A 124,201-nucleotide genomic window follows, 5' to 3' on the forward strand; every position below is an offset into this window, starting at 1 on the left:
TATCTTTGGGGACTAAAGACAGATTACACTGGATCCAATAGCTAGAAATGGTCTTTGGTGACTTAGATGGGGCAACTATTGGTCTAGTTAGTGTCAGAAGGGACTCAGGGAGTGGATTTTGTGGAAGGTGACAGTTAGTGTGTGATCAGCAGCATTTGTTTGGGCCTGGTCTTGGCAGAGGCTGGGATGGTCAAAATGCCCATTTATAATCAAGAAGGGGAGTGATGATGGAAGAAACATCGGCCAGAAAGGAAGGATAGAGAGCCCAGTGGCAGAGTGAGAGAGCCTAGATGCTGCATGGAGAGATGAATGGGTAGAATACCGCAGAGGGCGGCCTGATGAAGGCCATGAGGAAATGTAGCTGGAAGGTGGGGAGGTGAAGGCGGGTGGGTACAGATCCACAGTACCTTATCCAGTACCTTGGTCCCCCTTGGCCCCCCGCTTCTCTGGGGCCAGAAAAGATTTAGCTTTCAGAATCTTCCTGCTTTTAGATAGGTTATGGTCTACACATATTATGTAACATCACCAGCAGGGGCTGGGGCAGGAACCTGTAATCAACACGTCAACATCTCCGCAGAAAAATAGGTGACTATTTCTATTAAATGGGATAACTGAACACCATAAATAGCTTCACATAAGTTCAGATCAGGTTTTGCCACCAAATTAGCTCAGAGAAGTCAGCGGGCTGCAAAGTTGCTTATAAAAAAATGTTCAGACTTTCTTGAGTTTTCAACTTAGGCTAAAGAGTTGTGGACCTATATCGTCACTAAGGTGAATACTTTTCTTTTCAAACTATTTTAAATGTGGGCTATGGCATTCCCCGTCTTTTAACTTGTTCTTAAAAGATCACCCCAGAAGCTTGAGGGAAGCTGGGGTTTCCTGAATCTGAGGAAATGGCCAACATGTGTCGTTTCTATCAAATGAAGCCAGATTGTGATGTCAAGCTGACTGACCGATTAAATAAGTCCAAAGCTTCAGCCAGTTTATCTCGGAGAACCAGGGAGCCTTGAGGGGCATTTAAACTGTTCAGACAGGCCCCAGACCACACAACCCCCTTTCTTCCGGATCCTGGTTCTCTTTACCACACAACATCCACATTTACAGAACAGATGTGTTAAAACCAATTGTTGGAAGGCCAAAGGTTCCCCTGATGCTCTCTTCTCACTAGAACACTGCAGTGGTGACCTGACATAGTAATTTGACTCACACACAACCTTCCAGCTAGCATTCAGGGTGGTACCCCTGTTTGGTTAAGCGAGAAGCCCCAAAACTACACCCTTTGTAGCTCTCCCTCCCTCGTAGTCAAATTTGCCTCAAAAGGCTCTAGGCTGAGGAATTTGAAGCTTCTTCCCTAACATGAGTTGGGGGCCATTCAGCATTCTTGTTTGCCTGCATAAGTGACCCTGAACCCTGGTTTTGAAACTCCTCCATGCAGCTCCAGTGTTTCCAAGTGCATTGTCACATTCCCAATGGACTTTTAAGTAATTTTAATTTCTTTTAAAAAATGTTTTTAATGTTTGTTTATTTTTGGAAGAGAGAGACAGAGCCTGAGCAGAAGAGGGGTAGAGAGAGAGAGAGTGAGGGAGACACAGAATCTGACGCAGGTTCTAGGCTCTGAGCTGTCAGCACAGAGCCTGATGTGGGGCTCAAACTTGAGAACTGCAAGATCATGACCTGAGCTGAAGTCGGACGCTTAACTGACTGAGCCACCCAGGTACCCCAGTAATCTTAATTTCTTAAATTAAAAATCTTTGTACAGGATTTTCTCAGGAACGTGGTGTTCAATGAGCAAATACAAATGTTGGAAACTCTAAAGTTCAGTTTTGCTTCAAGGATGGAAGTGCATTCTCTGATTCATTCATCAAATCATCTATTGAATCATCATTCAATTATTCATCTGTTCACTCATCTACCCTTTATTTATGCGTCCACAAGCTTTATTTTTAGCACCAGCACTGATGAAACATTTGTGGACTTCTCTCGTCTCCTATGTGTTTTCCTATTGGGGTGGTGCACACTCCAAAGGCTGCCTTTGCTCCTTTCCTCTTTGTGGTTGGGTTTGTGTCATGCCAGGGTAATGGGTGCCGTCTAACCATTTAACTAAAGTGAACCCTAGAAGCTCTGTAGTAGGTGAAAGCAAGGAGCTTGAGGTGGGGCCTGGGCAAAGGTAGGAAAGTGGAAAGAGAAGATGCGGGAAGGGACTCCATAATATCTTCGTATATTTCTGGCTTAGCATATCCTATGCCATGCTGTAATTGTCTTACTTACTAGTTTCCTCTTGGCTGTGAGAGACTTGCACTCATCTTTATCCCGGTGTCTGACATGTGTTAGGTGACCAATAAGTAGTGATTGACTAAATGAGTGAATAAAGGTAATTGATGACATCATTATAAGAAAAGGGAAATAAACAGGTGCATAGTTTGGAGAGTGGTAAGAACCAGCAAGTGGTGCTTAGTGGATGAGAAGTTGTCCACTTCTGGGAGAGGTGAGGCAGGATGGCATGAGTGCCTGTGTGAGAGCCTGCAGTGGCCTAGGATCTGACCCGGAGGAGAAAGAGCCAGGGCAGTGCTGAACAGCAGCCGTTTTGTCTCTTAAGGCATCAAGTGGCAAGTATTTATTATGATGCAGGAGTTATTGCAATGAATGAATGATATTGAAGTTACTGCAGACACTTTTGGCTCTTGGGGGGAAGTCACAGTGCATCTGAGGACCACTCTCCTTTTCAAAGGGCACTTTCCTTATCCCCTGAGCAATAAACTCAATGCAGCTCAAACTCTCAACCCTGGGAAATGGGTCTGGATAAATTTCTAAAAAGGGAAAAGAAAAACAAAACCTTAAACTAAAAATAGGCAGTTTATTACTCATCTGGGTGGGCCGGGCAGGAAAAATGGCTGTTCTTTCCTAAATAAACCTCAACATCCCCTACATGGGGAGTGTCTGCAGGCTGGTGTATTCCCTGGCCGCCTTGTGTATTCACTGGGGTGGCAGGTGGGTCCTTTCAGGCCGTGGGACAAAGGTAGCCCTGGGCCAGCCCTGCCATTGTTCTTAGAAGGCACATGAAGCCCTTTTTGGTCTTTGAAGCAAACTTTACAGAGGCTCATCTGAAATGGGACTGTTCCTTTAAGGGCTAGTTTGCGTCTTCGTCTCCCATAACCAGTAAGGGAAAAGGACTGTGACAGAAAGTCTACAATATTTTAATATTTGTTGACAGTAGACATGGGAGTCCACTACCACCTTGTCCTCCCCCTCAACGATCTCCAGGCTTAGGGAGAGGATAGCTTCCCTTTGGAGCTGCTCAGAGTAGAGACATGGGGACCCAAGAGAGGCATGGAAGGTGGAAGCGGGGCTATGTACCACAGTGAACAAAACCATCCTCGGTTGTCCAGGGAGTGGGTTGGGTGAGGGTGGGGCTGGGGGTGATGAAACAGAAGGCGGGCAGGAGATCTCTCTGTGATTTTAGAAAGGTCCCTAGAAACCCGAACTATCAAGTCAGATGATGGTGTATTTAATTCCTGCCTGTGGCACTGACTAGTGTGGGAAGTTGGGCAAGTCACTTGACTTCTCTGGGCTTTAGTTCCCATCCTCACAAGGGCCCACTGGGAGGACCAAAAGATTGAAAGCACGAAGAGCACTTGGACAGTCTTTGGCAGACAGTAAGTGCTCAATAAACAGTAGCTGTAAATATTTTTGGGAATAATTCCTGCCCTTGCCTCCTTCCTATGGCACCCTGAGTTCTGTTGGTGCCCACGGGGTGCTCTGGGTCTCCCCACCCACTGGTGGGCTGCTCCCAGATTGCAGGTTCATTGTACCCAATTGCCGTCTACGGGGGTCTTATCCCTGCCCAGCTCCCTTTGCCCACCACTAGATGGCAGGATGAGTCCTCTGTTTAGAAAGGGTGACACTAGCCTTGCCCCACATGAATTCCTTCAGGGGCTTTCTTTGAGGACAAGGCTCCAGCGGACAGTTATATGGTGTGTATGACAGCCCTTTGGTCTCTCTCTGTTAGGCTCTCTCAGTCCCCCTCCAAGGTCATTTCAACAAACATGTGCTGGATACTGTCTCTGCACCTGGCGCTGTGGGATTAAGTGCCTTCTCTGTGCCTAGTTTAGGATTAAGGAAAGGAAGAGCCAGGGTATTATCTGAAGGCTCCCGCACTGGCCTGACCCGCCATGGAGAGAGGCTCTAGGGTGGAGGGGGAACCTACCATGGATAGAGGGCCCTGAGGCCCCTGCCCCAGGAGCATGGAGCACTGCTCTCCAGCCCAGTAGTGAGGGGGCAGAGCCCGGGTATGGGTGCTCCTGGAGCTGGCCTCAGTGTTATTCTGTCTCCTGCCCACAGGACACTTCCAGCTCTGAAGTCCTACCAAAACCGTACAAGGAGCAGAGACACTTCCCCCAATGGAATTCAGGGCATTGTTAGGAAAAGGAAGAGCTTGCCAGGCAGACCCCAAACAAATACCATGTACTCTCCAAAGTAACTGTCCCCTGGCAATAGAGTCAACTCCTGGGCTCGGTGCAGAAGTGAATAGAACAGCAACAGCATGAATTTTAAAACACTCCAGAGAATAAGTTGTAATAGAATTTCTGAAGGAAATGCTCAGCTGGCTCTTGCAAGAGGATTAGAAATGTGCAATACTTTGACTTGGCAGTATTATTGCTAGGAAGCTGTTTTAAGTAAATAAACACCAATATAGACAAAAATAAAGTTTGCAGGATTTTATAGGGAGGTGTTGTTCATGACAGTAAAAAAAAAAAGTGGAAATCATCTGAATGTTCAGCACGAAAGGAATGGGTAAATAAATTATTGAATCGTGAAAAAATGTCCTTGAATTTAAAATTCTTTAAAACTGGCATTCGTGAAGAACTTTTACTGACAAAAAGCTTATTATGTGTTAAGTGGAAAATGTTGGATGCGAAGTCACATTATAGTTAGCTGAATTCCAACGATGTAAAACATGGACATAGTAAAATACTGAGAGGAAAAATCACCAAGATGGTATAATAGTGGTTTTCATTGAATAGTGCAATTTCGGTTGATTTCTATTTTCTCCTCTTTAAGTTTCTCCTTTCCCCTAGTTTTCCATGGTAAAAATATGTTAATTATATGTTGAGATTTTATGTAAAAAAAAAAGTTTACTTTAAAATTTTAACAATCTAAAAAACAAAACAAACGCGCAAGCAAAACAAAACAGAAACAGACTCATAAATACACAGCATTGGTGGTTGCTGGGGTGGGGTAAGGGTGGGGGTGGGAATTGGTGAAATAGGTGAAAGGGATCAAGAGGTACAAACTTCGAGTTATAAACTAAATAAGTCACAGGGATGCAAAGTGCAGCATAGGGATCGCAGTCAATGGCGTCATAATGACTACGTACGGTGACAGATGGTAATTACACTTATCGTGGGGGATCATTTTGTAAGACATAGAAATGTCAAATCACTATGTTGCACACCTAAAACTAATAGAACATTGTATGTCAATTATACTTTAATAAAAAATGAGTAAACGATTAAATGTAATGAACAGCATTGATCAACCTAATTCTTCCTTACGTTATGGCAAACTGTAATCAATTGCTATTTATGAGTGTTTACTTGGTATTGTCACTATGCTCTGAGCTATGTATACATATTTTCATTAAATGTTTGTACCAACACTCTAAACAAGACTATCTCCTAACGCTTTCGCCCAGATGCACACCCAGGAAAATAATGAAACCAATGCTAAGGAGGACAAGGCAGTACTTGGGGAGGTCAAAAGGAGGGCATCCCCGAAGCCACGTATGGGTACAGAAAGAGAAAGCAGAGCCAAGGAGTGACTCAGGGTACAGGCAAAACCCATGAGGTCTGAATGGCTGACTGGCAATGCTTCCAAGAAAAGGGTGCTGGGGTTGAGAGTGGAAGCCCCGCAAGGAGACCTAGGGAGCCCCCAGGAGGTTTTGGGGGGAGGGCATCAAATCCAAACGTTTCCAAGAACCACAGAGGTAAATGCATGAAGCCGGCCGGTTGTAATCCACAGGAAATAGTGGGGACCACGGCAAGGAGAGACTGTGTGACCTACCTACAGGCGTTAATAAAATTTAACAGAAACCCAGTAACGCTAAACGTAACTTACCTCAACTGTTCCTTAAGAGATGGCTTTCTGACCCTGAGTTTAACTGCCGAAATTTCAGATTTTGTGGAAGGGTAGGGACCTGCTGAAGCTGTAAGGACTGGGCTTGAAAATGAGGGGAAGGAGCAAGAACAAGATTTCAGGGTCCCCTGCTTTGGCAATGGGGAATATCGGACGGGGGCGGCGGGGGTCCTGAGCCTGTTGACAGCAGCTGCTCCTATTTGTGCGTCATTACAAATGAAGCATTCTCTCATTGCTTCTAGCAAAAATTTGGCCGTGGGGAAAGAGAAAGAGGGAAGGAAACATGTCTTGAAAGCTGCACTGTTTCATAGTCATTATTTCACTTAACCCTGTTATTGCCCTGAAAAGTTGGTGTATGTGGCAAAGACTAGGTATATGTTTACCAAACGTGTTTCCTCATCTTCCTGGGCACACACCTGGACCTTAGTTCTAAGTGTTCTTTGCAATTAATTGCAGCCTCACGCCTGTGATACAGACCCTAGCCCGTGAGTGGAAGTGCTGTGTGATATTTCTAGGCTTAGTAGAAAACTTTTCCACTTGCCACAGTCCTCCATCACCTTCCTCCTACTGTTGGATTGACATCTATAAGCCTGATGACCTTGGGAGCCATGTTTAGAAAATGGCGAAGCCAGACAGAGAAAGGACCCAGCATGTAACTCCCCTCTTGGAGGAGGGCAGCCGGCAGATTAGAGACACCTGTTCTGGACTTTATGCGAATCAGAAATGAACTTCCACAACGTTAGAGCCAATTAACTTTTTTTGATGTGTGTTTATTACAGCAGCTAGCATTGCTTTAACCAATATGGTGTTTTTAGACTCATGTTATTGAGAGGCAAACTGAAGCTCAGAGAGGTCAAGTAATTTTCCCAAGGTCACACAACTGAAACTAAATGAATTTGAACCCAGGTTTATCCAGCTCCCAAGCCCAGGCTCTTTCTATAACAATCATACTGCTTCCAAGGTAACCGGTAAATTCTGTAGTGCCTAATTTGTGATTTCTCATTCTGTTTTAACCCACCCACCCACCCCCAAATTTGATGGGTGCCTCCAAAATGCAAGCAAGTGGGAAGCAAAACAGGGGCTGGGGAAGGGCTGAATCTCCACCTCCCTCTATTATGTAGTTGCAGAGGGGGAAGTGCACAGGCAGCTCCCGTGTCTTTCTCCTGAGAGCCGGGAGGGGCCGCTGATGGCGCAGAGTGTGGCCTGATAATCCTGGGGAAGGTTTTTGATTCCCAGTGGCACTCTTGCTTGGTCCCCTTGTTCATTAACATCTGTGTCCCTCCAATTTGGGCTCTCGCTTGAACTCTGTGAACTGCTCAAAGAGGCTCTTGCTACCTCTTTGTTCAAACAGACAATGGTTGCAATCACAAAGAGGAAAATCAGATGCAGGTGAAAGTTTATTTTTAACATTTCCAAGGCCAAATGGGGATTTAACATGAAAATCAGAGCCCTCACTTCCGCCTGCCCTGTCCAAAAGTGGCTTGGGTGCTTTTGGCTGGCCAGGACTCCAACACATTTGGACCCCTTCCAAGCAAGTGCACCACTCGATGAAGTAGATAGTTCAGGCTTTCTAGGGCCTTCTTTTGGCCAGAAATAGATGTTTTCTTTGGAGGTGGTGTCAAACTTGGGCCCGCAGAGCGCGAGAAGCTTAGGAAGCGTGCTGCTCTAGCTACCCCAAATTTGTGAGGTCTCTTTATATTTTAGTCAAATTAGGATGAAGTCTGAAAAAAATGTGTCATAAAGTGACAATTCTTGGAAACCACCCGGTAGAAGAGTGTGCCCCTAAGCTTGTGCCTCCTATGTGGCTCCACGGGCAGCTGGCAGATAGCAGAGCCTAGGAGGTTCGTGTGAGAAGCAGCAGGGACCGCGGGGCCAGTGTTCCGGGAGCCCCTGTACCGGGAAGAGGACCTGACCACGTTGTGCCACGATCATATCCTCTCCAGAGGGCAGAGTCATTCTTGCTGTGTTTGATCAGTGAGGAACCGGCAGTTTGAAAGACGAGTCAGCCCACGAGTGACAGAGCATACCTGAGAATATTTGATTCCAGAGTCCGTTTTTTCCCCGATTGTCCCATAGTGCGGACAAGCATTAGCTTTCTTTACTTGGATTTTCCACCTACCATGGGGAGGCAGAAACGTGCAGAAATGGCTCTGTGCTTTCTCTCTCCTGAGGCCACAGCGCTGCAGTTTTCCTGCAGAAATGAAGAAATGAGAAGTTGTGGGTTCATAGCAGCCACAGTTAGAATACAATGTTTCAAGAAAACAGAACAAAAGTGAAATTCTTTCTGTACTTACTTGAAGCTAAATTGTTTTTCTGATATAGATGGCTTTCCTTTCTGATTCAGTTCTTCCATCGTCAGGGTCTTGGGCAAGTGTGGATGGAGGAGAAAAGAAAGAGGGGAGTAAGTGGTCGCAAGAGCTAAGCACTGCCTTTATTTAGGACACTTGGTGAATGTGCCTTCCTCTTGCCTGTATTTTATGCTTTTTCTTAGCAAATCAGAGAAAAGATGGGGTGACTGCTGGAGGGAAGGGAAGAGTGGAGAAGGTCAGGGTGAGAAGGTAGAGTGAAATAGGATGTCTGGGCAGGGCCAAGGGTTGACTTTAAAGCCAGCTCCACCAGGTGGATTGGGGGTGTCTGAGGCAAAAATGAGGCAATACAGGCTGCAAATGATGGTCCTATCGTTCCATCCAATTTTCCTTGTCATCTGCCTGTTTCCTCTCTGCTCTAGCCTCTTTAGACTTGGCAGTCCCTACCCACTCCTGCTGCCGTCCCTTTCCTAGAAGAAGAGGCACTCATTGAAGATTACTGAACAGGTTCTTCCCAACCCCCATCCCCAGCCAGTACCTCTTATCCCACACTGCCCTATATTACTCCATTTGCATCACCAGCAACGTCTATGAAGCTCAACAAAGGCAAAGTTATGGCCAGATCTTCTCTCACAAGCCAACGCCTCCTTCTTCCTTCCCATTTTTGAAGGGTCATTGCCAGTGTCCAGGACCTTGGGGCTGGAGTCACCTTTGATCTTCCTTTTCCCATGAACTCCCATAGTCCATCACTCACAAAGACCTATCTGTGCTTTCTTTCGCATGCCTCTTGCATTTCTTATTTTTTTCTAACTCCCTCTCCCATCCTAACCCAGTCTTGCATCTGCCTCTTGCACCTGCTTCTTGGCTGGTCTCCATATAGATTCTTTCCTCTCCAAACTGTCGTTCCACTCCATCCATTTATTATTTGTTCATCAGAAGGGTATTCACTGAGTACCCGGTAGGTGCCAGACGATGTACTAGGCACCAGATGCACCAGTGAGGAAGACCAGCATGGTCCAGTTGGGGAGGCAGGCAATTATCGGGCACTTACAGTGCCTTGGGGTGAATGGGGGTGATGGAAGGAGCACAGGCAGCTTAGGAAGCCTGCAGGTGGGGTCCTGGTCCAGATGGGGAAAAGTGACAGGGGACGCCTGTGTACACGGGCCAGACGCATCATCATCCAACAATGCTTTTATCCTGTTTTAACTAAGATCGCCCTCCTATTTATTACTTTTGCTTCTTCAGGTTTGCAATGAGCTGAATGTGTTCCACCAAAAGCCGTATGTTGAAACCCTAAACCCTAATGTGATGTTATTAGGTGGTGGGAGCTTTTGAGAGGTGATGAGGTCATGGGGGTGGAGCCCTCAGGCATGGGATTAGTGCCCTTGTAGAAGGTACCCCAGACAGCTCTCTCACCCTCTTTCTGCCATATGAGAACACAATGAGAAGTCAGCAGTCTGCAACCCAGAAGATGATCCTCACCAGAACCCGACTGTGCCAGCACCCTGATCCCAGACTTCTAGTCTCCAGAAGCATGAGGAGTACATTTCTGTTGTTTATAAGCCACCCAGTCTGTGCTGCCTTGTTATAGCTGCCTGAACAGGCTAAGACGAGGTTCGAACTTTGCCACCTGAGATTCCAACCTTTCTCTCTTCAGGCCAGTTTCATCCCCAGGACTCACCCATGGTAGTAGTAGTGGTAATAACGATAACAGTGGCAATAATAGCAAAACTGCATTAAGATTATACATGCCCCAGGCCCTCTACTCAGTGCTTCTCTCCTGCTCACTCTTCACAACATTCTCTATGAAGGATGGATTGTTACTGTCAGCACTGACAGATGAGGAAACTGAGGCAGGGGGGCTAAATGGCAGGATCTGTGTTCAAATCCTGGTGGCGTGGCTCCAGGCCTGACACATAGGAACACAACACCAGTGAACATCAGTGTAATGGCTGATGTGGACCTTAGACTCCATATCAGACACCATAAAGGCTCCCCGAGGGCCTTTCCCCCCCCGCCCCCCGCCCCGTCCTCTCTCTCTTGGGAATGCTCTTCTCCTTCTTATCACACCCTAGGTCTTTTACAGAGCCTCCCTCTTTGGAAGAGCAACTGGGTCTGGACTCAGTTCTGTGTTCAACTCTGTTCAACTGACCTTCTCCCTGACCCTCAGTTCCCCCATCTCTACAATGGGAACATCACTGTCCTCCGCACAGGGTCTTGCCGAGCGTGACATGAGAACAATGTATGTGAGTACACTCTGCTTGCCCTGGAGTGGTACCCAAAGGTAAGGGAGTCAACATCATTTTTCCCCTTTTGTTTCCCAAAGTCAGAACATTTCTTTACAGTCTGTACTTGACCATGATGGAGTTTGCTTACACACTGCCTTGCGCACACAACTCTATCTTTCTAAACCTCAGCTCTGTCATCTGTGAAATGGGCATAAAACCATCTGCCATGTAGAGCGATTTGTGGGGATTAAACGTCATAGTATTTCTAAAGGATTATGCGCATAATAGACACACAGAATGTGCATTGGATGCCTCCCAAACCTTGACTTTTTTCTCAAGCGGCCGGGGATGAATCTTTTTTGTTTCTCCTGAGAAGGTCATCTAGAACCGTGCCTTCTCTGCCTCCATTCTTTTAATAAATGAATCACACCTGTCTTGTTAGAGCCTCTGCTGTAACTCGGCATCAACAGTGGAACATTTACTTACCAAAGAAAAGTACTTTTCATGCTCCTTTTGACCGTGTGACACCGTGGACCCCACCACCAGCCGCCCATGGCCTGTTCTACGCGGCAGGACATTTTGTGAGCACAGCAGCACTCTGTGGCGCTCGGAGTGCTTGTTCAGCTGGAATTACTTGCGTCTGGCACAGACCTTCTCTTTTGATTTTGGCAGAACTTCAGGGAGTGAAAAAGCTGGGTTAGTGTGAGGGCTGGGATTAGAATTTGAGACTCAACAGATCATACTGTTAACACTTCTTCTCTTTGCTAACTTTATGAAGTTCAAGAAAAGCTTTCTGGGGAACGGCACCAATTTATTTGCCAAAAGCTGAGATGGGCCAAGGAAGATGTAGTCAGCATTTGGAATCTCCTCGCCTTAGAATGTAACAGCCAAGGAGGGAAGAAGGATATGCTAGGGAGCCGGGGAGCTGGGGGGCTGTGGGGGTAGGTGTGTGTAAAAGGGATTTGGAAGGATTCACAACGCTGAACAGGCTTGGCTTCTTGGGATTCCACCCCCACAACATCTCTCAAGCCGTCCCTTCCTGTCCTTCCCTAGTACAACCCCCTGTCCTGGTCCTCGTCATCCTCACCAATGACAGCGATACTTTCTGATATGCCTTCCTGTCCCTCTCGTTCTTCCTAAAAGCTGCTGTCAGTTTTTATTCCTCTGCTTAAAAACACCCAAGGCTCCCCATTACTTATCAGATAAAAGCCTCACCTTTAGTACAGTGTTCAGGTGACCCTAAACTACCATCTGTCCGCACCTCCTCCCTCCCTTCCTCTCCATCAACCTCGCACACCTCCAGGTAGGTACGTGCTATCACACAGGTGGGACGGTATGCCTGGTCTGTGAGCCTTTGCCCAGGCCGGTCCTTCTACCTGGATTGCTCTCACCTGGTTCCCAACTTTGCCGGTGGGATTCCTCCTTATCCTCGAGGACCCAGTCCAAATATGGTTCATTCTGAGAAGACTTCCTCCCCTCCTCCAGGCAAAGCTGAGGCCACCTCATTTCTGCTCCATGGGACCGTGTCCTGCATTTGTTTGTGTGTGCCACTGGTGACGTTGGGGACAGGACTAAGCTTTATTTTGTCTTCCCCATTCCCACCTGGTGCCTTGTCCAGAGTATGTTACTTTATTTGAACCTTTGAAAGCTGATGGGACAAACTCCCATGATGCTAGGGAGGAGCCAGAGCAGTAGACTGAGTTTTTGGCTGGGTCGGGCTCACTGATGCCGCCTTCCCTAATCTCCAGAGAAGTGCAGCACACTGGGTAAATGCCTCCTCGTTTACCACGGGTAACTGCTCCCTGAGAATGTGTCTGTCTCTGAAGAGGTGTTCCAACTGGCACACGTTCTCTGGGGGTGGGGGTGGGGGTGGGATCCTACTATGTCTGCATCTACTCCTATGATGGTTTTCAAAGTGTGATCCCCAGACTAGCAGTATATGCATCCCAGGAAAATTGCCAGAAATGCACATTTTTAGACCCTACCCCAGATATCCTGAATCAGAAACCCTGAGGGTGAGACCCAGTAATGACCACCAGGTGTTCTGATGCACAATGAAGTTTGGGAACTACTGGGCCACATTCATACAAGAATGAAAAAGAAATGCCATGGTGGCTCAAAGAAGAAGCAATAATGTTTGATCAGAAGATGAGGAAAGCCCTAAGAGAAGAAGTCTTTCAAGAAATAACAAGTGTTGATGAAAATGTGGAGAAAAGGAAACGTTTGTGCACTATTGGTGGGAATGCAGTGTCTTGGGGCATTTGGGTGGCTCAGTTGGTTAAGCAACCGACTTTGGCTCAGGTCATGATCTCACAGTTCGTGGGTTTTAGCCCCGCATCGGGCTCTGTGCTGACAGCTCAGAGCCTGGAGCCTGCTTCAGATTTTGTGTCTCCCTCTCTCTCTGCCCCTTCCCCACTCTCTCTCTCTCAAAAATAAACATTAAAAAAAAAAAAGAAAATGAAAACACAAATTCAAAAAGATAAATGTACCCCTATGTTTATTGTAGCATTAGTTACCTTGACCAAGATATGGAAGCAAACTAAGTGTCCATCAATAGATAAATGGATAAAGAAGAGGTGGTTTATATCTACAATGAAATATTACTCAGCTGTAGAAAATAAGGAAATCTGACCATCTGTGACAACATGGATGAACCAAGAAGGTATTATGCTAAGTGAAATATAGTAGACAGAGAAAGAGAGTATGATATGATTTCACTTATATATGGAATCTAAAAAACAAAAGAAGAAAACAAGCAAAAAAAAAAGCAGAAACAGACTCATAAATACAGAGAACAAACTGGTGGTTGCCAGAGAGAAAGTGGGTGGGGGGATGGGCAATTTAGATGAAGGGGATTAAGAGGTACAAATTTCCAATTATAAAATAAACAAGTCACAGAGATGAGATCAGGAATAGGAAATGTAGTCACTATATAGTTAACAGTGTAGGGAATATGGTCAATAATATTGTAATAACATTGTATGGTGACAGATGGTGCCTATACTTATTGTGGTGAGCACTGTGTAATGTACAGAATCGTCAAATTACTATGCTGTATGCCTGAAACTAATATAGCATTTCATGCCAATTATACTTCAATAATAAAAAAAAAAAAAAGAAGGGGGCACCTGGGTGGCTCAGTTGGTTAAGCATCTGACTCTTGATTTCTGCTCAGATCATGATCTCATGGTTCATGAGATGGAGCCCCACATGGAGCTCTGCACTGACAGCACAGAGCCTGGTTGGGATTCTTTCTCTCCCTCTCTGCCCCTCCCCTGCTCAAGCTGGCTCTCTTTCTCTCTCTCAAAATAAATAAATACACTTAAAAAAAAAAACCTTTAGAAATGATCTATGGACTCATCGCTGTAACCCAATCATCACGACCATTTCCTTCTTGTCTTTCTTCTGTGGCCATTGCTTACCCAAGCGGGATGAAAGCAGAGATGTGTTCTCCACAGACACTTCACACTCCAGCACAAGCGTTCTTCATTACTGAGCAGCTCCATTCTGCACAAGAGGCCAGAAAATCAATGTCTCATGACTTATTCAACCCATCTCCTACTATTGAACATTCTGGCTGTTTCCAGCTTCTGCTGTGATAAACATCTTTGTGTATGAAATGCTTCCTTCCACATTTTGAGTTATTTCCTTAGAATAGATTTCCAGAAGTGGAATTACAGGGTCACAGGAACAAACTCTTTTATGGTTCTTGATGTGTCTTGCCAAACTTCTTCCAAAGAGGTTTGTACCAATTTACATTGCCACCAGCAACGTGTGACAGTGCCAGTTTTCCCATATCCTTGGCAGTTTGGGCATTTTAATTAAAAATTTTTTTTTGCCAATTTAACAGGGGAAGAGCTTTACCTTGTTTTAATTTGCATTTTTATTACTTTACCTAACATTACTTAATAAATATTTTTCCATGTTGTTTTAGTGTTCTTAATATGCACTTTTATGGTTGCAATGTCTTTTTTATGGTTTAGATTTGATGAGTAGTGGACATTCCAGTTTAGAGACCACCATGAGCCATAATGCAGAGTCAGGAAGTTCAAATACAGCCTATCAGGAATTGGACTCATTGTTTTCAGCACCCTCCTCCTTCTGAGCTCCCCATCTTAGTAACTGGTACCACTAGCCATGTAGTCATTCTAGCCAAAGCCTGGTGTCATTGGTGACTTCTCCTTGCTCTTCATCACATACATTTGATCAATAACCAAGTGCTCTAAATTTCTCTCAAACCCTACTGCTACTATGTGAGTTCAGACCATATCATCTCTTTCCAAAATTATTGAAGAAGCCTCCCAATGAGTCTTTTTCCCCTCTCGACCATACTCCACATTGCAGGCAAACACATTGTTCTAATATCCAAATACAACTCAAGTCAAGTTTAACGACTTCCCATTACTTTCAGGATTAACGACTTCCCATTACTTCCCAATATTTCTTAGTTCATTTGCATGGCCTCCATGATCTGGACCCTGCCCTACTCTTTTCCAAGTGGTGCAGTTAGAAGGTGGTCTACATCTTTTTTCTGCTGAGCTGTGCAGAGACCATGCCCCAGACCTTTAAGGACCATGCCACATTCTCAAAATGGCTGGCTGGACTGGGAACAAAAGGTGGGAAGCATTACCTGGTTCATATGAGCAGACTCACTCTCATACCCTGTATCTAGACCAACCACCTGGATTGTGCTTTATCTGGAGCTTCTCAAAGTAGCTCCATGATTTGTTCATGAAGTGTGTTGCTGGCTCACAATGGGGTGAGGACAGGAACAGAAAATAGGTAGTTAACAACTGTTATAGTAATTTGATAGAGTAATTTTATGTTTAGAATCTAATAATAACAAAATAGTTGTATTTTATGAGTCTTTTAAAAATTCGACTGGAGGGGCGCCTGGGTGGTGCAGTCGGTTAAGCGTCCGACTTCAGCCAGGTCACGATCTCGCAGTCCGTGAGTTCGAGCCCTGCATCGGGCTCTGGGCTGATGGCTCGGAGCCTGGAGCCTGTTTCCGATTCTGTGTCTCCCTCTCTCTCTGCCCCTCCCCTGTTCATGCTCTGTCTCTCTCTGTCCCAAAAATAAATAAAAAACGTTGAAAAAAAAATTCGACTGGATTTTATTGTATTTTACAAATTATTGGTCTCTCATAAGATTAATTCGAAATTTTAATTTTTTGTAATGTTTATTTTTGAGAGAGAGAGAGAGTGGGGGAGGGGCCAAGAGAGAGGGGGACAGAAGATCTCAAGCGGGCTCTGTGCTGACAGCAGAGAACCCAATGCGGGGCTCAAACTCACAAACTGTGAGATCATGACCTGAGCTGAAGTCAGACGCTTAACCTACTGAGCCACCCAGGCGCCCTGTTAGAAATTTTAAAATAAAAGCTCTTGACCACAGATGGTTTGACTTGAATTCTCCTGCAAAGTTTAGTCTGAAACAATCTTCCCATAAGTGTGGAAATACACTTTCTGGAGTAAAGAGATGTTTGAATGTCCCACAGGGAAAGTGTATTTCAAAGATTGAAGAAAATCACAAAGAGAAAGAAACCACAACTTTAATTTATATCTTAACTTCATGAGTTTCTTTTCTTTAAAATTTTTATTTATTTATTTTGAGACAGAGAGAGAGAGAGAGAGAGAGAGAGAGAGAGAACACATGTGTGTGCCTGAGCAGGAGAGGGGCAGAGAGAGAGGGAGGGAGAGAATACCAAGCAAGCCCGCTTGCTGGTAGCATGCTGCCAGCATGGAGTCTGACTCTGGGCTGGAACTCAAGAACTGTGAGATCATAACCTGAGCCAAAATCAAGAGTTGGATGCTTAACCCACTGAGCCACCCAAGCGCCCCAAACTAATGATTTTCATGGAGAAACTGGTTAAAATAGAAAGCTCTTGTTTCTGACATCAAGATGTAACAGTACTTGATGTATTGAATGGGACAGTAACTGGGAACACCTATGAAGGGAAATTGGTTAAGTAATTCCTAGTTTTCCTGGCCTGTTAAAATGAAGGGGTGGGATGAAAAAACTTCAGATATTCCTTTCTGCTCTAAGAACATGTGATTTGATAATTCTATGCCTGCCTATTTAGTACAACAAAATTTAAAACTTTTCTAATAAAGGTATGTAACATGGAATGATGAGAGCTTGAAAAAAGACACAGAGAATCATTATTCTTACTCAAAATTTTTCTTTTCCGTTCTACAAATTCAACAACTTTTTAACAGAAGAAGCTGCCAAACATTTATCATTTATCAGAGACCTGGGTTCCCCACCACTAACCAGCTGTGTGATTGAGGACAGATGCCTTCTGCTGTGGAATTAGAAGATTGGACTGTTGCCAGCACCCCTGAAGTGTCGAGGGGTCTCACAGAGGGGGTAAGGGAGGAGGATAGAGAGTAGAAGATTGAGTACTTCTTGGGGTTTTCCCCACTCTCAGCCAGATCAGCTTCTCTTTGTATTTAGAGATCAGGCCTTGTGTAAGATTTCATTAGAGGAAATACTCCACTGCTATAAAAAGTTGGGAAAAACTGTCTACATGATTGCCAATTTTAGATTTAGGTCTACCTATTGGCATTGTACCACTTAGTGGCAGATGCCTGACTTACAGTCATGGTTCTAGGTGGAGGGGTTGAAAATTCAGGTGTATAGGAGACAAGCAAGCTATGAAGAAGGCTGGATGTAAGTCCGATAGGGAGCAGAGAGGATTGTGGGGAAGCAGGAAGTGCATGCCTTATCTAAAGAGAACCTCAGAAATTCATTTCCTGCCCATAGTTGCCAAGTGGTGATGTGGACACTCCTCTAGGGCCTGTGCATCCAATATGCACCCTGGAAGCAAAATGTGACTCATTTGCCTTCAGACTGTGGCCACCTGAAATTCTTAGAATTTTTGATGCTAAATAACTAGCCCACATGAAGTAGCGGTCTAGTAGGTAGTGGGCCTGATCATCTTTCTATCTGTTTAGCACTGTAACTGGCACATGGTAAACGGATGCTATCATTATCATCATCATCTTTTCTTACCTAATAATGATGAAGGAGACTTGTATCTGTTAATAACTGCAACTGAATTATAACATAATTATACAATTTTGTGCTATTCGAGTTTAATTCCTTTAAGAGTCATATCATAAAACGAACATTTTGGAGAATTACTGACAAGAGGAGGAAGGAAATAAAGGATCCCTCACTCTGAACTTGAGTCATGTCCAAGGTAGGCCCTATGCTGTTCTGCCAAGTGTGGTCCTTCAGATGCATCATGGCTCACAATGAAAAATGTGTGGGAGACCAGCATTATTAAATACTTGGAAGTACCTGCTCTGTGTGTGTTTTAAAGCCAGACCTATTCCAGTAATAATAACACAGTCACACTCAGTTAAGGGTGTGGGTTGTTGGCTTCTCTCTCACTCACATATAGATTTAAAAGAAGTTATAATATCTATAGAATAAGGCCCTCTTTCTTACTTTTTTCCAAAAACATCTTGGCTTGTCTATAAATTTATTTTTATAAATTACTTTTCCAGATAAACTTGCTTACTCATATGGGACATAAATACCCAAAGCCTGATTTCAGATAGCACAGTGAAATCCTGTCTGGGCATTTAAGATTCAACCTTAAAAAAAATTGTAAAACAAAACATAAAAGAAAAACATTAAAAAAAAATGTACTCTCAGTTTCAGCAGACTACTATGACTATTGTCATTTCCCTGTATTCCCTCTCATCACATACTTGTACATTGTCAAGTAAATTAAAGAATCATGACTTTATTGAGTTTGTGAGTGGCTGGTAAAGAGGATAGGTGATTACAAAAATGAGTAGGACATAATTTCTACCTCAAAGGAAGGGAGATAAAGAGGTAAAAAAATCTTAAGATAGAATAAATAAAGCAAAGGATGGCAAGGTTGGGAGGTGGCTAGGGAGAAGGAAGCATAAAGGAGAAGAGCTGATTAACTCTGCCTATGGAATTATCTAGCCTAACGTTTGCCAAATTACTCTGAAACCTGCTCTAGCTGAAGGTTTCTGATGCTGAAGTCCCACCTGGATCCAGGGACTAGAGTTATATTTATTATTATGTACAGTTTTGTGTTTTCCTCTTATTAAATTTTATATTAAGAAGTAAATCATTTCTCATACTGCTACACAGACTTTCTAATTATTTTTGTAATCTACTGAAACATCCCTTTGTATTAGGTATGTATGTCACACTCAATTTATCACTAATATAAATAACAGTGACAGTCATATATAATAATAATATAAATAACAGTGACAAATATCTTTATACATTTGGTTTTTTCTTCATTATAATTATTTCCTTAGGATAAATTCTGTGGAATTGGGATCTTGGGTTTAGAAAGATAACTATTGCTTTGAATTGTGTCATATTGCCCAATTGTCTTCCTAGAGGCTTGTATAAATTTACATTACTAATGGATTAAGAGGGTTGTTTTTTTTTTCTGTAGACTCCTGGGGATTTGGTTTTATAAATTTTTGTTTTCATTGTTTTAACTTTTGTGTCTTTGAAGACCAGTAAAATAGAGGATCTTTGAAAACCTCTTGTTTGTTATTCTTTCTTCTTGTACTCATACTCCATGTCCCTCACCATTTGTCTAATGGGATTGAGGTGACATTCTTGTATATATTTTTCCCACTTTCTCTCTCTCTCCCTCTCTCTCTCTCTCTTTTTTAAAGTAGGCTTCATGCCCAGTGTGGAACCCAGCTTGGGGCCTGAACTCACAACCCTGAGATCAAGACCTGAGCTGAGATCAAGAGTCGGATGCTCAACCAACTGAGCTACCGAGGCTCCCCTTTACCCGCTTTTATATGGATAAATAATAGCTCTTTGATAATTATTTTTACAAATAGTTATACTTTTTAAATCTTAGTTTGATTGATTTTGTGCCAAATACATCCCGGGCTTACATGTCCTTTGTTTCTGTCTCATCAGGTTGTGCTACAATTATTGGTTTACATCTCTCTCTCTCCTAGTGAGCCACAAGTTCCTTTCTATATGCCCACCGTACATAGAATCTGGCACATAATAGTTGCTCAAAATTACTTGTTGGGTTTGGAAGAAAAAGAACACTTGATTGAAAGAAGTAAATGGGGAATGCTTTGCAGTGATACTACCATTTTGAATTTCTAGAACTACAAGGAGACCCGGGTTTTCTTCCTTTGGTCAGGAAGATGAAAGGAAAACGCTGGCTGACCCTGTGGGGAGGGCTAGTGGTTGGAGAGCAGGTCTTCCTCTCTCCCCTGGGGCCTCACCCAAGACTCAGGTCTTGCTTGGAGAGTCCCTGGGGGGTCCGGGTGGGCAGCTGCTTTCCTTTGGCGCCACTTTCTGGGCAAAAGGTTCCAGTGTTTGGATTTTATTAGCCAGTAAAATTAAGGGAAAATGCTGGAAAAAAAATCACAGCATACTGTTGTTACTTTTGTGAATGAATAACATAACTCGCAACTAGACTATTAATGTCTAAATGGATTTTCTGTGCTCCAAGCCAAAACACATTTCATAAAGTTGCACAGAGATGGACGGTGTCCCAGTTAATAAAAACACTTGTGGGCGAAGGATGCGTGGTCTGATGGAAGGGAAGCTGATTGATGCTAGGTTGCGGGGATTGTTGCATTTCACAGGGATTTTATTTATTTTTAAATAAAAAATAAACACTTTATTAAATAGTTGAACTTAAACACTGTTACCAAAACTTAACTCAAAAACGTGAATTTACTGAGCAAGTGTTTGGAGATATAAATACGTAGATGAGATTTTATGAGTTATCTTGAATAATTTTCAACATTGCATGATCAACCACTTTAATCCAATCCTAGTTTGTTTCTAGTCATAAGAAGGGATATTTCTTTTAAATTTACATTTAATTCATTTGTTGGAATAATATCCCTTCCAGAATTGATGTGTAGCTCCGGAATTTTAGTCTATATTTAAAAATTAAAATAAACAGAGGCACTGGGTGGCTCAGTCCGTTAAACTTCCAACTTTGGCTCAGGTCATCATCTCTTGGTTCGTGAGTTCAAGCCCCTCCTTGGGCTCTGTGCTGACAGCTTACAGCCTGGAACCTGCTTTGGATTCTGTGTCTCCTTCTCTTTTTGCCCCTCCCCCGCTCACACTCTGTCTCTGTCTCTGTCTCTCTCTCAAAAATAAATAAACATTAAAAAAATAAATAAGCTACAGATTCTGGCAGCTACAGATATCTTAGCTCAAATAATTATTTTTGTGATTATCTTTCTTTACAATCTATTGTGATAATATATTTCAGAGTGTGATTTCTTTAGAGCCTCCTTTAGTCCGCTAAAGAAGAAAAGAAATAATGCAAGTCACTGTACAGAAAGCCTAAAAACCCCAGGACTTTCATCTGAAAAGGTAACTTTTCATTCTAAGACAACTTCCCCATTCCAGTGGATCTCTGTGGTAATTGGTGGCTGGTGGCTGGCTATCACCTCAAATTGCAATGGCTTCTTCCAACATAGCTATTTGTAATATGGCTAATTTTACAATTAGTGTGTGGTATGGGAGGTATGGGTATGGGTGTGTGGTATGGGAGACTGAGTAGACAAAGTAGTTAGAATCATAGAAGTATATTATTATATATAAATATACATTTATATTTATATACAATATACATTATTTTCCTTTTTAATATTTATAAGATAAATGTAAAAAAGTGATAGAATATAAAAAAATAAAATGAGGTATATGTGGATATGCACCAAATGTGAACAGTGGGTTACTTCTGTGTCATGGAATTAGGAGTGATAGTTATTGCTTGTTTGTATTTTTTTCTGCATTAAGCCTGCAGTTCTTGTATTATGGAAAAGGGAGCTATTTTTCCTTTTCTTTAATTTTGGAAAAATTTAAGTAAATATAAAAACAGCAAGACTAGATGAATAAAGCTAGACTATCACCTAGATTTGTGCACTGAATTTCAGACTTGTTTGGGACCCATGGCCCCTTTTTGCCTTCCTCTTTTTCCCTTTTGGACTGGGACTACCTACCCCATGCATGTCCTACCATTGTATTTTGGAAACAGATAAATTGTTTTCCAGTTTCACAGGTCCTCACATAGAGCAGAATTTTGTGTCAGGATGTACCATATCTCAAATCTCACCCCATAAAATGACTTAGATAATGAAATTTGGGCCTTTTGGAGTTGATGATATTTATTTATTTTAAATTTCACTATTATTTTTTTAATTTTTAAATATAAATTATTATCAAATTGGTTTCCATACAACACCTAGTGCTCATCCCAACAAGTGCCCCCTCAATGCCCATCACCCACTTTCCCCTCTCCCCCACCCCCTATCAACCCTCAGTTTATTCTCAGTATCCAAGAGTCTCTTATGGTTTGCTTCCCTCCCTCTCTGTAACTTTTTTTCCCCCTTCCCCTCCCTCATGGTCTTCTGTTAAGTTTCTCTGGTGAATGGATAAAGAAGATGTGGTTTACTTTTTATCTGAGAGAGAGAGAGAGAGAGCATGTGTACAAGGGGAGGGGAGAGAGAGAGAGAGAGAGAGAGAGAGAGAATTCCAAGTAGGCTCTGTGATGACAGCGCAGAGATGGGGCTTGATTCCACAGCCTTGGGATCATGATCTGATCTGAAATCAATTGTTGGACACTCAACCAACTGAGCCAGCCAGGTGCCCCTGGAGTTGATATTTAGATGAGATTTTGGATGTAGAGCTGATGCTGGAATAACTTAAAACTTTTGGGGATGTTGGGCTCAGGTGAATATATTTTGTACATGGGACAGATGTGAATTTTGGGGGGGTCAGAGGGCAGACTATATTAGGTTGGCTAGTGTCCCCCCGAATTCATGTCCTTCCCTGGAACCACAGAATCTGACCTTATTTGGAAATAGGGTCATTGCAGATGTCGTTAAGATGTAAGTTAAGATAAAGTTATGTTGGAGCAGGGTGGGCCCATAATCCAATTATGTTTGGTGTCCTGATAAGAAGGGAATATGCATATAGAGAGACACAGGGAGAAGGCCACATGACAAGGGGCAGAGAAAGTAACTTCAAGGACTTCCATTAATTCCAGAAGCCAAGACAACGGCGGTGGCCGATTCTCCCCCAGAGCCTTTGTAGAGAGAGATCTTGCCCACACCTTGCCCTCAGACTTCCAACCTTCAGAACTGTGAGACAATCGATTTCTGTGATTTTTAAGCCATGCAGTAAGTGGTACTTTGTCACTATAGCCCTAAGAAATGAATATAATTTGTTCATAGGCTCCTGTATTAGTATATTATGCACATTCCAAAACATACACAGAAACAGATATTGAAAAATGTATAAAGATGAAAAAGCTAACATTTAAAAAATAATTTAAGCTTATTTATTGTTTGCAAAGAGTTTCGTCTAAGAGAGCAAAGGTACTGAATATTTGCCATGTTTAAATAAACTTACCTTGGAATAATTTTGCATGTACAGAAAAGTTGCAAAGACAGTACAGAGAGTTTGCCAGAGACTTTCCTGGTGTGGATGGGGGTGGGGGCAGCAGACAGTGCCTGTGACACAATAGGCAGCTGTGATACTTAGGAGAGAGCCCTGACTTTGGTGGAGGAGACCACCGTGAAAGCCTCACTCTGCCACCCACTATCTTCCTGCTTGCCTCAGTTTCCTCACTGGGGAAGGAGGACGATAAAGCTACCTCATAGAGTTGTGAAGGTGAAGTAAATTCTCACTCTGCCCTGTGCTAGCTAAATGAGCCTAGAGAAGATATTTGACTCTAAGCTCTGTAAAGTTGGGAGGGTCCTGTCTTCTCTATCAGGTTGGAAGGGAGTGAGGGGTTGTTCAACTCTACGCCACCAGGTCATCCCTTCTCCCTTTCTTAGGACCTCTTCCATGTTTTCTAGGCTTTTCCTTAAACAGAGTTCTTGGTTGTGTTTGCAAAAAATGCCAAAAGGCAGCCCAAATATCTGCATGGAATGTTCAGACGCACCATGAAAACTTGCTCTGAAACATACAGCGTGTGGCACTAACATGATTGAAATGTTGGGGGGCGGGGAAGGGGGTGGACCTTCCAGTCTTAGGATTCTTTGTATCAAGAGAAGTAGAATCTAGGCTTGATGCTTTTATGCTGGGAGTAGTCCTCAGCTCTGTCTGGAAAATTCCAGGAGGAGGCTTCTTCAGTACATATGTCGGAGAAGAGCTGATTTGTTCTAAAACTAGCAAGTGCGTGGGTTGCTACGCACCACTGCTCCTCAGCACCCGCCCCTCGCCCCCACTTCTGCGACGCCCGCCTTGCCCTCCGCGGAGGCACCTCTGCCACCCCCGCTCCTTTCTCCCCAGACTCCCTCAGGGAGAGGGGGCACTCTCCGGGGTCTGGACTTCAGCCCTTTTCTCCTCTTTCCCCTTGATGGCAAAGATCACGGAACAGGGATTTTAGAGCAAGCTGCTCTTTGATCATGTAGCCTCTGTTTCTCAATCCTGGCTTCTCTTTAGAATCTCTTGGTGGCGATTTTAAAGCATACAGATTCCTGGGTCCCACCCTCAGAGATTCTGAGAAGCCCAGATACTGGTATTTTTTACAAAGCTTCTCAGATGATGGGGCACCTGGCTGGCTCTGTTGGTGGAGCGTGTGACTCTTGATCTTGGGATTGTGGGTTCCAGCCCTACTTTGGGTGTAAAGGTTACTTAAAAGTAAAATCTTAAAAAAAAACAATAATAAAATGCTTCTCAGGTGATTCCAAAGTCCAGCCAGGATTGAGAGCCAGTCCAGGGTTTTCCAACCACCTCTTTCTGAAAGCAGAGATCTTGTCTCTCTTGCATTCTACCAGCACAAATATTTGTTGAATGAATGAATGAATGAATGAAACATATTCCTCAGAGCTGTGGGCAGTTTCTTGGATGCCCCAGAGTGTTGGGGAGAGGAAGGCCAGTCTGTTAGGCTCCAGGCCTCCAACCTTACTTCAACTGGACCCCTCACATTTATCTGTTAATTTTTTGGTATATACTTCCCGGTAAGACATGGAAACCCTTCATTTACTGATAAAGTCTGATTGTTCTAGGTAAAAGAACAGGGAAAATTTCTCCTGGTGCAACAAAATGGCCTAAGAACAAGTGTTCTCATGATAAAACTGCAATCCATGTTCATTAACAAGTTTTATAATTTAGGAATAATTTAAGAACACATTTGTGGAGTTCAATACAAACTTATACCCATTTTTCCTAACAGACTTTAAGTTTTAGAACAGTTTTAGATTTACAGAAAAGTTGTGGAGACAGTACAGAGTTCCCATATAACCTGTACCCAGTTTTCCCTTACTACTAATATCTTATGTTAGTAATGTACATTTGTTACAATTAATGAACAAACATTGATACATTATCATTAACTAAGGCTCATACTTTATTCTGATTTCCTTGGTATTTACCAACGTCCTTTATCTGTTTTAGGATCCCATCCAGGATACCACCCTGCACTTAGTTATCGTGCCTTCTTACACTTTGTCTCGGTTGTGACAATTTCTCAAATTTTCCAGTTTTGGAAGATTCTGACCAGTTTGAGGACCAATGCTGGTCGGGTTTTTTAGAGTGGCCCTCTATTGGGATTTGTCTGTTTTCCTCATGGTTACATTGGGATTATAGGTTTAGGGGAGGAAGGCCTCAGAGGTAGAGTGCCATTCTCATTTCATCATATCAAGGGTACATACTCTCAACATGACTTATCACTGTTGATGTTGACCTCCATCACCTGGCTGACATGGTGTTTGTCCAGCTTCTCCACTTAATTATTCTTCCTATCCCTGCCCTTTCTCCACTGTTTTCTTTGGAAGGAAATCATTTTGTGCAGCCCACACTTGAGGGGTGGGGAGTTACGTAACCCTCCTTGAGGGGGCAGTATCTACATAAATTATTTGGAATTCTACTTGGGAGATTTCTCTTTTTCTTTTCATGCTTCCTTTCTTTTTATTTATTCAATCATTTATCTATATCAGTGTAGATTCTGGATATTTACTTTATATTCTGGATTATAATGAAATACTTTTTAAATTTTGTGTCTCAAAATGTTCCAGTTTGGCCATTGGGAGCTCTTTCAGTTGGCTGTAGTGTCCCTCTGACATATGACCATCAGTTGTTTTTTTTTTTTTTTTCAAGACTTCCTTACTTTCTGGCACTACAACATGCTACAGGCTCATCGTGCATATATCCTGCCCTAGAATGTAGCCATTTAAAAATGTATTAATATTGTTCTGTGTACTCGTTAATTTCAAATGTATATTTAAAGAAAAAAAATTTTTTAGCATTTATTTTTGAAATACAGAGAGACACAGAGCATGAGCAGAGGAGGGGGAGAGAGAGGGAGACACAGAATCCAAAGCAGGCTCCAGGCTCTGAGCTGTTTGTTAGCACAGAGCCCGATGTGGGGCTTGAACTCACCAACTGCGAGACCATGACCTGAGCCGAAGTTGGACGCTCAACTGACTGAGCCACCCAGGCGCCCCGAGACTAATGTATATTTTTATCAGAATTGAAAAATTTAAAAAATATTAGACAAGTGTGTCAGGCTGTGAGGGATTTTACAACGTTGGTCAGCTTTTAAATTTTGTAATTTGCTATGATTTCTTTTCTTGGTCAAAATTAATATTTTTTTATACCTAATTCAGTATTCATGATTTTGTTTTTCTTTAAAACAATTTTTTTAATGTTTATTTATATTTGAGAGACAGAGAGAGAGAGAGAGAGAGATAGTGCAAGTGGGGGAGGGGCAGAGAGAGATGGAGACAAAATCTGAAGCAGGCTCCAGGCTCCAAGCTGTCAGCACAGAGCCTGACATGGGGCTCACTCGAACTCACGAGCTGTGAGATCATGACCTGAGCCCAAGTTGGACGCTTCACCAACTGAGCCACCCCAGTGCTCCAGATTTTTCTTTAAAAATTCCCTTCAATTATAAAAGTTTTAGGCCCTAGTGAGCCCTTTATGCCCCTTGCTTGTTCAAGTGAGCCAAGACATTTGGGAATGAAGTCTAATTCTTCAATAGTCAGGGTCAAGAGAGAGAATGACAGAATAGGAACATGGGAAAAACTGGCCCAGCCCATGGGCCAGGCCAGCTGAGGCTCCTTTAAACTGGTTGTTGACCTTGGGCCTTGGCTAAGAGCACTTCTTTGCCAGTAATGTAACTTCAGTTGTTATTTTACTAAGCACATGGTACCGGTGACTCATTCAGTAAGTGCTCAGTGAGAACGTCTACGTGTTAGGCATCTTTCTGGGCTTAGTTGGAGATAATGATAAGACAAAGTCTCCAACTCCAATGGACAGTGCAGAGAAAGAGAAAAGATTGAAGGAATATGAATAATTACAAATGCAGTGTGACAGGTGCCATGAAATTCTCCAGGAGAGACTTATTCTATCTTGAGGGGCTAGGGAAGGCTCCATACAGCAAGGGATATTTGGATTGGGTCTTGACTAATAGATGGAAGTTTGCCAGGCAAAGAAAGGGTCATTTCAGGTTAGGGAGTAGGGTAGCTGCACAAATAAGACTTAGGGCTGTGGAAGGGCCTGCCAGGCACACTAGGAACCTTAGGGAGTCTAGTGAGCCCAAGGGGTAATGAATGATTCTTTTAGTATCCTTTCCTAGATTGACAGTTCCTGCACCAGATTCATCTTTGTTGTTGTTGGGTTTTTTAGATAATTTTTTAAAGATTTAATTAACTAATTAATTAAAATGTTTATTTGTTTTTGAGAGACAGAGGGCAGCGAGACAGAGAGTATCCTAAGCAGGCTCTGCAACACAGGGCTCGAACCCACGAACCGTGAGATCATGACCTGAGCTGAATCCAAGAGTCAGACGCTTAACTGACTGAGCTACCCAGGTGCCCCTAGATGCATCTTTATAACTCTAACACCTAGATGGTTCATGGTGAAGTGTAGGTGCTCAAGAGCAGTTGTTTAATGCATAAAAGAAAACATACAGCATTCGTTCAAAATTGACTTCTCTAATGTATGTGAGTATTTGGCTATAAAGATGTCCGGTATAGCATTATATATAATATTAAAAATCTCAAAAGAACTCAGATTTCCAACAAAAGTGGATTGGCTAGACCAAGTATGGTATATTCACTAATGCAATAAAATTCTATATAACCATTAATAACAATAAAGATAATATTTGTGAATATGGAACAGGATTTATACTATATTGTTGAGTGGGAATAGGAGATTACAAAAACAAAATAAACAATATGAACCCAGTGTTGTAAATTATATGTGTGTGTATATGTGTGTGCACGTGCGTCGACACACATATATGTAGATAATGTGAAAGTTGGGCAAGGAGTTTTGCAAATTATAGATTATTTCAATTTCCCCCTTTTTGTTTATTCGCTCTTCCTAATTTCTCTATAATGCATATATGTTAAATATTTAACAAGAAAAATGTTTTCAGAAGACTCAAATTTTGAGAAAAAAGTGTTTATTGAGAAACCATAAAGCAGTAACCAAAAAGAATTCTTGTCAAATTGCAAATACTTGAGAAGCACCTGCGTGGCTCAGTCAGTTAAGCGTGGGACTTCAGCTCAGGTCACGACCTCATGTTTCATGGTTCGATCCTTGCACTGGGCTCTCCGCTGTCAGGGCAGACCCTGCTTTGGGTTCTCTGTCTCCTTCTGTCTCTGTCCCTCCCCTGCCCGCTTGCTCTCTCTCAAAAATAAATAAACATTAAAAAAGTGCAAATACTTGTGTGTGCATGGATGGATGGATGCTTGTATACATGGTGTAGCTGTATCAATATTTTAACACCTTGTTGCCCCACAATGAATGGTCTTTTCCTAACCACTGTCTCATTTGATCTTTACTGCAGTCCTGGGTTAGAGAGGCCAGGTTGGCATTACTGTGGGTGAGAAGATGTAAATATTTCAAACTGACTCTCACAGCCTAAGTCCTGCCTGCGGGCACACAGCTGGTAACAAACTGGCTGAGTTGAAACTCATTCATGGGTCTTTTGACGCCAGGGGCCAAAGCATTCTTCTTTCCTTGTCCAGACATTATCTGATTGGGAGAGGGACAAAACCTAGGCATATTAGTACCCTAGAGCTTTTTCCTGACATCAATACCCTTTAAAAATCATACCAGAGGGGCGTCTGGGTAGCTTGGTCGGTTGAGCGTCCGACTTCAGCTCAGGTCATGATCTCCTGGTTCATGAGTTTGAGCCTCACGTCCGGCTGTGTGCTGACAGCTCAGAGCCTGGAACCTGTTTTGGATTCTGTGTCTCCCTCTCTCTCTCTGCTCCTTCCCTGCTCGGGCTCTGTCTCTCTCTGTCTCTCAAAAATGAATAAACATTTAAAAAAATTTTTAAATATCATACCATAGACGGGCACCTTGGTGGCTCAGTCAGTTAAGTGTCTGACATAGGCTCACGTCATGATCTCACGTTTGTGGGTTCAGGCCCCCCTTGGGCTCTGTGCTGACAGCTCAAAACCTGGAGCCTGCTTCCGTGTCTCCTGATCTCTCTCTCTGCCCCTCCCCCACTCACGCTCTGTCTCTCTCACTCTCAAAAATAAACATAAAAAAAATTAAAAACCATACCATAGACTCTTTGATCATATACAAACAGGTCCGTAAAACATTCTTGAGTGATGAAGCCACTTACAAAAGTGTGATCCCATTTTAGTAAATGTTTGCATAAACACAGGAAAAAATCTGAACTATGATATATTATCAAGAGCAAAAAGTTAGATGCACTATATGTGGTAGGCTGCCTCTTGTAGTTTGAGCCCCACGTTGGGTAAGGAAGGTGTCAAACACGAAGTTTTGTTTGTACTTGTAATTTGCATTAAGGAGTGCTACAAGGATACACAAACAACCAAAAAGATTTCACCTAACAGGATGGGAGTGGGTGGGAAACAGATAGATGGAGGTGGGGTGGGGACAACACTCTCAAGGAATATCTTTTCAATACCACTTTGTTTTGAACCATTCAAAAAAACTAAAAATCACGTTAAAAAAAAATTGAGTAGACATACCAAAATGCTTATTTTGGGTGGTGGAGAAACATGCCATGTTTATTTCCTTCTTTTAGTGCATCTGCATTTTCTCAATGTTTTACACGTGTAAGAAAAGGAGTTATTTTAAAACCCTTTTTCTAAACTTATTAAAGTCTTTGTACCCTTTGTTGAAAGAGATGTTGAACGAGATTTCTAACGGATTTTGGGGAAAAGTGGTTCTGTCAAATACTGTAAACGTGGATCCTTCTTTCACCTGAAGCTTTTCTTACTTCAGGCAGCCAGGTTGCAAGGGAACATTCTGGACCTGGTTTCCATTGTAAGAAGAGCAGGAGTCCCCAGAATTCTCTCTGCAATTGCATTTAAAATCCCGCTCTGGCTAAAAGATGAAATGCAGATTTCCCACTACAGGCCAGTCCTTCCCACTCTCCGCCCTCAAATGTTGATTCAGATAATACTTTAAAAAGAATCTCACACCACTTACTTTCAGGGAAATGGAAGAAGTCTAGTCCAGAGGCATTCTCTGGGCCTTTAGCATTTTTGATTGATTGTGAATTCAATATATTTTTAACTCAATTCAAGTGCTTCTCTCTCAAGAGACTGCTCCTCTTTTTCTTGTCTGTGTTGCCTGAGTGGTAGTCGGTGAAGTTTGGCTGCGTGTTTGTTGACACATTTTCTGGGCAAGGCTATTTGAGAAATACTGACATTTCCTCTGACTTTCTCTTTAGGCATCAACCCAGTTTGTCTCCCCATCCCTGTTGGGGCTCCAGTTTCTTTCTTGGAAGAGAAGAGTCCGCTTTCGTTTTCACAATTGCTTTCAGATTTTTTTTCTCTTTCTTTCTTTCCTTCTTCAGACTTGTCTCTATTCCACAGCCTGGGCCTCTGCCCAGCCGGCTTCCAAACCATGCTGTCTTCCTAAGCACGGAGTCCTCTGCTCTCAAATTTGGAAGGGACCTCAGAGATCTTTTTAACTTGCACATTAGGAATCTCCTCTACTACATCTTTGCCAGGTAGTCATTCAGTGTCTTCTTAAACACCCCTAGTGACAGAGAGCTCACTACCTTTCAGACCAGTTGGCCGTCTATTGTTGGTGTTAGGAAGTTGTTTCCTCAGGAAGCTGAGAGCAAGTCTGGGGTTATCTTTCCTGCTCTTTGGTTGATTTCTGATCCTAGCAAAAAGAATGGCCTAAAACAGGAGAGTGGGGGAGAGAGGAGATTATTGCCCAGCCTCGACCAAAGGGACCAGAAGACTGGCATTTGTCCCGAGGGCAATGGTGGGAGTAGGGGTGGGAAGGAGGGGGTCCGAACTTGGCCTCAGAAGACAGGATTTCATCCCTGCTCCATCTTTCACTTACTGACCCGTTATCTAGGGAAGTCATTTTTACTCTGAATCTAATTTCTCTCCTTTATAAAATTGGAGCTGTAATAACTTCTCCCCTGGGCTAATGGAACAACTGAATGAAATAATCCAGGTGAAAATACTTTGTAACTGTAGAGTTTTACAGAAAGCACAGTTATCATCTAAATTCCAGATGTCTGGCTTAGGAAGTCTGTGAACCAGCCCAGCCCAAGGAGGTTACAAAGTGGAGGCTTTGGGGATTTACTCGGCCGACACCTGTGTATCATTGGCAGAATCAGCCTGGTCTCCTCTGAGGGGCTGTTGGTCTCCTCTGAGGGGCCCACCCAACGTGATGACCGAATCTGGGCATGTCAGAGGCTGAAGGATGTGAGTTCCCATTTGGAACAAAATGCTCATTTTCAAGATGAATGAGAAGAATTGGTGCCTTGCCCAGTCACATGGCTCAGTAATGGTGGGCTGGTTGACTGTAGACCCCAGAAGACTGATTTTTAGGCACAGTTTTTCTGACAAAGGTGCAGTGGTATTTTGGATAGTACCATCTTCATTGTGTAGGACTTCTTGGATCACTGTAACAAGTTTAACATTTCAGCTCCCCATCCACTAAATGGCAGTAATATTCCCTCGTCTTACGATGATCAAAAAGGATCTCCCACATCTGCCATTGCTTCTGGGGGCAGAGCCTCCCCTGGCTGACAACTATTGGGGGCTTTCCTCTAAAGTGGAAAGAGCACTGGGTGGGGAATTAGAAAGTGATGTTTGCCCTCAACCACTTCCGTAATCTAAAGGAGATAATTTGTGTCTCTGAGCCTTAGTTCCCGCATCTATGAAATGAGAGCCCTGTGCCTCCTTCTGGCCTGCCTGTGCCAAAACAAGTCTATCAGTGAGCCTTCGTGTTAGGTCTTGTTATGATGGGTGATTTGTATTCTTTTATACATACCTTTCCATGTTTACCGCATTTTCAGCTTTGAATATTTATTGTTTTTTATAGTCTCAAGCATTTCCTCATCTTCTGTTCTCTCACTCGTTTGCTCTTCCTCTCTCTCATGAACACTCTCTCCCTGTTTACCATGTGCTTCCCACTACTGCTATCTTTATTTAAGTATGCTCAAGTTTCTCTCATTAAAAATACCCCAGGGGCACCTGGCTGGCTCAATCTGTGGAGCATGATGACTCTTGATCTCGGGGTTGTGAGTTCAAGGCTCGTGTTCGGTGTAGAGCTTACTTAAAATTTTAAAAAGTCTCACAAGAATACCCCAAACCCTCCAAACGTTTGACCAACTTCTCTCTCCTTCCTTATCATAATCAAGGCTGTTTAAGAAGCAATACAAAGAATTCCCACATAGGTTTTGCCAAGATTTCCCAAATGTTTCCAGCTTACCACCTTTGCTTTCTCCCTCTCAATCTAATTTCATTTAAACAAATAAATATATGTTTATATTTATATATTTTATTATTTTCCCTTAATTTATTCATTATGCTTTGATTTATTCTTTTTTTTTTTTTAAGTTTATTTGTTTTAAGAATGAGAGAGAGAGAGAGTAGTGGAGGGGCAGAGAGAGACGATCCTAAGCAGGCCCCATGCTGTCAGCACAGAGTCCAATGCGGGGCTTGAACTCACAAACCTTGAGATCATGACCTGAGCTGAAACCAAGAGTCAGATGTTTGAACCACCCAGGCACCCCTATTTGATTTATTCTTAATTCTACTATTTTTCTGTTTTCTAACACATTGATTTATTCTTATACATTTTTCCTGAACCACTGCACACAGGATGCTACTTTACCCCTATATACTTCAGTATATATTTTGTATAAACGTAAGTCAATGATAAAAATCAGGAAGTTTACATTAATATGTTATCTGATGTATAGACCTTATTCAGATCTATCCATTGTCCCAATAATGTCCTTTATAGCAAAGGAAAATTTTGGATTGTTTTGGATTCATTTGTCATGTTTTTTTAGGTTGTTGTTGTTGTTTATCTGAACATACTTCCTCAGCTTTTTCTTTCTGTTTCACGATACTGACGTTTTTAAAGAATAGAGACTGTTTTTTTAGTAGAAAGTCCCTTAGTTTAAGTTTGTCTGATGTTTCCTCATGATTAGGATAAGGTTCTACTGCTGTGAAGGAATACTACTGAAGGGATGCTGTGTTTTTTCATTGTGTCATATCACGGGGTGCTGATTTGTCTTGTTATTGGTGACATTAACTTTCACCGCTTGACAGTGTTAACCATCTGTTAACAGATGGTTTTCCTCTGTAAGGTTACTATGTTTTCCATTGCAATTAATAAATATCTTTGGGGAGATACTCTGAGACTATGCAAATATCCTGTTAGTCCTCAAACTTTTCACCTACTAATTTTAGCATCCACCGATGGTTCTTAGCTTGCATCAATTATATTATTGTAATGGTTGCTGAATTATGAGTTTCTAATTCCTTGACTCCTTGTATACTTATTAGTGATTTAAATGCATGCTCTTTAAATTTTGTCAAATGCCTTTTCAGTGTCTGTGGGAATGGTCATATTCTTTTTCTTCCTAGATCTGGTAATATGAATTATACTGGTTGATTTGCTAGTATTGAACCATCCATGCATTCATAGTCTATTCTCATGTAGTCTTTTTTTTTTTAATTCTGTTGTGGTCTGTTAATATTTCACTTAGGATTTTTGTATCTATATTTATAAACTTGACTGACCTGTAGCTTTTGTGTATGTAATCTTTGTTATTTATTTGTATTGGTGTTAATTCTCACTATAAAAAAACATTTATAAGGTTTTAATTTTTTCTGAAGCTGTGGAACAGTTTAGATAACATTGGCATTGTCAACTCTCAAGAAGTCTGGTAAAAAAAATTCCCTGTGGGGGTGTGTGGGTGGGCGGTGGGGGGGACTCCCTGTGAAATTCTCTGAGTTTGCTGCTTTTGGAGGGAGTAGCTCTCTGATACATTTCTCACCTCCTTTTATGGAAATTGGTCTACTTTTCTTTTCTACCTGTTCTGGGGTTGATTTTAGGGAATTATATTTTCCTACAAGTTTATCAATTTCATTCAGGTTTTCAAAGTTATTTGCATTGATTTAGCAAATTAGCCTGATTTTTAAATTTCCTCTAATTCTAAGGTGTAGTTCTGCCCTGTCAGTTTTTGTTTGTGAAGTTGAACTTCCTCATTGTTTTTTAGTTTTCTTTTGTTGCTGTAACAAATTACCACAAGCATAGTGGCCTATTATCTCACATTTCAGTAGGTAGGAAGTCTGACTTGGTTACCACCAGGTTAAAATGAGGTTGTTGACAGGGCTTTGTTCCTTTCTGGAGGCTCTAGGAGAGAAGCCCTTTCTCTGCCTTTTCCAGTTTCCATAGACCACCTGCATTCCTTGGTTTATGGTCTCCTATTTCCATCTTCAAGCCAGCAATAGCATACCAAATTCTCTCATACATCTCTCTGACCCTTCACCCATTGTTACATCTCTGATCTCAACAGGGAAAGGTTCTCTGATTTTAAGGGCTCATAGGATTAGGTTGAACCCACTTGGATAATCCAGGATACTCCTTCCATCTCAAGGTCTTTCACCTTAATCACATCTGCAAAGTCCCTTTTGCCATGTAAAGTAAAATATTCATAGGTCCTGGGGATTAGAGTGTAGACATCTTTGGTTGGGCCATTATTCTGCCTACCATACCTGCTTTTTTACTTAATAGATTGGCAAATTTAATCTATTTTATTATTTTCCCCTTAATTTATTCATTATGTCTTAATTCATTCTTATTTCTATTATTTTTTCTCTTTTCCAACATTGATTTCTTTTTCTTTCTAGTTTCCCATAGTTTCTGTTGTTCTTTTTCTAATTTTGAAATCAGATGCTCAATTGTTTTTTTTCTGTCTTCTTTATCAGTATAAACAAAGTTATGGAATTTTCACTGAACACTGCTTTAAATCTAGCCCATAGGTTCTGGTATGTTGTTTTCATTATTGCTGCTTCTAGACTAGAACTTCAGTTGTCATTTTCCCTTAAGCCCAAGAAATGTTTTTTTTTTTTTATTTATTTTTGGGACAGACAGAGACAGAGCATGAACGGGGGAGGGGCAGAGAGAGAGGGAGACACAGAATCGGAAACAGGCTCCAGGCTCCGAGCCATCAGCCCAGAGCCTGACGCGGGGCTCGAACTCACAGACCGTGAGATCGTGACCTGGCTGAAGTCGGACGCTTAACCGACTGCGCCACCCAGGCGCCCCCCAAGAAATGTTTAAGACAGAATTTTAACATTTAAAAAAAATTTCTGGGGGCGCTTGGGTGGCGCAGTCGGTTAAGCATCCGACTTCAGCCAGGTCACGATCTCGCTGTCCGTGAGTTCGAGCCCCGCGTCGGGCTCTGGGCTGATGGCTCAGAGCCTGGAGCCTGTTTCCGATTCTGTGTCTCCCTCTCTCTCTGCCCCTCCCCCGTTCATGCTCTGTCTCTCTCTGTCCCAAAAATAAATAAAAAACGTTGAAAATAAAAAAAATTTCTGAAGGTGGAAGAGTCTTTTTATCTTCTGACTATATTATTACTGGTATTTTTTTTACATCGGTCTGAGAATGCTTTCTGATGGTCCAATACTTGATCAAGTTTCATAAATGTTTCATGGACCCTTGGGGGAAGGGGAATGTATTCTTTATTTTCAGGGTACAGAGTTGAAATTTTATCTATCAGAACTTCTTTACTAATAATTATATATGTAAGATCTTATCTATCATTGCTCATCTATCATCATTTATCCACTTGAACTGTCATGGACTAAGAGAGGTGAATTAAAGTCTCCTTCTAATGTATTTGTGTTTATTTCTTCTTGTATCTTTTCTAACTTATGCTACATGATGGTCATTATTACATTTCTTGGTGTATAGATTTTCAAACTATTATATCTTCATTGCAGATCTTCCTTACCTCACTCAGTGTGGTATTTCTGATGTACAAAAGCTTTTAAGGCCTTATGTACTCAACTTTTATCAATATTATCCTTTTTGATTTCTGTGTTTTGTGTCATGCCTAAACAGTCTATCTCTATTCCCAACATTTAAAATTATTCAGTCATGCTTTCTTCCAGTCCTTTTGTGGTTTTGTTTTTTACATAAAGAATTTTAAAATCATCTGGAATTTGTTTTGATGTGAAAAGTGAATAGGTGCCTTGCTTCACTCCCTATTCCCCAACGTTGGTCTTTTCAGATGGCTTATCAGATGTCTAAACATCTTTATTGAATAATCAGTTATAGGAGACATCTGTTGTTTCTGCCTCCTGCCCAGCACCCTTTGCCTCTCCCTTTAATAACAGCCCCTCTGTTTTCCTTGGGGAACCACCTCTCAGTCCATATGGTCTGTTTGAAACTGAGACACTAGCTCCTGCTCCAGGACTGGGTATGTAAATCAAATGGTGTCATCACCCTGGCCACAGGCATTGGCTCAGAGATGGGGCATGACCCAAGCTAAGACAATCAGAGTCAAGAAGACTTCGCTCTAAGACTTTTATTGGTATTATTTCAGAAGAGGTAGTCTTCTTCTATTGGACTTGAAGCTGTCAAGTGTAAGCCTGGGCTTTCAGGGACCACCATCATGTGTAACCCGTGAATGAAACCAACAAAATGAAAAGCAGAGCCTTGTGTGGTAGAAAGAGACTAGGTACTGGGGAAATTATCTGAGCTTCTGGATTCAACTATGTGTTACCCCTGGATTTTTCTGTGATATGAGCCAAGAGGTCTACTCACCTTTCAAGATATACCAGGAAATTGACATTGGACAACATCCAATGTGTATATTTATTTACTCAGGCAAGATCATCAGAGGATGATAAAATCATCAGGCAAAATTTAATTGGGGAATGGGCTACTTGTTAATCACATAGGGGAAAGAGTAATTTTATAATAGGAAGAACTGGCATCATCACCTTAATCAAGCGATCAGATTCAGCGTCAGTATTATCAGGGCAAACTGACATCATGTGCCTCTCGAGGTGATGTGATAGGCAGTACACTAACACTTAAGTAGTATTCCTGCCAAGAATGTCTAACCTGAATCTAATTATGAGAAAATGTCAGACAAATCCAGCTTGTGACACATTTTCCTAGACAATAGGCTTGGTATAGTCCTTGCAGCTCAGGAGCTTTCATTTTATATACCTTTATGAAAAGGTAGAAGGTTAGATGAATTTAATTGAAATGTTTACCAGTGTTTATTGTATTATTCTTCTCACTTTGCATAGGTTTGAGATAAAAAAAAGAAATTTGCAAACCAAGTATCCTTCATGCAAGCACACAAAATAGGTGCTATATAAAAATCTTATGTATTTCGAATTTGCTATGCCTCGTTCAATAAAATAGTTCAAACCTATTTTGTCAAATCATATTATGAAATGTGCATTGCAATTATAGCCAATACTCATCTTATTTCAGCTTATAATGAGATTTTCCAGCTCTTATTAACAAAAAATAAGATTATATGCTAGCTGCTGGACCAATTAGTTTTAGCAATATATACCTTTCTTTTTCATTAAATACATGTGAAATTTAATCATAATGTCTAATGAAATTAATGGAGCTATTTTGGCCTTTATAATGCATCATTTTATTGCATTATCCCCAGAAGCTGTCCACCAGGGTTCAGTACCCACATGGATATACACTTACTGAAGGAGTACCTTGCCTTCAGTAATACTCATCACATTAATAATAGCTGGTAGCTTTAGTCACATATCATGCTGAATAATTATAAAGTAATGAGTACTACCCTTATCATCTTGTTCTGGTAACTTAGATGTGATCAATTATATTAGATATGCATCCATTTAATTTTGACGTGACTGCTTTTAGTAATCTATCTTACCATATGTGCTATAGAATGTATTATTCCAAGTTGTTATGTTTTTTCTTAAATTTCAGATTAACACACTTATTTGAACTGAAAAATGACACCTGACCTTTTCTGACAGAAAGTAAGTCATAGTCAGGGTTGGCTGATTGGATTGACCATGAGGCCCAGCTTTGCAAAGATTATTCTAGTCAATATTTTTCAGAATGTTTATTATTGAATGACCTAAATGGTACCTCAGAAGTTTGGTAAAATAGAGTTAAAGCATGTGATGAAACAAAGGCACTTAAACAAAAAGTACTGAGTGATGTAGCAGATAGGCGATCCCTACTTCCTGGTATTCTTGCCTCCATGTAATATCCTCTCCTTCAGTGTGGGTGCAACCTAGAATTTGCTTTTAAGTAAGAGAATAGGGCAAAGGTGATGGGATGTTTATATGATTTTGTTACATGAAAGTGTGACTCCAGTTTTGTTAGGAGAGACTGCCTTGCTGGCTTTGTAAGGCAAATGGCCATATTAGGAAGACCTCAAAGTGGCAAGGAGCTGAGGGTGGTCTCTAGCTGGTAGACAGAAGAGAACTGCTCCAACGATGATGTGAATTTAGAAGCAGATCCTATCCCAGCTGTGCCTCTGATGAGACTGCCGTCCCAGCTGGCACTTTGCAGCCATATGAGACGCTGAAGGAGGGGACCCGGTTAAGTCATGCCTGGACTCCTGAACTACAGAAATTGGGAGACAATAAATAGGTGTTGTTTGAAGCCACCAAGTTTGTGGTAACATCGTTATGCACTAACAGATAACTAATACAATTGGCAAAGATACGTTAAAATGAATATCTCAATATTTGAGTGCTTTTGGAAACTATCAGATTACATACCAGTCCAGGGGAAAGAATTACAGGTATAGCATATGGTAGGGATTCTTAAAAAAATTTTTTTTTTCAACGTTTATTTATTTTTGGGACAGAGAGAGACAGAGCATGAACGGGGGAGGGGCAGAGAGAGAGGGAGACACAGAATCGGAAACAGGCTCCAGGCTCTGAGCCATCAGCCCAGAGCCCGACGCGGGGCTCGAACTCACGACACGGGGCTCGAACTCACGGACCGCGAGATCGTAACCTGGCTGAAGTCGGACGCTTAACCGACTGCGCCACCCAGGCGCCCCAAGGGATTCTTAAACTTCAGCAACAGAATCGCTGAGAGAGCTTGTTTGGTAAAACACAGACTACTGGTTTCATCCCCAGAATTTCCGAGTCAGTAGGTCTGGGTGGGGCCTAAAAATATGCATTTCTAACCAGTTGCCAGATGATACTGATGCACTTGTTGGGAATCCACACTTGGAGAACAATTGATGTAGAAGCATTTGGTAGCTAAGTCTTGTTAAGAACTTTTTTGGTGTACTTATCAGAAATTGAGGAAATGATTAGATTCTAGTGACTGGTAACTTCTGGTTTTATAAGTTAAATTGATTCTAATCTTTTGTTTTCAATGAAGTTGAAGGAGGACCTAATAGAATTGTCAATTGGTAGGTCATTTAAAATAATTTCTGATGAATAACAGTATGTGAAATTTTGGCATGTAACATGGGAGGACTTCTAATAATGGAGTGATATTTCTACTAAAAACACACACAGCTTGGACTTCTAGGTGGCTCAGTCACTTAAGCATCTGACTCTTCAGTTTGGCTCAGGTCGTGGTCTCATAGTTCATGGGATTGAGACCCACATCGGGCTCTGCGCTGACAGTGTGGAACCTGCTTGGGATTCTCTCTCTCCTGATCTCTCTGCGCCCCACCCATCCCCCACTCATGCTTGCATGTGCATGATCTCTCTCACTCTCACAATAAATAAAAATTTTTAAATATTTTATATTTGAGAGAGAAAGAGAGAGACAGACAGACAGAGCATGCGAGAGGGAGGGGCAGAGAGAGAGGGAGACACAGAATCCAAAGCAGGCTCCAGGCTCTGAGCTGTTAGCATGGGCCTGGATGTGGGGCTTGAACCCACGAACCCGTGAGATCATGACTTAAGCCAAAGTCAGATGCTTAAGTGACTGAGCCGCCCCGGTGCCCTTCAATATAAATAAATAAACATTAAAAACAAAGAAACAAAAGCATTCTCAGCTTATTCCATTCCTAAGTACTTGTTTAAATGAACAAGGCATATTAGTTAGGGTAAGTTAAGCTGCTGTTACAAATAGATTTAAACATGGTTCAAACATAACCAGTGTGAGTTTAGACAAGTTTTAAAAGTCCCCTAAGCTTTGGGACACCTAAGTGGCTCAGTCAGTTAGGCGTCTGACTTTGGCTTAGGTCACGATCTCATGGTTTGTGGGTCTGAGCCCCGCATTGGGCTCTGTGCTGACAGCTCAGAGCCTGGAGCCTGCTTCGGATTCTGTGCCTCCCTCTCTTTCTCTGTCCCTCCCCTGCTTGTGCTTCATCTCTCTCTCTCTCTCTCTCTCTCTCTCTCAAAAATAAATAAATGCTTTAAAAATTTTTTAATAAATAAATAAAATCTAAAAAAAAAGAAACTTTGATTATGTTTGAATCATCTTTAAATCTATTTGTCAGATTTGGACATATATTTATGTTGTTTTGATAAATTGTGAACTATTAATTTAGTAATCACTCAATACAGAATAATTTTTAACATCTAAAGCCTTATTGCGAAAGGAAATTATTTAAAATAATTTGTTGTAATAGGTATGATAGAGTAAGATTAAAAGGCGGATAAAAACTTCCAAGCATAGGGGTGCCTGGGTGACTCAGTCAGTTAAGTGTCTGACTTTGGTTCAGGTCATGATCTCACAGCTTGTGGGTTCGAGCCCCACGTCGGGCCCTGTGCTGACAGCTCAGAGCCTGGAGCCTGCTTCGGATTCTGTGTCTTCCTCTCCCTCTCTCTGCCCCTCCCCCACTCACACTCTGTCTCTCTCTCAAAAAATAAATAAACATTAAAAAAACAACAACAACGACTTCCAAACATAAAAATATATTGTATCAGGATAAAATTCTTTTGGGGGTGTACATGGAAATATGGATTTAAGGATAAAAAAGAATGACATGGGATGCCTGGGTGGCTTAGTTGGTTAAGGCTCGGACTTCAGCTCAGGTCATGATTTTGTGATTCGTGAGTTCGAGCCCACATAGGGCTCTGTGCTGACAGCTCAGAGCCTGGAGCCTACTTTGGATTCTGTGTCTCCCTCTCTCTGCCCCTCCCCTGCTCACTCTCTGTCTTTCTCTCTCTCTCAAAAATAATAATAAACATTAAAAAATTTATATGAGTAAATAAATAAACAAATAAAAGAATGACATAAAAGTCTGTGAAAGAAGAGATTGTGTAATTTGGTGATAATGAATGATGAAAATTTAGTGATGGTGGTAATTAAATTGCTAGCATATATAGAATCCATTGTTAAATTGGAATAATAATTTTATAAAATGTAAGAATTTACAATAAATTAGAGATTATATCCTTTTCAACCTTTCATAATATAATAGAAAGTATTAAATGAGTTATTAATTTTAGCCATTCTAATCAGTGTGACGTGGTATCTCATTGTGGTTTTGATTTGTATTTCCCTGATAATGAGTCATGTTGAGCTTCTCTTCATGCGTCTGTTGGCCATCTGGATGTCTTCTTTGGAAAAGTCCACAACCTGTTTTTCCCATCTTCTCTTCATGGACATTTGTGTTGCTTTTGGTGGCTGTTGCGAATAAAGCTTCTCTAAATGTTCTCACAGAGGTCTTTTTATGAATACATGTCTATATCTCTCTTGAGTAAATACCTAAGACTAAAATTGCTAGATCACAAAGTGGATGTATGTCTACCTTTATAAGAAACCACCAGTTTTCCGAAGGAGTCATACCATTTTACACACCCTCCGTAGTGTATTCTTGCCAACATTTGGTGGTGGTAGTCTTTTTAAATTTTAGGTGTTCTAGTAGGTGTCATTGAAAAGGCTTAAGTGAAGGAATGGCTTGGGCTTACAAATCATCACTCTGACTAGAGTAAGGAGAAGGGTCGGAGGAGGTAAGCATGGATGTGGTGAGATGTGTTAGTTGGTGATGGTAATAGTCTGTGAGTGGTGATTGCGGATGAGTTATGACAGGTGACAGAGCTGGATTTGAGAGATATGTAGAAGGTAAAATTAGTACTTAGTTATTAATTGGGAACACAAGAAAAAGCCCCAATTCTTATTTTTTGTTTGTTTGTTTGTTTGATTTTTGAGGATGGAGAACACTTGGATTGGTTTTGGATGTATGTTTATGGTACCTTAATTCCCAGCAAAAGGGGACTGCTCAAAAATGCTGTAATACTTATGTACTATGGAACACCATGCAGGCATTAAAAATGATTAAATACTCCCAGATTTGGAAAGATGTTCAAACTACAGTGTGGAAAAATAAGTGACAAAACTGTGTTCACTGTATAGCATGACCTTATTTTTATAATTAAATAACAGTACCGAGAAAAGCCATGTGGAAAGATGTACAATAAAGTTTTAACTGTGATTTCTAGGTGGAGTTCTCAGAATAGTTTTAAATTTGGGCTAAGGTCTTTTTTTTCTGTTTTTCTACAAAGAACATATGCTAATTGTGTAATATGAAAAAAAGGTTATTTAAAAACAGTTAACATTTCAAAAAAAGAAATTTAAGAGCACAAAACAAGAATAGGGTCCCATAGGGATGGCAAAAATGGTGGTAACAGCATAGTAATCTTTCCTCCTTTATCCTTGAATGGCTTACCCAGTACCTTCTGGTCAAGACACCTGAGAGGGATGCCCACCCAGGGCTCTTTCAGACTTTGAGAGTCAAGGAATGGAAAGAAAGACTAGGGAGAGAGGCTGAGCTGAACTCAAGCCCAGGATTCTGAATCCATGGAGACTTCTCTGATCTCTGCCTCCAACTGAGAATAAACTTAACCCCCCTTGTATTATTGTATTATTCAGTTCTGTCTCTTTCTTTCACTCTGCAGAAATGCACAAGTAACCTATGACCTCCAGGTTGCCAATTCAGTCCCCGTCCTCACCCTACTGACACATCAGAAGCATCAGCCATGTTAATTTCTTTTTTCTCCTGGAAATACCATTCTGATCATCACTATTTGACTAGTCACTTTTTTCCCTTCTCCTCTGATGGTTCTTTTTCATCGCCTCAGCCTCTTCATCCTGAACTTTTCTTCTGAATTTTTCTTTTTCTTTTAATCTAGGTATATTCCCTTAGTGATCTCATCAGCTCAGCTTTATATACTCTCTTACACACTGATGACTTCTTTCTCTAGTTTGGATCTCTCTTCTGAACTTTAGACTCGTATATCCAAACCAATGCTCCCATCTGGATTTCTAATAGGCACCTCAAAGTTAATATGTTCAAAACAGGATACCTGTTCTTCCCCCCACTCCAACCCCCGATTTCTCCTCCTCTATCTCAATAAATAGCTGTAAATGGCAACCTCACACTTCCTTAATGCTCGGACCAAGAAACTTTGAAGCCATAACCGACTCCTCTTTTTCTCCCACTCTATACATCTGAAACCTATTGGCTCTACGTGCAAAATATATCTAGACTATGGCCTCTTTGTGCCCTGGACCAAATCACCATGTCACCTCATCTGGATTACTGTCTAGCCTACTACTTGGCTGTTCTTCCTCCCCTGTTCTCCTACCATCTATTTTCTTTTTTTTATTTTTTAAAATTTTTTTTTTCAACGTTTATTTATTTTTGGGACAGAGAGAGACAGAGCATGAACGGGGGAAGGGCAGAGAGAGAGGGAGACACAGAATTGGAAACAGGCTCCAGGCTCCGAGCCATCAGCCCAGAGCCTGACGCGGGGCTCGAACTCCCGGACTGCGAGATCGTGACCTGGCTGAAGTCGGACGCTTAACCGACTGCGCCACCCAGGCGCCCCTACCATCTATTTTCAACTCAGCAGCCAGAGCGAGCCTTTAAAACAGAAGTCCGATTATGTCAAGGCTCTGCTCAAAACCTCTAACAGCTAGACACGAATAGAGCAAATGTCAGAGTCCTTAAAAAGCCTACATGGCCCTTGATAATACAACCACAATTTATTCTTGCTGCCTTTGTTTCTTTTTTTTTTTTTTTTAACGTTTATTTATTTTTGAGACAGAGAGAGACAGAGCATGAATGGGGGAGGGTCAGAGAGGAAGACACAGAATCTGAAACAGGCTCCAGGCTCTGAGCTGTCAGCACAGAGCCCGATGCGGGGCTTGAACTCACGGACCACGAGATCATGACCTGAGCCAAAGTCGGCCGCTTAACCGACTGAGCCACCCAGGTGCCCCTTGCTGCCTTTGTTTCTTACTACACACCCCATCACTGTGACTCTGATCTGGAGTCACAGGCCTTGCTATTTTCCATAAATATTCCACGTATATTCAAATTTCAAGCCCTTTCACTTGCTCTTCCCTCTGTCTACAAGCTTTTGCTTCAGATATGCATCTGGCTACTTTACTTTTCTCAAGTCTTTGCTCAACTGTGAGGTCTTCCCTGATATCTCTATAAGCGCAACCCATGCACCTTACCATTCACTATTTCCCTCTCACACTTTATTTTTTTCCATAGTACTTACCGCTGTCTAATGCATGTCATCACTTACTTGCTTCATTTGTTTTTACCCTCTTCCCCACATGTAAGATCCCTGAGAGCAGAGACTTGTCCCTATTTTTTTCCTTCCACTAGTCCTAGAGTGATGCCTGGCATAGAATAGGCACTATTTATTGGATGAGTAATAGTAACTTATAACTTGTATTCTAGTTTCATGTAGAAAAATGTTTTCCCCATTTGCCTGTGAGCTGTTTAAGGGGAGGATGGGTTTCACTGTGGGACCCCCACCCCCACCTCAAAGCGTCTATTGCAGTATACAAAAAAGATGCTTGATATATGCTTGTTAACGGAATGATGGAAGCAAAGAATCACTCACCTTCAGCATGGAGACAAAGAAACAAGGTCATCCAGGAGAGTCCTGCTAATGTGGAAGATAGGTATAGCAACCATCACGACACCTGCTTCAGGTCCCCGCAGCCCACCTGCATTACTGCATCTGCAAACAGCTCCCAGCTCATTGACATCTGGGCTTACCCTCTTCTCTTCCTGGTAGGAAGTACACCAAGGACTTAACATCCCTGGGAACAACCCTCCACCAGCAGTGGCAGTAGATAAATGCCCAACCTCAGCCTCTGGTCAATGTGGTCAGAATAAGATGGTGTCAGTTGTGTTTAAGTATGAGCAGCTGTAAGCTGGTGAGTAGGGCATTTAAGGAGTCATTGCATGTATCATCGTTGTCAAAAACAGGGCTTTATATCAAAATGCCACCTTCAGTCATTTATTTTCAGTATCCAGCAGTGCCTGACATCTAGTAGGTATTCAGTGGATGCCTGGGAAATGAACAAACATATACCTTTAATGGTGGACTCAGCAGTCTTCAGAGCTTCCTTAATGACTGGAGAATCTCTTTAACTGTTAAACCTGTGCACCTGTGTTTCCCAGGCATCCTTTGGCCTTGAATTCCCAAAGGAACTCCTTCTCCCATATCTCCTAAGAGCTCTCGAAGTAGCAGCTCATCAGTGCCCTCCCTGACCTTGGAAGTTAGGCCAGGACGCCCCTGAGATCATCTGGTCAATCCCAGAGCTGGGGCCAGAACCCCTGTGTGTAGCCCTTTTCCCACAGTAGCCACTGTGGACAATCCAAGAAAGTACTTGGGGAGGCTAACAGCCGTATTTTCAGATTCAATTTCAACAAAGTGTTACCATTTAAGAAAGCCTGCCAAAAAGATAATGGGGATGAAAGAGTGCTCTGTAAACTGTAAAGTGCCATTCAAAGGTTAGCTATCTGAGGTTCACTGCCAAGGTCAATAAACCAAGGCCTGGGTGTAGAGCCAGGTTTTAAACTGGAGGAGCTAAAGAAAGGCTGGCCGGTCGCTAACTGACCAGTGTATGGGACAGGAGTGTATCTGCTGGGACGGGGACACAGTGGCTTGTCTGTATGCCACGCCCACCCCCACCACCTATTTTAAGTACAGTGCACTTAGGCTAAATAAAACCAATGCTTCCATATATATGTATTATTAAAACTGATGATTTTTATGGCTTTTTTTTCCCTTTTGCTTGTGTTTCAGAGGCTGCACACTGAGCTCCAGCCACCTGCACCACTGGGCAACGGATTGTCTAAGGTTTCCAACCGTCTGGGTACATGAGTGTTTTTCCTCCACATTAGTTTACATTTGTCCCAGCTGCATTAGAATTTAGATTCTGCACATACTCTGGCTCCCATAACCACATTCTTTTGCCCTCACACTACCTCTTTGTCATCTAACGACTGAGTGAGCATTGTTTGCCTGGCTTGGCTCATGAAAGGGGACCTCGACGAAGAGTAAACTTCACATTTTCTGGGCTTCCTTATCCTCGCGCCCGACACTGGAAGGGCGGCCCAGTGTTTGGTGACCTCCCGCATTAGGTTAACGATCTGGGTCTGGGCCCAGGCTGGATAATGAGCCCGTGAATAACGGGGAGCTGATTGTCAGAGCCTTATCTTGGTGAAGCGGAGAGGCAGAGCTCCCTTTGTCCTGGGCTCCCCTGCCTTCTCCCCAAGCATCTTTTCTTAATCTGTCGAAGCTAATGGGTTTATGTGGCAGGCATTCATTCCTCACAAGCTCCGATTCAAGCGGCTGTGCACCGATTCAGTCTCAGATGTTTCTCCACTTAAGGGCTTGTAAAACAGTGGAAGAAAGATAGTAGATAAACTTACAGAAAGGCTTCTGTTATAGGCCTGGAAAAAGGCTCTACTTATTCCTCTACGGTAACAGGAGTCTTGAAAAGCCCACATGAAGGTACAGAAAAGAGAGTGAAACAAGAACACCACGGGGCCTAGCACTGCACACAGTCTGCAGACTGTATTTTTCTTCCACACTTTCCCCAAGCGATGTATGCCCACAAGGAGACAAACTTGGAAGAAAAATTCTTACTGCCGCACGGCTAAAAACAAACAACAATAACAGAAAAAAAAAAAAAACAGGCTAGAAAAAAACTTCCTAAGTTTTTGTTGTAATTTTCAAGGGAACAGACTGATTTTAAAATTAGGAACAATTTCACTTCTTAAGATCAAAGCTTGTTGGGGGAAAATTAGTATGTAAGAACTTCTTAGGTTCTTACTGTTTTTTCAAGTATGTATCCAAGGGGCTGAGCTAGAATCACTCTGGAACCCCTAGTCCTAGCCTGGTTAGTAACCTTTCACACAACCCAGGGTCCAAACATGAGCTACACTTTAAAATATTGTTACTAAGAGGGGTGCCTGGGTGGCTCAGTCAGTTAAGCTTCCGACTTGGGCTCAGGTCATGACCTCATGGTTTGTGGGTTCAAGCCTCGTGCAGGCTCTGTGCTGACAGCTCGGAGCCTGGAGCCTGCTTCGGATTCTGTGTCTCCCTCTCTCTCTGCCCCTCTCCCGGTCACACTCTGTCTCTCTCTCAAATGTAAATAAACATTAAAAAAAATTGTTACTAAGAGTTGGCAGGTAGGTGGGCTTGAGGGGGTGGGGTGGTCTCAGCTCACCACTGGCTGGGAAGAGGACTTCTCTACCTCCTACTCCTTCAGCTCGAATTTTTAGCCACAGTTTAAGAGGGGAGGGGAGGCCAAAGAGCACTGTGCACTAGTTCCAGGTGACTATTCCTTTAATTCCTCTCTAAATATCTGAGGGGGGGGGTAATGGATGGAAGGGGGGGGAGGGAGAGAGAGAGAGAGAGAGAGAGAGAGAGAGAGAGAGAGAGAGAAAGCCAGGTGGCTTCTGCTTGCTTTAAAACTAGAACACTGAGGGGCACCTGGGTGGCCCAGTCGGTTCAGAATCCAACTCTTGGTTTTGGCTCAGGTCATGATCTCCCAGTTCTCGTGTTTGAGTCCTGTGTCAGGCTCAGTGCTGCTGGTGTGGAGCCTGCTTGGGATTCTCTCTCTACCCCTTCACTGAACTCTCTCAAAATAAATAAATGAACTTAAAAAAAAAAAAATTAGACCACCGAGGGCAAGAAAGAGGCAGGTTTCAGGCACCCGGTAAACTGAAAGCAAACTTCTTTATTGTACACAGTACAGAATATAACGCAGCTTGGCAGGATGCATACGGCCCTGCGCAGGGGAAAGTATTTCAAATCAACTGGCAGGTTAAAGCCTTTCTGCACTGTAGACTTTCCACACTCTGGAAAAGAAGCAAAAATAAAACAACAAAACAAATAAAAAACCAAAACCATCCGGGAGGTGCATGAGTCCGATGGGAATGCAACGGTGATGCCGCCATCCTAGGTCCCGTGACAGCACAGGCCACGCAGTTACAGCCGGGGAGAGGGGAGCTCGGGCTACAGAGGGTTATTTTCATACTTGCTAAGACAGCGTAAATTCATCAAAAAAAGAAAACCCAAACCAGGATAAGTAAAGAAAGAAAAAACAAATCCTATACAGCATTTACAACAAATAAATCTCTAGCCAGCTGGGGGTAAAATATGCATCTATATATAGACTATGTGGAGGTTAGAGAGCTATAAATATGGTTTGGAAAGAGTCCTTTGATGAGAGTACAATGCTAATTAAGGCCCAAGCTAGAGGTTCAATACCTTTGTGGGCTAATTAGCTTCCAATAGAGGAAAACCTCCTGTTTTCAGAGCTGTAAAATGCACCCCCTTATCCCTAGGACCCTCTTCACAGACATGCTGCTGGTCTTAAGGGGGACTGTTTGAGACGGTAGGGCGCACCCCATTCGTAGGAAAACAAATCAAAGCCTGTTTCTTCCGCTCACCGTGTCGGCACGGTCTTCCCCGTATGAAGAACAGCAGTCGTTCCTGACGTGCTGAGTGCCGCGGGGAGCATGGAATCCTACCAGCAGGGCAGGTAGCAAGGTACCACCACCTCCTAAGAACTTTTCCTCTACTTCGAGGCCAACTTTCACATAGCTTTAGCTGGGTTGTTTAAAACTTTTCCAATATAATACAGCAATCAGAATAGCTTTTTTTTTTTTGAAGGTGGCAAGAAACTAAAACGCTAGCACTGTTTTTACCTGTCAGTGTCACACGTACATCTGAAACCCTATCGAATCATATGCAGGGTTTAAAGTCCAAGGATTAAAGGAAAAAAAAAAAGAAGGAAACAAAACAGACGAATGAAATGGAAATTGTCATCAGTCACGCCCAGGGAGAAACCCCCAGGGTTCCCACCAGGTGGCCAGGTTTCAAATGGACATGATATGTATTATGTACATATGCTTTCCAGAGAGGGCGTGTTAGAGAACGCGGGGAACTATACACATAGAATCTCAGCGGGGTGTCCAGGCTGCCCTGCACACCTCAAAAATGTACAACTCAGGTGCAAATGTTCTGTCAGGCTGTCTGGTGCAGAAAGCACAAAGCAGGCAATAAAGTGGGCTTGGACACTGCTAAGGGCAAGCCCCCAGCAAAGCCCCTTTCAAGCTGCAGCGTCTTCATCGGTCGGCACCGCCCTGCTAAAGGACGCAGTGCGCAGTTACCAAAAGGTTTGTTTTTTTTTTTTGCTTTAAATACCAAAACTACAAAAATCAGTTTATAAACTGTTTTTCCAAAACAACCACCAAAACAAAACAATCCCCCGAATCAAAGCAAAACAAAATACTGTCAAAAGTGTAAATCACCCTTCTGAAATGAAAGCCATCCACACACGGCCGTGTGACTGGGAAGAGAAAGGGGGCTTGTTCTACTTGGTGACCACATGGCTAGAAGGTTCCCAAGAGTAGCAATGGTTTATTATTTGAGAACCATGGAGTGGGTAACAGCTGTTCTGACTTCCCCCCCGCCCCCATCCTTCTTTCTAGACCAAGGGGGAAACATTTCAGATTGAGCTAGAAGAACTCTCCAGATTTTAAGATCTATTTTTAACCCTTCATGGTTTGAGCCTCCCCGACTTCGTAGCCTACCTACTCTTCTACAGGTTTGTCATTTCTTGTTCAATAAATTGTGCAAATCAGAGCCCTTCTACGTAAAGGCAATTAGTAGTCCGTGATCAATGCAGATTGTCACACACTCCGTCCTGGTTTGTGGGCACTAACCTGAACAAGGTATTGCTTTGCATATATTGTCCATGGGAAGGAGGCTCCATTTCAATCTCTTCCCAGAAACCTTGTCAGGGTCAGAGCTGAGGCACCAGCCTTTTGGTGGTTTCTCTGCCCCTCCTCCCTGTCCCCACTCCCCAGCCAAGGTATCGGTCTTTAAGGGTGCCAATCCAGAGACAGCTTGAGTTCTCCAGATAATACTCAAAGGGCAAGCTTTAGGAACAGCCAAAAACACAAACAAAACCACTGCCCTCATTTGCCTGAATGGGAACTGCTAGCTCTAGGGTTTGGCCGCTTAGCCGCTCAGAAACTTAGTAAGCAAAGCCCTCGGCATAGGGGAGGCTGCTGCAGCGATCCACGTCCAGGAGGTAAGCCGGGTTGTCTTCAAAGTGGGTCAGTGGCAGGGTATCCTCCTCGTTGAGGTGACACTCAGACTCTGCCTTCAAGAACGGACGCTGGTTGTCAGGGAAGGCCATGGAGAAAAGGGCATCCGGGTCACAGACAAATTTATAGACGTATCGCTCCCCAGCCACCTGAGAGAGAAAACACGCTTTATAAGGCCCAGCTGGAACAGGGCATGGGAGGGGCAGGGAGGATGGGAACCAAGGGTAGGATAATGAGATAAATGAACGTCATCAAGTTCTCAAGGAGCCAGGGACCAAAGGAGGCTCATTAGTAGTTGATTGTCCAAATCATTCAGATTTACTTTGATAAATCTTGGGGACCTGTTAGCTGCCAAGCGTTGGGTTGACACCACAGCTCAGCACTTGAAAAAGAACGTATCTGAATTTCAAGATCACGCTAGATGGGCTATTTTATTTATTTGATAGGCTCTTTTATTTTAATTTTTTAAATGCTTTTTAATTTGTTTTTGAGAGAGGGAGAGGGAGAGAGAGAATCCCAAGCAGGCTCTGCGCTGCAGAGCCTGGCGTGAGGCTGGATCCCATGAACCTGTGAGATCATGACCCGAGCCGAAATCCAGAGTCGGATGCTTAACTGACTGAGCCACCCAGGAACCCCAAGGCTTTTATTTAAACAATTTTTTAAGTTGATTTATTTATTTTGAGAGAGAGGGAGAGACTGAGTGTGCGTGAGTTGGGAAGGGACAGAGAGAGCATCCCAAGTGGGCTCCACGCTGTTGTGCAGAGCCGGACATGAGGCTCTAAATCAGGAACCATGAGACGGAGACCTGAGCCAAAATCAAGAGTCGGACGCTTAACTGACGCAGCCACCTAGGCTCCCCTAGATAAGTTCTTTTAGAGAACTCTCACTGTGTTATACTCATTACCTAGGAAGAAAGCTTACGATGAGGCTGGTGCTTAGTGTTACAAGGGGGATTGAAAGGTTAAATGCAGCACAGGGACCACGTTTTCCGTTACCTCCAAGGCTCACAGTCTTCACCCTACAGCTTTGTTATTCTGAAGGGCTAGGAATTTGATCAGAGAGCCTACGTGGGAACTTAAATTTGTCCTAAAGCCAAGTAGAGTTGCTTTTCGGCTTACCTGTGGTTTTACATTATGCATTCCATGGTTCTGCTACACTGAAGAACTGCTAACGACCTTTTAATGAATTTTATGCATGATAACGTTATTAGAACCAAAAGGTCTTGATTCAAAGGCCTCACAATGCAGTTTGAGGAGCCATCTAGGTCAATGGGATCACCTGTTCTCTGCTGGTTGTTTAGCATCAGCACAAGAAGACACATACCACTCAAAATCAAACCTGATAATGCGCTTCACTTGGGTAATGCAAAGGGGCAAGGGAAGGCAGCTAAAATTACTGATAAAATAAACATTTTAGGCTCAAAAATTCAAAAGATTGAGTTTAACCCTGCCCTTCGGTCATTCTGTTGTGACTGTAAAATCTTTTTTTGAATTTTTTAAAATCTTTGTTTTTGAGACAGAGAGTGGAGGAAGGGCAGAGAGAGGGGAGACACAGAATCCGAAGCAGGCATTAGGCTTTAACCTGTCAGCACAGAGCCCAGTGTGGGGCTGGAACCCATGAACTGTGAGATCGTGACCTAAGCCGAAGTCGGACGCTTAACCAACTAAGCTACCAGGCGCCCCATAAAATCTCTTTTTAATTGCAGAGATATGCCTTTGCTTCCAAATGTTGGGTTTAACAAATCTGTGGCTACAGAGGCAGGTTGTAGAGGTAACAGAATTATCCTAATAGGTCTCGGGTGCCTGGGTGGCTCAGGCAGTAAAGTGTCCGACTCTTGATTCTGGCTTAGGTCATGAGCTCACGGTCGTGAGATCGAGCCCTGCATTGAGCCACACGTTGGGCTCAACGCTGGGCATGGAACCTGCCTAAGATTCTCTCTTTCCCTTTCTGTCTCTCCCACACTCACGCTGTCTCTCTTTCTTACTGAAAATAAATAAATAAAACTAAAAAAAAAAAAAAAAAAGAATTATCCTAATAAGGCCTAAAAGCTTATTTTATGGTGATACTTCTGTCTAGTCACCAGAACATGGCTGTCTGCACCAACGTTCTTTGGAACTTAAACACTAGGAGTTACGGGCTATGTATGAAACTGGACAGTTAGGATCTTCACCAAAGTAAGACTTAAGGGTGGCAGATGTACACAATTAATCATCCCTATTTAGATTTTTTAAGCTATAGATTTACACTAAATCTTGGATTCCCTCCCTCAAAAGCCAGTACACATGTATGTAGAAGAGTGAGGCAGGAGGGCATAGTGGAAACATAAGATCAGGGGCCAGGACTTGATAGCTTCCTGTCCTGGTTCAGTTACTAATGAGTCTTAACCTCTGTGAACCTCAATTTTCCCTTTCAAAAATTGAGGGTATGGGACTATAGCTTTTTAAAATTTCTCCCCACATGGGCATGCTATCATTCATCTTTAATTAGTTCTCATTTACTCATGGGTCATGTGACCAATACAACAAAAATCCCTTACACTGACTGGATAGTGCAATTACCATCTCTGGAACATTTTCCCATAAATTACCCTGTGAAATTGCTGCAACATTTTTCATCTCCATTTTTATTGGGAATAGAGTCTTTGGGAGGTTAATACAAAGCATACAACTAATAAATGGGAGTGTTAGGATCTGAACCCATCCAAGTTCATTCCTGTGCCTTCCTTTACTCTTTGCCTGTTTTATTCTCAGAAATGAAGTTCTCTTCTACTTCCTTAAAAAACAAGGACCTAGTCATAGGGACAACTAGTTCAAGTTCCAGATTGGATCTGCAGTTGGAAACAGCAAAGCAATAATAGCTCTTCTTCCTGAATTTAGGATTCTACCTGATAGTATTAACATTAAAATGGTGGCGGGGGAGAGGAGTATGTGTATGTGTAAAGTTTGGGGGAAAGCGGAAAGTGATTGCTAATGGGTTTAGGGTTTCTTTCTGGGGTGATAAAATGTTCTAAAATTGATTGTGGTGATGGTTGCACAACTGTGAATATATTAAAAAACCACTGAATTGCACACTTTACAAAAAGGGGAAGTAGAATAGAGTGATTGCCCATCCTAGAGTCTCTATCAACGCTGTGCCAAGCACTGAAGTGAAACCCTCAGCCCTGTCCCAAAGGAGCTTGCACTCCTGTGAGGGATACTGACAAGTAATGAGTAACTTAGAAAAAAGAGACAAGGGCCATGATAGAGATACATGTAGGTGCTGCTGGAAGCAGGAAAGGGATTGGGGCGCCTGGGTGGCGCAGTCGGTTGGGCGTCCGACTTCAGCCAGGTCACGATCTCGCGGTCCGTGAGTTCGAGCCCCGCGTCGGGCTCTGGGCTGATGGCTCAGAGCCTGGAGCCTGTTTCCGATTCTGTGTCTCCCTCTCTCTCTGCCCCTCCCCCGTTCACGCTCTGTCTCTCTCTGTCTCAAAAATAAATAAACGTTGAAAAAAAAAAAAAAAAAAAAGGAAAGGGACCCAACCCGAGGACTTCGGATTCTTGGAGTGTTAAGGTGATTATTGGCTGGCCAGGCAATGAAGGGACTAGGAATGTTCTAATTCTTAAATAGGATGATAGTTTAATGTGTTTTTTTTTCATTTTTTAATATGTTTGATGACTTACATGCATGTGATCTGTATTCTCTGGTAAATAAATACTACATTAATTAAAAGAAGATGTCTGTGCAAATGACAGAGGTCAAATGCAGGTAAGGAAACAGATGTTAGGTGATGGTGCCCAGACTGGGAATAGCCTTATAGTCTATATGAAGCACTAAAATACCATAAGACTTTATTTTTATCTTTACCTTACGTCTTTATCCAGAAGACAATGAAAAGCTGTTTAATATTTGTTAAGCTGGTGAGAGGAATATGGGGTCACATTACCACCTGCCCACGAGAAAGATAAACCTGGCTTCAGCATAGCCAGGTTCTCAACAGCAATGGCCATATGCTTCTGCCAAGTGCATCTTTTCGGCCACCACCAGACTGCCGCAACGTGTAAATGTTAGAGTCTGGGTTATAGCACAGCATAAAACATGGTGGCTACGAATGATGAACCAGTGATCTGCCATTGCCATCTTCTGCCTATTCACAGGATTTTCAGACTGTGGTCCTCTCACCGGCCACCCCAATAAGTATTTTGTGCTGGCTTCCTCAAAATACACTTCATCCTTTATTCTGCAAACAACCTGCTACCAGGTGATTCTGCTGCCATTTTATAAACCTTGGGTTTTTAACTTGAGTTCCAGTTTCTATAGGTTCGGAGAGAAAAACAGGATTTCCTTATTCCTCTAACACTATTGAGAATATTAAACCTGCAGCTGCTCTGGAAAACAGTGTGGAGGTTCCTCAAAAAATTAAAAATAGAACTACCCTATGATCCAGCAATAGCAATGCTAGGAATTTACCCAAGGGATACAGGAGTGCTGATGCATAGGGGCACATGTACCCCAATGTTTACAGCAGCGCTTTCAACAATATCCAAATTATGGAAAGAGCCTAAATGTCCATCAATTGATGAATGGATAAAGAAGATGTGGTTTATATTACAACAGAATACTACTTGGCAATGAGAAAAAATGAAATCATGCCATTGGCAGCAATGTGGATGGAACTGGAAGGTAGTATGCTGAGTGAAATAAGTCAGTCAGAGAAAGACAGATACCATATGTTTTCATTCATATGTGGATCTTGAGAAACTTAACAGAAGACCATGGGGGAGGGGAATGGGAAGGGGAAAAAGATAGTTACAAACAGAGAGGGAGGGAGGGAGGCAAATCACAAGAGACTCTTAAATACAGAGAACAAACTGAAGGTCAATGGGGGAGGTGGGGGAGAGAGGAAAATGAGTGATGGGCATTGAGGAGGGCACTTGTTGGGATGAGCACTGGGTGTTGTATGTAAGCCAATTTGACAATAAATTATATTAAAAAAAGAATTAAATCAAGATATTTAGAGGTCTAGGTGTTTTGACAACTAAAGATTTCAACTCAGCACTTATGGGAGTAAAGACCTTCAAGTTGATTCCCTGATGTACTCATGTACTATGGATGTAATAGTTGGCCTAAGTTTCTGGACATTTTTGTAATTAGACGCAGTTTAAATAAAGCAGAGGAGCCTAATTTTCCCATAGCGTGCTCCACATGCAACCTGCGGTTTCTGTGTACCCAAGAGCATTAAGAGTGCTCTTTATATCTCATTTGACTCTTATCTTAAGTTTGTTTTTCCAAGATTTTTTTCCTACAGCAGAATCACTGATGAGGCTGACATTTTCTCCCAGCCATTATAAACAGTCTTATTATGGAAGCCCTTGGCATTTTCTTTGAAAGTGGTCAGAGCGGTCTAGGTGTCTCTCATCATTGCTCACCTTCTGCATGATGCCCTTTTCGTAGTAATAGCGTAGAGAACGGCTGAGCTTGTCATAGTTCATGGCTGGCCGGTTCTTCTGGATGCCCCAACGCCGAGCAACCTAAAGAGACAGGAAGACAGAGAGCAATGGAAACTCATTCCCTGGGCCTGGTGGTTTTCTCCCAATCCCAGGAGAGCCAGTTCTGTAATTTGACTGCTTTGGTCAATGATCCATTTCCCTGACCTGGAAGCAAAATCACTTAATTCCCTCAAGACCAGATGTTCAACAAAGGTGATGATTTAGTCACAACTGCTAAGAGGTGAGATCTAGAGGTGGAAGAATCCTAGCACTTTAAGATTGCAGAGGGCTTGGCTAAGGTCCCAGAGGAAGCAGGCTCTCTAGTGTTTCTCCACATATGAATTATTGACCAATACCCATAGACCATTAACATGTTGCCATTAAGTGCTATGGCTTCTGTAGCAGTCAATAAGGAATAATTAGAGTGGTCATTCTTGAAACATTAGAAACACACTAGTGAGTTGCTAATGGGCCAGCAGAGCAAAAGTTCAATTCTAATAAGATTGGTGAGGGGCTGGGAGCTGTTTACTTACTGCAGCTCATGGAGTAAGGGGGAACCGGATCATTCCAGCCCACTGCCATCCAATCCCCTGCTCCCAGCAGACTTACAGAATGGACATTAAGACATGCAGCACCATTATCCACTTAATGAAAAATTAACAGGGCTTCCCAAACAGTTATGAAGTGCATTATACCCAACCCAGGCCACCTGAGGTGCAGCGATGGGGATGTAACCGGAGCTTTGGGCGAAGAAGCCTTATAGCAAGAAAACTTCCTAAGTAGGCTTTCCCAATCATCAGGACAGCCAAGCAACTTCTGTTCTCCAGTATCTCAACATCCAAACCCTACCTGTAAGGATGACTGTCCAAGGAGAAGAATAACTCCAGAAACATGAGTCTCCTCAGAGGTCTTTAAGTGTATGTAAACCAGGGGTTCATGTTTTGAAAATTTGAGATCGCTTTTGGAAACTTAAAAATACAAACAAACAAAATAACTGTATTCCTTTGATCTTTAAAAAACCAGATGTTACACACAAAATGGGAAGTAGGAAGACTGCGAACGGGAAAGTGGGTCATAAAAAACGCATTTCACTTAAAGTTATTTCCTTAAAGTATTTGGGCAGAAAGAAAGCAACATCTTCTGAAGTCAGGATTCTAAGCTGACCTTTAAAAAAATATCAGAAATGATCTGATAAGCAAGGAAGAATGCGTCTGTCCTAATTACATTAGAATAATTCAATAGCCATGATTCCCCTCTGCCTTGCAACAGACCATGTGAAAGTTAACTTTCCATTTGTTTGCCTCACGCCCCTATGGCAAACACGATGTCCCTGGCTCTCCCTTCCCCATACTGCACCCATTCAACTCCATCTTTGAAATAGCCAAAAAGGCACAATTAAGCAAAAATCCATCCCTTGGTTAGAGAAGATACAACATTTTAAGCCGGAAGAAATAGTGGTAAAAGGGAAACCTGCTAAACCAATTCAGGTATTTCTACCCTGTTCAAAAGCAATGACACCATAAAGCTGTCCTTGAAGTACTATGAGCCGTCAAGTGACACAGGGGGCCTTACAAAAGAAGCCCAGCCTCAACGTCTTACTGTATTCGGTGGTGGAAACCAACTCTTGAACATTCTCCAACTTCAGCCTTGGCCTCTCCTTGCTGTCACTTGCATATGCAATAGCTTACTGGAGAGAGGTTGTGCATATGCGCTGACTCTGAAGCAGCTCTGGTAGCCATAGTTACTGACTCATCCTCTTGGGCCAGGGCCCTGTGATTCAATAGCCCTCCCCAGGGCTGCTCCTTCCACAGTAAGGCATGATACGGCACACTGAAGGCTGCTGGAAATGAGGGCTGCCCCATTTCTGGGGGAAGGGGAGCAGGCAATAGCTTGTCAGCAGCTCTTTCTTTCATTTTTTCCATTCATTACTTCGATAACATGCCTCTTGAGGACGGAGGCTGAAAGAGTTAAAAGACTCACATTTCTTTTCCTCCCTTTTCAAGAGAGAGCAAGCCACAGCACAAGGAGCGGCTCTTTCTAGCAGCCCATCCTTTTAAACCTCCCCATGGCATCAGTTATCTGCCACATGTTCAACAAACAACCCTACCCCCCAAAATATTCATTAATGCAGATTCACAGTTAAAATGGCTCCAGATTAAAGCCGAGTCAGTCATAATTGAGAGGGTGCTAAGCTGGATGACTATCAAAAGACATTTGATTAGGGGGCCTGCCAAAACGCAGTTCTAAAACCACAATTTCCATGCACAGTGTAATGGATATTATGGATAATTACCCAGAGTGCACTACTCAGCCACACAGCTGCCTACAATTACGTCCCAAACAGCTTCCTCCTCCGCTTCACCCTTCAAGCTCCCCCCATGACAACGTCTTACAGCCTTTTCGAGGAGTTGGTATCTTCCTGACTTTAACAAAGAGTAGGGATGGCCAAAGTTATACAACCAGTAGGTTAAGAAAACCAAGGCTGCAGGCTGTGTGTCCTGAGGCCCAGTGCACACACAGAACAGAATCGGTCCTAGAACATCAGAGAATAGAACATTCAGAGTTCAGGGAATGCTGGGGGATTTCAAGGTGGAGTGGAAGGAAGTACTTCCTGAAGAAACAAAGCTGTCCAGTCAGCCGAGGGAGGCTCAAGGCCACCACAGGCCTCTGGTGCGACCTGGCTACTTGACGTTTATGAGCATTTTGGATTAATATTAGTTTCTCTATTAAGTACGAAAGCAGGGGCCCTTTACCATCTGTTCATCGTTGTCTTTACCACTGGTAGGAGAGCAGAAGATTCAATAACAGCTTTATAAAGGGTCATAACCAGGTTTACCTGCAGCTGCACAGCCTGTGCTTAGGCCTGAGGCAGTGGCAATAAAGTAATAAAAGCTCCTGCTTGTGAAATGAGATAAATCAATAAGGGCTGCCCACATGACAGATTTGCTTTCGAAAAGCCTCAGTGAGTCTAGGCAACATGCTTTCCTCAAGCATCATATAAACCTGGCTGTGATATCAGGAAAAGAATGTGGGGTGGGGGGCTCTCCAGTAGGGCTCCATTTGTACATGACTTAGCCCAGAAGAAACCTTAGAAAAACACAGTAGTACTAAACTCTGGCTTTGAAGGGAGACTGAGTCTTAACAGAAACTGTTTACGATAGATGTTGACGCATTTCCATTTTCATGAATGATACAAGACAGGGAACGCCGTACAGCTTCTTTTTATAACTGCCTTCAATGAGGCCTTTCTTATCAGTCCTATCAGTCAGGATTCTTTATAAATTCCCAATCCACATAGTCTCCTTTTCTCATCTTAACTTTCAGATCATTTTCTTTTTCTAAACCAAGTGCCAAGTGGTTACTTCCTGCTGTTAACTCCCAGACCAACTATCCCCTTGGTGTGCTGAGTGAGCCTTGGTGTTAATCAAACAACATCTAAAACTGTAGTTCTTGCTCAAATACCTTCCAATAGGACTGTTCCCATTTCGATTAAACCCAACCCAAAGACAACTTCTGCTCTGCTGGTTTAATATATAATGCCTAGGTATACGCTACCAAAAGAAGCATATGTCAAGATCTTCAGGGCAGGGTTTTTTTTCCCCCCATTTATGATCTCTTTAGATTTTAAATCAAATAGAAATTTAAAATCAGCGCTTTTGGAATATGCCAAACTGAAACCATGATTTAATTCACTTTGTTATGTGATATTCAGGAAAGGCATTTCGTATATTTTCTCCATTGAAGAAATGGCATTGGTATTATCTGTGGGCCTTTCTGTCAACAGTTCTGGGCAAAGGACAGTAATAATGTTTCTTTGTCTATTAAAATAATGAAGGTTTGGGGTCACCTCTCAACTATTGTGATGCCACGTGATAAGCTTAAAAAAAAAACTAAGCTCATAAGACTGACCCATTTCTGATCACTTTATTTGTCTAGGTTAGAGCCATTTGAAATATGCTGTGGGGAAGTTGCATCTTATGTTACCAAAATGTCACACAGTGTGTCCGCGTAGCCTCAAATGTAGCCTGACACATACGAGGACCAACACCAAAACAAGCTGGTATCACGAGACAACACTTGAGAAAGACTTTCCAAGACGGAAAACAGACGTTCTCTAAATGCAAGTCTTTGTGGCCTCACTCTATAGATTATGCAGATGTTTAACTAATACTTTTTGTGTTTTCTCCAGTGGAGAACCCTGCGTGTCCCTGAACTGTAAATTGTCCTATCCATAGGAAAAGAACTGCCGAGCCCATTGGCCAGGTCAGAGCGTGAATGAGAAGGAAGAGTGTATTTCATACAGTGAAAAGCCTCAATGGAGAACTAAACAAGAGCACCCGTCACCATCACCTTCATCATCATCATCAGTGGGTCAAGTATCATCCAAGTCTAGCCAGTGCTTACCTCCTCAGGTTCGATCAGCTTAAACTCCATGCCACGACCCGTCCAGGCAATGAAGTGGGCATTGGCTGGGTCATCAAGCAGGGTAACCAGGAACTGCCACAGCTGAAGGGAACCTCGTCTCTGATAAGGGGGCCCCTCCCGATACATGGTGGGCTCTTGTTTGACTTTGCCTATTTGGGACAAGGATATACATGTAATACTTTAGTTTTAAGTTTCTCAGGCGTCTCAGGCATGAAGGAGTTGTTCTTGCCGACTCGGTGTTAACAACACTGACTGAGGCGCTCTGACATCTCCAACACTCTGGCTTAGCAACAAACTGGAGAGGCTACTTACCTTCCAGTCTCTCAGGAACAACACAAGTGTCGTCAAAGTACAACCGGGGATCTTTTTCATATGAAAAGCCTGAAGGAAAAGTTAAAAAGAAAGACCATGTTGCTTGACAAACTCGATCTGTATTCTACTAACACTCTGGATTTAAGAACTAAAATGGAATTCTACTATTTCAGGTCCGAAGGCGTATTAATTGCGGTATGCGTGCCAGTCTGAATTTGGGGGGCTTCAAAAGGACTTAGGCATTTGTGTTCTGATGTCTTAGTCAGAGAGGCATCGATTCCTGCTATTCGAGCTAAGACTGCAGGGAAGCGCTGAGTCACGGGTGAGTTCCTTCACATCTTGTTATGAGGTCTGTGTGGGTCATTGTTGCTGTGGCTAAGCTTTTATATCTGAAAAGGCATCTCATCTATTTCCATTGGCCTAGCTGGGAGGATTTGGTTGATCTGCACGTAGTCTTGCCATTTTCCTTCTAGCAAATATTAATTTCAACCTTTCCTACGAATCGTCAAGGCTGCCACTGTACCCCATTCAATTATGAAGGAGCTTAGAGGGTAGACGATGTTGCCAAAATGAGTAAAGACATGGGCCTGGGGAGGACTGTGACCAGCAATAAGTTTAAAAGCAAGTTGGCGGTATTATCACCAGACATAATGGAGGAAATCTGAAGAGATTTCTTCTAGCAAGAAAACTTATTCATTGTCTAGACAATAAAACAGAGGTCAAAAAAGGGGAGCTGATGGGCTCAACACATGGAAATGGAAATGAAAGGAAGGTAGGGCAAAAAATGAAAGGGGTCAAGGAGAAGGAAGGATGGCTAGCATTCTCAGTCCACAAACCCTTAATAGGCATTTGATGCTGACCACCACATCATGTCACCAGGCACCCTGACAAGATCAGTGTTCAGTTCAAAGCCGGTTAATAGACAGGCTTGATGGGGACCACATCCTTCCCTGTGGCCTAGCCTGGGTCTGACGTGTGAGCCTGCCAGCGCACTGTCCTCTACCAGCACACCCCTCAGGAGAGAGCCCTAGCAGCTCCTGTGTGCTAAGCCATGCGCCCTGTTCCATTCATCTGGCTGCGGGGTACAGGCTATGTGTGTTGGGTATGTCGTGGGGAGAGGCTGGGAGAGCTGCTCTGCAGTGAAGGACTGGCATTAGATGCTGAGAGGGATTTGCTAGGACTTGAAAAACCCGCAGGGAAAGACGCCAAGAAATAAATAATCTGCTGTTCTTTAAGATCAAGTTCTCGGCAGGACCAGCACCATTTTTAAGAGGCCTGGGACGGGAAAGCACTGCCCAGCTTGGAGGAAACTGAGATTATTTTGAGGTTTGTATTATTCTCAGCCCCAAGTGCTATTTCTGTTTATTTAACAACATCAAAGGAAGCATATTTTATTAGCATTTATTTATTATTTAATCCAATAAATATTTATGCCAGGCACTGTGCTAGAAGGGGGTAGATAAGAAGAATACAGACTCGGTGCTTGCTCTCATGGAGCTTGTGTCCCGACTGGGGGACACACACCAAAAAGGCGGGGGGAAAAGTGAGACACAGGGTAGTGTGGAGCATTAAGGAGTGTGGGCCCTGGAGCCAGACTGATGGACCTAGATTAGCTGCGTGACCTCTCTGTGCTTGTTTCCTTATCTGCTGACAGGGGAAGATAGCCATTGCTACAGTGTTGTGTGAGAATACAATGAGTCAATATATATTCTGTTACATTGATCTGTTTTATCTTTACGCCAGGGTGCCAAGAGTAGTTCCTGGCACATAAATGTACAATAAGTGATAGTTTAAAAAAATGAAGAGAGTAGTTGTACATTGTGATAAGTACTATTAAGAAATTAATTGGATAATGTGACAGCTTTCTTTTATAATTCTCTGTCATGGATTCTAAATTCCTTGAGGATAAGGACCATGTCCTGAATATCTTGGTATCCTCATATCACCTTGTACATAAGTGCTCAACAAATCTTTGAATAAGTATGAATGAATCCATTAAAAAAAGATTTAAAAATACAATACTAACTTTTTTTGAGAGTGAGAAAGAGCGCACACATGCTCGTGAGAGTGGGAAAGGGGCAGGGGGAGAGGGGCAGCATATGAAGCAGGCTTGATGCTCAGCCCTCCATGCAGGGCTCGATCCCACAACCCTGGGATCATGACCTGAGCTGAAATCAACAGTCAGACACTCAACAAACTGAGCCACCCAGGCGCCCCTACAATGTTAACTTTTAAGTCAGGGATTCAGTGACTCCTATGATATATTTATTTTCCAATCTGGTACTAGGAAACTGACTTTATGACAAACTGTTATACTTTATATTAGCAACAAGAATTACATAACCCCTCATGTTTCTTTCTTCTTCTTTTTTCTCTTTTTTTTTGGCCTTGGCTGCTAGGAAGCTATATATTTCCTGACTTTCCACATGGATTTTAACACTCCAGTGATGTCTTAATGGCCTTTATTTTTTTTTTTTTAATTTTTTTTTCCACGTTTTTTAATTTATTTTTGGGACAGAGAGAGACAGAGCATGAACGGGGGAGGGGCAGAGAGAGAGGGAGACACAGAATCGGAAACAGGCTCCAGGCTCTGAGCCATCAGCCCAGAGCCCGACGCGGGGCTCGAACTCACGGACCGTGAGATCGTGACCTGGCTGAAGTCGGACGCTTAACCGACTGCGCCACCCAGGCGCCCCGTTAATGGCCTTTATTGTCAAGTCATCATGAATAAACTCCTTCAACGTTTACACATCTGTCAAACTTGCCATGCTATTTTTGGCACTGTTCTTCCTCTAGGTAAGGATACTACATTCACAGCAAACAGGGAAAAAAAAATGTACATCTAGATGAAATCCTAGGTTTGGCTTTCAAACCAATCAGATGAAGGTCTGCCGGTGAGAGTCGTTTTGGTGTCTCTGTGGTCACTAGTCCCTGCCACGCGAGGTTCTCTAAAACATCTGCAAGATGCTCTTGATTTAAGTGAAATTTAAGTCAGTTAAATTTGCACCAGCAGTTACATCAGTTGTGGCCACAACCACCAACCACTCCACTGAAGGTGGCAGGAAGGAAGGACCTGTGTGAAGAGCCAAGTGGAAATGAAAGATTCACGCGCTCTGCAGAGATTCCAGGTGAACGCTAAGGCGGGCCGGCTATCTTAGTAATCACAGATGCCAATCAGAAACACTTGTTCCACTAACTGGCGCCTGTGGTCAAGAATATATAAATAAGAAGGAGAAAAAAACCCACGTCACGGTAATTTAGAGCAATTAAGAATGCAGGTCTCTTTGCAAGTAGCTTCCCCGATGTGTGTGGGGTCAGGGAAAGGAATGGGAAAGAGGAGGGGGAAAACACATAAACTCGCCAGATATTCTGTGTGTAGTAAGCAGCCCAAAGCTTTACTAAAAATATTTCCTTTAAGAGCATGCTCCTTCCTAAATGTTGTAATTATGCAAAATGTTTTCCTCCCTCTCTTCCCCCACTCCCTCCCAGTCTGCCTGCTGCAGACATCAATTGCTGCCGCAGAAACATTCGGGAACCTGGAAGAGAGCCCCGCACAGCTGTGCCGGTCGCAGTCAGAGGTCCGGTAGACAGCCCTTCCTTCCCAGGGCTGGACACGCACTCAGAATATTCTCAGGCACCCAATGCAACCACACTGGGTCTTCTCTTTCACCAGGACAGTGGGAAGCAGCTACCCATAGAAATCATGCTTGTAAACCGGTAGCTTACAAAAATGAGCAGATGCTTCCTAGTGCTGTTTTATTAGCTTTTTCAAACCTCCTCAAAACCTCTAGAGAACAGTGGTTGTCAACCTTGGATACACATTGGAGTCACCTGGAGAACTTTAAAAACTAATGCCTAAGCTCCACCCCAGAATTTCTGAGTTACTTGTTCTGGGTGAAGCCTGAACACCAAAAGTTTTAAAAGCTCCCTAGCTGGGGGGCACCTGGGTGGCTCAGTTGGTTAAACGTCTGATTTTTGGCTCAGGTCATGATCTTGCAGTTCGTGGGCTCGAGCCCCGTGTTGGGCTCTGTGCTGACAGCTCAGAGCCCGATTTGGATTCTGTGTCTCCCTGGCTCTCTGCCCCGCCCCCAGGCGCGCATGCGTGTGTGTGCTCTCTTTCTCAAAAGTAAATAAACATTAAAAAAAAATTTAAAAGCTCCCTAGCTGATTCTAACATGCAGCCAAAGCTGCAACTCATGACACTATAGTAGTTCTAAAACTTGAGAGCCCATCAGGATCACCAGGAGGGCCTGTCACAACACAGACTCCTGGACTCCAGCCCTGAAGCCTCTGATTCCATTTTGGGGGCGGGGGAGCAGGTCCTGAGAACCTGCATTTCTAACAAATCCCAGGTGAAGCTCATGCTATGGGTTTGGGGAATCACACTGCTCTAGGTATTTGAAGACAGATATATATGACAAAAAACAAGACAAACTTCTGTGGAAAATGTTCTAAGAAAAAAACCCATTTCCTGTTTAAGTGTCCAGAGAAGAAGTCCTAAACCCACCATCTCAAGTTGTGATGTAGTTCCCCAGTTCCAGTTTAGGCCAATAATGTTACATATACAGCCATATAAAACCTCCTTGGATGGAAATGTGGAAACCAGCTTGGTTTACTTTTTCTTCATGTTATTCCATAAACTCCTAAAAGTTAGAGTCCTTACTATTGAAACTGATGGTGGCGCTCACTGTGTTCAGGAGCGTGCCTCAAGATAACTGAAGATTACCATCAATTAGCTCCCATTTTCATGACTTAAGAAAGGCTTAACCTCTGATCTCACATCTGAGCCTGGAAGCTGAGCATGTTAAGCTTCCTTGAATATTATTTTAAAAAGCATTACTTGCCTTCATGGTTGCTGGAGAAATACCCCCCTCTGATATAGGACGACTGGCAGTTAGGCACTTCTGAAAGAGAAACAGACACACACATTGTCAATAGTTTCTGCAGGTGAATCAGCATGTGGGTTGAACTGCAGCTCTCCAGTAAGGCCCCTAAAGCTTCCCCTACCCCAAGGTCATGTCTTTCTGGTCCTGTCCTAGGAAAGAGGTACCACCCTAATAAGTAACATGGGGAACACTGTCACCCACCATTTGAAAGTAGGACTCTTGACTCCTAATCAAGAGAATTAGGAGGGAAAAACGATGCTTCATTCTCATAACATTTTGGAAATTTGCTAACACAGTTAATGGTGGAAAAAGAAACTGGCTTTCAAAAGGCCAAGCTTGGCCTTCTGTTTCTAACTGACTTGGGAGCTTTGGGGTTTGGAGAGGGAGGAGGGGTGCTTTAGATATTCCCCAATTTGCCCCCCTTTACAGCGGATGGTCACATTCAATTCTACTCTAATGGGTGAAGGTGATTTTTAGGCCCAAGAGATGAGGGGATTTGAGGTTAGGAAGCTAGGACAAGAGCTCGCACGAGGGAGGGGATTGTTGTTTGCAAGTACATTTCCCCATGTTGGAGCTGGTAGAATGAAACCCATGCTCAAGTGAACTCTTCTTCAAGCATTACATTATCAAGGTGTCTATGGAGAGGAAAGCTGGTGAGCTGAGTTGTGCCCAGTTGGGACACACAAATTACAGATATGGTAACATCTGCTGAATGTCTTGAATTCAGGGATAGTCTGGGGTGAAAAACTCATCAGGACAGATTAAAATGTCAATCCCAGAGGAAAAATGTTGCTGGTCATGCCTGCTCCTGAGAAAAATACATCAAAGCCTTCAGAAGGAAAGCCCAGTGGGAATTTTATAAGCTATCAATACCTATACACTTGATTTTTCTTTTATCATAAAGCAACAGATGTCTGCCTTCTGTCTACCTCCCCAGGCTTTCTCATAACCCAATTCTGCCTGAATTAATCAATCTACATATTATCTCCCAGAAGGCCAAGAGCAAATTCTATATCCTATTCCATTTGCAAAAACCATTCAAATACATACTGCCCCACCCCTCCCCAGAGCCTTCAAGAAAAACACCCATGGAAAAGGCTGAAAACCCACCCACCACCCTCAAATTCCCTTAGCACCAACTGCAAGAGAAGAGTGAAAAAGTTTAAGCAATTTCTGAAAGAAGAGGAAAAGAGGAGGAGGAAACAGTTTCTAAATGTGCAAACTGTAGAATTCCCACCCTCCTCTCCCCTAATGACCTCATTTAATGTGTCTGGCCTGTAAGGTATGTAGTTAGTGAGTAGTTTGGGGGGTGGCAGGGGGAAAGCTCCCAAGTACAGCTTAAACTTCCTGATATGCTTCCATTTCTAGACGAGAGGTCCCATAACCAGACAACAGGTGCCCTAAGTGCCCTAACATGTTACCTCTCCCCATGTACACCAGCAGCCTCTGAAGGTTACCAGGAACTTCCCCCAATGAAAGCATTGCAACAGGGCAGTGAATCCCACGAAGCAATCAAGACCACCTTTTCCATGGTGCACCCAGCACTCTGTACTGCTATGTCACCCCAGGTGTGTTCTCAGAGTACCATTCATTCCAAGAACAGAAAGAATCCCACCCTCCATGTGGACCCTTTTCCTTATGCTCACACTGGGAGTTTATGAATCTACTGTATTCAAAAAGAAATCCATGAAGCTAGGGGCAGGACTAAAATGCAGAAATGGTATTTCCTTTGTCCGGTGACCCTAAGATAAGGGGTCTTAAAAAGGGTATTGCCAAGACGGGAGCTTCAGTCTTGGACTCGGACGAGTACTCCCTACCACTTTTGAATGCCTCCTGCACTTCCTACCATCCGATGGCTTTTCTGTTTTGTTCTGCATTTGGTTATGCATCAACAAGTCTGCTTCACTAGCTCCTAAGTTCTTAGAGGGTGATTTTTATAAAATGATTCCCTACGGCCCTGCAAACAGAAGACAATACCGACCAGACAGATAAATGAGAGAATGAAGAAAGGAGTGGCATGATTTTATGCTAACCTGAATCAACGCAGTAATCCCGGGGCTCCTGCTTGATGCCCATTGGTGACTGGAACCCATGTGTTGGGGGGCCTGGCATGCCTGGGACCCCATGTTCATAGAGTGGATCATGGTATTCTTGTTTGAATCCCTGAGGGGGTGGGGGAGCTGCAGGGACAATAGGTTCGGACATTTGCCGGTGGTAATTGGGGCGATTATCTCCAGGAACTCCTGACTGAGGAGGGAAGGGGTGGCAGGGTTCAGACAGTTGTCTCTGAAATCTGTAAGAAGAAAGTAGTTACAGTTTTTAACTAAGAACATGATAAATACCTACTATGATTTAGCACTGGGAATTAGAAGTTCAGACAACCTCTTCCCAAAAGTATATGGCATATTTCAGACTTCTTGAGTCAGGGAGTGGCAAAAAAGCAATCAAAGCAATGACATGGTAGCCTCTTATCTCCCATGCATGTTTATTTCATGCACAGTCTATCTGTACAGTTGGGCCAGATTATGTAGCTAAATATATCAGACCACTTATCTGCAAATAGTACTAACATATACATATGTTTACTAGTTCATTCATTCTTTCCCCTGTAGACAGAACTCAATTTTAAAGACCAAAGAGTACAAATTCACCACTTAGAAAATGTAATTTAAAAATTCCATTCATAATAGCAATCAAAAACATAAAACCTCAGGGATAATCAGGAAATGTGTAAGCCATATAAGAATAAAAACCTTAAACCTGGGGGTACCTGGGTGGCTCAATCAGTTAACCATCTACCTTTGGCTCAGGTCAGGATCTCACAGTTCGTGATTTTGAACCCTGCTTCGGATTCTCTGCCCCTCCCCTGCTTGCATGTTCTCTCTCTCTCTCTCTCTCTCTCTCTCTCAAAAATAAATAATAAAAACCTTTAAAAAAAAACCCTTAAAACTATTTTTGGAGGAAAAGAAAGAAAATTTAATTAAAGAGGAAATATTTAGGATTTTGAAGCCATTGGTTCCCTGAAAATTATTCTGTAAAAGCAATGCCTTCCCAAAATCAACCTGACAAAATGATTCTAAACTTTATTTAAAATATTAAATAATTGTTGAAAAGAAATAATGATTTTCTATTTCTATTAGATATTCACAACTTTTGTAAAATTGCAGTAATTAAAACAGTAATACAAGGAATGAAAGATAGGCATATCAAAGGAACTGAATGTGAAGTCATAAAATGTTGAGTGTATTCTAAAATCTAGTACTTGCTAAAGTTTTAGCATTTCAAATTAATGGTGGAAAAGTTAGATCCTGTTTTATACCATATGTCAAAACCAATTTCATATGGAGTCAAGATTTCAATGTGAAACCTTAGTGGTAGAGTAAATATATATATGAAAATATATGATCTTGGAGTGAGGGAAAACCTTTCTACACATCATACCAACAGCAGAAATCATCAAGATAAATATTCCTCATTGTATAAATTTTCCTCATTGTATAAATCTCTATAGTTCAAAAAACACCAGAAACAAAATAAAAAGAAAACTGAAGAAAACATCTGTAACAGTCAGAAAATATCAGAAAAAATAAACAAAACCCAAACTAAAACAAGCTGGGGAAAAGTCTCTAACAGATACAGCACTGTTAAATTTGTTGACAGAAGCAGCCTTTAAAAATCAGTAAAGAATGAATATCCTAAGGCGCCTGGGTGGCTCAGTCGGTTGAGTGTCTGGCTTCAGCTCAGGTCATGATCTCGTGGTTGATGAGTTTGAGCCCGAGCCCCGTGTCGGGCTCTGGGCTGACAGCTCAGAGTCTGGAGCCTGCTTCAGATTCTGTGTCTCCCTCTCTGTTTCTGCCCCTTCCCCGCTCATGCTCTGTCTCTTTCTATCTCAAATATAAATGAACATTAAAAAAAATTGTGAATATCCTGGTAGAAAAAAATGGGTTAAGAATACAAATAGGAAAATCAGTAAAGAAGAAATACTAATGATCATAAACAAACAAAAGGTTCAAGTTCATTAGTAATTGAAAAAGTACTAAGAGAGAACAGGTTTGTCCTGGTTACTTGGAGGATGAACAGGCAGCTAATAAATCTGTGCCTGGCACATAAAAAGCGCCGTAGCTACAAGGATGGGCACCAATGTGGCTCAGTACATTATGATATGGCTACTCAGTTGAAAGCAACAAATATGATGTAATATACAAATATGTAAGAACCTGGAAAGGTATTTTTGATATATTGTGAAAAAGGACGAAGAACATCAAATTTTTGCAAAAATAAAAAGTACTTATGAAAAAAAAGTATTTGTGGTGTCATACAAAATTCTGAGAAGAGCTGCACCTAAATGTGTGAATACTGCTTATCTTTGGTTGATTATGATTTTAGGTGATTTTTTTTTGTTCATCCACAATTTAATAAATATGCATTATTATCTTATAATAAGACAGAACCATAAAACGCTTTTATTCTTAATTGAATATCATAACATCCTTTAGCCGTCGGAGGGACGCCTGGGTGGCTCAGGTCGGTTAAGCGTCTGACTTTGGCCCAGGTCATGACCTCACGGTTTGTGGGTTTGAGCCCTGCGTCTGGCTCTGTGCTCACAGTGCAGAGCCTGCTTCAGATTCTGTGTCTCCCTCTCTCTCTGCCCCTGCCCCGCTTGTGCTCTCTCTCTCTCTCTCAAAAATAAACAAACATTCAAAAATCAGAAAAATTATTAAGAAAATACCCTTTAGCTGTCAGAAAAATCTGAAATGGTGCCAACTGGCCTTTCTTTGTTGGAAAGGCAGTGCAGTAAAAAGGAAAAGTGACAGAGGGCAGATTTTCTTGGCTTCAGTTTCCTCCTCTGTAACATGGGGGTGTATCAGCCACCAAAATGCTGCTGGAACGATGAAATAAAATCATGTCTACAGAGCCTGGTTTCTGCCACAGCCATACGCACTGACACACTGGTGTAGACTTCAGCGGGGCCGGTGTAGAAGTCAGAGAGTGTAACCCTCGAAGAGAGATGTCAGTCCATGAAATATGTATAAGGCACTCATCCATGTGTTTAAGGAAAAGCATTTCTGAATATATGCCCTCAGGTAGAAAGCAGGAGCCAAGGTTCAGGGAAAAATAAAAAACTGAGCACTAATTTCACTGGTATTTTATTTTTAAAAAAAAAATTTTTTTTTCAACGTTTATTTGTTTTTGGGACAGAGAGAGACAGAGCATGAACGGGGGAGGGGCAGAGAGAGAGGGAGACACAGAATCGGAAACAGGCTCCAGGCTCTGAGCCATCAGCCCAGAGCCCGACGCGGGGCTCGAACTCACGGACCGCGAGATCGTGACCTGGCTGAAGTCGGACGCTTAACCGACTGCGCCACCCAGGCGCCCCATTCACTGGTATTTTAAAAATCAACAATAGAATCCTGTCATATTAAGGCCTCCCTCCAAATTTAGCTTGAACCCTATTAATAGTTTTCCTGAGATAATTTAAACTTGATTTGAATCAATCTGTGGCAACAGGTGGCCAACAGATTTGTAGAACATCAAGATTTGAAATCCTTAACTGAAGAGATCAGGATGCATATAAAACATCGTTTAGATCGGGGTTTAGCATGGCACTCACTCTGTGTGACTCCTTACTACCTTACCAAAAGCAGCACCGGAAGATCATGTCACAACATGAAGACCACCAAACAATTTTACAAATACCTATCCTTTCATCCCAGACACCAAAGGCATCAGGATTTGTCTGGCCAATATATGAAGCAAGCTTTACAAACTACGGAAGCTTCGGCGGGCTGAGAGCCTTTCACCGGGGCGCCGACTGCATTGCGGTGCAACTTCATCAGGAATGCGGATTTTCAAGGTTGCTGTTATTTAAGGAAACCTTCCATGGTCTTTGAAGAAGTGCAAATTTGAAACCCGGGTTTAGGCTTGACATTTAGAACACAGGCCCCAGCAGCACACTGCAAACCTGAAATTTCTGAAGCAAATTCTGAAGAAGTGGGCAGAAGAGAAAGATGAAGATACTCTCAAGGCCTTATTTTTATCAGGTACCAAACCTACTGCTAGCAGGAAGGAACAGTAACAGGGGCACGTCTTCCACATTCTCTCCTCTCTGCCACCATCTTCGCACCTTCAAAGGTGACCTCCACAAGTCACTTCCTTTGATGGCGCCGAGAGGGCACAGAACCGCTCAGTTCTGTAACCAGAGCCTCTGCTGGCAGGCCCAGGCCCTTCCCTTCCTCTCGGTGCCTATCTTCTCAGCTTCCAGAATGAAACTTTAGAGTCGGCCTGGTGTGGTCCCTTCAGGAAAAGGTACTTCCATATGGGCACCAGCCAGCAGCCCCTGTCCCTCCCCCAAGCTGCACTTGAATGGTGCACGGTGCTTAAGGGCCCGGGATCTGCAGAACAGAGTCTATAATTGGGATGGTTCAGGCCGGGTTTGTTTTGAGGGAGTGGCAGTGGCAAAGGGGATCTTAAGGGTAGGTCACGGAACCAACATACTTGGAGAAAGATTCTCTCAGAGCTTGCTGTTGATAATGGCTTTTATTTGCAGAGATGAGTAAAGTAATTCCGTTCTTGTCCTTAAAATACATCCCGTGAACTTTACTCACTGCCCTTCATTTGAACCCCTTCCCCTTTCCGCAATCCTTTTGAAGTATCTAAGAATGTGTTGTATATATAATACAGCAATGACAAAGATGCCTCTTGTTTACTGAGGCAGGCAATCATTTTCAATGGAGAGGCAGCTTGGTTCCTAACAAACCCCTTCTCCTGCTCACCCCCCTCTCCCCCCTTCCTCCCCCAACCCGTCATCCCAAGAGAACTCCCCAGGCTGTGGTGAACTCACAGTTGGTGAGCAAAAGGAGATTTCTGACTATTGGGTGAGCTTAAATTCAATAGGTTACGGATTAAGGCTTTTTCAGTGCCAGTTTATTTAAAGAAACAGTTATTTATTTATTTGTCAGATTTATATAGCGCCTTTCCTCCCAAGAGCTCACCCACGCTACCAACATTTGGTTTACGTTATGAAAACCGTTAGATGCTTTTTCTGCATTTCCTTTTCGGTTTCTGCTGCCAACACACAGAGTAAACACAATGCTTAGAGGAAGAAAGGAGAAAAGTGTGGATCTGATGAAGGCTACACAGTGGCTATGGGTGCCAGGTAAAGTAGCCATGGTTCAGAGGCCAGCTGGGAGAGGATACATAAAATCGGCCAAGAAACCAATACCATGTACTTAACGTTTCCATTTAGGCTAAGAGAAGATACAACAGGAAAGCAGCATAGCTGGGTAAGAGGCTGTGGCTGTGAAGGCAGAAGATCCTGGGCTGAAATCCAATCTTTACCACTTATTGGCTGTGTGACCTTGGGTGAGTTATATAACCGCTCTGAGCCTCATTTTCCTTGTCAATAAAGTAAGGACAACCTGGATACCTCTCCAAAGGTCTGTTGTAAAGATTACATAAACCAATGCATGAAACCACCCCTGGCACACTGTTAAGTTCTCAATATACACTACCTTCAAACACCACCATCAACTGCCCCATCTCATCCCCCAACCCCCAATAAACTAAATTCAGAAGCTATACAAATGTAAGGGGAGATCTTAAGGAACTGGGAGAAAACTATCACATGCACATAACAGAGTCCACTAGCTGCCTACCCAAAATCCATTCTCCTTTCTCACAATGAAAGTGCTGATTTTCATTCACATTTATTTCACACTAATGTTTATTTTCCTGCCATAAACCAAGAGCCAGACACTGTTGCAAAACAAAACTCAAACACTCCCTAAAAGCACAGCGCAGAACTCTGCAAAAGCTCTCAGGGCTCTGTGAGGTCTGTCAGCACTGTGTACATGCAAACTGGACCATCTAAACTGTGATAAAACATTGATAGAGGAGGAACAAAATATGCCCTTTAAAGGCCTGGATGTTTGTCTGTTTCCCAACATCAAACATGCAAGAAGGAAGGTGATGGAAATACAAGATGTCCCCAGAGTATCAGCTGCCGAAAGTATTAGTTTTATATGTACAACACTAATAAGTCTGACGATGAAAAGATTATAGATAAAGGGAGTTTCACCCGTTAAAAACCTAGCATCGACCGATGAAGCATCAGAAGTTCCTAAGTTGTGGTATCTGTATCATTTTAGGAAGATTCCTTTAAAGCTTTCTTTATGGATTATAAAAGCAATCTTTAAAAAGTAAAAGTGTCATAGAAGCTAGCATTTATTGAGTACCTTCTCTGTACCAGTATGATTTCATTTAACCCACCCAATGTTTCTATGTGGGAAGTTATCTACTCTTCTTCCATTTTCACATGAAGAAACCCAAGCTTAGACAATTTAAGTGCCTGCCTGAGGTCATACAGATAGGAAACAGCAGAGCTCCCGGGACTCAATCCCAGGCCTAGCTCCGGAGCCCATACTGTTTCTATAACTGCTTTTAAATACTCCCTTGATGGTATTTAAACAAAAATCATATAGTCCAGACAGCTAGAAAACTCCCATGTTTGGAAATTAAGAAATATAATTTTAAAGAACTACAGGATTGAGAGAAAAAAATAGAAAACACTTAGAACTGAGCTTTTAAATCAAATCAGAATTAATTTAAGTCAGGACTTGTGGTATGCAGCTGAAGCAGGACTTGGGTAGGGAAATCAAATAACTGGTTATCCAAATCAGGACATTTTGGGGAGTAAAAAGGAAAGGTATGAGTAGTGACTTCCAGATAAGGCATAAACCATATTGACCTGGGAAAAACTGAATGTATGGTCACCCCAGCCTTAGGAGAAGTTTTATTTGGTTATGTGTTTATACTATAAAGACAAAAAGCTAAGAAATTAACGAGTGAATCATCCAACCAAAGCAGTTAGGAAAAGAAAAACAGTCAACTGAAAGAAAGTAGAAATAATAAAATTATTTTCGTAAGAGCCGAGAGAAATCAATGAAATAGAAAACATCTAATAGAGAGGATGAGCAAAACTGAAGCTGATTTGTTGAAAAGACAAATGATATTGTCTGCCAAGGACTAACTAGAGATTTCACGGCAATTAATTTTAAAACTCACACCAAATGGAAAATTTCCCAGAAAAAGTAATTTATTAAATTCACTCAACTAAATAGAAATTCAGAGCAGGACTAGAAAAGTGAAGACGCTTAACCAGTAATTAAAAATCTTCCCACAGGGGCGCCTGGGTGGCGCAGTCGGTTGAGCGTCCGACTTCAGCCAGGTCACGATCTCGCGGTCCGTGAGTTCGAGCCCCGCGTCGGGCTCTGTGCTGACAGCCCGGAGCCTGGAGCCTGTTTCAGATTCTGTGTCTCCCTCTCTCTCTGCCCCTCCCCCGTTCATGCTCTCTTTCTCTCTCTGTCTCAAAAATAAATAAACGTTAAAAAAAAAAAAAATTTAAAAAAAAATAAATAAATAAAAATCTTCCCACAAAGAAAATACCAGGCCCAAATGGTTTACTGGTAAATTCTTCCAAAAATTCAAGGAATAAAAAAATTCCAATTTCACGTGCACTATTCTAGTATACATTAAAAGGGGGACACCCTCTATTTATCTGATGAAAATTACTTTAATGTTAAAACCCAACAAGGATAATACAAGAAAGGAAAATTATACATTATCCTCAATCATAGATAGTGATGCACAAGTCCTAAATAGAGGGGCACCTAGCTCAGTCGGTTGAGCGTCTGACTTCAGCTCAGGTCATGATCTCGCGGTTCGCGAGGTTGAGCCCCGTGTCAGGCTCTGTGCTGGCAGGAGCCTGGAACCTGCTTTGGATTCTCTGTCTCCCTTACTCTCTGTCCCTCTCTGACTTGCACTCTGTCTCTATCAAAAATAGATAAAACATTAAAAAATTTTTAAGAAGTCCTAAATACCATACTGGAATACAAAGTCCAGCGATGTTAAAAAAGGTAACCCATAACCAGTAAGTTGGGTTTATCACACGAATACAATGCTGGTTGCATATAAACCAGTGTAACTCACCACATTTAAGAAATGGAAGGAGAAAATTCATTTGATCAGCTCAACAGAGGCAGAAAAAATGATCAAATTCAATATCCATTCATATTAAAAACTCTGAGTAAACGAAGAATACAAGGAAATTTCCTTTAGCTTGACAAAAGGTAACAACAACAACAACAACAACAACAACAAAACCTATAGTAAACACGGTGAAATGCTACAAACAAGCCCTCTTAAGATTCAGAACTACAAACACCCCACACTGTAACCATCAGAAGTACATTATTCAGCCTGTCAAAGAAGGTTCCATTAAGCATCTCAGAGACTCAGTTTCGGATCCCAAAGTGAATGTGTGCTGCCATACATAACATGCTATTAACAGCCGTGCGTGGAGAGGAGATGCGTCAGACACATTCACTTCATTCCAGGCCAGGCTACAAATATGACTCACAGTCAAGTTCCTCCCTCTCTAAAAACTACAAAATCTAAAGGACAAAAATGAATGGCAATTTACTGGGGATGGACTTTAAGAGGGGAAGTACAAACAGCAGAAAGACTTGAGTATATTAAACATAGCATCTTCAGGGAATGAGTAGTTATCTATCAAATCACAATTCCAGAACACTTAAGCTCATTCCTTTAAGCTTTGAAACCTTGATCAGAACCACTGAGGGAGAGAACTTTCTCAAACGGGTTAGGCGATTTGCTCTTCTAGAAGATGCTGTGCCTAACTGACCCTTTCTTGAGGACTTGGGAGCACTCTATCAATTTCAGCAGGATAGCCTATTACAACACTGATGCCTCTGGGGAACATCAAGAAGTGGGGGATTCTTCCACTAGCAGTACTCTCTTAAATGTTGTGCTTCTTGATGCTGGGTGAGAGAGCAGGGTATCCCGAAATTCTTCGATGATAAATTTCCTAGTGGAGCCCTTTCTTTTTTAGATTTTTTTTTTTTAACGTTTATTTATTTTTGAGACAGAGAGAGACAGAGCATGAACGGGGGAGGGGCAGAGAGAGAGGGAGACACAGAATCGGAAACAGGCTCCAGACTCTGAGCCATCAGCCCAGAGCCCGACGCGGGGGCTCGAGCTCACGGACCGCGAGATCGTGACCTGGCTGAAGTTGGATGCTCAACCGACTGCGCCACCCAGGCGCCCCTAGTGGAGCCCTTTCAATGGAATTGTGGGGACTCCTTCACCTTGAGTTGTAATGAGAAATGGTATATAACGAAGGACAAAATCATACCTGACCGGTACAATGGGTATATAAGGTAGGAACATTTTCTAAATTCTTCCACCTAGCCCATGTAAACATCACAAACAGTATGATGAAAAAACTTTTGAGATCAGGATGGCTGAACGAAAAACACACCCACTCTTTAAGGAGCGGCTGGTCTTTAAGGATAAATGGAACATGTCTCAACATGCCAAATTACATGGTTTGTTTTTTTTTTCCCCCCTCCTTGTGGGGGAGGAAATCACAAATATAAATCATGGCTTCCAAACACAGTATTTATCTTCTAAAAATAACTTATGAGTTGTGAAGAATTATATACTAAGATCATTCAGAAAATTAAGAATATACTTTTGCCTAGATTATGTTGTTTAAAGTATAATCCTAGCAAACTGCTATCACTATCAATAAACATACACTGAGGACAAGTAAGATACCAGGCCAAGAAGGGTCTAAAGCATGGTTTTTAAACCTCAAAAAGTTTATTCAACTGCAGAGATAAGGCATACTGTGAGCAAAACAAAAAAGATACCTGTCACAACATGAGTTTAGATAAGTGAAGTAGGAATTTAGTAGGATTTTGTAATTTAAGACATGGATAAAGTTCTGGCAGTTAGCAACGCCCCCCCCCCCCCCCCGCCATCATAACCAAAACAAATGGTGCAGTTATGAATTAATGTTTTGGTTTCTAAATGTAGGCCCTTGTATTTGGCTATGTGACCATTAGGAAGTCCCTTAGCTGCTCTGAGGCCTAATATTCTTATCTATGAAATAGTGTATTTCACTCTGCTCTGTTACAGGACTGTTAATAAAAAGCTCAAATAAGGCCGTAGTTCCTTCTATCCTGCAAAATGCCATATATTTTTGTTAGGGGGTTACTTTTGAAGTAATATTGCTTAAATAAAAAGCTAGCAAAGAGCAAACTACAAAAAAACGTAATCTACCCCATTTCAGGCAGGCGTAACAATTATTAGAGGTGGGATTATTATTTTTTTTAATTTTTTTCAACGTTTTTATTTATTTTTGGGACAGAGAGAGACAGAGCATGAACGGGGGAGGGGCAGAGAGAGAGGGAGACACAGAATCGGAAACAGGCTCCAGGCTCCGAGCCATCAGCCCAGAGCCTGACGCGGGGCTCGAACTCACGGACCGCGAGATCGTGACCTGGCTGAAGTCGGACGCTTAACCGACTGCGCCACCCAGGCGCCCCTAGAGGTGGGATTATTAAGCTTGTTCTCACACACACGCAATTATTGTTACTTTTACAAAATCAGACCAGAGATTTTAGTTTGCCTCATTTTCTGTGTGCTCTCCAGTATCTACAAGCAAAATCATTTGCCACGTTTCTGATGTATTTTGCATCACACAAATATCACATGGACACCCCCGTTAATAACAGACAAGGGCAAGAGAACAAAATTCAGAGTACTGGGTACTTGACGCTTAAGGAAAAGGTGGGGTGGAGTAAGGATGGGGGCAGAAGAGACAGCCAGATAGTGATTTCTCCAAGTGGGACAGTGAAGTATCCAGGCTATGCCCCAGACACACCAAACTCAAAATCAAGGGTGGAGTGAGGAATTTGCATCTTGAGTAATTCCACGGGAACTCCTGTACCCTTGCAACTTTGCAACTACAGTGCCCTGGGGTAGAAGACTAACTACCCCAGTAGTTACTTCATCGATTTAGGACTTTGCCCTTCACCCCAGTTCTCTCAAGGATCTCTGTACCCGCCCAGTGTGTGCAAGGTCTTTTTATTCTAGACCCACATTCCCAATGGCAGCGTGTAGGGGAGGTAAATCCAAGACGGACAGGCAAAGTTCAGGGAGGAATCCCCCCTAAAAAGAAACACCTGGTTTCTGGTCCCTGCCTCTGTCTCTTTGGACCCCTGAGGGAAGACACTCCTACATCTCAGTGATCAAATCTCCCCCTTGTGGGAGGGGGCCGGGTAGCCTGGTGACAAACCTGTCTGCCGGGGCTGTGGGAGGACAAACATTGTCCTTACACAAGCCCCCTGGATAAGAAACAGGGATTGAGGGGGGACTATGAATCAAAGAGATTTAACATGAAATAATTTCCCCTTACACGTGGTAGAACGTTTGTTTAAGTATTTCAAATACCAAATCTAATGCTCCACCTCATCCCTCCTCCTTACTTAATAATCCCTGCAGACACACCAGGAAGATACTGTTTAAAAACACAACACCAAAAAAAAACTATTGAAATAAAAATGGTGTCCAGGCCTGAGTTTACCAACTGGCAGGCCTGCAGAGTGATTCTGCCCACAGGGAGGTTTTGTTTAGTCTGCAGAGAGTTGCTGTTGTTTTTAATTTGAGTTAGTTGCCAACCTAAAAAGAAAAACCACACAACCTGGCGTTTTTACACAAAAATCCACATTTCCAAATTCTCCTGAAGAAGTGCAAGGCTGTTAACAAGGTAATAAACTGGCAACACTTCGTGGTGGCTGTCTCCTTCAGATGGGCTCTCTACTGAAACCAGGGCCCTCTGCTGAGCCAGTCCCCCAGTCAGCGCTCGCCCCCTGGGGCCCTATGTATCATCAGCGTTCACGGCTCCTGGCCTCACGAGGGGACTAAAGACTAACCAGGCAAATTATTGTAGTTCTTTAGGGTGACTTTCACAGCAGGGGCGGGGAAGGGAATCAGAACCAAACAAGAACGCTTGCTTTTTTTCTGTATTTCATCTAGAAATAAAGTGACCCTCAAACAAATTTTGGGAGGCATTTGGGTTGGACCAGGCCTGGGGAGGGTATACTCTTCCCTCCTCCCTCTCCTGCCCCTCACCTCCACACCCACATGAGGCAGAACAAGAAAGACAGAAAGGAAAGGCAATGGTCACCATCTTGCAAGCCCTGGTAACATCCTCACTGACGACTCTTCACCTATATACATCCCAGAGAGACTTGAAAGAAAAAGACAGGTCCCGGAACACCCTATGTAAAGGAGGGCCGCACGCATCCACAAAATTCTAGAATACCCCAGTAAAGGACTAACAAGGCTGGGACCTAAAACATTAAGTTTGATGTTTGCAGGTAGGTTACCTTCCTACTGGAGTTTGTTCGACAAATGAATGATTCTGATGCCTCCATTTTCTTATTAGGAATGTAGAACTACCTACCTGGAATGAAACCAGGAGATTTCTATCTCAAAAGTAGGTAATTACAGATAAGGTCTTTAGCTAATTCCCTGTTAAAATGTGTTAAAATCAGATGAGTGATAATACCTTTTACAATTCAGCAACCTTCTGTAATACGCAAGTAAAATGTTAATAAAGTATTTATGGGTAGCATAAACCAAGGCTGAATTCTAGTAGGCAGGATCCAATGAGGAGCCAGGAGACTTGCCCTCAGGGAGGGTCAGCAGGTTGTGTATCCTGGTCAAGCCACTCTGCTTCTACCTCCATAATGGGGGGGACAGTACTAATGATCTCTCCCTTATCTACTTCATAAATCATTCGGAGTGCCTCAAGAACAGGTCATATTCATATCATCATTCATCTTACCTCACAAGGGGCTTCGATGCACTGAGATCTTTATAGGGACCTGGTAAATATGACTATCTGCTTCCTCTCTCCCCACAGGGCAAAGGGGAGGCGATGGAGGCGGTGAAAGCAGCTCAGATCAGTACCCACCTCTGTTCCGACGGATACTGGTTTTCAGGCATCATCTTTGGCATCTGCAGGGGCTGATGGGGTGGCCGGGGGACCGCAAAGGTTTGCTGCTGTGGTCCAGGTTCAGGAAGCGAATGAGGGGCGGGGGCGGGGCCCACACCTTGTACCGGGCCAGCTGCAGGGGCATGTGCAGAGGTGGGCAGAGTTGCCTGAGGTGGGGGAAATAGGGAGTTCTGATGGGTGGGTGACAGGGGGGTGGTGGGAGGGGTTAATGGCTTGAACCCAGAGGGAGGCTTCCTATCATAGGCACTGTAAACAGAAAAAGAGAAGGAACCGTTAAGCTGCAATGAAGCCATTAGCATGGTCACCAGATCCAGCAGAACAGCTAGGCTAGGTTGCAGTCCATGTTGCCAGGAAATGACAGCATTAACATAGTTAAATTGCTGGCAGCCCCGAGGGAATATTTGTACCTCTGAAAAGTGACAAACACACTGCGTCACAGGGACTTGTTTAACACTTCTAGTGATTCTTCTCAAAGATAATTTTAGCCTCTGTTTCCGGTTTCCTTTTCCCCCCTTCTAACAGAATTCTCCATGTATGCGTGTGTAGGGACGGATGGGTGGAAGAGGGGAGAGTTTATGCCCTGGGAGGTTTCTGGCCCACTCTCCCAAGTATTCCAGGGTTCCCAGGAACTAGTCAGAATCTCTGTTGCAGATAAATTTCTGCTGTAACATCACTTGAATTAACGACTCTTCTCCCCCTTTCAGGCAGATCTATGTTTATCTTCTAGAGCAAAGAATGATTTAAAATTAAAGCCTCATTCCTGGGGCCTGGATATTCCTAAGTAAAGGGCACAAGCCTTGGGACTTTTTCATATATTCTGATTTGAAGATTACTTCTTTGGTGCTTAAAGTTCACATTAACATATGATAGACATGAAGAAGTATATATTCCCTCCCTAGAAGCCACAGATCAAATATCTCAGTATTCAAGGTTCTTTCCCTTAGGAGGGCTCAGTACCCCATGAACTCAGTTCCCCCATGGAGCCAGTTTAGCAGTTTTGCTTTTTATGTGCAGCACAAAGGCCCCATTTGGACTGGCCTACACTAGGGGATTACGTTGCCATGAAAGACCAGGAACGCTACGCTGAGTGTCTGCTGAATAGTACTTGAAACAGTCGGCCCGACGGCTCCTTTCTGGCCAGCCTCGCTCTGGCTCCACTTACCAATAGCTGTAGAGGCACTTTTCTCCATAGTTAGCACCGAGAGCCTGCTCATGGCTACAGGACGACAGCTCACAGGAGGGGCTGTGCAGCTCCCGTTTGATCTTGGTTGGAGGTGGGGCATGAAGCACCACTGCAATCAGAAGAGGGACGAGGGGGGAACAGAGAGAGGACAGCCGATTAACAGGGAGCACAATGCTTCCTTCTGCAAACCCTGGAACTAGCTGATTGTTCTTGGGAGTCAGGTCAAGTCTCATGCCAGAGAAAGCCAAACACTTAAACACAGAGCCTTCCATCTAAAACCAATGAAAAGTTCTGTAAAGTCACAATTCAACATCATTTTGAATAGCCATGTCTTTCCCCCCAATTTCTTTGGTGTTGGGTCTGCTTCCCAGAGGCTTTGAAATCCTTAAAAATTCCTGCAGGTGATGGTTCGTCAAGAAAAATGCAGGTGTGGGGCGCCTGGGTGGCGCAGTCGGTTAAGCGTCCGACTTCAGCCAGGTCACGATCTCGCGGTCTGTGAGTTCGAGCCCCGCGTCGGGCTCTGGGCTGATGGCTCGGAGCCTGGAGCCTGTTTCCGATTCTGTGTCTCCCTCTCTCTCTGCCCCTCCCCCGTTCATGCTCTGTCTCTCTCTGTCCCAAAAATAAATGTTGAAAAAAAAAAAAATTAATAAAAAAAAAAAAAAAAAAAAAAAAGAAAAATGCAGGTGTGAGAGAATACCAAGAGTTGCAGACAGGAAGAATTTTGTTTCCAAAAAGGGCAAAAGAGCCAAAAATACATCGGTGGACATTCCACATTAGCTTATCAGAGGCTTGAGACTGCCCTGGCAAACACATTTCTTACTCAGAGGCATATAAATTAAATATATGACTTTTTAAAAGTCCTTCCTAGAGCGGCTTTAAATATCAGCTCTGAGTAAGAAATACTCAACTTTAAGGGCATTTCAAAAAATTTAAAAGCAAAGGAAGACAACAATGGACTAAACCATGATCTAGGAAAGGCTAACTGCATAAGGACAAGTCCTGGAAACCTTCATGCTTTGTGCTCATGTCTGCTCTGTGCCTTTCCTACCGACCAACCAGGAAGGGCAGGTTTCATAACCAATCCTTTGAGATAAGTGCCAATTACTTTTCCAAAACTGATGAAATAATACACAGAGCTCTTGTGTAATGTTTGGAAGTCAAGGGCATGTTCCATATGTGATTCTGAGAGGACAAATTGTTTAAAATCAAGATGACTTACATGGTAGCAAAATGAAACAAAATAACACCAGGTTTTCCCTTCCTGTCTTATCTAGGAGCGAAGTCATTTTACAGAGGGCATTTTACCCAAGGTAGAAGGACAAACTCTAAAAGACGCTACACCATGGGGGATGCCTTCTTCTACCGAGGAGTTAGAATCGCTGTTCTCTGTCCAGCTATCTTGAAGGGTGGGGGAGGAGTTAAGTTTTGTGCCGGCTACTCTCCAGTGTATCAAAGGTCTCATTAGATAGCTAACCACAGTCAGTGCCCTGGTGACCCACTTAAATTTCTGTATGACTCAGGGCTTACTCCTAATATACTTTCAGGTGTTTGGTTAATTCTTAGTGATTATATTAGGCAGAATGAGCGTAGTGAGCATCTGTTTTCTTCTGCTAAGACTGAACAATCTTCTGGCCAACTGATTTCTCAGGTGCCTTCTCCAACCCCAAATTTGGGTCTCAGAAGTAAGCAAATGAGACAGATGACTATCACAGATGATAAATTTATAAAGCAAAGTCCTGCCAATGACTGACTGGAAAGGATAGGTTTTTATCTTTCCTTTCCTACATAATGCCAACTGCTTTTCCTAAATACATGAAATAAGCTCGGAACTGTAAGATTATATTTAGAAGTCATAAGAGTCTCATGATTTTTTGATGGTGACATCATGGCAGCTACCCCTCAATTGTTATCAAATGTTTTTGGACATTTTAGACAGAAAATGACTAAGCTTATTGTTGTTAGAATGTTGTTAGTAAATGAAAAGGAGAGTCAGACAACTTGACATAGAAAGCACTTCTTCCGGGTGCCTGGGTGGCTCAGTCGGTTAAGTGTCTCTTGATTTCAGCTTAGGTCATGATCTGGTTCATGAGTTTGAGCCCTGTGTTAAGCTCCACACTGACAGCACGGAGCCTGCTTGGGATTCTCTCTCTCCCTTTCTCATTGGCCCTCCCACCCGCACACTCTCTCTCTCAAAATAAATAAACATTAAAAAAAAGAGAAAAGACTATGTTAAAAAAAAAACAACAAAGCACTTCTCCAATGCAGTGCATATTCCGGTGGTTCTCAGCACTGTCCCTTTGTCATTCGTCACCTTTCCTCTCATAAAGTTTTGGAAAAGTAATAAGGAAAGGTGTTGATACCCCAGTGTAAACAAAAGTTACATGTCCTTGAAAAGTCTACTTTTCTTTATCTAAAGAAAATCATTTATAATCACTATTTTACCTACGTTTAGAAAGTAAGCAATTATGGTATCACTCAATTTTCCTATTTAAGCTTTTGGAAATGTCTTGACATTTTCACAATGTTATTTAAAAAGTTACCAGATCTGCTGACAAGACTAACACCAGAGGATAAACCAGAGTTGTCCAGAAAGAAAAACTTTATAATGGCTTCAGGAACCATATATACCCATTTTAAAAGAGAATCTAAACTGCCAGCTAGGTCTAATGTCTTGATTTCTTCAAATCCAGTGTGTATCGTATCATTTTGCCTGCAAAATATATGATACTTTTTACTACCCTCAAATTGTCTTCTACCTGAAATCTTATGTTCTCTACACAAAGGCGGAGTTCAAGAAATATTTGATGAGTGCTCTGGTCTGAATGTTTGTGTCCCCCCCCACCCCAAGTTCCTATGTTGAAATCCTAATCCCCAATGTGGTGGTATTAGGAAGAGGGCTTTGGGGAGATGATTAGGTCATGAGGGTAGAGCCATGTGAGGACAAAACGAGAAGAGAGCCTTCACCCCACCATGCCAGCACCCTGATCTCAAACTTCCTGCCTCCAGAACTTGAGAAATAAATTTATGTTGTTTATGTTACCCTGTCCGTGGTGTTTCATTACAGCGGCCTGAATGGACTAAGACATTGAGTGACTGAATGGATTATGTTTCCAATGAATTCTTAACCTTGAAGGCTGGGACTCCATTTCCCCTACAAGGCAAAGCAGTGTTAGTCATAAATATTTTTTCCCCAGGAATGAACCATTCGAAAGAGAGAAAAGAATGTGGAACACGGCCAGAGTGAGATTTAAAGTTTCTCAGATCCCTGACAAGAAAATCATTAGGGGCCGTTGGAGTGGTAAGGAAGAAGGCTCAGCTCTCTACAGGGACCAGGGGATGTGTGAAGGAACCTAATTATGGCATGCATTAGTCAGAGATAGTGGTGTATTTAAAGCAGGAACTTAGAAGCCCAAGCAATGCTCCTTGCTTTCAGTCTGTTCCCTCCTTTGTAAAATGAGATATGTGATGCTGCCTTGAGAAATAAAATGGCACAGCACCTTGCAGATGGTGCAATGATGTTGTGTATTAATACACTGTGCTTTCAAAAATAGAGTATTTAACTTCGCACAGGCAACTTACTAAACGATGACAGAGACCCAGGACTACAAAGCATGGTAATGAATTGGAATTTAAAAAGATCATGAACTCCTGAGGAAATTGGAAAAGAAATGCCAAAAATGTTGAGTATGTAAGTTGATAAACATTTTCTACAATTAAAAACTCTGAGTTTAAGCTCAGAGTTATAGAAGATGGGCCCATAAAGCCAATGGTGCCCTGACAAATATTCCTGGTGAGTATGGAACACATTCATTGTTGTAAATATTTCATTATTCATTCATTCATTCATTCATTCATCCATTCAGCCATTCACTGAGCATATTCTATGGGTCAAGCATCCTGGAGATGCTGAGGACAGGACGGTATGCCCAACAAACATGGCCCTTTCTTCATGGCATGTACAATTTTGTGAGGAATCTGACTTTTAGCATCATCTCATAGATGCGTGTATAGTTAGACCTCACAGGGCCTCACAGTATACTTCATTCAGGCCCCTACATTTATAAGGACACTGAGACCCAAAGGAATTACAGTAATTGTTCAAGGTCTTGGAGCTTCTGCTATTAGAGAAGAGAGGAAGCAAGAGCTTCTGTCATTTCGGTAATCTACTGCACTGACAGAAATGGGAGACATTTCACTCCTCCACTTTGTACATTAAAAATAGAGTACATAAACCTTTTTTCAACAAAAACAAAAATATCACATTACACCTGGTTGAAAGAAAGTATTCTAGAACAAAGAAAAAAAATGAATAAGAACAAACCTCTGGAAAAGAACAAGGTAGACAGATCAAGACAGAGGCAGCCACATAGACTCCTTAGGATTTACTTTGCACCGAACTGCTCCTACATACATTATTTTATTCGATCTTCCCAACCCAGTGAGAAAGCTACTTCCAGTGTCCCCTCTTTATAAATGAGAAAACCCAGACTCAAAAGGGTAAGTAATCTGTCACAGTCTCGTAGCTGTAAGTGGTCAGGATTCCTACCTAAACACTGCTTAGTGTTCTACCACATTGCCTCCTAGAGGGAATTTGAGAGAAAAAGACTAAATCAAAAAGGAATTAAAAGGAATAGGGAAAGAGATGGAGAAGAAAGACAACACCAGAGAAGAGAGTGGAAGAATACTTTCTGCCAACTCTCAGGGTCTATATCCTCATGTTTACTCTGCATTCTTCAGCTGGAGAATACAGCTGATACACCTGCATCCACTCGATTCACACCTTCCCTCTCCCTAGGCCACTAAAATGCCCAGAATCCCTCCCCCACTCCTACTGGCAACCAACATTTCTTGACTCCAGTAGCCTTTACTTATTATCAGTCCTTGCCTCCCACTCTACCTAAAAGATCTCATTCTCCCTTCTATATTCCAGTTGGCCAATATCTTCTGCTTATTTAGACAACTGCAGGAACTTTGGAGACCTGGTATCTTCCACAGTCAGTCACTGACTGGCCAGATAACACATTGCTACCATGGATACCATTTCTCTCCCCAAATGTCTTGTCCCTCCTGAAACTGACTCTAGACAATGCCCTCTCAATGCCACGTGTGAGGCAAGAACACTTTGGACTATCTGTACTCCTACTGGAGTATAAGAACTCTGTTAAGGATCCATGCACAAATATATATGGAATATTTATATATCCCATATAAATATGGGATTTATACCTCTGCTTGTCAGGGGTAGGAAGGGCAAGGACGGCTATCTGATTAGATTTAAGCCCACATCTGTGGATATGCACCATAAAGTACAGTGTATTGCTTTGTAGACCAGCATAACACCATTTTAAATTTAGATATTATAGTTCACAGACCAATCAACTTAACTTATTAGAAAACTCCTTGGGACATTTTTCTGACACAGTGATCAAAAATCAGGCCTGATCCTGGGGCACCTGAGTGGCTCAGTCGGTTAAGCATCTGACTTCAGCTCAGGTCATGATCTTGGAGTTCATGAGTTCCTGCCCCACATCGGGCTCTGTGCTGAGAGCTCAGAGCCTGGATGGAGCTTGCTTTGGTTTCTGTGTCTCCCTCTCTCTCTTCCCCTCCCCCATTCTTTCTCTCTGTCAAAAATAAACAAACATTAAAAATTTTTTTTAAAAAAAATCTGGCCTGATCCTAGCCAATGCAATAAGTCAAGAAAAATAAATAAAAGGCTAAAGGATTAGAAAGGAAAAATATAACTGTCATTATTCACAGATGGCCTAATTGGGTATGTAGAAAATATAAAAGTATCCACAAAATAGAAGAATCAATAGGCTAATTTATGAAGATGATTGGCAACAAGGCTAATATGAAAAAGAACTATTTCTGTAGACCTATGAAATCTAAAAAGTAAATTTATAATAGCAACAAATAACATCAAATACCTGGGAACACATCTAATAAAAGACATGTAGGATGCCTCAGCTGAAAACTACAAAACCCAAGAAAATCACAGAATTCTCAATAAATGGAGGACTATGTCATGTTCATGGGTTGGAAAGCATAATATTATAGAGATATCAATTCTTCCCAAATTTATCTATAGGCTCAATGTAACCCCAAACTAAACTTCAGCACTATCCAGAAATGAGAATAAAGAAATTACAACTACATGGACAACATGGAATCTCATAAATATGTTGAGTGAGAGCCAGACACAAAAGATTTAGGCACCATTCAAAAGGAGATAGAACCAATATACGGTGTTTAAAATCAGGATTGAGGTTACTCTGAGGGTAGTGCCTATTCAGGGGCCACAAGGGGTCTTGTATTCTGAGAAGCTTTCTGGGTCCTGATCCAAATGCTTGTACAGCTTGTCAAACTGTACTCTTACGATTGCTCTACATTATTTCAAGTCAGTTTCTTTTTTTTAATTAAGTATTAGAATTTTAATACCAGGATTGTTCACATACAGTGTTATTTTAGGAAAAATATGGAACGCTTCATGAGTTTGTGTGTCATCCTTGCACAAGGGCTGTGCTGATCTTCTCTGTATCGTTCCAAGTTTAGTATGTGTGTTGAAGTGAGACCAAATTTCTCATTTTTAAAGAGAGCAGCCCTGTTAAACAGCATCATTGAGTTAGTACTTATGAAGATTTCTCAAATTTTAAAAAAATCTTTATTCTGTGAGGGTAGAGAAGCAGTCTTCCAAAGAAATAGCCCAATTGTTTTAAAATAGAAAAAAATAGACAAACTGGCCCATTCAAGAGAAATAATAATTCCCTCTGCTGACAAAATCTGTTTCCTGCCCACAAGTACAGGCTTGTGGACTCTGTCCAAGGGAGCTACCCCATGCCAGTGCTGGCAGTGAACTTCACTATTACAGCACATACGATCAAAACAAAGGAAAACACTTTTGTTGAATGTTATGATGAACGACAGTTTGATTCAAAATGAATTTCTTTTTTTAAGAAAGACAAAACCCACCTCGTCTAATAAGCCTTTCCTCTAGTGTTTCATAATCATCCAAGTTTCAATTTGCCACTGACTTTGTTGTGAATACATGTAACATTTAGGTAGTTGCTGAGTGTTAAAGAAATTGCCAATCAGTTACACTGCAGTCTGGGTGGGGTGGGGCGAAGACTAGTTGTTTCTCCTGCTTCACACACAGGCTTTGCCCACTGTCCCCTGGTAATCGTCATTCAGGTTTTGCTTTGGGGTTTTCCTCCTCCCTTCTTCAGTTTCAATACCTTCATCTGGGGCAGACTAATCTTTCCCAAATCAGCTGTGCAGGCCTGCCCTTGGGGGAGGACCTTATTTGGTCACACTCGACAGCCACGATCTTCTTACTTCACATGGAAAGTTGTGTCTCATGACGGAAGCTGACCAGAATACCAACACCTGCCTCCAAATGGCATGTCCACGAGGCTGTGTCTGAGGTGGCTAGCCTATGTCTCTCGAGCCTCTCAGAGCCCTTCTGAACAAACGTGATGTGGAATATAGTCGCGGTCAGAGACTTCTCGAGATTCCAGAGTCGTAATCCTAAAGTGAAGGTCTATTCTTAAGCTTACTACTCTCTTTGCCGCTGGCTTTAGGTCACTGTTCCTCACTTAGTCCACTCCCATCCCACTTCACTTCCCTCCACAGAAAGGAAATATGTACTGTTTAGTTCAAGAATGGGGGCTGGGGGTGGAGAGAGCCCAAGACGTCTGCCCATACTGTTCTTCGGTTACGGCAGTGAGTGGAGCATGAGGAAAGAAGGCAAAGGGAAAGACCATCAAGCAGAAGGACATGTGAGTATGAAAAGGGCACTGGTCAAATAGAACCAAAGAAGCCACCCAGAAAGAGCAAGTGTAATCTCTTCTCTTCTCGTTTACCCTCTACTTGTCAGAGTACCCTACTGGCAAAGACCGGAGGGCTTTAAGTCACCAGATGTAGTGTCCCTTGGGACCTGTGGTTTGAACAGCACGACAAAGCCAACAGGCCTACTTTCCAATATACCGCTGCCTTTCCTTAGCTCTCGCCTTTTCTGGACAAATTTTGAGACAAAGCGCAAATAGCTAGTTCTAAGAAAAAAAAGATCAGATACAATTAGGCTTAGTTTTTATATTCTACCATATTACCAGAAGAGGTCAGAAAGAGGTCTTTATTTTAGGGCTGAGTAGATTAAAAATACATTTCAAGCATAAAATATATTCCTAATGTCTCAATATTCTTTGTAATTGCTATCGCAGTCCTGGTGAATGACAAGGACAGGAGATAATACCCTGTTCTGGGAACCGAGAAGGTTTAAGGCAGATAAAGTAAGTGGATAAGTTCTGGCACTTCAAAAGAGCATCTGGAAAAGGAGATGCCTTTTGGATTTCCAAACCAAATAAGAAACATACTCAAACCCATTGTAATAGTTAACGTTAATTTTGCCCAGCAACAGTTTCCAAAAATAAAAATTTGAAATGTTATCAAATGCAGTTAGGGGGCACAAGATCCAAAAGCAGAATTGGAGGAGGTATGAGAGAATGTGCTGTTTTCTTTCATATCTAACACAGCTAACCTTGGTAAGCATAAATTTAAAAACTGAATATAGTGAAAAATCATCCATAAATAGTAAAGTCAACTATTTAGTAAGCTGTGCTAAAAAATTTCAATGATTCCCTCAAAAGCCCTCTCCTCAAACACGCACAAACTATCTCTGACCCAAGTGTCTCCATCTGACTTGCTCTGTTCTTTTACCAGTATTTTAAAGTCAACACAATAGCATGGATATAAGAGTGAGAGAATCAGCACCCTATAGGACATTTCTGTGCCTCAGGCCAGCATTTCTATATGTTTGCATTTCTACATATCCTTTAAATGCACCCCCAAAAGTCAACAGCTAAAAAACAACTGTCTAGGGCCCTTCAGAAAAGGGTCAATGTTATGGGGGAAAAAGGGATAGATTGTTGTAAAGAAGATAAAAAAGACATAACAGTAAATACAATATATGATTCTTACTTGAATCCGAGAACAAAGCCAATGATAGTATCAGCTAGAAAAGACATTTAAGGGACAACTGGGGAATTCTGAATATTACTGAATAAAAGTTAATTTTCTTAGGTTATGTAGAATATCCTTAATCTTTGAAGATGTACACTAAAGTATTTGGGGGTGAAATATTATGTCTACAACTTGCTTTTGAATGGTTCAGAAAGAAAAAAAAATCTATACACAGAGAAATGAAGCAAATACAGGAATATGTTTTAAAAATCAATCAATAAGACAGATATTATACCCCATCTCCTCTGAGATACTCAGAGGAAAAAAATGCCTTTCTTATGGTTGACTAACAGGTCAAAAGTAGATGTGCTAAGAACTTCAAAACCATGCATTCACACATGAAGAAAGCTACCCTGGGCCCATTACCAAATTGGAAGGATACTATCCTGTTTATCCCTGACCATGTTTGGGTGATGCAGCCCAGGGAATCTAAAATTACACAAAGACAAATGTTGGTTACATTCTAACATCTAAGCCAGTAGTTCTCAAATACTTTTTTTGGCCTTGGTCTACTCAGGAGAAGAGAACACCCAAGAGAGGGTAAAATAAAAAGTGCCACTGCTGTCATCATGACTATGGTCCATGGCCACCTCTACCATTGCCTGCGTAAAAAGACGGTAATTACACAAGTAAAAAATATCAAAAAAAGTAAAATCTATCAGTAATTCCACATACACATTAATACATACATAATGGGAACTAAAACATATGCCCAACTCAAGACCACAAAGCATTCTTACTCCTTGTAAACACATGTAAATACATACGCACAACAGGTTTAGAACATTACCAGAACAGGTGGACAACTCCTTAGATTTTATCCCTAGAGTCCTCAAGAGGACACAATGTAGTCATCACCAATCTGTGAAGGTTGGGAGAATGAAAAAGAATTAAAGTTCTCTTCCTTGAGGTTCCTTCATTCTCTTCCCTTCTAAGCAGCTAATTTGGCTCCTTCTGTCCATAAAGGGTGGGCAGGGCCAGGAGAAGCAGCTTGAAATGGGCAGCCTTGGCCTTTGGTGCTCTGAGCCTTAGAGAGAAAAGGCACAAGAGTTTCTGGAGGCTCCAGCTGGTCTAACTTAGCCTACCAGGCTAGATCAGAAAGGTATGTGGACTAAAGACCCAAGTTGTATTTTAAAAGTATGTTGGCTTAGAGAATCCCCCGTGCATTTATGTTTTGGCAATCAAGGATGGCAGTAGGACTCTGCTGTGGAATCAAAGCTCTCTATATAACTCATGGGAAATATGACAAACATCTGGTGCAGCCAACATCTAGGTCAGCATACACATGCACGGACTAAGATTTCAGGACAGACTCATTCTGCAGTCCCAGACTGTAAGAATGGCTGCATTTGTCCTCAGCAAAATCCCACATTAAGAAAGCAAGGCTTCCTCTCCGGGATTGAATGTGGTATCAGTAGGTACAGAGAAAGTTCTCTTCAGGATTAGCACAGTGGCAGTATTCAGGGTTTCAGATTGGTGATTAATCATGGTGGTGGTTACGGTGTCGATTACTCCAGGTTATATTTTCCTACTTGTCAAGTTGCTTGTTGGGGACCAAAGGACTGAGTATCATCACCCTGGTGGTCTATTTCTGGGCCCCAAGGTAGAGAACCAACCATGAGGTAGCAGAATTCATCAATTAGCAATTATAGAAGCCCTTCTTATATGACCAATATTATCTTCTGTACGATAAATAACGCAAGAGCCAAATTAGGATCTGATAAAGCTAGTTCCCGGAACATCTGGCTTCAGGAATCAGATTTCTTCTATGCAGTGGGGAAAACGTACAGTCAGCAAAAGAGAGGCTTCAGGAATTGGGTGTGTGGACAACAAACAAACAAAAAACCCACTCTATTTTTTCATGATTTAGAGCTAAAAACTTGGGGTAACACAATAAGCCGAAGGAAAAAAAAAAAGACTTTGACCTTACTATCATGACATGAATTATGGAAAAGGCAGATCCAAAAAGTAGGGTTAGGGTTACACTGCTATTTGAAAAGGGCTAACCTAAGAGTGAGATTCAAGTCTTATGACCCTGCATGAACATGGCTGGGGAATACTAGAGTGAAACAACAACAACAACAACAACAAACCCCAAAAATGACGACAAAACAAAACGCCAAACAAACAAACAAAAAAACCCTGGAGCCAGGTCTTGCTCAAGGAAAAGGGTGAGGGAAGAAGATACCTTTCTTTGCTCATAAGAGTGGATGAAGTTATATCAAATATTTGGAAATTCAAGAGCTGGAAACTTTTTGGGGATGCAAGCTTAGGAATCCCATTGGTGAGCTCTTATTAAAGATGATAGGTACTTACTTGAAAGGCAGGGTGGAGATTTGGTCTCTGGAGAACTCACTCCCAATTCACAAATGGGGTGGCAGAAAAACAGGGTTAGCGGGGACATCAAAAGATTACTTCAGAATTCTGAAAATGGAAACCCAGAGGCCTTGCATACAAGAGTTAGAAATTAAAGGGAGGAAAAGGAGCTTAGAAAAGAACTGGCCCAACTTTGAAAATGTATAAATAGCTTTAGTGGAGAGTGGTATCTGAAATATCTCTAAGTGGCCACCTGCAAAGGCAGTAGAATTCCTCCCAGGGTACAGGAATTAGAGTTATTGATAGAACTTCTTCCACCTGGGTTTCAAATCAGACAACAGAATTGATACCACGAGGCAGTTAAAACCATGAAGCCAGGCTGTGTAAGCCCCTCTTCCATTTTCTGTTTACCTTGGATATCCCTAAATCTCTAGGGACTGGAGCTGACGGCAACATGGGTCTAGGCCGTGCCATGGATACACGTGGAGCTTGCAGAACATTGCTTTCTCTGGGGAAAGGCTGGCTGTACACAGGATTGGCATCAGATCAGTGACAGGATGCTGCAGTGCTCACACTGGCTCTGGAAAGCGAAGGGTTTCTAAATTTTGTTTTGTATAGGGCCGGCGTTATGGCATTTTATGCCCTCACTACTCCCTGGAATGTGGAATGTATGATACGAGACAGATTCAACTACAGAGAAATCTAGTTCCAAGGATGCTGAACCACATCTGCAGTTCCAGCTCAAGGGGCCCCCCCCAGCCTGTAGCTTCTGTTAGACCCTCACACAAAGCCCTTCTGGCTAGGGTAAAAGCAGGAAAAAAAAAAAAAAAAAAAAAAAAAAAGAAGAGAAAAAAAACCACGGTGGTTTTACACTTACAAGAGGTTTTAAGTTTCTCTGTAGGAAAGGGGGATTGACTTGACAGGGATTATGCTTCACAGGAAAGGGCTTTATTGGGGTGTTTTCTACTGTTGGGATCGTATTATTTGAACTATAATGTTTATATCATCTAGTGACTTCATATAATGGGGAGGGGAAGGGGGTGGTTTGGAGGTTTGCCTCTGCTAGGCTCAGCTCAACGATTACAACATCCCGCAAATAAATGGCCCCCCTCCCCTCCCCCTTCTTCCCCGGTCTCTTCCAGCAATGGCAGCAGCTGGCTGGCAGAACTAGCACATGGTATCTCAGAATCAAATCACCAACCGAAATACTACTCGCCCTAAGATGAAAAACTAAATTTCGCCCACGAAAGTCATTTTGGGAGGTCACTGTGTAACGCACAACTGTATTACCTCTCAGGCCGACCGCTCAGAATATGGGGGCGTGAGGCACCCTAGCCTCCAGGCGGGGGCTCAAGGCTTCCCCTGCCTCTTTACTCCCCCTCCAGAGAGGAGAAAATGTGATCCAAGTCAAGGATGACACCCAAGTTCTATAGGAGAGACAGCGAGGGGGACAGCTTTGGCTCAGAAGAGCAGAAGTGATCCTCAGAGCTATTTCTGTCTTCTCTTGCAAGGGGCTGGAAGCTACTCTCCACCGGCAAAGGCTGAGTGGGCCCCGGGAAGAGCTCAGGTCGATAATGGCCTGTTATAGGCCTTAGGAGCAAGAGTCCTCACGGCTGACCTGTGGTCCTGAGCAGAGTTTGCCAGGGTAAAAAGTTGGCTTGTCATGTCTTTCTCTGGTCATCTGGGAGGACCAGTTGCTAAACGGAATTTGGGATACTGATCTTGTCCTTTCTTTACCTCTGTCAGTATAACCATAACGACACAGGTGATTTTTAAAGGTTTCTATTCTAAATCTGGCTGAAACACAAGGAAATCGATTCCGTATATGAATCCTCCTTAAAAGAAGTGGTGGTGTTAGGAGGAGGAACCCACTTTGGAGGTAGGTACTGAATAAGGAACGTCCTGATTCACAGATGGGAAACTGTGGGTAAGAACAAGTGTCTATCACGGAACAGCTCCCTCTTGTCCTCAGCACAAAATTGCAAATCTTCCGAATAGCCATTTCCAAACAGAAAACCTGCTATCAAAGAAGGAAGATAATTTAATGGCAACGGTAGCAGAGTTGTTGTTGTTTTGACACAGATGAAATTAGTTGCAGGTTTACTTCAGGGTCACATTCTCCATACCACAGTATTATTTTTGTAACAGCCTGGATCTGGGTAGTTCCTTCTCTTCAAAGGACGCATTTATCCCAACAATTTAGAATTGTTACTTTAGAATTTGAAAATGGAAACCCAGAGGCCTTGAATAGAAGAGTTAGAAATTAGACGACAAGGAGATTCGAAAAGAACTGGCCCAACTTTGAAGGAGGGCTTGTGTATTAACAGATATGAGGCTCTTTCACAGAACGAATATATCTAATTGCATAAATGTGTCACATCCCCAAATTTGTGGGCCGTGGAGAAACCAAAGCATCTGACAGTCAAGTAAAAGGCTTATGCGAGTGTACAGAGCTGACTCAGAGGAGAGTCAGGATAAAAATAAGCGGTTCTTCTGGCTTTAAATGCACCACCCCGTTACAACTACCACGGGGTGGGGCTTTTTTAGACCCACAGCCTGGAGAACTGGCTTCCACCTGGGGCATTTGGTTAGTTTCAAGCTTAAGAGACCAGCAGGAAGGAGCACCTGGGTGGCTCAGTCGGTTGAGCATCTAACTCTTGATTTCAGCTCGGGTCATGATCCCAGGGTCGTGGGAGCGAGCCCTGCATTGGGGCTCCGTGCTGAGTGTGGAGCCTGCTTAAGATTCTCTTCCTCCCTCCCTCAGTCCCTGTCCCCCACTCAAGCTCTCTCTTTCTCAAATTAAAAAACAAAAAACAGAACACAGACAGAGGGTAGTAGGATAAAAAGGTAGCTGACTGGCCTCCTTGCCCCAAAAGGAAAATTTGAACATTGTTCTTATTAATTCCTTTCCTGGGGCAGCTGTTCAAAGAATTTTAATATTCGACTTTTGCCAATATGACAGACAACTTATTTATTTACTTTTCATTTACGAGAAATAGGTCTAAAGAGAGCCTTTGTGGGGTGCCCGGGTGGCTCAGTTGGTTACGCATCCTACTCTTGATATGAGATCAGGTCCCAATCTCCAGGTCGTGAGTTCAAGCCCCATATTGGGCTCCACACTGGGTGTGGAACCTACTTAAATAAATAAATGAAAATACTTAAAAAATTTTTTTAAGTAAATAAATACTGAGAGCCTTTGCAGCAGAGATGACAGGATGGCTTCCTCTACTGTGGGCCTTATGTCAACGATAGCAGATTTTACCACGGAGAGCTGCTCATCGGGCAACACACCAGCAAGAAAAGGGGAAACAGGGCATTTTTCCTGAATGGTGAAAAAAATGCAAAACTAAACCTTCTTCAACATCCCTCTTATAATTTATTCCCAATTTACATGATTCTTCTCTAAGCCAGCATTAAAGAAAAGTGCTAATAATACTTTTATTATCATTAAAAAGTCTTTTAAGTGGGACTTAGGCACTGTGGACAATTTCATCTTTGACTTCAAACTTAAAATCTGACAGGAGAAAATCCCAACTCTAGAGAAATTAGGAAATCAGCTTCTCCGAGAACTGTTCTATCTATGGCCCTCCTCCTAAAAGCAGAAACTGGGCAAGTGCGTCAAGGGTGCCTACACTGTGACTTGTTCTGTAGCACATGCAGTTTTACTGGGAAACATAGCATTAGCTGCACAAAGTCTAAATGCAGCCTGGGAAGAGTTGGCTTGAGGATGTGTTTGAAGGAGGAATCAGAAAATGAGAACTAGTCCTAACTAGTTTTTTTCCTATTTATCTCTGAGGTCATCCCAAGGACTCTCAGAACTGGGGTTTTGAGATCCTCTACTGCTCTAAGCGGTTAGAGGCTGGTGTTGGGGGCTGTTGAAAGACGGGAGTGGGAAGGGTTCATAACAGAGAGCGGGCTGGTGTGCAAAATGCATTCACCAAGTAGTGGCTGTGTGCAGTGCTCAGTGCTATGGCTCCAGCAGTTATAAAGAAACGTAGCACAGGGATTCTCTGCTTTTGGAGACACTTAGAGCCTAAGAGAAATTGTTTCCTGTTTCAACAAGAATGTGAGTCGGGAAGCAGGGACTAAGTTTAATATTCATCAAAATACAGAAGACATTAAAACCCTATGCTGCTTTTTCCTTATTCCTCAAGAAAGATTCCTTGGAGAGGGAAAGGAATTGAGGGGCAGAAATCTTCTGACTTGAGTAGCCCTCGTCACTGTGATGTCATCACCACTAAATTATTCTCTATTAAGATTCAGATTTCAACACTTGGGGTAGGCACTCCAGGATCTGGTCTTTACTGTGGGCCTGCAGCCACGTAGAAGACACAGCCTCCTCGTCTATTCTACCTTTTCTATGGGAAAAGTATAAAGGACCCTCATTAAGTGCCCTTTCAGGCAGTCACAAAGCATTTCCAGGCACTCAGCTGAAAAGTGTTTATGTAAGCTGAAGTCCTCCTCAGCCCCTCCGGAGAAGCACAGATATCAGCATCCTCTTACACAGCTGATATCTAGGGTTACCTCCTGAGAGGTTTCAAAGTCTCTCACAAAAGAACAATCTGCCCAGGCCTGTTCTTTTTTTAATGGGGAAAGGAAGACATTCCTGCAGGCCCAATTTATAGCGAGGGAAATATTTCAGGGAAAAAAAAAAAAAACACCACGTTATAGCAAAACACAAATGCAACAGTCTCATCTCAGTGGTGAGGATGAGGGATAGGAACTCAGAAGAGCTCTTTAAAACCCTGAGGCAGCTGCACTGAATCATTACTACTAAGTTTTGGGTTGCTTTTTCACGGATTGTCCTTTTCATGCTTATCCGGTGGCCCTGATTTAGCCCGCACGGCCCTTGTCCTGACCGCACGTGTCTGTGAGCTGTTGGCCAAGATGGTGGAGGATGTCTCAGGTGGGTGCAGCTGAGGCAAGCAGACCCCTAGAACCTGGCCTCACTTCAGGGGAGGAGGCCTCTCGGGTTTTGAGGTTGCACAGAGGCTGGGTTCTTTCTGGTACTTCCTGTGATGTTCATTTGAGGAGACAAGGCATTTGATGAGTGCCCAGCGGAAGGGTCACAGCCGGAGTGAAGCTCCCCCGTAGCTGAGTAACAGTCTGGGAAGTATCATTTTAAAATGACATGTATCCGACCACAGTGGCAAATGAAACAGGACAGAGAAGGCCAAGGAGTAGGGAAATTACAGCTTTGTCATTCCCAAGTCCAAATGTAAGCCTGAGCAGGAGACCTCTGCTGTGCTGTGGCAGGCAAACACCCGAGCTTCAGTCCCAGAGGCGAGGCTGGAGCTTGGAGGGGAAGCGCAGGCAGCAATCTTCACTGGGAGCTAAAGCCACAGCCCCACGGCAAGCAGGAGATAAAAGGGTAATATCCTTGGATCAAGTCTCAACACCTCTCTCTCCAGGGAAGCTAAACCACCCTCTCCTATTAGCACCCCCTTTAGACAGCTACAGAGACAAACAGAGACAAAGAGAGGCGGGCGGCCTCATTGGGCAGTAGCAGCCCTACCCCAGAAGCCCAGGCCGGCAGCCTGGCAGTGGCGGGGTTAAAGCCAGCACTTAAAAGAAAACTGGAACCCCATTAAGCCCGGGCTCATTAAGCCCAGGCTCGGAGAACAGGGAGCAGCGGGGAAGCCAAAGGAAACTAATTTTGGAGGTTCTCCAAGCTGCCAATCACAAGCATATTTCTAACAGTCCCAGTGTTGTTTGAGTTGGTTGTTTTTCCACAGGCTGCACAATAGGGTCTGGTTATTCATTGAAAAAGTCTGCAAGGGAGCCCCGCCCTCCATTCACAACCAATTTGGAATGCTCCATTCAGGCAAGAGGGGGACTCAGCAGCTCAGCTCGCTGGGGCAGACGGAACAGAGCCCAGCTGTCGCCACAGGGACGCTTGCTCGCCCAGTGCGCTGTGTTTATGTAAGAAATTCAGACACTGCAGGCGCCTGCCTGCTCTGCATCCTCCCTAAGATTCAGATGGCCAAGACCCTGGCTGAAATCTGAAATCTGCAAGGATGTGCAAGTCAGCTGTAAGGTCAGCAAGTGCCCTCTGGCAAAAGAAAACTATCCAGTGCTGCCCTGTTCAGAATCTGACTATAGCTACCAGCTGAGAGAAACAGACTTCACAGGTATTTCTCCTGCCTCCCGGGGGCAAGCTGGTTTGTATTAGAGGACAGCTCTCTATGGAACTCAGCCTTTCCAGACTCCCTGCTTTTCCATTCACTGCCAATAGCTACATCAGGAGCCACCTGGCATCCTCCCCAAGGGAGAGGGTCTCTGGAGACACTACTAGATTCTCTGGCTGCAGAGGGGGGAGGGTGCAAGCCACCTATTACGAACAGCTTCACAGTTCTTTTACTGGTTTCACATCGGGCTTGGAAGGTTTATAATCTGTGCGTGCTCACACACACACACACACACACACACACACACACATACCATGCCCAAGAGACATCAAAAGGGAAGAGCATGAGTATCTGGGGTTGGCGGGTGAAAACTACTCCAAGGACAACGCAAAGTACAAGTCTAAAAACTGGTTAGGTTTCTTCGAGAATTTTTCCCAACTTTTCAATAATTACCCTGAAGGAGATCTGATAAAGCCAGTCTGACAGCCAGAGTTTATTGCAAGAAAAGCATACTACTTTATGAAAATCAAATCCAGGAGGTAAATTAGCACATGGGTTGTTTCCTTTTTACCATAACACATTTGGCTATTTTCAAATACCTTCTGTTTACCTCTTCTCATTGCCTGCCCCCATTACCAACACTAGTGAACCCAGATGGAGACATGGGAAGCATTCCTCTATAGTTTTTCTGACCACAGAATCCCCATTTGGTGCCTTGGCTGCTCTGCAGACCAGTGGCAAACTCCTGGCCTCTTGATAGCTAGATCTTATCTTTCTCCCTGGAGTCTTTGCACCCTACACTGCCGCTTTCCCCCAGACGCTTCCTCCTCCTGGGCAGGGGAGCCCCCTTTATTTGCTATAGAGGGGCTCTTCTCCTTGAGAGGAGCTGCTACTCCATTGTCATCTACCTGCCAAGCCTAAAGGTGTTCTTATATTGTGGTTACACACACACACACACACACACACACACACACGCACACGCACATTCACACGCGCCCACCAGTATCTACACTAGGGGCCAGCATCTACACTACGGCCCCTCCTTTAAGCTGAGCCTCTCAGAAGGCTGGGACAATGACAGAAACCGACGACCAAAGCCTCTGTTAAATGAGCTTGATGAGTTCACAAAATGAATTTTTAAAAAAGCAACCTAATCCGGTACTGGCATCAGCATGCCTGGCACTTGTCCAAGAGCTGGGAGCTGCAACATGACAAGACTCTGAGCTCCTTGGATTCCAAGAGGAGAAGCACTGTGTGCCAGGGCACAGATGGGGCCCAAGCTGCCTCAAGGGCAGCCATGTGCCTGAGAGGGGGCTGTCAGCCTCTGAGCCTGGAGGTACTTTACCACCACTGAAACTGGAGAAACATGTGGAGGGTACAGTCTCTGGGTAGAGAATCCCACACCCCACCCAACCCCACCACCACCACCGTTTTTTCCTGGGACTGAAATTAAAACAATGATACTCTTAGATGGTAGAAATGGCAGATAATACAAATTCTCAGCTTTATCATGCTATCTACGTCTTAATCTTATAAGAGTAAAGAATGCTGAAAACTGGGGATAGATGGTAATTTCTCAATTGCTACCAGGATTTTGTTACCTCTGGAATCTACATAAGCGATCTGCCTGGGGCAGACACACATGTAATTCCCCATCCCAAGTCTTTCTTGCCAAGCACAAAGGACTGGGAAGGTTACTGGGTCTTATTAGAGGGCTAAGAGCTGTAAGACATCGAAGAGGAAGAGAAAAATTCACTGGTTGCAGTACGCCTGACTGAATTAAAATGAGATAAAATGGATTCTCTGTGAACATATGGCTCTCTTAGGTAACCGGGAACTCTAGGTCTTGGATCCTTAAGAGTCCTGGTCTAAGGATCTTGGAGGCTGGCTATCAAAACAGGAAGGATTTCAAGTCACTTAGCACCCTCTCAGTGGTAAGGTAGTGGGCTAGCTAACAAAGACTTTGAAAGTTACACTGTAGCCTGGAGTCAAATAACCTCTCCCCCCCCCCCCCACATATCCCTCTGGCTTCCTGGATGTAGCCCTCTTATGTCTTCTACCTTCAGAACTCTCCAGAGCTCTTGAAAAAGACAAACTGATAGCCTTGACTCCTTCAAATCTCTTATTTTCAAAGTGCCCACTGTTGTTTTCTTACTTTCCATAACAAAAAGAATTTGGGATGATCTTTTCAAATAAAAATGGCCCAAGGCCACACAGAAAGTAAACCCAGAGTTTTGTTACAAACTGGGTCCAAAATGATGTGCCCTTTACAAAAGGAAGGCACTGCCTCTACTATGTTAATTTCATATGTAGTAAAAAAAAAAAAAAATCCAGTTGAATAATCTCATATTGAAACAAGATTAAGATCAATGTGTTTTAGGATCAAGGGCTGCCATAACAGTTCATTCTATTTTCCCAGCCACCTATTACAATGTATTTATGAAAAGTCGATTTTATCAGTTAATTAGCCAGTCCTTAGGAAATTACTAGTACTTCCTTCAGTCGGTCCAAATTCTTTTTGAAACACAGATCTAAAAAGAACACTTCAAGGGGAAAATAAGGTCATTTGGATTTTCCAACAATTCTCTAAATTATATTTGCTATGGAAGCCATGGTTTTATTTTCTTTATTTAAAAAAATTTTTTTAATGTTTATTTATTTTTGAGAGAGGCAGAGACAGAATGTGAGTGGGTTAGGGGGGAAGAGAGAGGGAGACACAGAATCTGAAGCAGGCTCCAGGCTCTGAGCTGTCAGCACAGAGACCGACGTGGGGCTTGAACTCACGAGCTGTGAGATCATGACCTGAGCCGAAGTCGGTTGCTCAACTGACTGAGCCACCCAGGTGCCCCCAGAGGCCATGGTTTTAAAATAAGATTTTTATCATGCTTTTTTCCCCAGTGTAAAATATTTTTGTTGTTCAAGATGCTGACAGTTAAATATTCACAATATCACAATTGAAACAAATGCATGAGATTAAAAACAAAATTAGAACTGAAATCTGCATTTAAAAAATACTACTATGAATATATGCTAAAATCTAGTAATATCCTTAAATGCCCAAGCATTTAGCCCAGAAAAATTAATGTAAGCCCCCCACAAATCTAAGCTCTTTGAGTTCCAATCTTATCCATGGCTTTGATTTATAGTTAATTCTATGAAAGTGTGTGGTAAAAATGTACACACATCTAACTGCTGACCCAGATTTCCTGGTTTGTAACTCTGTGTGTTAATATACATATCTAACTACACACACATTTATATAGATATACATGCATTCACACACTTATTTATATAAGATATATACACACAGCTTTATCTGTATGCACATTAAGGTGTCTTGCAGAAAAGATGTCAGTTTTATAATTTTTCTGTTTTATAGGTCTCTTTCTTCCAAATCCTAGATAGAAATACTCAAAGCACCAAGATATTTAATCCGTCTCTCAGCATCATGGAATGAAGAAATCTGAGGTGTCAGACTGGGTAGCCGGCAGTCTCCCTGAGTCTTTCCTGAGTGCTGGCTCTAGGTCTTTGAAATAATGAGGGAGAGCCCAGAACTCACCTGTACATGCCAATACCCCCTGGGTCTGCAGCTTCATGACAGTTTCTTTAAGGATCTTATTGTATAACATTTTCCTCTTCATTTCACCTAACCTCTCCATTTGCCTCAAACCACCAGTCTCTCCAGTTACCTGGACCTTATATTAGCCCCTCAATAAAATGAAGGAGTTGGGCAAGACTATCTCTACAAGGGACTTGCAGCACAAGCAATCCAGTCTTCAAGGTTACTTCTCAGGACCAAGGAACAATGGGGGACACCGGTAGAACTCCTATGGTCTACAGGCTGTCCTTTCTGTTCCCTTGAATTTGACCTTTAAGAGTTTCCAAAGGGGGATGCTTTACTAATGTCTGTATTTGTGACGTAAAGTGAAATCTATACAGCTAGAAGTAAGCTGAACATTTCTAGAAGACAACAATGGTTTCATTTATTCAAATAACACTTATGGATGGATGCCTATGGGTAGGAACCCAAATCTGGAAAACTTACAAAATATAATCTCTTTAGAAGCTGAGCTCATAGCACTTACTGAAAAAAGTAAGCTATAATCTTCAAAATTGACATTCTGAAATAAAAACAATTACCCAGATTACTTAGTATTTCTTTTTCTCTCATACATACATACACAGACTCTCACTGCCTCTCTCTCTCTCTTACACACACACACACACACACACACACACACACACAGTAATCAAATGATCGTTAAAAGGAAAGGTAGACTATAATCAGTGGCAGGCCACAGAAACATACTTGTTACAAATGCTTTTGCAACTACAGGGAAAAGGTTTGTTTTCCTGGGCAAGTGCAAGTTTGGTTTATAGTTCATTGATTGGCTGATTCAAATCAACTCATAAGATTTTATTAAATTTGAGTGAGTTTCTCCCCCCTCCCCTGGCATAGTCATGGGCTCTTCCAGAAGGTGACTACAGTGAAAGTTAATCCACAATCCAAGGCTGTGACATGTGCTACCGGGAGTAAGCCCAGCCCAAGGCTCTGCCAGCTCCCATGCACCTACACTGGCCATCCACAACCGAAGGCAAACCAGTCGCACTTAACAGTAAGGATGAACAGCTCAAAGACATCCCACCCCACACTTGTATTTTTACCTAACCTCTAAGGCCAGGTGATCTATTTGAAGCTATCCTTCTTAAGGCTCTATCTCCCAAAATAAGAGTCAGAGAGGGGGAAAGAATTATTAACAGATTTTTTGAGGCTTCTCAACCATCTGTTTTATCCTTAAAGTCCAGAAAAGCTCAACCTGAAGAAGTTAAAGCAAAATGCAAACAAAGTAAAAAACACATCACACTTGGTAAGCAGAAATATCTCCCAAAGCATGTCCATTTTAGGTAGGTATGTATGGCAATTTAATTAGAGTTTAGCACATTCTATTCGTTGAGCAGGAATTACTTCTAAGGAGCCAAACAAAACACATTTATTGATTCCTTCTCTTTAGCCTAACATCTCTCCAAATATAAATCTTGTTTACGGACATCTTTCTCTCAAGAGTCTACCTTTGCTTCAGTTACATAAAATAAATTTGAATGCAGTCACCTCATCTCCCTTTTAACTCTTTGGGTTACGGAGAAACAAACAGAAGTGTCATAAAAGCATTTCAAAGAACTTCTGCCAAGAAAGCTCCCAGGCTGCAGTTTCTGCTGCTCTGAGCAGAAACGGGAAAGGCTGGGCCAAATTGTCAACACAGAACAAAGTGGGATTACAAATCCTGTCTTTTATCTTGCAACACACACACACACACACACACACACACACACACACACACATCTGGGTTATCTTTAGCCTTTTAGTGGCAAGCTTCCCAATCACTTGAAAGCAATCAAAGGGCAATAATTAGCATGCACTTACTTTCCTATAGAAAACAACTATAGCAAGCTGTGACAACGCTAAGGTAACTATGCATCTGTGGGTTATAGTTTATCCCCTTTAAAGGTTTCATGGCATTGTGCCTTGAAAAGGAGGTCTCTCATTAAAGAATGTTTAGATGGTCCATCTGGTCTTTCATCTAATGACTCAGAACACCCAGCTTTTACTTCAATACAAAGATACCCCCTCTTTCCAGTGGCATTTACACACACACACACACACACACACACACGATAAAACAAAAAAACAAAGCCAGGAAGAAATTTGTTGGTGCAAAATGAGAAATCGAATCCTTGCCTGGCTCAGGTGTTTGCTATTATAAACTATGACTAAGAGACATGAATTTCTCTATGATGCAACTCTCAAGAGAGGCAACGTTTTCTCCAGGCCTCTCTTAAACCTGCTCACTCGCCAGTGACTAATGCTCTCTAGAGCTGCCCTGTGCCACTCACATTTCATCAGCCGGCTTTGTCCTTGATAGCTCTGCCTAGACCATAAAAGCTCCCAAACCTGTTGAGGACAGCCCCGAAAGATCAGTGCAAAGCTAACCATGTCCTTACCAGTGCCCAGAGCCATCTTTTGAGCTTCCTGCTGCATTTGGGATTGCAATGATAGGAGCACTTAATGACCATTTGAAGAAAAAGTTTTCACTCCCCTCTGAAAGATAAAGTCCTGACAACTGTATGAAAAATAAGGGTAAATCAGGTCACGCCGTGACCACCCTCTGTCAACCCAGAAGTAGAAACAAAATTGACAACATGTGGGGAAGCTACAATTAACTGGAATCTTCCATTAACTATTTTCTGCACCTTTTAAAAGAGAAAGAATGTCAGGTTCATGATCTGCATCAAGGACTTAATTTATAAAACAAACAAAAAACACCATATAATAATGTCTGGTTAATGGATGCTAAGGCCAACATCTTATATATATAATGTCAATCGATTTATAATTTTGAGTTTGAAGCCTTGCAATATTCTTAGGCAAAAAGAAATTTAGGATGAAACTGTGTTCAGTAAATCTCACCTGCAATAGAATAAAAGCAGTTTAGAAATAACTCCAACAAAGAATGAAACAAAAGTTTTGGGGGTTAACTTTGAATTACTAAAAGAAACTAAATGCATTCCACTGTCCAAATATGCTGGCGACAGCCGAAAAGAGTTTTTCCACGCATGGATGTTCCAAGACCAAACATTTTCAGAACAAATGTGCCGCCACCAGAAAGGTACTTACAGTTATCAGACTGGAAATCTGGGACAAACTGTTCATCATCAGGAACTTGTGCTGGAAAAGAGATTTTTTATTTTAGACCTTGAAGTTTTATTAAAAAGCACAGGAAAATGTTTTCTATGGAAACTCAGACAGCCAAGAAACTTGCCTTCAGCTAACCAAGCCTCTTGAAGTTGACTGAGATCCTGAAACAACTCTGGAATTGAAAACAGAAGACACCAGCATGAGAACTCCTGGGGGTGGGGGTGGGGGCGGGGGCAGAAGACTGAGGGCGAGTCTGCGCTCCGTTCACAGAGGGCTGTGCACAGAGGGCCTTTGGAGGAAGCCACAGCCCCAAGGGAAAGCTTCACTACCTTCAGAATCATGGGCCAGATCTGTGTCCAAAAACTTCCTCTTTCTGTCAATCACAGGCCGCCCTCTACATTCCTCTGACCGAGATTTCTGAAAGAGGCCAAAAGACAGTGAAGGCTCAAGGGTAAGAAAGGGGTCAAAAAAGGGGGTTGTGCCACTAACCCAATAAGGAGAAGATTCATATTCGAAGAGGGGGAACAAAACAAACCAAAGCCACATAAACTTACCCCTGGGACCATAAAAGGGACTTGCTGATCATAAAACCCATCCATGGTGCTTCCAACGCCTCTAATATCACTTTGAAAGGTTTCAGCATTGAGTAATTTCTGGGAGGAAAGGGGTCCTCCTGTAATATGAATTTGGGAGATTTTAACTGAGAGGGGGGATGGGAAGAGAAATGAAGTAATTACTATTGCTTTCTTTAGGGGTTGTGCAAAATTACTACCTTTCTCTGAGGTACTTAAAGCCTGCTCAAGGTGTGAGCTTTACAGACTAAAAGTTCTCTTGGTTAAGGGCATCAAAGGTTCTTCACGTACTTCGAGTCACATCGATTTACCTAGCTATTGTTCCCTCTCTCTCTTATCATTAACATGGTAAGTTACCTGCTACTAACTGCTCCCCATATAAACAAAGCCCCAAACCCCTTATTTTCATTATAAAAGGGTGATTTCAAGATTCTCTCCAATAGAAGATTCTCCTGGGCATTGGTAATGTTAGGTCTTTTTTTTTCTTTTTTTTAAATAAGTTCATTCTTGACAGTACAGTGACAGGAAGTAGAGAAAATGGGTTTAAGCATTCCAAATTATTGGCAATTAAGAATCTGACATACATAGTGTTTCTAAAAGTAGTTTGTAGGTCAGTGGTAAAACACCGCATATAGTTCCAGGGATATATCGATCAGAAGTATACTTAATCTTCACACAACACTCTTTTAAAACCTAAATCTTCTGTGCAAACAGATATTGTGTCTGTCATGTCACAAATACTCCTATGGCAACTTACAGAAATATCTATGACACCACCAATTTCTAAAATAAATAAGATAGCTACGAAAACTAAGGGATAAAGGAAACTAAATTCCACCACACATATTTTAAATGCATCTTTACCACAGGTCTTTAAAAACAAACATTAAAAGCAAAAGATCCATGTAAAGAAAATTCAGTTTGTTTCTTATGGTGAAGTCAATTTTCCTCAAACTTGCCAAAAAAAAAAAAAATTAAACTTGTTTCAGCACTGTCCAGTCTTGCAGCTAGGAAAACAGGTTGAAGGTCAAAATGGAAAGGAGGGAACTATTTTCTAATTTGGGAGGCATCAAGTAACAATTTCAGGAAGGTACCATCTTCCCAAACACTTTGTTTCATTCTCCAAATAGAGATGCAGTTAAATCAAAAAAATGGAGAAAACAGGAATTTCATTTACCCCATCTCTAAACAATGCAAAATGCTTAAGGATAATTCTTTTGTTTGCCTTGTATACAATTTTTTAAAAGGGAACTTTCTCTCCGTGGGCAATTCCATCCAGTGTGTTTTTCACTTTGTGGACAACATCAATTTTTTTAAGTGAGCAGGGTACAAGAAAACCCTTCATGGCCAACGTCCTCTCAGCACTGGGGCCCAAGTAATCAGGTATTTTCAAAGTCAAAGAGAAAGAAGGAGAGGAGCAAAACTGCATACAGTCCATAATTTCCTAGAAAAACACTCCCGTTAGCCTGCCTGCGTGCCTTCCAAACAGCGCTAAACGTTCAGAATAAAGCCTCTTTCTCAAATGTCACCAACCCGTAGAGAAAATCTGAGAAACATCGGCAGTGAGTTCAGGGCCATGAAAGTGAGTCCTCTGTATCTTTCAAAATCTGTCAGATTAAATTGTGACCTTAGAAATTCTGTAAATATCTATGGGGAAAGGGGACAACGGGGAAAAGATCCGAAGGGGGACATGTTTTCAGAGCCTCACGATGAAATCAATTGCAAAATACTTCACCAGTAAGAGCAAAAATACCTTTTCAAAAATCAAGTAAAAGAGAGAAGCTACCATAAGCGAACCCAAAAGAGGCACCGAGGATGTTTAAAGCAGCTCTCAGAGTTCAAGGGCTAGGAAAATCGTGTTCAAAGTATAATTTTTTAAAAAACCTTAAGGGAGTTTAAGCCACTTCCTTTGTGGTCCCCCCTTCCCGGTGCCCCCAGGAAAACTTTAACGCGGCGCAGCGGCGCGATCGAGGCCCCTCCCCCGCGGCGCGCAGCGGGCCTGGTTTTATGAATGGGAGAGCGAGCCGCGGCCGCCACATCAGGTAAAGGCTGTAACTGGATCCTTCGCGCTGGGCCCCATTCACAAAACAAGACACACTTCCACCCAATTCCCAGCCTTCCCCATTCATGAAAACTCCTTCAGATGCACCCCCGCCCCCACTCCCAACGCACGCCCAGCCTCCGACGCAGGCCCCTCACCCCAGCGATTTAAGAAGAAAGCTCAATGCTTCATTCACAAAAAGGGATAGAAAAAAAAAAAAAAAGCCGCAGGGAGCAACGAGCCAACGAAAGAAACCCGCTTCATTCATAAAGTCATCCACATTCATAAAACCGAGCTGCGGCGCGGGGCGCTACCAACCTCTTCCAATGCCCCCAGCCCTCCAAACCTCCAAACATCTCTCCTTGGCACTGCTCCTCAATAGGAGTTCGGTTCCCCCCAGAGGTCTCCTCTCTGAAAATGCGGACAGATCCCTAATCCAATGCAAGGCTCCAGCATCTCTCCATCCCCCCCCCCGCACCCGTTTTCCCCACTATTCCCAGGCCGCTGCTCCGATGCTCCCCGATTTCTCGAGAACCGCGGTGCAGCCTGACGCCCTCAAGCTGCTGGGGGTGGGAGTTGGGGGATTGAGTGTCCACTTTCCACAATTTGAAACTTGCAAGGCCTGCCTAAGTTCCTGGCCAACCCCCAACCCCTCAGGCTGCACATGCCTGTGTCACTTAACCCCTCCCGGTGCTTTGGGGGACATCACCTCTCAAATATTCCACCTTCAAGCTGCTTCCCGCCCCCTCCTCTCCACTGCAAAGCTCCGCCGGGCGTCTCTTCTCGCGAGCCTCCAAGTCTCCCCCGGGTTCTCAGACCTCCAGAGATGGTAAAGCCCCGCAACTCTGCACCGCCCCCCCCCCCATCCGCACCCAGGAGCCCCCGCATCTTGCACCCGGACGCGCCTCGGGGCGACGTGCGGAAACCCGCTCTCTGCGCTCTCTGGAACCGTTAGCCCCCTCACCTCCTCCCAGAAACCGAACCGGACCGGGCCACGAGAGGAGGGGGCGCCCGGCTCGGGGGGTGGCTCAGTTGAGATAGAAAGTGCACCCCGACTTTGAGGATTCTGAATCAGCCAGTGAACTCTCACCGGGCTGGGCCCTTCGGACCCGTTCCAGGACACCCCGATGCCCCCCTGCCTCCTCGACGCCCCCTCACCTGAGGCAGCCGCTTTCCTCCCGTTGCAGCGGCCCCGGGGCGCAGGCGCGCTCACGCACGCGCGCACCGGGCCTGGGCGCCTGGGCGAATGGCTGGGCCGAACCGCTCCGGGGACGCTGAACCGCTCCGCGCACCAGCGGCTGGACTCTGCGCCGCAGCTGCCAACCAGGCTGGAGCGCTGGCCCGGCCCCCTGGGGCCTGCTGCTCCGCCCGTCACCATTGGCCCGCAGTCCTAGCTCAGCCTGGTTCTCATTGGTCCGAGGCCGCCCCAGCGCCTGTCCATCACGTCTTGTTTACCCTGTCTGCGGGCAAATCCAACCAAGACGCCCCATCAACTCCAGTTCCCATTGGTTAATATTGCCTCCCTTCCCACCCCCTCAGGGGTCTGTTTTACATAATTTATGCACCGGGGGCCATTGGCCAATCAGCACAGGCTTGTTTATATAATGAATGTAAGGACGTTTTTCATTCATAAAAAACGCGACCTGAGGGGGAAGCTTAGCTGAGTCAGTGAAGCACTTAAAGGGGCCGAAGCCAATAAGAGTCACGTTTACTTTCCTCCTATCAGCTCTCCCAACTTTTCACCGAGGGATGGCTCTTCCCCGTCCCCATTTACCCCTACTTCTCCACCCCCCCAACCCCCACCCCCCGCAATGCCACCGCCTGGATGGGTCGCTGGGCGCCAGACGTTCGCAGCTGCAGCACCAAGCAAAGTTATCATTTTAGAATTCAGGCGAGAGGAATTCGTCATTCCACCCAGAGAGAAACTCGCTGACCGACCTGGGCGTTCGGCCCACAGAAACACAGAAAACGGAAACCGAGCCCTCTAATCTTAGTTACCTTTAAGAGAGGCCTTAATTTCCTTTAACCAGGTTTCCAGTGAGGAAGAATAAGCAGTATCTCCCTTTAAAATCTGAGCTCTCAAATAGATTTTAGGTACTATTTTATACTGGCAAGGCCTAAGGCCCAACTAAATTCCGTTTTCTCCCCATGTTTAATTGCAGTTTACAACCTCCGCCAGAGTGAGTTCTGGAGCCCAGACGAGATGAGAGAGGGTCGGCGCTCAAAGAAATCCTCTCCGCGGACGGCAGCACCCGACCTAGAAACATAAATCCCTCCGAAACGGGCCTGCAGAGTTCGACCGCCTGCCTCCCTTCCGGGGCTGCTTGTTTTCCATTTAAGTGTTGAATGCAAGATGGTGCATTTGCGAATTAGATCCCGTGCAGCTGGGAACGACGAGAAGCTACTCCGCTTGCCAAACGATCGGGCACTAACTGCAATTGCTGAGATTCTTAACAGGGTGTTCCAGGAAACAAATAAGCAATCCTCTCCCCTCTCTGCCCTTGCTACCCACTTCTGTGAAGGCTGGGGGCAGCTCTGCGCTCCCCCAGGATGCTGGGGTGCCCTACCACCATTCACCCAGTGAATAGGGAGGAAAGACATCAAGTTAGGAGAAAGCCCTAGTGAAGGAGGTCCCAGGGTAGCCAACTGTGGGGCTTCTGCCCCCCCTCCCCACAACATTCATGAGGAATGCAGTGTGGTTTTTTAGAAAAAAAATTTTTTAATTTATTTTCATGTTTATTTATTTATTTTGAGAGACAGAGCGCACTCTGGGAAGAGGCAGAGAGAGAATCCCAAGCAGGCTCCAGCACTGTCAGCACAGAAACCAATGCAGGGACTTCATCTCAGGAACTACGAGATCATGACCTGAGCTGAAATCAAGGGTCAGATGCTTAACCAACTGAGCCACCCAGGCATATCCCCACCAAAAAACATTTTAAGTCACAATTTGCCCACCTTCTTTTCTGCTTCCATTTGTGTATCTTAAAGAGAGAAGCCACTTGGTTGGTCATTTATAGTCCAAGAAATGTTGGGCTTCAGCAAAGGGACCTGGAGTACCTTGATTGAGTCCTGGGCCCAGCACTGGCAGGGTGTGAGCTACTGGCTTTGCGAGAGACTGGAGTGGGCATGAGCTGATGCGTGGGAACGTGCTCTGAACTTTTAACAAGCAGTTCCATGATACTTAATTTCCTAGTAGAGCATTTTGCTTCTGATCCCAGCTCTAGTAGTTTTTCCCTTAGCGCCTCTCTTCATTCCCCAGGTAGTGCTATTTCTGTTTGGTGGCCGGAAATTTTACCCTAGTTCTGCTGTGCTTCCAACTGGTTGCTACCAGCCCCGAGGGCTTTTTCTATCCAGCTAAACTCCCAACCCAAGTTAGCCACCCATCTTCTTCCCGCCCAGCCTGGGCTGCCTCCACCCCACCTCCATCCCACCCCATCTTCTTCTGCTTTCTGATCTAGTTTCTCCAGAAGAACTTTCCTATTCCTCTTCACTTCAGTCTGTCTCTCACGCCCCAGCCCTCCCGAAGGCCTGCAGCCCTCTCCACAAATCCTTACCATATTAGCCTTAGTACCTCAATCACAGTGTGACTCTGGTTACGGGGAAACAGTGGACATTTCCCAGCAACTTCCTCCACAGGGTCAGTCTTGGTCTGGGTACCTGGAATGTGACTCGTGACCTTTGCCTCAAGGCAAAGCCCTCCAGCCCACCTTGGGAAGAGAAGTTGGTATTTCAGGATTAAGTAGTAATAAAGAGTGGCTAAATTAGGGACAGTGGAAAAGTTGGGGGATGGGTTTTTATAAGAAGGTTGTCGCAGACACGAGATCACGTATAGGGATTTACACCAGAATAGAGTTACTGCCAATTAAACATTTGGTTATTCAACTGGTAAACATTGATTTTGTACCAAATACTCAGCCAGACCCCGGGCTAGGCAAAAATGTTACGGAGATGAATAAAATCTAGTCTTTGTCTTAGAAGATCCTCCAATCTATTGCACAGTTCAGCAGCTGGAATTTACTGAGCGCTTAATATATCACTTGTTCATGCCACATACAATTCTCCACGGATTATCTCCCTTAATGCTCATAATAGTAGTGCTGGAGTGGTCGCTACAGCTACTATCTGCATCTTGTGATGAGAAACTGAGGCACAGAGAGATTAAGTCACTTGCCAATGGCCACAGAGCTTGTAGGATGCTGAACCTGGGTGAGAACTAAGGCAGGCAGGCCCCAGAGTCTGTATGTGGGAGAAATAGCCTGTACCTCGGCAAACCACCAGGAAATATCATTTGAACTCCAAATGGTGGAGGACGGAACTGGTTGATATCACAGGGAAGCAGATTTTAGTCTTCTACATGATAAAGCTAGATCATTAGGAAGGATTTGGGATGTTTAGAGTGGCCCCGTGAAGGAACACTCCCACTGGTAATGAGTGTCCTGCCACAGGACAAAGTTACATGGAAAGATTTAGGGGTAGTGCAGAGGAACCACTGCCCTGGGGGTGAGAGATGAACTCAGAGGAGTGTTCTAGCTCTAAGAGTGTTCTAGCTCTAAGATTCTGGAATTTGGAGCTTGTGTTGGACAGGGAGGTCCCTGGGCCCAGGCACCATGGCTCTCGTGTGAGCCGTGAGGGTATAACTCATGATGACCCATCTCATCAGGCTGAGTCCTGGGCTCAGAGTTGGTTCCTTTTTGTTTAGTGTTTCTGATGTTTTTCCTTCATGTCTCTTCCTTCTTTTCTTCTGCTTCTCCTTCTTGATGATTTATGTCCTCTGCTCCCATCCCCATCCCACTCTCCATCTTCTCTGGTTATCTTTGCTTTATAAGAATTAAGGGTCAGTATTTAGAAGTTCTTTGTCTAGTACATTGAGTCTTTCCTCCTCAAAACATTATTTATTGGAAGTTTGGTTCAGCATGTGTTCTAATGTACCATTTCTTCTGCTCCAGGAGAGTAAAGGGACTGCAAAAGATAACGTAAAGAGCAATTAGCCTCTGGAAGGCTCATCTCGTGTCAACATAGCTATTGTCCTCCAGTGGTAGCAAAACTCACTTAATTACAATAGGATAACTCTTGCCTTGTTCTTCAATTTGCAGTCTGTCTTCAGGGAAACAGCATGGAAGGATGGAAAAAAGAAGTCCCTTGCCCCAAGCCTGAAAATTTCTGTTTCCCTTAGAGGACAGCTTTTAAAGTTTTCCCTACAATTCCAAAAGTAAGTTAAAGTTTAAGGCGGGCAATCCTGCCTCCAGCTGATTGCCAAAATGGCAGTGGGAAATGTGTCTGTGTCCGGCTCTTTGTCCCTCACACTGGGAAACTGCTTCTTCTTCCTCTGTTAGAACTGTTGTGGTGAGTGTAGCCACGTGAAGAGGCCTCCTTGTGGGCTACATGGTCCCTGGGGCCCTTTTCCATTGTGGTATTAGTAGGAGGAAGGGACTTGCAGACAATGTCAAAAAGGTAAGGAAATGCTTGTTTGTTTCGTCTTCAAGGGAGAGACGAAGAACTCCCTTTGGCTAGCACATCTTCTAAAATTCAGGAGTAAATACCCTCAAAACAGAGGAGAGGAAAGAAAATGTTTTAGATTCAATGTCTCTTTAAGCAAATAGGGGCCATATTGCATACAGGGTTCCTTATAGCCAGGGAATAATAACAGCTGACATTTACTGAGTGCTTAATATGAGCCAGACACTTTTCCAAACCCTTCACATGTGTTAGCACATTTAGTCCCAACAACAGTCCTCTGAGGGAGGTCCTATTATTATCACCTCCACTTTTCACAGATGAGGAATTTTCGGTACAGGAAGGTTACATAAATCACTCCAGGTCACAGAGCCAGCACACGGCGAGAGGGAGAGGGTACCTAATGGGGCCCCTCCGGATCCCACCATTACCCACTCCGCTGGGCTGCCTCGGCCCCGGGGAAGGAAGGGGAATGACCACGGCCAGCACTGAAGGAGCACTTAGCTGTGCCGGGCCCGTTAGGGGATTGGCTTATAGTGACCCACTTGATTCTTCTACCAACCTGTGATGGAGACACCATTATTATCCCTATTTTACAGATGGGGAAGCTGAGGCACGGAGAGGTTAGGTAATTTGCCTAAGATGTAAGAGTTGGAGTTGGAGTCAGGAGCTGATGAGGATCTTACTTACACAGAGTCCTCACTCCAAAACGTGTCAACATGAGGTCTAAGTTCCTGCAATCTCCCTCTGTTGATTTCCTTCACCCTGCCTTCACCTTGCCACTCCCATGGAAGTCCCTGTGCTTCCTCGGGAACTTGCTCCAGTAACCCCCACGTGACCTGGGAATTATCATCCTGGGTCAGCAAGACTTGGTCTCCATTAAGGCCACTTTAGAAAGAGAATGGAAGTTACCTTCATGGCGCATCCCCTGTATGCCAGGCTCTACGCTAAAGCTTCACAGACGTCATCTTATTTAATATTCCCGACCCTCCTCAGAGGCAGTACCGATACCCAATTTGCAGCTGTGAAAAGTGAGGGTCAAAGTGAGAGGTTAAAAAATATATCTGAGCTTTTATAGTTATGAAGGAGCAAGCCAGGCCTCTGACCAACTGGCCTCCTGGAACGTTAGTCTTCTCCTGGCTCATTTCCTAAGCTTGAGAACATCCTCTCTCCTGCTTCCTCCTCCTAACTTGAATTCTTAGATTTTATAAAGCATCTACCCTCAAGGGGCACATGTCATATTTAATGATTTTTTTTAAAAGTTTTATTTATTTATTTTGAGAGAGAGAGAGAGAGCAGGAGAGGGTCAGAGAGAGAGAGAGAGAGAGAGACAGTCCCAGTCAGGCTCTGCTCTGTCAGCACAGAGTCTGATGCAGGGCTCAAACTCCCGAACCATGAGATCATGACCTGAGCCGAAATCAATAGTCCGACACTTAACCGACTGAGCCACCCAGGTACCCCGCATATGTCATATTTAGATTCCTGGTGGCTGAGGGATTTCTCCCTTAAGCCCAAAACTTAAAACACACACACACACACACACACACACACACACACACACACAGTAGGGTGGAAATCTTTGGAAACTTCCTATGGTTTCCCACAGCCTTCAGAAAGGAGTCGAGCTCTGCAGTGGCATCCCCACGATGCACTGCGCACTGTCGTTCCCGAGCCTCCTGGGCCCTTCCGTGTGACCATACAGGACAGAGATGCCTGTTCATTGAACCAGTCACATGACGGCATCCAATTTTACCTCTGAGGCCCAAGAAGGATTGCGTGTCCTCACGTGAAGGAGACTCAGGCTGCTGCAGCTTGGGGGGAATCCTGTGTCTTATCTTTAAAGTTCCCTTACTCCTTTTCCACGTTAGGTTGTCAATAAGAACTTCTCAATATGTCAAGAACATGCTTCTCCCGCAGCCCTTCACGTCTACCGTAATTTTCTGCTTCTGCTCGCCAAGGGCTCGGAAAGCAGCAAACCACGTGAGGTAGAATTGGGCGTAGAGAAAGAGTCCGTGGGTTCTGAGTGAGAGCTAAAGGGCCCCTCCAATGGGGAAGTGGATGAAGTTGAATGTGTAGACTTGGCAAAGTCTATTTTGACCAGAGGCCTCTTTTTGCTTCCTTGTATGCGTTAGTGGGGAGTTGTGTATGGCCAGGGGTTAACACTGTGACATTCTCAGTTTAGCACCCCCAAGTGTGAGTAGCAGGCTAACTCAGAACTTGCCCGCCTCAAGCTCTGCGAGGCCTCACTTTGGCATCGCCCGTTGGCCCCAAGGGAAGAGCAGGCTGGCGGGGCTGGAATGTGGATTCTCTCATGGGCCTGCTTCAACGTGGCAGCTGGAGAGCGGGTGGTAAGGAGGGCGGTTCTTTCAGTTCTTGGCTTGGTTTGTTAAGCACCCACCTCTGCTTCAGCTCTGTCAGGCCTGTGGAGGGGGCTGTATTTATTTTGAGTTGGACAAAAGGAAAGATCAAGTATGGCCAGCTGGTAAGGGAGCCCCCAGGTGAGATGCCCCATCAGTGGATTTGGTCACCTGGCTTCAATCGGGCATCAGCCTGCCCTTTCACCCTGGGGCAGCCCTCCCCCTGATTGCCACACGAAGCCAAACAATCAGAGTGTTCGAAAACAAGCCGTGTCCTCTCCTGGCCCTCCTCCACCGTGATTCTTGCTAGTCGTCTCTCACCTGCCCCTTGGGCTCTGACTTGGGGCAGGACGCAAGTGCTGTAGGGAGCACAGCTTGGCTCCGTCTCCCCTGTCCCGTTGCTGAATATCTAGGAGGCCGGAAGGTCGGCATCCGCCCCTTAAGAGAGGTTGTCAGCTTGGCGTAAGGGAATGCTCAGACATCTCAATTGTGACCTATTTTGTGTGTTTGTTTACTTTTTACTGAAGTGTAACATCTAGATAGGCAGGTACACAAATCATATTTTTACAAAGCAAGAGCCTCTGTGCATGCAGACCTGGATTATAAGACAGAACATTATCAGCTTCCTGCTCCCAAAAAACCCCCTCATGCCCCATTCTCCTCACTAAGTCCCTCTCCCCCCTCCCCACAAAGGTAGCCACCATTCTGGCTTCTACTATCATAGATCAATCTTGCCTGTTTTTGTACTTTATATAGATAGAATCCTATAGTACATACTCTTCCATGTCTGGCTTCTTTTCTTCAACATTGTATTTGGCAGAGACATTCGTGCTGTCGTGTGGAATTGTGTGTCATTCATTCTCTGCTGTATAGTATCCCATTGTATGAATATATTAAAGGTGACTCATCCAATTTACTGTTAATGGACTTTTAGGCAATTTCTAGTTTTTGCTATTACTAATGACACTGCTATGAACATTCTAGTAAGACCCTAGAGTGTGTTTTGGGGTAACATTGACCTAAATGAACCATTGAATTGGTTCATTTAAAATGTAATCATAAGATTCAGTTTAGTGTCTTATTTTAGTGTCACATGAGTGACAGACTCATGACAAAGATCTCGACATCACAGAAAGGTGTAGAATGGAAAACAGAAGCCCCTACGTCACCTCCCAGCCTGTACCCATTATGCAGAATCATGCACTGTTAACAGTTTCTTGTGTATTATTCTAGATATGCTCTATTGCTTAGACAATAGTATCTAAGTACAGTATATGCAGTATAGCCTTAAAAAAACCCATATATTGGATTTTACTGCACTACGTTTCTGCCCCCTGCCCCTCCCCCGCTTAGCACTGTAGTGTCCCAGCAATAAGTGGATGAGTGTCTGGCCTTGGAAGGTGAATGGCCTATCCCTCCTGTCGGATGAAGCTGGGCTATCACTTTTAATGGGCTGTTATTAAGGTAAGACACAGGAGAGTTTAGGCAGCAGTAACTTTAATTTCTACTTCTATAAACATTTGTTGAGTGGCTGAGATCCTCAGTGTGAGGTTTGTCTGAGAAGAGCTCCCAGTCTGGTGGGAAGTGGGTGCAAGGCGCAACAACAAATAGCTATCATATGACGTTTACAGGTGTCGTAACAAAGACCCGTGAATGGGTTCTGGGAGTACAAATGAAGGAGCGGTGAGTACTTCCTGTTAGGGTCAAAGAAGGCACCCGAGAGAGCTGACGTTTGGGCCAGCGCTGGAATGCTTAATTACTAGAACTTTGTTGGGCAGAGCAAGGAGGGAAAGGCCTTCCAGGCAAAAGGACCAACTCTCCCAAACATAGGGAGGCTGGGCAGAAACTGACAGGTTCAGGGACTGGCCACTGCTCATGCGTGGCTAGACTGCAGGATGTTAGGGCCAGGACACGTGACTGAGACCAGGTAAAATAGGTATTTTGGGGACAGGACATCACGGGTCTTATACCACCATTACATGGGTGATCATTCACATTTTGGAATCATGGGATACATCTCTTAGGTGCTTAAAAACAATCAGCCAAAAGACACAAAAAGATTGCCTCCAACATCGTATCCTTCGCGATGCTCTCAATTGAAGTATATGTCACATTGCTCATGCGTCGGTATTGTCCATGGGACAAGCTCCTCTAATAGGGACCCTCTCATATGCTTGTCTGAATTACCCAGCCCCAAACACAGCACCTGCACTCAGCAAATGGTCACCAAAGGATGAACGAATGAGCAGCAAGTGATTTCGACTGCGTGGCAAAACTCTTGCTTGAGAAAGGGGGTGGCTGGGCTAGCTTCTCTTTGTGGATATGTTTTTAGGCACGCCCAGCTTCTCCTTGCCCACGTGGTGGGAGAGGAATGAGGAGCCGCTAACCTGGCTTCTGCACTCGCTCAGGGTGTGTGCTGAGGGAAGTGCTTCATTTCCTTAGCAACACTACCTGTGCCCTACATGGAGCTTCATTTCAGCCAGATCGGGGATGGCGTGGACCTTGGTGAAACCCTACGGCCTCATCTCAGCCCTTGGGGACCCACGGGAACTCATAGTGCGCTAAAATGTCCGCATCTTCCATTTCCATTTTGGAAATCCAGGTCTTGTTCAGAAAAAAGGGATCAGCTTCCTCATTGACTCATTCAGCCTACATCCTCCCCTGCAGGCAGGGCCTTATCCACTGGGCTGGCAACATTAAACACGTCTGAGAAACCACTTTCCCTTTCTCCTTAGTCTGCCTGGCCTTCCTAAATGCACCAGCTCCCTGCACGAGGCCCCCTCTGCACCTGGAGGGCCCCCTTTAAGCAGCCCAGAAAGAGCTGCATTTCTGCCTGACCTTCAAGGACTTTTTTTTTTTTTTTTTTTTTTACCAGGTAGCATCCAGGTTGGGAGAATTTCACATGCCCTTTGACTTGAACTGCCTTCGAAATCTTTCCTCACTCCTGTTGCTCTTTTCTGCATGCCTAATTGCTTTGTATATTTATCTGGATTTCATCTGGACCTTCCCACTTAGGAATGTTCATTTTGAACCTGGAAACTGACCTCAGGGCCTGTTCTGACAGAGTTGTCTCAACCACAGTAGAATATAAATGCTAAATATGGTCTTCCTCTTCCTCCCTATGTGTTAAACTGCCTTCAATAATGAGATGTAATTTTTCATTACGGGATCCGCATTTTACCCTTTCCAGCCCACACACTCCTGAAAGAGTGAGGGTAGCATTCATTTACAACTACATGTATACCTTGCAAATGTAAATGGTAGCGAGGTAATCCATATGGTAATATGGCAATAACTCTATAGTCTCATGTCTGCAAGAAACTCTTTGTTAAAAAATCTTCAGCGGGTTAGACTACGTCTCCCTGCATCCCAGATTCACTGCCTTCTCTTGCAGTTACTGAATTATACTTGCACTCCCTTGTGTGGTAATAGAGAGTGAATACAGAGCCAAAGTCCTACTTCATACCTCAGCCCCATCACTATTAAATATATGACTCTAGGTGCAGGCCACGTCACTTCTCTGCACACTAGTTTCCTACCTGAAAAATGGGAATAATAACTTGCCGCACAGAGTCGTTGGACTATTTAGTGAGATTGAGCATGAAGGTGTCCAGGGCCTAGTAGACATGTGCAGTGACACTGGTTTTGCATCATAGCTCTGCCACTTGCTGAGTGGGTGAATTTGAGCAAATTTAATCTCTCTGAGCCTCGGTTTTATCATTGCAAAATAGGGATACTAATGCAAGAAGGAGTAAATAGAATGTTCGAAAAGCATCTAGCAGAATGGGACAGATTCGATACATTGCCTCCCTCTTCTCTTCTCTGTATAAATTCAGGCACTAGGTGAACCTTTCATGACCACTACTGACCTTTGCAGTATTTCCTGGGAGGAATGACAGAGTTTCTAACATCTTGCTTCTCAACGTAATATTTTCCTTTCTTGTAGATTTCACTAGTGTTTTCCTTGTAACTACTTTTCTCTGATGTCTAGTGTTTCTCTCCTCATCAATTTCTGAAGGGACTGAAGGAGATCTGCTGGATCTTAAGACAGAGGGCAGAATGCCTTCGCGGAGAATGTGTTCTTTGAATGGGACCTTGAAGAATGCCGAAGTATTCTTTGGCAGAGAAGGGGGTGTGTGAGATCACAGGGAGAATAGAATGATACAGGCACAAATATGCATGAATGTGTGACACGTTGTGGGGAAGGGGTGTAATGTGCCTGAAGCAATGGTTTGCAAAGTCACCCAGGTGTGCTGGCTCACAGCAATCATAAGTTTCTTATACAAAGAATACCATGATTTTTTCTAAAAAGGCAATCACGAAAGCATGTGGTATATAATTCTATCCACATGAACCCCAACAATTTTATTCGTAGAAAATGGGAATTTATTTTTTGTGTACATATAAAACCGTAACATGAGCACATATCTGTCAAATAAACAAGTTACTGAAGGTGCATGATGGGCTGTTCCTGAGGCTTTTCCACAATTTTTCACCGGGGACTTGTTTTTTTGCTTTGCCGTCTGTCGGCTCTCACTAGAGATAGGCAGAGCTGCTGGTGCCAAAGGTTTAACAAAAGTTGATGGGAAAAAACTTAACATTGAGAAAATTGTATCTTTGAGCATAATTTGGACAAGACTCCATTATTCGATTTTAGTGAAGGAACATTTCTTTCCAAGTGATGGGACTTCTCAGGCTCCCCTGAAGTGTCGCCTGCAGGATAGGGAGAGCTGGGCTGGATGCTGGGGTGGGGGTAGGGAGAATGAGGTGGGGGGAGTATGGAGGGGACGTAGGGCAGAGGAGGGCCAGTTTGGGGGGAGTTGGGTAGGGACTGTATAGTGGACAGCTGAGGAGTGTGGATAGGATTCCTTGAGCAAGAGGGAGCTAAGGTAAGTTCTGGAGTAGAGGAGTGACAAGTGAAAAGGAGAAACTTGGAAAAGATACATTGAATGGGTGTGAAGGGTGGCTTGTAGTACATCAGAGCAGAGAGGAGAGAGAAAAATAGCTCAGAGGCCTGCTGAAAAGAGGGGGGACAGGGAGGACCAAAAAAGCATTCGTTCTAGATGCCTCCTTGTCCTGGCCCAGAACCCTCCCAAGTGCAAATGAACAGGACTAGGTCTACCAGAAGAATGGGGAAGACTGGCTATGGGCTCCTGGCACTCTGAGTGTCTCCGAACAATTGGAATCAACCCAGCACGGCCTTCTGCTGCTGCTTTCTGCCTCTGCTAGCTTGCACAGTGGAGGGAGAACAGGGTTCTAAATTCCTTCAGTAAATGACTAAGCTTACACCAGGCTGGGGAGGAGGCTCATATATGCTTACGTCCCTGACTCCCTCCCCCTCACACACCAGAAATTTCATCCAAGAGCCCTTCATCAAGCCTGACCATGAATGGTAGAAGTCAATTTTGAGCTCAAGTCCAGGGTTGACAAGGAACAGAATTCCGAAGGCTGTTACATTTGTTATTTTAAAAGATTTGGTACATTATTACTTGTAAGGGAGTAGGATCGGAAGTAGAAATTGTTCTTTCAACTGGCAGGCGTGCATTTCTCTCATGATACTTTAAAAAATTTTTAAATTTATGGCCTAATTCCAACCAGATATTTAATAGTCTCACTTTTTTTTACAGTTTCCCCCAAATTGTTTGTTTCTGTTAATTTTTAAAGCAATCTTCTTAATTCACCAGATTGGGGATTTGGTCTTGGAAAAGTTTAAAAACCATTTCAAATTGTAAAATCATTATATACTCATTGTGTACAATTAGGAAAATACAAAAACGATTAAAAATTAACAGGCACCCATAATTCTAGAAATGAATACTGTTAACATTTAAACATATTTCTTCCCTGGCTTTTTTCTTCACTGTTTTACATAATGGAGATGTATTTTTTAATATATAACTTTGCATTTTGCCTAACATTATATTGGAGGCATGTCCCCAGGGCATTAAACACTCTTCATAAACTCCATTTTCAAGGTTTGCCTTGTATGCCTTCTTATGGCTATAGCATCATTTACTTGTTTCCCTCCTGTTGGAAATTAGGCTGTTTCCAAATTTTTGAGGTTAAAAACAACACTACCGTGACAATCTCTCTCTCTCTCTCTCTCTCTCTCTCTCTGTCTCTCTCCCTGTGTGTGTGTGTGTGTGTGTGTGTGTGTGTGTATTTTAGTATAGGTATGACTGTTGGAGATCCAGCCAGACCTTGTTGCCTGGGGGTCCAGGACCACTTCCCACTGTGAATGACAGCTTCTGGCTGAAGGAAGGGGACACCAGGGGCATCCATCTGGCCCCCGGGAGAGGCAAGAATACCCAGAGCACAGGGCTGTTGTAAACACATCAGAGAGGTCTTGTAATTCCACTCTGTAATGGGGGAATCTAAAAGATAATTCATTTTCAAAGGAAACATAGAGGCTTTCAAAAAGTCTTTTGAATTGATTGGGTTAGTATTGTGTTGCTTTTACATGTGTTAAATTTTTAAAATTACATGTTAAAAAATAGAGGATCTAATGAGGTAGAGAATAGCAGTTGCTTTGAATAACAAACTAGTAGGAATAAGCAGACATTGGCTTCCTGAAGTTCTGTGCAGGCTGGCTTGCTTGGTGAAGCAGTACCCTGGGAAGCAGCTTTGGGGTCAGCAAATCAGAATTCTGACTCTAGCTGGGCTACCTTGGGCAAGTTGCTTGGCATCTCTGAGCCTTACATTCTCCACTTATGAAATGAAGCAGATGATGACACTAATATTTTTCACCCGCAGTTTGTTGAGAGGCTTAAAACACCAGCTAAGGGCCTGTAAATGGCAGCTAAGACTGTGCCCTAAGAAGTGACTGAGGCTTGTTCTTGAACTGGAATTGTAGAAAGGTGTGCCTGACCTCAGGCCAGTTCATCCTGGAAGACTCACACTTACACAACATGGCGATGTAGCCGGGAGTCCTGGGTTATATTTTCACAATCTGCTGCAGAGACTTAAGCCATCCGTCTTCAGGCGTTTAATAAATGGTTTCATCTGTGTACCCTGGGTTTCCATAACTGATAGTTCGACGCTGTGTTGTTGTTGTTGTTTTTTGTCCCAGCCTGTAAGTAGGGACAGGGCTGGGCTAAGGGAACACTGAAACATTGCATTTCTGGGTCAGATGCTTCAAAACCCTGCAATCAAACCTGAGACCATATTCGGAAACAACTGTATCCAATGACAGCTTATTATGGAAGGTTCTGAACTTCTAAGAATTCCCTAGTAGGAGACAAACAAAATACAAAGATCTCTTCCTAATTTTCTGCCACTAGGAATTGTTTTTCTTCCTGACTTCTTCAATCATTCTGCATGTTTGTTAAAATGTAGGCACACTGATCCATGGTGTGTGTGATGCTTGGGTGGGCAGAAGGCTAGCTTCAGCAGGCCGGGGAGATGGAGGAAGTCTGGTTCAATGCACACACGTTTCTGGGAGGTATACTCTCCATTAATTAACCATGGAAATCAAGTAAAGTTTTCTGGTGTGAGTGTGCATCGATGTGTTTTCACAAGTTTGGCTCTTCCTAATCTCTGGAATGATGGTGAAGAGAATCTTATGATGACCTGGCATGTCTGGGATCCTGAGGCCCATGGGAGGGTTTTTTTGTTTTAAGATTTTATGTATTTAAAAAAAATTTTTTTTAATGTTTATTTATTTTTGAGAAGAGAGAGAGCATGAGCGGGGGAGGAGAGAGAAAGAGGGAGACACAGAATCCGAAACAGGCTCCAGGCTCTGAGCTGTCAGCACAGAGGCCTACACAGGGCTCGAACTCACCGACCATGAGATCGTGACCTGAGCCGAAGTCAGACGCTCAACCAACTGAGCCACCCAGGTGCCCCTTAAGATTTTATTTTTAGGGGCGCCTGGGTGGCTCAGTCGGTTAAGCGGCCGACTTCAGCTCAGGTCACGATCTCGCGGTCCGTGAGTTCGAGCCCTGCGTCGGGCTCTGGGCTGATGGCTCAGAGCCTGGAGCCTGCTTCCGATTCTGTGTCTCCCTCTCTCTCTGACCCTCCCCCGTTCATGCTCTGTCTCTCTCTGTCTCAAAAATAAATAAAACGTTAAAAAAAAAAAAGATTTTATTTTTAAGTAATCTCTACAACCAACATGGGGCTTGAATTCACAACCCCAAGATCACATGCTCTACCGATAGACACAGCCAGGCGCCCCTGGAGGAGGAGGTTTTATTTAGAAATGTTCAAGGG

The 124,201-nt window shown here is 43.2% G+C and overlaps 1 protein-coding gene and 1 non-coding gene across 2 annotated transcripts; both read right to left on the reverse strand.

Annotated features, from left to right (window-relative positions):
* Positions 1 to 49,393: 49,393 nt before the first annotated feature.
* On the reverse strand, positions 49,394 to 109,391 carry ETV5 (ETS variant transcription factor 5). The gene is made up of 13 exons (XM_030330121.1): positions 109,341 to 109,391; positions 106,124 to 106,242; positions 105,899 to 105,986; positions 105,694 to 105,741; positions 105,549 to 105,599; positions 81,396 to 81,525; positions 80,192 to 80,479; positions 67,380 to 67,639; positions 65,305 to 65,364; positions 60,461 to 60,529; positions 60,128 to 60,297; positions 55,664 to 55,765; positions 49,394 to 50,407 (listed from the first exon to the last, which is right to left on the reverse strand). Exons 2-13 carry the CDS (start codon positions 106,166 to 106,168, stop codon positions 50,186 to 50,188), a joined length of 1,533 nt encoding a protein of 510 aa, XP_030185981.1. The 5' UTR covers positions 106,169 to 106,242; positions 109,341 to 109,391; the 3' UTR covers positions 49,394 to 50,185.
* Positions 87,886 to 87,988, reverse strand: LOC115524297. The gene has a single exon (XR_003972010.1). It is a non-coding gene; the product is annotated as a U6 spliceosomal RNA (small nuclear RNA).
* Positions 109,392 to 124,201: the final 14,810 nt, after the last annotated feature.

Source organism: Lynx canadensis, chromosome C2 (genome assembly GCF_007474595.2).
Source record: "Lynx canadensis isolate LIC74 chromosome C2, mLynCan4.pri.v2, whole genome shotgun sequence".
NCBI lineage: Eukaryota > Metazoa > Chordata > Mammalia > Carnivora > Felidae > Lynx > Lynx canadensis.

Coding starts and splice junctions, on each gene's coding strand:
- ETV5 (XM_030330121.1), bottom strand. CDS start 106,168: ATGGATGGGTTTTATGATCAGCAAGTCCCTTTTATGGTCCCAGGG. Junction 81,526..105,548: donor AGATTTCCAGTCTGATAACT/GTAAGTACCTTT, acceptor TTCTGATTGCAG/TGGTGCTTCATGCCCCACCT. Junction 67,640..80,191: donor CAGTATCCGTCGGAACAGAG/GTGGGTACTGAT, acceptor TTCTTCTTACAG/ATTTCAGAGACAACTGTCTG.